General features: G+C 37.1%; 9 protein-coding genes, 1 long non-coding RNA gene, 3 other non-coding genes and 1 pseudogene across 18 annotated transcripts; 6 read left to right on the forward strand and 8 right to left on the reverse strand.

The window, feature by feature from the left end:
• Positions 1-12,228: 12,228 nt before the first annotated feature.
• Positions 12,229-14,740, forward strand: LOC126621794 (ADP-ribosylation factor-like protein 8a). The gene is made up of 6 exons (XM_050290379.1): positions 12,229-12,396; positions 13,416-13,497; positions 13,784-13,816; positions 13,970-14,091; positions 14,318-14,479; positions 14,555-14,740. Exons 1-6 carry the CDS (start codon positions 12,359-12,361, stop codon positions 14,670-14,672), a joined length of 555 nt encoding a protein of 184 aa, XP_050146336.1. The 5' UTR covers positions 12,229-12,358; the 3' UTR covers positions 14,673-14,740.
• A 4,470-nt stretch (positions 14,741-19,210) lies between these two features.
• Positions 19,211-19,282, reverse strand: TRNAP-UGG (transfer RNA proline (anticodon UGG)). The gene has a single exon. It is a non-coding gene; the product is annotated as a tRNA-Pro (tRNA).
• Positions 19,283-20,410: 1,128 nt separating this feature from the next.
• TRNAP-UGG (transfer RNA proline (anticodon UGG)) lies at positions 20,411-20,482 on the reverse strand. Its single transcript has one exon. It is a non-coding gene; the product is annotated as a tRNA-Pro (tRNA).
• Positions 20,483-21,077: 595 nt separating this feature from the next.
• TRNAP-UGG (transfer RNA proline (anticodon UGG)) lies at positions 21,078-21,149 on the reverse strand. Its single transcript has one exon. It is a non-coding gene; the product is annotated as a tRNA-Pro (tRNA).
• A 1,449-nt stretch (positions 21,150-22,598) lies between these two features.
• Positions 22,599-24,411, forward strand: LOC126621793 (LIM domain-containing protein WLIM1-like). Its single transcript, XM_050290378.1, has 5 exons — positions 22,599-22,896; positions 23,241-23,337; positions 23,456-23,502; positions 23,804-23,887; positions 24,007-24,411. Exons 1-5 carry the CDS (start codon positions 22,759-22,761, stop codon positions 24,232-24,234), a joined length of 594 nt encoding a protein of 197 aa, XP_050146335.1. The 5' UTR covers positions 22,599-22,758; the 3' UTR covers positions 24,235-24,411.
• A 343-nt stretch (positions 24,412-24,754) lies between these two features.
• Positions 24,755-30,840, reverse strand: LOC126621791 (E3 ubiquitin-protein ligase BRE1-like 2). Of its 3 annotated transcripts, none has more exons than XM_050290377.1 (18): positions 30,663-30,840; positions 30,314-30,389; positions 29,950-30,043; positions 29,688-29,791; positions 29,575-29,613; positions 29,392-29,475; positions 29,208-29,269; positions 28,824-28,926; positions 28,259-28,399; positions 27,801-27,869; positions 27,653-27,709; positions 27,300-27,509; positions 26,971-27,054; positions 26,779-26,889; positions 26,210-26,280; positions 25,845-26,066; positions 25,602-25,695; positions 24,755-25,423 (listed from the first exon to the last, which is right to left on the reverse strand). In XM_050290377.1, the coding sequence occupies exons 2-18, from the start codon at positions 30,314-30,316 to the stop codon at positions 25,106-25,108; spliced, it is 1,866 nt and encodes a 621-aa protein (XP_050146334.1). In that variant the 5' UTR covers positions 30,317-30,389; positions 30,663-30,840; the 3' UTR covers positions 24,755-25,105. The 3 variants fall into 3 exon arrangements, with proteins under 3 accessions (XP_050146334.1, XP_050146333.1, XP_050146332.1); XM_050290376.1 differs by having other exon boundaries at positions 29,688-29,796; XM_050290375.1 differs by having other exon boundaries at positions 29,688-29,796; positions 30,314-30,423.
• Positions 30,841-33,305: 2,465 nt separating this feature from the next.
• LOC126622628 (telomere repeat-binding factor 1-like) lies at positions 33,306-39,041 on the reverse strand (annotated as a pseudogene).
• An 8,258-nt stretch (positions 39,042-47,299) lies between these two features.
• On the reverse strand, positions 47,300-50,276 carry LOC126621795 (cysteine-rich and transmembrane domain-containing protein WIH2-like). The gene is made up of 3 exons (XM_050290380.1): positions 50,067-50,276; positions 49,736-49,907; positions 47,300-47,548 (listed from the first exon to the last, which is right to left on the reverse strand). Exons 1-3 carry the CDS (start codon positions 50,116-50,118, stop codon positions 47,503-47,505), a joined length of 270 nt encoding a protein of 89 aa, XP_050146337.1. The 5' UTR covers positions 50,119-50,276; the 3' UTR covers positions 47,300-47,502.
• Positions 50,277-53,549: 3,273 nt separating this feature from the next.
• Positions 53,550-57,272, forward strand: LOC126622629 (uncharacterized). The gene is made up of 4 exons (XM_050291395.1): positions 53,550-53,573; positions 56,036-56,222; positions 56,367-56,725; positions 57,219-57,272. The coding sequence occupies exons 1-4, from the start codon at positions 53,550-53,552 to the stop codon at positions 57,270-57,272; spliced, it is 624 nt and encodes a 207-aa protein (XP_050147352.1).
• Positions 57,273-67,154: 9,882 nt separating this feature from the next.
• On the reverse strand, positions 67,155-68,073 carry LOC126624076 (uncharacterized). Its single transcript, XR_007623982.1, has 2 exons — positions 67,870-68,073; positions 67,155-67,535 (listed from the first exon to the last, which is right to left on the reverse strand). It is a non-coding gene; the product is annotated as an uncharacterized LOC126624076 (long non-coding RNA).
• An 833-nt stretch (positions 68,074-68,906) lies between these two features.
• On the forward strand, positions 68,907-70,154 carry LOC126622630 (uncharacterized). Its single transcript, XM_050291397.1, has 3 exons — positions 68,907-68,942; positions 69,458-69,517; positions 69,591-70,154. The coding sequence occupies exons 1-3, from the start codon at positions 68,907-68,909 to the stop codon at positions 70,152-70,154; spliced, it is 660 nt and encodes a 219-aa protein (XP_050147354.1).
• A 2,813-nt stretch (positions 70,155-72,967) lies between these two features.
• On the forward strand, positions 72,968-73,426 carry LOC126622631 (uncharacterized mitochondrial protein AtMg00810-like). Its single transcript, XM_050291398.1, has one exon. The coding sequence runs from the start codon at positions 72,968-72,970 to the stop codon at positions 73,424-73,426; it is 459 nt and encodes a 152-aa protein (XP_050147355.1).
• Positions 73,427-74,852: 1,426 nt separating this feature from the next.
• Positions 74,853-76,163, reverse strand: LOC126623919 (uncharacterized). 2 transcript variants are annotated; one of them, XM_050292893.1, is made up of 3 exons: positions 75,915-76,163; positions 75,370-75,748; positions 74,853-75,123 (listed from the first exon to the last, which is right to left on the reverse strand). In XM_050292893.1, the coding sequence occupies exons 1-3, from the start codon at positions 76,051-76,053 to the stop codon at positions 75,069-75,071; spliced, it is 573 nt and encodes a 190-aa protein (XP_050148850.1). In that variant the 5' UTR covers positions 76,054-76,163; the 3' UTR covers positions 74,853-75,068. The 2 variants fall into 2 exon arrangements, with proteins under 2 accessions (XP_050148850.1, XP_050148851.1); XM_050292894.1 differs by having other exon boundaries at positions 75,924-76,157.
• A 38,048-nt stretch (positions 76,164-114,211) lies between these two features.
• On the forward strand, positions 114,212-120,296 carry LOC126624436 (nucleobase-ascorbate transporter 4-like). Of its 3 annotated transcripts, none has more exons than XM_050293498.1 (14): positions 114,212-114,520; positions 115,074-115,171; positions 115,300-115,476; positions 115,696-115,796; positions 115,902-115,977; positions 117,026-117,085; positions 117,232-117,407; positions 118,103-118,199; positions 118,537-118,623; positions 118,712-118,770; positions 119,084-119,175; positions 119,273-119,350; positions 119,594-119,688; positions 119,786-120,296. In XM_050293498.1, exons 1-14 carry the CDS (start codon positions 114,412-114,414, stop codon positions 120,002-120,004), a joined length of 1,524 nt encoding a protein of 507 aa, XP_050149455.1. In that variant the 5' UTR covers positions 114,212-114,411; the 3' UTR covers positions 120,005-120,296. The 3 variants fall into 3 exon arrangements, with proteins under 3 accessions (XP_050149455.1, XP_050149454.1, XP_050149453.1); XM_050293497.1 differs by having other exon boundaries at positions 114,213-114,520; positions 115,756-115,796; positions 119,528-119,688; XM_050293496.1 differs by having other exon boundaries at positions 114,215-114,520; positions 119,528-119,688.
• Positions 120,297-143,480: the final 23,184 nt, after the last annotated feature.

The raw sequence follows: 143,480 nt of genomic DNA on the forward strand, positions 1-143,480 counted from the left end.
TTCCTCAAGGTAGAAACATATTGAATCCCAATTAGGCTTTTGATACTTGCCTCCCCTGATGTCTTCCACGTGAAACACTTGGTAGCCAAGCCTTAAAGCTCGTTCGCTATTTTTCATGGCCCTATTGGAAGATTCAGATATAGGTGTGCTACCGCTTATGGAATATATCACATTCACTTAGCGTTGGTTACGGTTATCCCTTGAAGGGTGAAAAAGGAATCGATCAATTTTTCCTTCACGCGCCAAAGCTTCAATATGATCACGAAGGGTGATACATTTCTCGCCGTCATTGCTGTTATGCTTGTGGTAGCATCAAAACGTACCTGTGTTCTTCGTGGGCTTGTAACCAGACTGCTTCGGCATTGGCTTCGGTATCAGGTGTGTTATGCTAGGGTAAATGGCCACGCATGTGACGTTCAAAGGTGTGTATGTCTCATACCTCGGGGTATGGCCTGTCCTGACACGTGCTTGGCCCACTATGTTGACTGCCTGGGGGCGGGCATTATCGTGGCGATACCCTTGGTTATCGTGATAGTGTCCCTTACTTCTTTTACTAAAATAAGACTGGTGAGGATGGAAATCTTTCCTTTTACCCTGAGGTTGATATGTATGTTGACTTGGCGAAGTATTAAGTAAGGCAGAGTGAGGCACCGCTGCCGTTTGGAAGGTCGAGGTCTTCTCATTTGGTTGGATCTGACTTCACTCTCTACTTGTTGATAAGGGGTGGATGTGGGGGGTTTCCCTTGATATGTCCTTGCCTTAGCGGAGGCATGGTTATAAGCCTGTGCCATCACCTCAGAGTAAGTCTTCCAAGTGTTGGCATTAATCATGTACTTGAAGAAACAATCATGTAGGCCTGCCATGAAGGCTTTAAGGGCAGTCTTGTCGTCTGCCTCGGCACAACGGGAATACTCATGGCTGAAACGGCCAACATACATACGCAATGACTCGTCTGGCTTCTGGCGAATAGTGTACAAGTCATCCGCAGAGTGCAAGTGATCGGTCTGGAATATGTGTTGAGAAACAAACAGTTTCCTTAATTCCTCAAATGGGTCTACCGTCTTAGGTGAAAGACGGCAATCCAGTTTAGAGCTCCGCCAAAGAAGGTGGAGGGGAAGAGAAGACATCGCTCTTCGTTGGTGTGCATCCGGTATGCCATGGTGGATTCAAAAAGGTTAAGATGTTCAATCGGGTCCTCATTTCCAGTATAAAGTTGCAAGCTAAGCTTCTGCTTTGTCTTTGCTTGAATGAGAGTGTCGATGATCCTCCTTGTAAGAGAGCCAGACCTAGGTTGGTTCCAATCAGGTATCTCAGCTTGTCGTTCGGCCTTCAACTTGTTTACTTATTTAAGAAGTTGTAAGACAAGAGGGTCCTGAGTGGAGTCATGTACCACTGGAGCTTTCTTTCGTAAATTTCCATCTCTTCTTGGAAGTAGGAAAGTTTGATCAAGAGCATGTGATTTTTCCTTGGACTCGTCATACTGACATTCAAGGTATGTCTGTCGGAACATCTCTGAGTCCCCTATACCTTTGTGTTCCTCTATGACTTGTTTTCCCTTTCCCAAATTGGTAGCTGGCATGGGACATAGGAGGGGATCGAGTCTTTTAGAGACCCTTGGGTCATTGATCTTCGAGCTTACATGGATAGGATTGTCTCGACGTTGCTTTAGGAAGTCTCGACAGTCGTGAAAGATAGTTTTCGATCCTTCCACTCTTTCTGTAAGGAGGTGCCTTCCTCCACTCCTCCTGCTTCGGGTCGAAGCAGCTAGGTTAAGAGAAGTCTCATGTTGGTCGCCATTTCGATGAGTAGCTCGCTCCTCAACAGGAATACCCATGTCGATAGCAAATGACCCTTCTTGTTGGGGGGCACCCAGTTGATGGTTGACTTCCACAAGTGTGATAAGCTAGTGTGTTTTAGTATATCTAGCCTCGTGGAGCATCTCAAAGACCTTCTCATACTGCTCTTGGAGGATTTCATTCTTCATCGCTATCTTGTTGTTCTGAGCTTCCAGCTCATCGACTTTAGCCTGAATCTTTTGTTCCTTCCTTCGTTGTTTCGCACCAGGTGCAAGAGGGGTGTCATTCTGTGTGATATGGCTTCCTTCGCTCCCCATGTTAGAAAAGGATGCCTGGTTAAAAGAGAGTGTACGAATGGTGGAAACCAGCTTAACAAAGCTGAAGAGAGTGGGAATAAGTGTTGTTCCATAGACGGCGCCAAATATTGATGCACAAAATTAGTGAGGAATTTGGTACAACAGAAAGTGTTAAGTTTGTGACCTTCGCTAGATTGCTCCGGTCACTAGTGTGGATAAGTATGTAAATGAATAAGGACAGGGAAGCAAACACAAGATGTACGTGGTTCACCCAGGTTGGCTACGTCCACGGAGTAGAAGAGTTCTCATTAATTGTGAAGGGTTTACACAAGTACATAGGTTCAAGCTCTCCTTTAGTGAGTACTAGTGAATGATTTAGTACAAATGACATTAGGAAATATTGTGAGAGAATGATCTCTATTTATAGAAGAGAGTTTCTAGTTTCATTCTGACATTGACACGTGTCGTGTTGTGATTGGCTTCTGATGTTAACACGTGTCACACTATAATTGGCTTCTGATGTCGACACGTGTCGCGCTGTGATTGGCCTCCTAGTTGGAAGGAAACTCTTCTGGGTCCTTGACAGTATAACGTTGACCGGTGCTCAATAGTTTCGGGATTGGTCAAGTATGGTACAAACAAATATGATAATCTCAGTCTACAATTTTATTTAGGCTCCAAAATAAGCATCCAACAAATAATAATTGTGATTCTCACCCACACTCTCAAATTCCCAGCCACATTCATTGGCAAAATAAATATCAACCTTAAACCATAATTCTCGTTGGCTAAATAAATACCAAAACATCAAACCACATCAACCATTGGCTAGATATATACTAGCATAATAACCACGATTCACATAAATTCTAGCCATAACCATCTTCGGTCAATTAAATATCAAAATTCTAAGTCACCCATTAGTACATAGTAGAATCTCAAAATTTCAAGCCAAAACTATATAATTGACAAACTGAATATCAGAAATTTCAACCAAATTCATTGGAAATTTTCAATCACACTCACTGGTTAATGGAAGGAAGATTAAAACCAAATTCGCAACACCACTCACATAAATTCTCATTCTATGGTTCCTTCCATTTCCGCAATTAACTAAATTGCCCATAGTAAAAATTTGAAGCCTTTTAAATCTTTCTTTCAATCGTTTTTCTTCTTAATTTTACTTTAAAGTGCAGCCACAAATATAATAAATGTGTGACTCGCACCTTCAGAATACCTTTCATATTTCATCAATTAAAAGGGAAAATTTAAATATGCTAAACTCTATTGGCCACAAAACTAAACCTTGTTTATCGCATGGCCACGAGAATAAGTGCTCGTCATCAATTTGGTTCACAATAACCAATTCAACAATGAAAATTTATAACTGTGGTAACCAAACCAATCGAAATTATAATTACAAACTTCCCCATCAATTCTAGCTGTAATCGTCAGTGGCTAAGGAATTATCACAATGTCAAACCAAACCACTAAAGGTGACATTAGCAAAAATTCCAACAAAAATCATTGTCACTATAATAGAATAAAGATCCGAAATTTTTCGTTACCATGGAATGAAATCAAAATCTCATTTCTTGATTTCCTTTGTTTCCGCAATTTACTTAATTACTCAAGGCAAAATTTAAAACCTTATCTTTTCTTTTCTTTCTTTTCCTTCCCGTTGTTTTACAACATGGGAATCAAATATATATATACGTTCTTGAACTCTTTCTATGAGGGCTGCCCACATGGGAGCATGAACTAGACAGAGAGCTCCAAAAGCTATTCAAGGACAATTAAACGCTCTAATTATAAAGAAACCAAGGCTTGAAATTAAACATGCCTCAATCAATCAATGATATTGGTTGAACTTGAGAATATGTTCATCTATTGTATTTGAACTTAAGGCATCCATAATCACACACACATGGCATGCGTTTTATTATTAACCATATGTGCAGATAATACGAAATATTTCTCTAACAAAATTCAAAAAATGCACATATAGGCACAATCATATTGATTAGAGCCAATATTCTTCTTTTAAACTAATAGAGGTCCAATTGTTTTCTCGCACATTAACAAAATTAAATGTCAAATTCCAAGTCATGGCTATCATAGCTAACAAAATATCATAAATTCACCCATAATTCGTTAATGGAAAACTAAACTAACAATTTATATTAAAAACTTTTCTAGTCAATTCTTTTCATCCAACGAAAAAACTCAGCTGGGAAATCATTTCTATTAAACAAACTCAAAATTTCATTTCATAATTTCATTCATGTCTACCCACCATTCTAAATATAATGGGCAAATCACAACCACTGTTTATAATTTCATTCCCATTCGGTAAAGGATAGGAGCATATTTATACGACTTAGTTAGCTTGTTCTTGTGCATTTACGTTGTGTTTTTTTAGTTAAGTTAGTCTTTTAAGCCACTTTCATGTGTTTTCAGGTTTTAAGGGCAAAGTATGCAAAGAAATGTATTTTGGAGCCTTTTGGAGCAAAATTGAGCTTGGATTGGATATCACGTGTCTGGAGCAAAAGGAATGGACGAAATTGAAGATTTGAAGATGTGAGGAGTCCTAATTGAAGAAGGATTCCTAATCAACGAAGGAGTCCTAATTGAAGATGGATTCCTAGAAGAATGAAGATTCCTACTAAAACAAGGTTTCCTACTTGAAGTAGGAAAGTTAAGCCTAAAGTTTCCTATTTTGGGTTCATCTTTCCTGAACCTGAATGGCCTTAAGTTCCAGCAACATTAAAGGTTCCTAAGCATTGGAAGACACAAAACAAAGGTTCTAAAGCACCTAGGAGTCTTTGCCGCACCTAAGCCCTTCTAGAAACCCTTTTCCTTGCCTTGCAAGGCATTCTAGAAGCCCAATCCCTTTCCTACATATCTGCCACACCTTTTAAGCCTTTTCCCTTTAGATTTTGATTGTTTGGGCCCTAATCCTTATTTTCTGCTAAGTCCAAGTCCTAACCTGATTTCCCTAGGGTTTTATGTGCCTATATATACTCATATTTCACTCTTGCCACAGAGAGACCCTCCATATTCACCCATTCACGCCAGAAATCATTCTTCCCTCTCTGTCGTAGCCATCCCTCACCATTCTCCATAGTTTTTGACCCAAAACACCCCTTGCCGCACCATACACCTATCCTAGCCTTAACCCCATCCTTCTACACCATTCATAACCCCCAAAACCTGACCCTAAACCTTGTGCCACAACAAAGAGGAAGGAGGGAAGTTCGTAGACGTGCTTGTTGTTCAGTTTGGATCGTTGGAACGTCTAGGTGTTTTCTTTCTTTTGTTTTCAATGTCTAAATTTGTTTATCTTTGCTTTGTGAGTATGAGGAACTAAACCCCTCTTAGCTAGGGGGGAATTCGAAACCATGTTCATGCTTGCAATATGATTTGATTACTTTCAGTTGTAATTCATAAGTTGTGAATTCAATTTACTTATCCGTTTGAATTAAAACTGATTTGTGTGTGTTGGTTGAGAGTGCACGCTTAATTTTCATGCATAAATCTGATGCTAGGATATAAGGGATTTCCACCTAATCGTTATGAACTTATATTCACAAGTAGTGAAGGTTGTTAGTCACAATTGCATTAAGTAAATTCTTGGCATTAGTTTCATGCAATTCATAGTTACAAGTGCCTTGTCAATGCTTATGATTTTCATAGAACTTAATGATTCTTGCTTGTATCTCTATTATGCAATTCATGTAGGGAACTTGTGGGGAATGCTTTGGGTTGTTGTATGCAATCATCCAATTTAATGAAATTAGGAAAATCTGAGGGTTAATTAGTGCAATTCACAGTTAATCTGGGGCGTTGAGAATTCGTAGTTTATTGAAAAGCAACTGGAAATCATTTTGTTTGCAAGTGTGTCATGTGTGGAGAAGAACCTTCTAGCTAGCCCATCATCCACCTTATTCCCTAAATTCGTCTAAAATCTGTTTTAGTTTACAACTTGTTTATTTTGTTTTCAAATTCGTCAAAATCAAATCCCCCTTTACTTTGAAGTGTTAGATTAGTTAAAATCTGTTTTGATTTGTGTTTTTAAGTGTCTTGAGTCAAGTTAAAACCTATTTTTGTCCAAATAACTTCCTAGAGTCAGTTTAGTGTCTATTTCATTGATTTGTGCTGTTTTGAGTCTTTCTAGTGAGTTTTGAGTCTTGTAAGTTTATATTGAGTCTTTTTTAATCTAGTTTAGTGTTTTAAACTTAGTTTTACATTTTTGAGTCAGTTTCAAGTGTTTTAGCAATTCCTCCTAATCCCCGGTTTAGAACGATCCCTACTTGCATCTCTACTACAATTGTCAACAAGAGGGTTTAATTTGTGTGCTTATATAATTTGCATCAGTAAATTACCACATCATCCATAAATATTTAAAATTTCCAACCATAATTATTGGTTATAAGATTTTAAAATTTCTATTCATACTCATCATTAACAGAACATTGATTTCATCATCTTTTCTTTGATTCCTAATAGTGACTAGTAGGTTGGAAAAGATTGTAATATATCTAGCCAATACACATCACACTTTCTTTTTTTCTTTTCTTTTTTCTTTTTTTTTTTATCTTTTCTTTTCTTCTTCTTTTTTTTTTCTTTTCACATCTACGGGCCTTTTCCACCCAATTTCACATCCATGGCCTTTTTCGCCCCATTTCACATTCACGGGTCTTTCTCGCCCAATCTCACATATCCACTGGCCTTTTTGCCCAATTCAATTTCTCAAGTGCCAAGTATAATACAAATTCTCCATCTACTTATCACCACCTCAATCACAATCACCTTAACATTCAACATTTTCATAATGCACAGCCTAATATCGATTTAATTCAAAATTAATCCAAAACTTTAATCAAATGCTCATCTTCGAAGCTATAACATGAATACGATATTTTAAAATTTTCCTACTCTCATTCAATTCAATTCAAAGCATCATAATTCACAATATATGCATTCCACATAATTTCCGTCATACTCATAGAACTTATGAAATAATGCAATATAAACGCAAATCACAATTCCCATTAACGAAACCTTCATATTTACCAAGGAAATTGCACCACAATCATAATACAATTAATATATGTATTTCACATATAAAACATGAATGCCACTTTGTTCCTAAAAATATGAATTAATGCAACCACAATGCATGTCATAATTCACACCAACAAGACTCAAGAATAGTGCATCTCATAGAATATGATCATTTAATCTGATACCATTTGTCACGCCTCGCTCCCAAAATATATGTTTTTGGGAGTTAATTATAGTGGGCCCAACTTACAATCATAGTTAATTTATTTCCATTAATCACATTCTGGAGCCATAAGTTGTGCCACGTGTGTGGTTGATTGAAGAGAAAAATAAATGATGTATGGTTGTGATTAAAAGAAAAGAATAGAAATGAGGAAAAGGAGGAATGAATTGAGGTGGGAGGGACCAATGGGGAGAGGGAACTGGGAGGAGAAAGGAGAGAAAAAGACACAGGGGATCGGGGAGTCTGACCCGTGTGACCCGATTGTACAAGCCGGCGGTTCCTCGCCATTATTTGTCCAATTTTTCGACGAATTAGACCTATAAATCACTCCCAATCATCACCTTGGACCTCTCTCTTCCTATTCCACCAAAAATTTGAGGAAATTTGAAGGTATTTTGGTACAAAAATCTTAATGGGTGTCGTGGGAGATTTTGCCCAAAATCCATAAATTGTGAAATGATTTCATACAATTTCCTCCACTAAAACCTTCCCCTAGATGTTAGAAACAAAGCCCAAACAACTAGAGGGGCGGCGGAACACTTGAGATGAAGGATCGAAGTGGAGCATTTCTAGGCAAATTGGAGCATTTCTAGGCCAAATTGGACTTAGCCGCAGGTATAAAGTTTGCTATACTCTTTGAGATCTTCATTTCTGTAATTTTTGAGAATTTTTAGAAATAGTTGAATTTTCTGGCGAGCCGGGGTGGCTGGCTGCCACTGGCAGCGGCGAGTGCTACGGCGCACGGTCAGGGAGCCGACATTGTGTTTTTATGTGAATTTTGTTATTCTAATAACGCTTTTGAGACCTAACTGTTGTGGTTTGAATATTAATACAATTGTGGTATATGTTGGATTAAAGGAATATATTCGGTTTTGGTTTGAATTTTAGAAATGTGAACTACGAATGGCTTGATCCCTGTTTAGGGTACATAGGCAATCTAACTAGACGTTAGATGCAGCCATACAACAAGTGAGATTAAATAATTGAGAATTAACATTTAGATGGATTTTTTATCTAAGAGAAGGAAATGCTTCTAAATAGGAAGTGAAATTGTATGTTTTGGTAAATGATTAATGGTTATGGATTACATGGGATGAAGGAAAATATTTGGAGAATAATGACTAATGATAGTGAATTCAAATGTTAATTTAAAGATATGTTTTAACATTTAAGAAAATATGGATAGATTGTAAGAATTCTAATTATTGACTTAGAGGAATGTGATTAATGGAAATAAATTAAATATGATTGTAAGTTGGGCCTACTATAATTAACTCCCGAAAACATATATTTCGGGGCGAGGCGAGACAGGGCGTTACACTAAGACTCAACGAGCTTTTTCGTCCCCTTGGGAGAAGTCAGATCGGTGACAAGCTTTTCAGCAGCAGACGAGCCCCCGCAAGCAACAGAAGAAGTCATTGGCTTCTTCTCGCCAAAGGCTCACAAGCAGGGGAGGAAAATCTCTTCTTCCCATCCTTATTGGCAATAAGCTCTACAGTAGCGATGGGGCAAGCAAGTGCCTCATCCTTTATCCGCTTTATCTCTTCATTTGGAAGCAGCTAGCATTTCTCCCAACGAAAAGGACTAAGCAGCTAGCACCACTCACGGTACTTAGTAGAAATTCCTAAGGCGATATGCATTTTCTTCATATCTGTCAAAGTTCTTGGAATTGAGCCAAATTCTGAATCTACACAAAGTAAGAATGACGATCAATAAACTTAAGTCATGGAGCAGCTTAACAAAAATTCAAGCAGGCCATGAATGAAGTAGTTACTTTTCACTGATAAAGACAATCGAAACAAGCATATCAAGAGAGAAGTCAGACTCCCACTCTCCACTTACCTCCAAGGTATCTCTCACCCACTCATGATCACCTTTGCAGGAAGCATCAACCAGCCTATGGCGAGATCTCAGCTACCCCACGCCTTCCTTGTGGCCGACTTCAAAGAAGTACCATAACTCATTTATGGTCAAGCCAAGATCAATGAACTTACTCAAGTTCGAGAACCCAACAATCGTGCGAACTGCATTCGATGAACACTAAGCAGGCGTGCATTTCATGGAGAATATCACTTCTTGAAAAAGATGCAGCATGGGAAAAGTAAATCCCAACACGAAGTAATACGGATGGAAATTGATAGCCCTCTTCCTAGCAGTGGCACCCTCGTCACACGGTTCTGGCTGTTATCGTCTTTCACCCGCTTGACTCGAACCTCTGACGAAATCGCATGCTTGTATGTCTTAAGAAAATCCCGAAACAGCTTATCGGAATTGATCTTGACATGTGCAAACCCTCGTCGCACGGTTCTGGCTGCTATCATCTTTCACCCGCTTGACTCGAACCTCTGACGAAATCGCATGCTTGTATGTCTTAAGAAAATCCCGAAACAGCTTATCAGAATTGATCTTGACATGTGCAACTTTGAAGTAGCCCACCTTGCTGGAAGAACCACCTTGATGGTACAAAGGTGGAGGGTATTCGTCACTTTTGAGATTGGAAGAAGAAGACATCTCAAAATCTCTGTAAAAAGTAAGAAGAAAAAATTTAGAAGGCAGCTCACGAGAAGAGCAAAAAAAAGCCCCACGGCTTAGCTCACCCACACCACCACAAAAAGGCCCAGCCCTCACTCCCTCTTTCTTCCAGCACGGGCCCAAACCGCAGTAGCCCAACAACACACCAGGCCCTATGGCCCGAACCCTTGCCACATCTTTCTCGCGCCTACCAGGGCCCAAGGCCTCCCCGCCCAACCTGCCAGCAGGAGAGACTCGGCCCATGCCAGTCTCTTTCTGCCTTCCACCCACTATAGCAAGCCCTAGCCTACTCTTCTATGCTTGGCCCGCACCAAGCTCAAACCTAGTTGGGAAACAACTCTACAAGCCCATGCAGCTTGGGATTTCTACACATATTGCCCTTTTCCTACATGTAGCCTAGTAGGTGTGGGGGCATTTGTGGAGCCTAAAATAATCTCAAAAATTCTAGAGGTGACACATAGACTTTTTGCTCAAGAAAGACCAAATTGCTCTTATTAAATGGGCAGGCTCCTCAAATACTACCACACGCAGTTCACACCCTTAAAGGTCCCAGCAGCTGAATACAGCTCACTTGTCATTGGCAAGGAAAAGTCAAAGCATTAAAGATAAGGATTAATTACCCAAATCCTATCTTTAATACATTCCCAATTGAAGATTGACTTCATTCAAGTAAGTAATCCCAATTTATATAAATTAGAGATAATTACTCCATTATCTCAAGATATTATTTCCTATTTAATATCTAAAGAATATTTGTCCATAAATCTTGGCCAATAGGATGCCTCCATGTGTAGGGTAAAATCCTAACACCATGGTCGACCCTCTCCTCCTATATATACCCCATATTCTACCAAATTTTGGCAAGCTTTTGCTACCCTAAAAAGCTCTAAACACTTTGCTCTTCTCAGAGAAACTAACTTAGGCATCGAAGATCCATTAGCACTTTACTCTTCTCAGATAAACTAACTTAGGCATCGGAGATCCATTAGCCTAACCCCCTCATCCGCCCTCCCTCCCCCCCCCCCCCCCAACCCAAAACCTCATGGGCGCATGAGGCTTAGGTCCTTAATCAAAGGTGGTTGATTGTTTTGCAGGTACATTTTCGTCAAGGTTAGAGACAGCAGAAATTTACATCGACACAAATAATTGAAATAATTTGGGGCTCAATTTTTTTTTTCAACTCTCTCGCATAATGTGAGATGCGTAATGTTACGAGATTTAGATAAGAATCTTCATGAAAAAGGTTTGGCTTTATAATGTCTCCTTTGAATTTATGAAAATATCATCGTACAATTGATAGGAATACCAACATTGTTCTTTGATTATGCATGCAATAATTAAAAAAATGAATTTTATGCATTGTCCACTACAAGTATGGGTAACATGTCAAATAACACATGTTTCATATGCACTCAACGCAACCTTAATATATGGCTCATAAATTTGCCACATGGATAACCCCATCAAAATAAAATAACAGCACCACAACTTCATCCATTTTATACTGAATTGTTTCTTAGATTGCCAACCCAAAAACTTGTAGCTCACAGGCTCTCTCCAAGAGATCGAGATTCACATAAAGATCAATCAGGCAATTGCAGTAAGCCTTCCTTACATCCGAACCATTCGAGTCATATTAAAAAGTTGCGATGCTTCGTTCTTGAAGATTTCACTATTGTCTTGCTTTTACACCAAAGTCTTACCAAATACCCTAGTTTTTCATCAACGCTCTCAATGCAATTGGCAAGCTTGCAAGGTTCTTTCTTTGGTGTCTGAGTCATTTAGGAGACAACCATAGAAACACTCATCTAGTGTTATAGCCGGTTTTAGAATGCAAGCATGCAAAAAACAAGAAAACAAACAAGTAAACTTTGAATACCATTTTGATTTGGTGTTCAAATGATTTAGTATTTGAAACCGTAAACAAACATGAATCGAACCAAAACCAGTGTGATACGAAGCATACGATTTTAATAATAAATTTAAATAAAACTGCACCGAACTAAACCGTTGATATTTCATAATTCTAATTCGCATTTGAAAGTAAAATCGCACCATGCCCAGCCCTAGCCTGGACTCGTCAAATTTCATTAAACCTTCACAAACCAACCACGACGTCGTTTACCCGCTTCCCAGCTTCAAAATTTTCACACCACAAACCTTTCTCACTTTCGCAGACGCGCGTGTTTATAACTGCCCAAGTCCCCACTGGCCTCCAATAGTTCGAATAGTGTATGTCACTCCTCACAAGGCGCGTGGGATAACAAAGTGAACATTCCTCAAATTATCTTTTCCAAAAGTTGTTATAATTTCGTTGATGAAGGAATTCCAAACGCACACGGAGAGAGAGATCAATAAGGATAATTTAAATCGATTGAAACCCTAGAATCGAAAGCGAATTTCAATTGTTTCTTCAATTGGGTGTTTGAGTTTGCTCCTCCTCAATGGGGTTGTGGGAAGCTTTTCTCAATTGGCTGCGAAGGTACAGATATATTTTTTTTTTAATATTTTGGTTCTAATTAATTTGTTCTTGTAGTTGTAGCTTTGATGCTGAGAAAGTCTGGGAAATTAGAATATTGGATTGAATTTTATGAAAATTTTAATCTTTTTCAGTTTTAATAGTGGTGGAGCGGGGACAATTGATTTTCCCGCTAAACCGAATTTTGTTTTTGCTATTCAGTTTGATTCCGTTAATACTGCATTCTTTTCGAGAGATTTTAGATTTTCTTGGTTTATGTTTGGCTGATGAGAAAAAAGTAGGGGAAAAAAAAGATAGAGCTGAAGCTTTGAGTCTCTAAATTTCAATTGTGAAGAACTTTTGAATCTAGACATGATTGACAATTGGATTAATCGAAAACCAATCTTTCTGCTTGTTTGTTTTACTTGAAAATATGTCGATTTTTTTATGAGAGGAGTACCTTTTAGCGTAGAAGTATATTTTGATTCTTTCAGTTCTCTTTGGCCCTCGATCGTGTAGTAATATAGGTGTATGTGTGTCGATATGTATCGCCCCAGTTCATGTTCGATTCTTGCCAAAGACGAATTTGAACCACATTATTGCTAGTCCATTGTAAGGCTAAGACTACCCCTGTAGATATATCGTTTGTTCAAAAAAATGGATGTGTTCTGGTGGTGAATTAGCATTATTCAGCGTATGTTCTGCCATATGATTGTTATTTAATTAGCATACTCGCCCGTTTTCTTTGAGTAACATCTTCTGCTAAAGATTTTAATTTCTTCGGTCCGTGCTTTTCCTTCATGTTTCCTGGATTAGTTTTTGGTGTTTTACGTGCCTGGAATTCGATCAGCTAAGAAGCCACTGAATCTAAAACATAACTTAATGTGTGTATCTAACTGCTTTCTTTACTTATTGTACCAGTCATATTGTTCATTAGTGAACCAATGTATGCATAAAGTTAGACAGACTGATGTCAAAAGTAAAAATTTTAGTCTTTCAGTTTAAATGACTTATTAGTATGCTTTCTTTCTCCCCTCCTGTAGCCTCTTTTTCAAGCAAGAAATGGAGCTATCCTTAATAGGCCTTCAAAATGCTGGGAAAACATCGCTTGTAAATGTTATTGCAGTAAGTAAAATATTTGTTTGTTTCTGGTGAAATATATTTTGTAATTCATATGTCCCTGTTTTTGCACTTGGTGCGATGGCAAGTGTCTTCGCCCATGAGCGGTAGGTCTCGGGTTCGAGACTTGGGAGCAGCCTCTCCATAAATGGGGGTAAGGCTAGCCGACATTCACCTCTCCCAGACCCTGCGTAAAGCGGGAGCCTTGTGCACTGGGTACGACCTTTTTTTTATATGTCCCTGTTTCGTTTTGATGCTGATGGCTTATTTTGTTTCTTGATGTTATCCTTAGACTGGTGGATATAGTGAAGACATGATCCCGACGGTATGTCATTTTTTCAAGAATTCATTACATGCGTTTAACTCTGTTTCTAGGAAAATTTCTTTCTTCAAATCTTGTCATTGTATTGCCACAATTATCTTTTACGGTTAATCGGTTCTTTAGATATCTTTCATAGGGCATCTCTTTTGTATGCAGGTTGGATTCAATATGAAGAAGGTAACAAAAGGGAATGTCACAATAAAGTTGTGGGATCTTGGTGGTCAGCCAAGGTTTCGAAGCATGTGGGAAAGATATTGCCGTGCAGTTTCCTCCATCGTGTATGTATTGTTTTACATTTTACATTTTGTAGGCATATCGTTCAGGTGTTCCCTTTTTCTTTTCCAGATACTACAGTAAACATGTGGTTATTGCTGGTCAGATACTAGGATTGTTAGTATTTTCTTTACACGTCCAGAAATGTGATAGCCGGTCTTCCATAAGATGTTTTATCTTTTGTAAGCAATTTTCTCCTGTTAAATTTTCTTGACTTTCTTCATTTTGCAGTTATGTTGTGGATGCTGCTGATTATGATAACTTGCCAGTCTCAAGAAGAGAACTTCATGACTTGTTGAGTAAGTCGTCGCTAAATGGTATTCCACTGCTGGTATTAGGTAACAAGATTGACAAAAAGGAAGCTCTGTCTAAAGAGGATTTGACAGAAGAGATGTAAGTGAACCTTTTCATACTTTGTGTTAATTTTATATATGAATTGTGTATTGAGCATCGTTTTCTGCCGTGCAGGGATCTGAAGTCCATCACCGACAGAGAAGTTTGTTGCTTCATGATATCCTGCAAGAACTCTACCAACATTGATACGGTCATTGATTGGCTTGTAAAGCATTCGAAGTCAAAAAATTGAGTTCTTTCCTACTCGCACCGATGACATTATTCCATTTAAGAGAGTGTGGATTTCAATCCGTTTTTGAAGTGACTATCGTTGTTTGCTCAGTCTGGTTTGTTGATATCTGACCATCCATCATCGTCTTATGTTATGTGCTTGGCATAGTGTTGTTTTGGTAAACATGTGTTGGAAGACACTATGATTTGAGTTTATGTATGTATAGAATTTGACTCTGTGAATTGTAATGTACAGAATTGAGTTGTTGCATATATTATTTTGGTTAAAAAATTTGAGTGAGATAAAAGTAGTGCAACTCAATAATTAAGAATATATCCTAAACTTTTAGCTAATTACAAATTACCTACACTTCAGCTACCCCAAAAAAAAAACCTTTGATTCAACATTGTCGTCTGAGGTTAGGTCAAATGGTTATTAACAATAATTCCGAAATTTTTAAATCCAAAGATGTCGATTTTGCATTTAATTTCCCAATACTGTATTGTATACCTTTAAATCCAAAGATGCCGATTTACATGCGTTTAAATCTGTTTCTGATAGAGAGAAAAAATGTAATGTATACCTTTAAAAAGCTAAGTAAAAATTGTCACTTAATATTACGATCTAGCGATATTCCTCTTCATTTGTAAATGAGAAGAGAGGTCTTAGGTTCAATTCTCGTCAAAAATTAGTTTGAACTACATTATTACTTGCCTATTATGAGGTTAAGTGATCGGATCATATTTATATATATTTTTACTTCAAATTCACTCATCTTTTCTTGGTTAGTTCCTTATATTTTTGCTCTATTTACGTTATTTTTGTGTTTATAGGATCTGTTATGCAAGATATAAATTATTTTATGTAGGAGATTATTTTTGGCTGATATGTTGACCATTTTCAAATGTTTCACTAAAATGATTAAGGTCACACCACCAATAATTTATATTGCTTTCCAGCTCACAACTTCCACATGCTGTTGGTGCTGCGTATTCTTTAAAGATGGATAGGAAAGATGCATGTGTGGTGGTGTATGTTGGTGATGGTGGCACAAGTGAGGAGCAAAAGGAAGTGGAGTGGAAGACAGAAAATAAAATAAGAAAAGAGAGAAGCAGAGGGCACGGGGGTAGGCAGCGCAGAAAAGGAGGGCAGCGAGAGGTCAAGAGGGAGAAACGGGGGACTGACAGCAGAGAGAAGTAAGGACAGAGAGAAGTAAGGACAGAGAGCAGTGAGGAGAGAAGAAGCACAGCGGAAAAGAGGAGGGCAGAAGCACAGAGGCAGAGAGCAAAGCTTCACTTCCTTCTCTCTCGGTTAAATCTTTTTAAACTTATATTTTATTTCTGTTTTAATAATGTGTAACTAAATTTATTTTGGCTAGAGGTTAATTCAAAGCCATGAATATATTTGTAATATGAATTGATTACCTTCAGTTGTGATTTCTGAGTTGTGATTTAATTTGCTTAACTGCTTGATTGATAACTTATTTTTGTATGTCGATTAAGAATGCATACTTAATTTACATGCATGAATTTGATGCTAAAATATAAGTGAATTTCACCTAATCGTTATGAACTTATATTCACAAGTAATGAAGGTTGTTATCCACAATCGTGTTAAGTGAATTCTTGGCAAGAGTATCATGCGTATTCCATAGTTATGAATGCCTAGTCAATGTTTATGATTTCCGTTGAACTTAATGATCTTTGTTGAATGTCTCTATCATGCGTATTCCATAGTTAGGGACTTTGATGAGGAATAATTTGGTTGTAATGCGTATTCCATTCAATCCAATGAATCTAGGGAAATCTAAGAGTTAATTTAAGCGGACCTAATTAACTTGGAACATTGTGATTTACAATTTATTGAAAGAACAACTGAAAATCAATTTAGGTTGCATATGTGTCATGTGTGGAGAAGAACCCTCTAGCTAGTCCGTCACCTATCCTTTCACCTTAATTTCATGCTTTTGTCAATTCTGTAATTTATTTAAGTTTAATTTACTTCTCGTAAAAACCAAACCCCCGCCCATTATTAAATTATATTATTTAGTTAGTTTTCATTGTTGTTAGTCTTTTAATTTAATTTCCGTCCATTTCAGTTCCTAGTGTCTAATTTGATTGTTTTCATTATTTTGAGTCATTCTAAGTGTGTTTCGAGTTATTAGAGTTTTTAGCCTAGTTTTGTGTCCTTGAGTCTTGTTTAATATTTTTAAATTAATTTAGAATAGATTAGCAATCCCTCCTAATCCCCGGCCTAGAACGATACCCTACTTACATCTATACTACAATTGTCAAAAAAAGGGTTTAATTTGTGTGTCAAGTAATTCTCACATCATTAAGCTCATCCCTCTTCTCTTATTAAAGATAATATATTTCGTTAAAAAAAAAAAAAGTAAAAACTGAAACCGGGAGATATTTATGTAGGAATACTGAGAATGAACTCAATAATATCTTCTTAGCCGGTCAGTGTATGCGGAAGTCCAAAATGAAAGTATAATTGTTATTTAGTTTATAATTGAGATTTAACAAGTTTTTTTTTTTGTACGTAGCATTCCTTTAATATAAGTGAGGCTCTAAATTTAAAAAACTAACGTGTTCAATACCAATTACTGCTTATTTATTGTGAGGTTTGACGCACTTTGACCTCAATATAATTGAAGAATACTAGCAACCTTCTCATTTGAACATTCTTGACTCTCCTTTTAATCTTGCAATGTCACTTGATGATTGAAACTATCTACACTATTTAAAGATCATCTGTGCAAAAAAGTAATTAAATTTAAAATTGTTTAGTCATCTAATGATAATTCAATAATTACGCGAACCATGCTTGTCGCTTAAGCATTGACATTTTGACAACATTAATAAAAATGTTAAACGATTTCTAATTTAATTGATTCTGGAAAAATTAATCTGTAAAGAGTAATTTAAAAAATAGATTATATAAAGAGAGAAAATCTAAGTGAAAATGTTGGTAGCATCTCGTATAGGCAGCATAATCCCCTCCACCCTCCAAAATTGGTCTCCAGCCTGTTCCATCCATTGGGCTCCGGGGGAGCCCAATTAGTCCCTAGTCGACAATTGTCTGGCCCAGCCTTTAGGTCATGTGATGCAATGTTGATGTTATGGTGACATCGGCTCTATTGAAAATAATTAAAAGTATAACTATAAATACATAATCATGCTCTTCCACCTTACACCATATTTTAATATCTCAAATATTTCAAGCAATCTTTTATTATTATTCAAAATAAAAAATAAACTTACTTTATATTATTTTATAATAATAAATAATAACATGTTAATATAAATTGTTTGGACTATTTACTTTAAAAGTAGAAATATCTTGAATAGTTACTATTCATTACACGCAAGGTCAAAAATATCAATATTATTCTGATATTTTCATCGAAATTTTCGTGTTTTTGGAATACCGATATTTTCGATATCATCGATATTTTAGACCTTGATAGGAACTCTATGTTGTACTAAGTCACTCATTATCTTACCATGCAATGTATGAAGTGTAAAATATTGTACTAATTCATTATATATAAATAATTATGGTGTGTTTAAACTTCTTTCATGAATTACTACATATTTTCTACACTCACAATATTTGCCAGCTTGCTATATAATCAACTTAAATCAGTTAAATCCATCATGCAATGTATTTCTTTCCAATTATTTTGTGATAAACTAATAAATAATTGACTAAATAAACATCCTGCAAAGTTTCAATAAAAATTTCGAAGTTTTTCTTACAATTTCCATGATTTTTATTCAATTTTTATCGATATCGATAATATCCTGATATTTCTATCGAAATTTTCATATTTTTAAACTATCGATATTTCCAATATTATCGATATTTTATACCTTAATTACACCCCATTATTATTCAATTTGGTGGATTGAATTGAGAATAGTCTGAGGATTTTATGAGTGAAAATGCTCTAATAATAGCATCAAGGAATAAATTAAAATAAACTTGACCGTCTCCCGCTTGGAAGGCGAGAAAGATTAAAGGGTAAAGAACGCCCACGTGGCGCCAAAGCAAACAGAGTCCAAAGGCCACAGTGGAGAGATTCCTTTCTCGGTGAAACCCCTTTTGAGCTCAATACCCACCACCACCACCACCAACACCACTCACTCACCAAGCTCGCTCGCTCTCTATCTCTCTCTCTCTCTATCTCCTCTTGCTGGTGTTCCACCTCGTCGCTGTGCATTTCATGAACTCCGGAGATGATGAGAGAAAATCAGTCATCGGAAAATTCCAAACCGGTAAAACTGAAACTTTCTTCAGGTCAGAAAGGGTGGCTTAATAAGTTATTTGGGTTTCATTTCGTTTCATAACTATATATCTGATTAATTTTTCTCCTTGCTTTTTAATTGGTTAAATATTTCAATTTGGAAAAGTATCTGTTTCTAATATTTACATGCTACTTCATATTTTTAGAGTAAATTTGAGTTCTCTGCTTTGAGCTTCTCCGTTGAGGTCGATGAGGCAAATCAAAAAGTAGGAAAATGAAAAGAACAGAAAGATCAAATTGAAAACAAGGGGCATTCCGAGAATCGAACTCGGGACCTCTCGCACCCAAAGCGAGAATCATACCACTAGACCAAATGCCCTCTATATGCCAGATAATACTTGCAAAGCATAATTACTTTGATCTAGGATTTGTTTTCTTTTATTAGTAGCATTCATCCAGATCCAGTTGCTTCCTTTTTTTTTTTTTTTTTTTTTGTTTACTTGTTCCTTATGGATATTTTGTTGGACTTTAATACCCTGAATTAGAGTGAAACTTCGTTACGACTAGGGCAGCTCTTACATGGGACGGGCTTCGGTTTTGTGAGAGGTGTCCAAGGAATGACATGTTTCGTAGCCCTACCCAAGTTTTTCTCCGAAAGTTGGGTGCCCTAGGGATGAGGTAGTCACGCTAGTTAAGCTCACGGATTACGATCATGAGAATGACTTTGAAATTCCCTTCCCCATCCCATGTTTGGAAAGCACAATCTTGGGAATGCTATTCTTGGCTCATGGGTATAAATGTGGAATTTTGAAACCTTTGGCCCCCTAGCATAAATTCACTAGGGACTTCAAAGTATTGATTAACTCTCCTTGGTCCTGAAAATCGGCATAAATTAACAAATGGAACACCGATGCTTTGTGTGGTACAATTGTAAAGTAGGGTTCTCTAGCTAGTGTGCGGATCTAATGGTTTCTTACTAATATTTAGTTCAGTTAGCATCAAAACTGGTGTTGGAAACAGCGTCTTCGGATTACTAGGTGTCGTGAGTTGATTTAAGTCCGTGTCGTGAGTTGCTTTGGTCTGTTACTGTTCACTGGGGTCTATTACTGTTCACTTGAGTGGATAAATGCGCTGGGTGCTGGCACAAAGTCCTTGGGGGTGGACTTGCTCTTATCTCTTGCAACATGTTTAGAGCAATCCTATATGAATAAAAAAAAGGAGTAAAACGTTGTATGGGCCGCATTTTCGGATCAGCTAAATGATGTTTACCTGTCATAACGGGTGCTGCTAGTGTTTACGTAACTTTTGTTCATGTTTTGTTGGCTTTAGCTGATTGGCCTGATTGATTAAGTTATTACTTTCTGTGGCTGATAATATCTGATCCTCTGTTTCAAGTGTTTTGCAATTTTTTTCTGCTCGAGTTTTTGTTAGGCGTTATGTGTGGATTTCTGGCTAAGATGAAACAGGATTATAGGATTAAAATAAAACCTAAAAAGGTACAAAAAAAGGGGCATTCCGAGAATCGAACTCGGGACCTCTCGCACCCAAAGCGAGAATCATACCACTAGACCAAATGCCCTCACAATCAACATTTACACATGGAAATGGTACTTATCTTAATCTGTGAATGGTTTTTTATGCTATTGCATTGATCCGGTTTCTCCTATTGCCATATTCTTGTTTCTTGTGGATACGGTGTCTGACCTCTTATGTTGTGTTTCCCATGAAGTTATATGACTGATACAATAAAATGTGGAATTCTTCTTAAAATACTAGTAGCTTAACATTAAGTATCGATACATTGGTTCTGAAAATCTGTATAAATTAGCAATTGGAATGCTTCTATCTGTGCTACAATTAGGGTTCTCTAGGTTACGCATTCAATCGTGTTTTGCTAATATTTCTTAAAGGTAGCTCCGATCTGTTTTCCCTAAGAAACCAAAACGTGTTCGGAAAACTAAACTTAACATCTTGTGTTGAAGTGCAGGTGTGGTAAAATCTAAATGTTTGAGGTAGGGCATTTCCTGAAAGAGCCTCAAGTAGTCGGAAGCAAGAATTATACGGTGCACCAAGCCTTATCAATGACATCCAAGTACTCAACTCTTCATCTTTCGCAACCAAATCAAGAAGAGTAATGTTCCATGGAAAAAGAATAGCCACAGGTAACACAAAAAGGGGCATTCCGAGAATCGAACTCGGGACCTCTCGCACCCAAAGCGAGAATCATACCACTAGACCAAATGCCCTCTACTGATGATTGGAACGTGCAAATAGTTAATTAGCCTGACAAAGGATTGGTTCTCTTTTGTCTACTCTTCATGTGATATGCCCGTGGATTTGGGATCTAACCTTCAAATGTTTGGTTTGACCTGCAGATGCGTCACTATCACGAAGACGGTGATGCAATTTGCAGTGGAACCATTCAATATAAGTTGTATTTGATTTGGTTGGATATGTTAAGTTGGGTTTTCACATTCTTCAACATAAATAAAGTTTACAATTTTGAATTCGAGGCACTTCTTCGATGGTCCCCGTCCGCCCCGCCTAACGGCATGGGTTGCGGCATCCAATGAGGCTAATCCAGCAGAGTAGAGGAGCGAATTCGACTCACTTTCTTGCATGTGAAATTTGTAAGTTAAGTCTTTTATGAAATTTGTGTACGGATATTTAAAGAAATTATCTGTTTTAAGAATTTGTGTAGAGGCTATGATGTTAGTTGATTAGAAATCGACTCCCCCAATTATGTCACAACTAACATCATGATGAAATTCTAGCAATCGAGTACTTTTAGGCCCATCACCCTACTGTTTGTCTTCTTTTTTTTTTGGGTGAACACTGTTTTTGTCTTTGACATTAGCATTTTAACACCTCTTTGACGGATTTGATAGAATTCAGACACTCAATCAAGTTCATAGTGTTAAGATGTGGAATTTGAATTTTACGGAGAGAAGTGAGATTGAAATGAAGTTGATAAAGAATAGATAAATAATGGTTACCTTCTCCTTTATTTTTAAGATTCAATAATATTATTTGATGATGTGAAACGTTTATTTTCTGTCATTTTTAAAAAATCATCTCTACCGAAAATCAACCAAATCAAAATTCGTTTAACTGTTCGATTATGTTGTCATGATTACATTGTTTAATTGAGGAACATGGTTCATCTATTATTGGATAAAAAGTCAAATGACTAGATGAATTTGAATCATCAAATGATATAGCAAGTGACCCTACCATAGTAGTGGATAGAAGTGTTGTCCTTGCACTATGGCATGGTTCGAACGCCGTCAACTCTCTAATCTAATATCTAATCTAACAAATCTATTGTTTGATAAAATAAAATAAAAGATCATGAAATAATATTGAAGAATCGTAAACATAATTAACACAAGAAGCTGAAAAGAGAATTTACAAAAAGAAATGTAGCCTGGCAATATTTTCTCCGCAAAACTACTAAAAATGGTAAAATTAATCTCGAAAAAAAAGCAGACATAGTAAAACATATATAAAGGAAAATGCTAGAAAGGATATTGGATGGAATGGAATTGCTTTAAGTTCGGACAGCATGATTGCCAAATGGCCACAGCCATCCGTTTATCTACAAATTTTGCTTAGGAGTCGCCCGCAACTCCCTCCCACCCACAACTTTTCATCTCCCTCCCCCTCTCCAGTTTCCAATAAATAACTAGGGGAGTGAAAACATAGAAGGATTAAGGAAAACAAAAAACTGGTTAAGGACAACGAAAGCTAGGGTGCTGCAGGCTCTCTCTCCCTCTCTCACTTTTCTCTCACTTGGTCTTCATTTCAAAGGGTTGGTGGTGGTGAGTTGAGGTTGTGGGTTGGAAGCCGGAGGCCATGGCAAGCTTTGCAAGCACCACGCAAAAGTGTACAGCCTGCGAAAAGACTGTGTATCTGGTTGATCGGTTGGCCGCCGATTCCAGAATTTACCACAAGGCCTGCTTCCGATGCCACCACTGCAAGAGTACCCTCAAGGTACAAAATTAACTTTTACATGAACTGTTGCTCCTTGTGTTAATTCCATGCATGCACGTATTGTATGCCATCTCTCGCTCCTTTTCACGTTTTCCTTTCTTTTCTAATCAACATTCTGTGGAGTTCAAACCTAAGACTTCATACAATGTTGATACGAAAAATACAATTAGATCAAGAGCTCTAATCAACGATTATTCTTCACTTTTACTTTTATTGCCAACATGTGCTTCGATTAAAATACCTGGAATTACATGGTTTTGCTCAAATTCGAAGCGAAAATCCTGTTGAATTATAAGGAAAATTCAGTAATATTCTCTTTTTTTTTTTCTTTGTTTCATTTGCAGCTCATCAACTATTGTTCATTTGAGGGGGTTCTCTACTGCAGGCCTCACTATGATCAACTCTTCAAGCGAACTGGCAGCCTGGACAAGAGTTTTGAAGGTAAAATCTCAAAAACAATTACCTCTGTTAAACTCTTTTATCTTGTACCTCTTTTTGCTGGGAATTTTTACTCTTAAGGAACCTAAAAAAAAACAAAACTTTGTTAATTTTGTTTCAGGAACACCAAAAGTCGTAAAGCCAGCAAGACCTTCTACGGAAAATGAGGTAAAAAATCTCTTTTGCCAAGTGAGATAAAATTGAAGGTTCAGAATACAACTCCTCACTGTATACTCCAGTTATGGGACAGACACCCCTTCTTTGTATATTAAAAAACGTATTTTTGATATGTCATTGATAAGTGTCGATACCATTATTATTGCCAACAAAACATGCCGACATGTTATGGATGCATTACAGACTGTATTAATTCATGCCCTAAAAAAGTAAAGAACTAACGTCATACACAAAGAATTTATGTCAAGGACTAAAGTGTGTTGCTAATAAGAATTAAATCTGACTCTTGCAGAATGCCAAGTCAGTCTCAAACTTGTTTGCCGGTACCAGAGATAAATGTGTGGGCTGTGAGAAAACTGTTTATCCAATTGAGAAGGTACAAAACCTACGTAATTTTTTGCTACCATTATATGAAAGCTCAAATTTTCTTCCATTGATTGCATTCAAACCCTTTTGAACAAAATCTTAAATTATTAAATTAATGTTACTCCAAAGGTTTCCGTCAACGGGACTCCATACCACAAGAGTTGCTTCAAATGCAGCCATGGAGGTTGCACCATAAGCCCATCCAATTACATTGCACATGAAGGAAAGCTCTACTGCAAACACCACCACATCCAACTCTTCAAGGAGAAAGGAAATTACAGCCAGCTCGAGAACGAACACGAAAAGCTTACAATGACTGAGCAAGCCACTCATATGGAGATTGCTGCTGAATCATGATCACCATCTCTTTCTCCTTGTGTGACTTCCACCATTTATGTCGTTGGTATGTCTTGTTTTGTTTCTTGATCATTATTCATGGGCACTCGGATGTATCGCGAGATTGAATGTATTCGGGTATGAACGGTTTGCTTTGACGGTTTTTACTGCAGCATTTTAAAACATTTGTCGTCGCTATTTTTCAGTTTCTTTCTACTTTAACACGTGCTTCAAAAGAACACTGCTCGACTCCTTACGTATAGAGTTATTCCTCTTTTAACAACAAATCGCAGTCTAACACATGAAAAATATCTCATTTAAATCCCAAAAACAAAATTTTCAACACGGGTCAATTATGATTCATCTGCAAAACAGAACGATTCCATAACTTTTACGTCTCTGGAGTTCATATCATATGAGAGCTCCAGAAGTAACAAGACACTGACGCAACTTTCCTGTCAATCACCCAGGCCGGTTAACTCACTCCCGGTAAAGATTGAAACTGGCGGCTACCGTTGTAAGACATTGATGAAGATATTGGTTAATATGTAAAGGCATCCATACCATTCTGCCATAAATCTTGGTTCAGCTATTGCTACACCCATACTGTACATGAGCAACAGATGAATACATCCATGTGTGTTCACAGGAGTACTGAAATCCCTAATCACTCAAAAGGAAATCAGATTTACAATGCAACCGGTTACAAATGTACAATGACAAGATGCTGCATGAACCTGTTTTTGGCCCTCAACGACTGAGTTTAATTTTCTACTTCTTGAAGAATCGTCACTGTATCCGACTCTCTCGTTAGCATGAATCTGTTCAAAGGTAACAGTTATGCTTTGGCGTCTAACCCGTCATGATGAACCATAACTGAAGTTAAAGTAGATCACTCCTGTTTCGGTTGAGAACCATTTTTGTTCATGTTGTCTTTCAATATTTGTGCTGCAAGTATTAGGAGCTCCACCATCTCAAGTCCAGCAGCATAAACAGAATCTATCTTCTCATGGCTGGGCTCCCAATAAGCATGACCAGGCTCATTGCGGATGCTCTGACCATTGAATTCAACGTCTTCATCTGCTGACCAACTAATCGGTAGGGAGCTGCTAAGTGCAGTCTTCACTAGTTTTGCCTCGTTAATAATGTCATTGATAGTTTCTGATAGGCTAGCAAATGTTGTACTTCCAGAAGTCACCGACTCTTTGACCTATAAAGTAGGTTAAGCACAAACACTAAACACATTAATTTCATATGGTAGACCAATGCAAACCCGCTAAACAGACTAGCTTTTGATGAACAGTGTTTCAATGCTAGTGATTAACTAAATAATTAAGAGTGAAAGTTCGCCATATAAAAAACAAAAACATCATAAACTTCCATCAGACCTTTGAAAGGGATAGACGAAGCCTGTGAACTGTAGTAGTCAGATGCTCCATACTTCCCATGCTTTCTTGAAGTGTTGCTATTTCAATTTTCATTCTGAGGAGACAAAAAATGTGGAAGAAAAAGGAATTTGATGTCATATCTACTATCATGTCAGTGGCTAAATCAACGGTGATGCATGTCAAGAACACACATCTACAGTATGTATCATTCAACTCAAATTTACCCAAAATATATTCACAAACCTGGCAAACTCCATGCTATCGGACCTCTTGCCAGATAGATTCCCCTCGACATTTAGGCCACTTGCAGCTTCACGTCCCCTAAAGTCTACATTACCAACCCAACGACTCAAGTACGTTTTCTTCAACAAACTTTTTAGCCTTCCATCCCTTTCATGAGTAATTACTTTCCTATCCCCAATTTCTGCACGCAAATTTTCTCTATTTCTCTCTTGACCAATTCTCCTGCACATGATCATTGATAGTACTTTCAGTAAGTTAAGCAAAAAATCACTAAAAGGCAACGAAGAAAGTTACCCTCAAACAAAGGAAAAATTAACAACACATCTATAATGCCAACATTTCTAAAAGTAAGGCAGAAATCTGACTCTTTAAGCTGATGATAATCCTGCTTCAATTGTGCAAACTCCATTAGAGCTTTTACTTTTTCATTGGTAACCTGAACCAAAAAGAAATAATTGGACAGTTCATCAGTGAATCCAAAAATTGTACAAAACTTTTAAGGTCGCATCGAACAAGGAAATTCATCTGTGAACCAAAAATATTCATGCAAATAATGAAATATCAAACTACACAATAAGATGGAAGTATCTGGAGGTCACCATTGAAATGCTTGAACATTATGTGGCATAGTGATAACACCAATAGATAATGTTTGTCTAGTATGAAATGAAGATCCCATATTAGAGTGAGTGGTCAAATTAACAACAAAGTTTACAGTTAACACACAAGTATATTACAAACATCCACATGAAATTTCACAATTTGTTAGCTCCGCATAACACAGTACCTATAGTGCAGTCTTTCACAAAAAATTTAATGAGTTACCAGGAAATTGCATACAACATCACTGAGCTAATGAGCAGATCGGTTTAGTTACATTCAGATGACTGGAGAGAAACAAGTAATCTGACAGATGGCACTTCAAAGAAGCTACCTGCAGTAAGTTTCTGTGAAGCTCTTCTATTTTTCTTTCAAGAGCTGCATTCACATTTCTGTCAAGTAAATATCTTTCTTCCTGCTGTGAAAGAAGTAATAACGTTGACACCTGAAAAATATTTATGGTTAAAGAAAGAGCAACTGCAAATTAGGAACTATCAGATTTCAAAAAAAAGATAAACCAAAAGACCTTGTCTTGCAATGCCTGTGCAAGGGCTTCAGAGTAATCGTTTCCTCTAACTGCCACAAACTCTGATGAGTCAGGACCACTATTCTGCAATCAGTATGGAAGATATCACGAGTGACAAAATGTAGGTGGAAAATTAGATCAATTACATCCTCAGAACTTCTTTTGAGTTCACCAACCACAAAGAAAAAAAACTCTTTCAAGCAGTGCTTGGCTTGGAGTCAATCAGAAAAAAGGAAGCACTAATTCCAATGAAAGTCCACAAAGATGTCTATTGTCAAACATCACTGAGATAGTAAGCAGTTTCCTCTATTAGGGTGCAGTGAACAAACCTTGGATACCAATTGGGGGTCAGCATCAGTAGTTTTATGCCTTTCGAGTCTGGTTGCATAAATTTGCCTACTATTTTCCTCTATAGCATCAATTACTGATTTGATACTAGCCTTTCCCTCGTTGAGTAAATTCATGATGAGAACTCTATGCTGAGAATGGTAATGATGCAATTCTGCAATCTCATGTTTTATCATTTTATCTGTAAGGATCTGCATGTAAGCCCACCAGATTTACAGTAAGAATGAAATTGAGATTTTTTTTTTATAATTCTTTTTTTTTTTTTTTTGAGAGAGAAAGAAATTGAGATTGAACTAAATGATTTTCGGTTTAATTTTTTCAAGCAAGAAATTACCTTTTTCTTTTCCAATTCACCAACTCTCCTCTTTAAATGATTTTCAATTTCCAAGCCCTACATGCCACAAGAAGATCAATTTTTGGAAAATAGACCATAAAAATTAGTGTGCAATGCAAAGCTATTAAGTACGAAGCAAGTTGCTTACCATCCGTAGCCTGTTTTGAAGATTATCTACAGATTTCCTTGTCCTCTCGAGCTCTTCCTCTAATGCACTCTGTCTGAGGATAAGTTACTCAAGTTGCATACGGGACATAAAATCTTAATCTAGTGACAACCGCAATTTTTTTTTAATAAATTAGGCAAAAGTTTTCAAATGCAAGCACGATGTCAATTCAATCTGGAAAACTAAACAAGACGACAATATTCTATTTGATTCACAAGGTTCTCAGAGAGAACAGTCAATCTATACTTGTCGAATATGGTTGCTAATGTTTTTATTTCCTCAGCAAAGAGATGTTTAATATTTGGCAATTCTTAAATTAATCCTTTAGATCTACTGTCTCCAGTAACTCAAACTTAGGTTATCATGAATTTATAATGTTTGATATCGTTACCCATTTACCCCTTCACGAGAATGAAAAGTAGAGGGTTATGCAAACTTACAATATATTTAGATGTTGAAGCATCATTGAAACTCCACCATTCTGCAGGATCATGCAAAAGGCATGCACATTTTCTGTCCCAACTTGTACTCTCACATCCCTCAGGGCTTTGCTGCCTGATCTCATAAAATTTATCGATTACCTGTTATGAACATAATATCTCCATAAGAACCATGCCAAATCTTTCTCAAAACAAACTAAGTGAAATAGGACAAAAGGAAAAGAATAAAACTGAAGAACAATGGTCAATGTTAACATAGTTCTAGCTATACCTTGAGCGCACACACGTCTCCAAAAAACCATGCAATATGCTTTCTATTTGCTAAATATTAGTGGAAAGATAACTTCCTGATTGTTTGGGACTGAAAGTGCAATTAAATGCTAGTATCTGATTCGCCAAGTAACATCTTTACATCCTTACGAACATACATCAGATGTTTCTTCATGATTCACAAGCACGCATTCAGAAAGTCACCATGCTTGATGATTTGAACATTATATAGGTAACATGGATAACATAAGGGAGGGAGGAAGAAGAAAGTGAAAGGGAGGGAACCCAGGATCACCTTCTTGAAAGCTTCAATCTTCTCTTCTTGCATTGCTAAATCACTTTTCAGTTTATCATTAAGTTTCTTCTGTTCAGAACAATCTGCAGTTTGTTCTTCGAACCTGTATCACAAAAAAGATGCACATCATCATGAAAGAAGTATGCTTTCACTTGCATCAGAATTTCATCTTGGCTTTATAGCTCAAAACAATTATGGAAATAACGAAAATGCCTAACCACAAGTTCCTGCAATGACAAGTAGATGCCCAACATATAGGATACAGAAAGCCAAGATTAAAGAAAGTAAAAGTATAACATTTCTGGGAGAGATATTATTCTGGTTTTCTTTTCTAACATTTGCTGCTTCTAATCAATTCTCTATTCGTCAGTGGCTAATAGATACCTCTTCTCTATATCACATAATTTGTTTGACATGAGCTCCTCTTTTTCCTTAGCCTTCTCAGCCTGTGATAAGCCACATAACATATTTAAAACTTTGATTTTCATAAATACCCCAAGCAAAAAAGTACTTAATAAGTGCCATACATGCAGAAAATAAGCTTAAAATAAAGGACAGCTGCCCTAACCTCCATTATTGAATGATCTCGTTCAGCAAAAGCTGCAGCCACACAGCCCTGGAAAAATTTAAGCTGCTTTTCTGCTTCCACATTCTAGGCAAACAAATTCAATATATAAGACCCAAGAACGCCACCATGAAATTAATTTGCATTCATTATTGAGATGTAAAAGAGCGTTCGTGTAAGAGAGACCTTTGCAACCTCTGCACCATGCAGATCAGCCAACTGGCCCTGAAGGTACAAAGCACACATGTTAGCTTTCATAAGCAGTTACACTATCAAGGGAAGAAAGTTAAAGGTCTCACTTTGATTCTGTAAGCCTCCGAAAGCTCTTCTTGAAGATTCACATTATCTCTGGTGCAAGCAGCTAGCTTCTTTTTCAAGTTTTCAATTTCCTGCTCCAAGCCAGCTGTCCTAATATGACATTAAATTTTAATGCAAAACACATTTATAGTTTTCTTCATCGTAGCACCCCAGGGGCCATGGGTGACAAATTTTCCCTTCCCCGCCTCCACTATAAAGACTGGAAAACAACTTGATCGTATTGACTGGGGACGGAAGTTATACCTTTGAAAATGCATCTTAGTGGCCACAACAAGGTAGCTTGGACCAGCTTGTTGCATACACAGTTGTTCAATGTCTTTGCGCAATTCATCACGCTCTGCACAACATTATAATCCACATATATTATCTTTCATGTTAGTATAGATTAGACACCAAAATCCAACTCAGGGTCACAAACTGAACAACACGGTATATACAGAAGCGCAACTTATGTGTTTGCAATATACAGGACCGCACAAAACCAACTTCCGAATTAGCGTAGCATAATGAATAGCCAGACCAATTCTATTTAAAAGAAAGAAAAACAAAACCAACAACAACAACAACATAAATTGGAGATTGATGACACAATAAAATTAGCACACACCATTTTCGAGCTGATGAATTCGAGCCAACAACGATTCCTTATCGCTTAAATCTTCATCCATTGTCAGAAACAGAAGCTGAGGTCAAACCTTAAAAGCATCAGGCAATAAACTTACCAATTACCATAACCAACCCATTCGCAGAACATGATTCCCAAGTAAAAAACGACCCCGTTTCACAATTTGGATATTGCAAGAAGCCCACGAACCAAAATTCAACAGAATAAAATGACCAAGATCAATAATTTAATTCAAAAGAATACTTGAACGTAAGAGAAAACGATTGGAATTGAATAATTTTAGATTTAAGGGTTGGAAACAAAGGGAAAGACTTCATCTTTTTAGTGTTACCTGAATATGAATAGGAACAACGACAACAGCAACGGGAGGAATTCAGATTCAAGGTCGGAGAGGAGCGGAGAGGAGAAGGAGTTTGCTTTCGTTTGCTCGCTGCAAGAACTCAATCTGAAAGAAGGCTGGGGTGGTGGGTGTTTCGTCTCTATCTTTTATTTTTTATTTGAGACATAATTACTGGGTCTAAATACGAAAAAAATATATTAGTGTAGAAAGAATGTAGTGCACTGGATTCTGAAATTTTTTTACTCTAATTTTGGACTGACTATTGGTCAAATTGTGGGCCTCTTCTAAATTTTTCTCTTCGCCAACTATGCTGACGTTTGCTACATTTCATATCTATAGCATTGGTGACTCGACAGACAAGTGTATATGGAAACTAACTAGTGATGGTAACTTTTCTTTGAAGTCTACCGATGTGATGGACTTAGACGCTACTATGAATACTAAGCGGCAATAGAGTTTTATCTGGGAGTTGCATCTTCCCCTTAAAGTGCTCTCTTTTCTTTGGCTTGTGTTGCTGGACAAATTATTGACCAATGTTCAACGAGTTGGACAATCCTTCATGTGGCAGATGTGATGGTGATTTTGAATCAATTATTCACGTCTTTAGAGACTGCTCCTTTGCTGCTAAAGTTTGGAGAAGTTTCCTTGTTCCTGATCAATTTTTTACTAATGCATGTACTACTAATTGGTTCCAAAATAATCTCTCTTTCAAAATATTAGTCTTGGATAATTTGGAATGGAGACTTATTTTTTGCATTACCTGTTGGCTCTATGGCACTGGCGAAACAAAAATATTTTTGAACAAGATTTTTCTCCCCTTAATGATCCCAAATCTATGATCATTACCCATTTGAAATATTGGATTCTGGCAAATATGATTTCTTTAGTAAAATCCCTTTGAACACATGCTTTTCTTCATTGGGAACCTCCTCCTAAGGGTTGGGTAAAGCTTAATGTTGATGTCGCAAGGGGGAGGCCAACTTCAATGGTGCTGATGGCGTCCTTAGAAGCTCGTCGAGGGCATGGGTTTCTGGTTTTTGTGCCCATCTTGGTTGAGGTGAGATTCTATGTGATAAAGTTTTGGGTGTTTTTATTGGGGTAAACTATCGGTTTACCCCCTGAACTTTCACCTCACTTTCGATTTCCCCCCTGAACTTTTCTATTGGAAAATTAAGGACTCAAACTAATTTTTTTAGCCAATTTGCCCCCTACCGTTAGTTTTTCATATATTCCATCCATATTTCCGTTAAGTGAGACCATGTGCATAACATGTGAGGATAGTTAAGTCATTTCAATTTAAAAATGATTAAAAACTGAAAATAAATAATAATAATAATTTTCCCCCTATTTTTTCCCGCTAATTCATATCCTCAATTTTAATTTTCCCTCTCATTCCTATGCATGAGAAATAACATATGGTGTTATTGTCTTCATAAGTACCTAAGTTAATCTTTTTTTTGAAGCATGTACTACCATTTTTATTTTCTCTAACAAATTAATAATTTGACAAATGCTCATGGTGTTATTGTCTCCAAAGAAGTGCATTAATATAAGAAACATGTCCATAAAAAAGACTAGGGTTTCTTATATTAATGCACTGCTTTGGAGACAATAGCACCATTAGCATTTGTCAAATTATTAATTTGTTAGAGAAAATAAAAATGGTAGACAATAACACCATATGTCATTTCTCATGCGTAGGAATGAGAGGGAAAAATAAAATCGAGGATAGGAATTAGCGGGAAAAAATAGAGGGAAAGTTTTGCTTTTTTTATTATTTTCAGTTTTTAATCATTTTTAAGAGTGAAATAACTTAACTACCCTCACATGTTGTGCACATGGTCTCACTTAACGGAAATATGGATGGAATATATGAAAAGCTAACGGTAGGGGGCAAATTGGCTAAAAAAATTAGTTTGAGTCCTTAATTTTCCAATGGAAAAGTTCAGGGGGGAAATCGAAAGTGAGGTGAAAGTTCAGGGGGTAAACCGACAGTTTACTCTTTTTATTGGGTTGCAACTTGCATGGAATAATGAAATTAAGAAGATTATGGTAGAATCAGATTTTGCTCTTGCAATTTCAAATGCAAAAGTGGATAATCACCCCCCTAGGAAGTTTAGTATTGAATTGTTGCACCCTTATGCACCAACACTGGTTTGGTGAAATTCATCATATCTATCGTAAAAAGAATTTTGTTGCTAATGATTTGGCTCATTTAGGTTTGTCATGCAGTTTAGGTTCAGAGTTTTCTGAGCAAGCTCCTCATTCTTGTCATTGGTTACCAATTGCAGATATAGCTGAAGTTTCATGACCTCGTCGTGATCTTGTATTGTAATCTTTCTTTTTCTTTCAGGGCCATGCCCAGTTGTCAACCAAAAAAACAAAACAAAAAAAAATTTATTCGCCATTTTAATATGATATTCAATTGGAATTTTGAGTTCCTTGGGGAGAAATCCGTAAAATTAGAATTTTGAATTTCTTGTTTTTTTAACAAAGAATTTTGAAAATTTTTAAATTGTAGTCTCTGTCTTTGTTGTCGGGAGAAAAACTAAGGTCAGTATTCGGAACCGTTGCGATATTCCAACTGTATTGCCGGCAATCGTCATAATAACATAAATATAAGCTCAAAACGGTGGGGGCAAAAACTATATCATTGAATCAGACTAAACACTACGATCCAGAAGCATATACATCTTGTTGCTATATGAATGAACTAACCCAACCAATGACAGCATGCCCTAAGCCCTCGAGTTAGTAGGGAAGACCCCGCTCTAAACGGGCGGAGAGCAGGGCGGCGCAAGAGTCACCTTCGAAGATAAAAGTGATAGCCGCCTCCTCCTTTCTTTAAGGCCAAGAAAAACAAGGTAAAGAAAAAATAACAAGACAATTACAAAAAACTTTTCTATCCCACTGTGAGTCCTAATTTTCTGCGTTACAATGCAGATTTATGGTTTGCAAAAGGAAATGAACAACTGCCATGAACCAGACGGGTCTCAATACCTACCTTCCTACAATGAAACTAATCAAAATACAAATCACCCATCTCTGTGTAGGTGAATTTGATAACATAATTTACAATTACAATGAAACATGCGCCGGTCCCAAGAAACTTCTGGTTCATTGCTCTTTCATGTTTCGAACTTCAATCAGGGACGATTCATCTGGCATATATTGACAGGAAAGTAAAATCAAATTCAAAAGCTTGGTAGAGATAATGAGACAAAGTTACAATCCAATTACCGTAAACCCTGTTTAGACTAATAACGATGGAGAGAAAATGTTGTGGGCATGTGTGGCTTCATTATAATCATTAAACAAAAAAATAAATGCTGAACTAGAACGACAGCCAGATACATACTCGAGTCCAACAACAAAGTTACATTACGCGCTTCACACACACACATATATATTACAAGCATCTACAAATACACAATATCTTTGTTGGTTGGAGTGCAGTTACGAAGAGAGAGGTTTTGTGCAAGGAAGGAGACTGAATTGGTTGAGAGAGAGAACCAAGCAGATGTTGAATTCAGGGGAAAAAGAAAAACCAAGTAATGTATAGTCATCATGTTATCTTGCATTCGGCCCAGGTTGCACACGCAATTTTCAATTGTGGAGAATAATTACCGTCTATTGGCTTTTTATCCAAAATTGTTCCTGAAATTTGCGTAACTCCTCAATTTGGTCCCTAAGATTTGAAATCAATAGAGGTGGTCCCTGAGTTTGTCCACCACCAATCATTTTGGTCATTGCTTGAAAAATCTCCATTAAATAAAGATAAAATGACAAAAATACCCTCAAATTTTGTCAAATCATTTTGGCCCATTGTTTATTAAATTGAGCATATTTTTGTCATTTGGTCCTTATTTAACATAATTTTTCATGGAATGACCAAAATGCCCATTGTTTATTAAATTGAGGGTATTTTTGTCATTTGGTCCTTATTTAACATAATTTTTCAAGGAATGACCAAAATGATTGACGGTGGACAAACTCTAGGACCACTTCTATTGATTTCAAATCTCAGGAACCAAAGTGATGAGTTATGTAAATTTTAGGGACCATTTTGGCTAAAAAGCCTTGTCTTTTTGCCAAAAGCAAGCATAAACTCAAGCCAAGATTATAAACTCACAACTTAAGCATTTCAACTCAAGACAAGACAATAAATTCACTGTAAAAAAGATAATATGCTATGTGAACTTTACCATCTTCGCAGCATTTCTTCCTTTAGTGTCTTCATAGCTGCATCTGCAAAAGCTTGTGCTGCTTCTGCATCAGCTTCAGCAGCCTCAGCCTCCCTGGCTGCCTCTTCGGCTTCAGCAATGGCAGCTTCTTCATCTTTCACTGCTTGAGCAGCAGCTAAAGCAGCTTCTTCGGGGGTCATAGTCCTCATCTTCGCAAGCTCCAAATCAATTTGGGCTTTCATCAGGATAGCCTCATCATTGTCAAATTTTAGGGACGCCATGTCTTCCCTCAAAAGGAGACGCCATTGTCTCCCCTCAAAAGGATTTCTTCTTTTTTCATAAAACGCTGGAGTAGGTGCACCTGCATCTGCGCTTTACCTATCAAAACAAAAACCCAAACTAGAAATAAGATCAAACTCCAACAACTCTAATCATATTCAATTCCAGGGTTAACATCTCTTGAGGAATATCATGGCTTCAACTAGTGTCCTTTCTTTTTTTTTAAATGAAAATCCCAATTGAAGCACATGAACAAGACGGTATTGTAGACTAAGTAAATTATATATCCAAGTACCAGCAAGCATTAAGTATCATAATATCCTCGATATTTCTCCTTCTAGCAAGAATCAGCATTAGATAAAAAGGCTGTTTTTTTTTCTTACACAGTACACTTCGTTCAAAATTTCCATCCAACTTCCGCCGATATCAATATTTTCTTGATTTCCATCAACACTACTTTTACATTGTAAATATTTTCATCAATATCCATATTTAATATCAGAGAAAACCAAATATAAATCATATTTATAAGCAGAATATGACATTACTTTTCCATTTTTTGTCCAATGTGATCAAAGATTCTCAAGCCATAGCCAAACTCTCTTGAAGCTGTGAATCATAAATCATTTCATAATGCTTCATTTACATATGTAAAAGTTGGTTTGGTAGAGTATGGTATCAAATAAGAAGATATGGGTGGCTCACATATGATGATTTCGATAAACCTTTAATACATGGAATAAATTAGAATTTTACACAATTCAATCACCAATATCTTCTTTTGACAAAAAAAAAAAAAAAAATCACCAATATCTTCACTGCATTCAAAGTTTGGGGAACAATAAACCGTCAATATAAAGCCCTTTTTTTTATCTACCAAATCTAAGAAAAACTAAGGTGAAAATCTCAGTAAATCATTGTACTACCATGTAAAAAATAAATCCAATTATAGGTGTCAACATGAAAAATGGGACCACGAAACAAGTTAAAAACATAAGAATAAACCGATTGTATCAGAAACCAGCAGGTTAAGCCCCCGTTAAACCTATATCATGGAACCGGTACAGAAGCTGAGATTGGACTGAAATGCTTATCTTAAAGCCCTAAACCGTAATAGAAAATCCAATAAGGGGGGGGAGGAGGAGAATTGGGGTAGGCAATAGAAGGAAAGAGAGAATCGAATTCATGGAAAAGAAAAATACCGATTTGGACCTCTGCATCCTTCACCCCAAAGCAAGAGCACTGTGTTCTCTCCCAACTTTGTTTTTTGGCCTTCTCACCAAATCCAACAATGAAAACACGAAGGGGAGGGAGACAACTAGGTATAAAGAGGAAAGGTGGACCGAGAAAAGCAGGAAAACCAAGGAAGTGTTGTACTTTTATGCGCAAACGGAAGCGAATTCTAACAAAGTACCAATATCAACGTCGTAGGTGAAAGCTAAAACAAACAATCTCAAACTAACACAAGAGATTTACGTGGTTCGGCATAAAGCCTACGTCCACGAGCAAAGCACAGCGAGGAATTTCACTAAACAAATGGAGATTACAAAAGAGTGTTTAAACTCTCACAACCCAAATCCCACAAATTACAAACCCTAAACCAAACGAGTAGAGAACCCAAAACTAACGGAGAACATTCTCCCAAATTGCTCTCTAACTCACAAACTCACAAATTGACTCTCACCAAATTCGCCAAACAAATGAGCCACACTAAATACACTAACCCTAAGGTCCTATTTATAGTGCATAGGACTTAGGTTACAATAAGAATCCTAATAGGAAATAAATTCAAATCCTAATCAAATAGGTAATTAACAAAATCTCTCCACCAAGGAAACTAACTAAGAAGTCAAAACCAAACCCAAATAGGACACCAAAACCAAATAGGTAACAGAAACCTAATTTATTGCATCATCCTAATTTTGAGCCAAAAACCTAAAAGGAAGATAATGTATGACTCAAAACGTAAAATTATTTTTAATTCAAGATGTCCAGATACCGATTTTATTCAAATAAAGAAAAAGTTCGGGAGATTTACAGGAAATACATCACGCAAAACTATTTTTATTGAATTTAGAGAGCATAAGAGAAGAATCTACCTGCACTCGTACAAATGGAATGTTAAGCAGTGACCAGATTGCCAGAACCGAGGCAAAAGGCACTACATGGGCCATAGAAAAGTGCAATTTATCAAGTGATCAATCAGATCTCGAATGATTAAATCAGAGAAAATCTAGGATAAAAAAACCAGCAAGACTGTTTAATTAGTTATCTTCTAAACCTCATTAATTAAATCTGGAAATTACCATGTAAGGGAATTTCAATCAGAACAAGTATGAAGTTGCCAATCACCTATGAAAATGTGTTCCCTTCATGTAGAGCGTAAGTTGACAGTTATTAAAAATTATTATTATCATGTGGCACGTGTAGCTCCAGTTAAGGTGAACATATGCTCCCACACCCAAAGTGGCAGTTTGATCACCCATACCCCTTTGGCCCCATTATTGAACTTTCTAGTACTCCAAAAAACACAACTAAGCCAACCACCCTCATCTAAGAATACTTTAGTTTGAACAAATCCCAAGTATTTTAGAAGTGTTATATACTGCTAGGCATGCAGCATATTCCCATATGATCCTTGTTTTTGGAGTACCCATTCCAATATGATGACAAACCTCGGAAAACCTAACCTTTTTATGTATGTGCACATCATTTGATTAATTACCGAACAACAATCAAAAACCACATTGCATGCAACAATTCTGACCCTTTAAATCCAACTTGTTTGTAAGTGCATGAAAATAACAACTCCATACACATTAAGAAGTCTTTAATTGTTTGTTCCACAAAAAGCACATAATCTAACACCAAAAGACCATAAAGCTAAATATATAGGACACAACGTTTATTAGACCACAAAATATATTTACCTTAATCAGTTTACAAAAAATTTAAAAAGAGAACTCAACTAGTGAACTTGTTTACCACAAAATATAATTAGTCCACAGTAAACTACAAATTAACATATAAGATTACTTGTCCCCATTATTTAGCATTTCAAATTATGAAAAATTTTAAAAGAGAACTCAACTAGTGAACTTCTTAATCTTAATGAGTATAACAAACAAAATCTCCTACATGTTAACAAGAGAGATGCAATGCTGGGTCCATTCCATTTTTTATATCTTCATATAGTTCAATCAGTCCTCCAATTTTAAAATGAAGTCACTAATCTCACACAGCTAACCAATCTAAACCCTTCAAAATGTCATGAATAACATTAACAAACAAATCAACCTGCTGAATCGCACAAGACTTATTTGTCTCAAAACTGAACAGAATATTTCAGATGGGCAATATTTAAGTATGAGAATGGCAATGAATTCGAAAGTCAAGAAAACTGTCTAACCTCACAATAGATTTTCTGGGACCAGAAATCTGCTGGGTCCCACTGGAAATTGAAATAGGCTTAGCTTCCATGTTTTCATCATCGCTTTGAGCAACATTACTGAGAGCCATAGAGTTCTAAGTGTTTTCTTAGCCTTCTCTCGAAAGCCCCATCCATTTGCCATGACACTCATATTTCTCCACTTATCCTACCCACGATAGATACAAAATAATGTAAAAATTGATAAAAGCATCAGTGAACTTCATATCTAACATCATGAGTATTATGATAACAAGTAAATAGTGTTAAAAGAAACCTTACCTTAAGATCTACATTTGAACGAGTATACAGAACACCACTAAATTCTGGATGTTTAAGTATGGTCCGCCATTTTCCTGCACCATGTTTAATAACTCCAGCTTTAAGGGCTGATTCTTCTTCTGCCATCCATTTCTGCTTAGGAGCACCCACAGAGGAACTCTGCCAGAGAATCAATCTGCAAAGCCTTAGTGGTCTATATTAGAGCCTACACCCAAGGAAAAAACTTGACATAAGAAAACACATCAAAAATCAAAAAACGAACATCAGTAAACGTTATAATCAAACAGAAGCAACTGTAAAATTGTATTACAATAAACGCCTTCAAACATGGTTTGTATTTGGATCTAGGATTTGAATTTCAGATCCACATTTGTTTTGATGCATTCGAAATGCAACGATTGTAAAGTATCTTGTTTGAAGGCCAAAACAAACAAATCAACAGTTTCATTCAACATTTAAAAAAATTGACACATTGAAGCTGTATCACAGTTTAGTAAAGTTTCCCCACTACTCCTCAATACTCAAATGTGGACACCAGAAATACCAAATTTTACATAATAAAAACAATAATTTTGTAACTTAATACTCTATTTTAAAATAATAAGATTCATATTCAAACCTAAAAGCATCCACAACAAAATTCAACAGCAGAATGTGAAATTTCATATCCCACAAACAAAACGAACCCTAAATTCCCAATACTTATTCAAAAGGGAAACCCCATACAATTCAATTTCTCAATCAAATATCACAAGTTTGTTCAAATCACGAATCCAGACAATAAGAATCGAAATTACACGAAGGGAAAGGGGATTAAGGCACAGACAATTACCAGAAATAGTCGTCTAATTCACCGAATTATGGTTTGAATTCGATTCCAAGTTTAATTTCTATTCGATATTCAGGGGCTCTGAGATTTGATTTGAATTCAGTTCAGAGGGTCCGGCGCCCGCCCGGGGGGGGTGGGGGGGGCGGCCGGGCGGGGCGCGAAGGTGAAGGCGTTGGTTGCTGCTCTCTCGCGTCCACCTGGGATTTTTGCGGATCGACACGAAAAATCAGTTTCAGGCCTTGCTGGCCAAGAGTGACAAGCAAGTTCCGTTCTATTTTGACATGTACACAAAGGCCACTCATGCGGGTCCGGAGCTATTTATCTGTTGCCACACATTAGGGCATCCATAGTTTCCAAGTTTTATTTTCTTTTTCAGCGGATGATGGTGTTCCAAACTTGGGACTCATTTAAACATGTTGAAATATTATTAAACTCCTAATTAATTTTCAATTCAAACATTTCCTATATAAAAAATTAAATTGTAATAAGTTTGTACCCATAAAATTTTTTTAAAAATATACGTATCCATTCTTAAATATACCAATTTGTTAAAAATGTACTGACATACCATAACCCGGAATATTCACTAAGACTCCGAATCAAGTTGTGATGGCCGACACCTGAAAAGTGACGAAGCCATAAAGTATAGTGATGTGGAAAATATGAACAAATTTAAACCTAAAAGTGTCTAAAGACAAGAGTGTGTTGTGAGCGGGAATGAACTCATTTCACACGCAATGTCAGAGTATAAGTAAAGTACAGTAGTGTGGGTAAGGATTGTACCCTCAGAGATAGCCACCTATACTGAAATTTGTCAAGAATCCTCGTTAATACGAACTTTCATCAGCTAAACCTGGATAGGCGAAAAACAGAAAACATGAGTGGGCAAAAACAAAGTTTTTTGAAACCATTTCTCTTTTCAAAAATAATAACCCATCACCGTAATACCCGTATAATTTCCCAGAAAATAATAATACATACGTATAAAGAAATCAGGCTCGAAAGCAATGAAAACCAAAGTATGTGCCTATGTAAGCCAGGTGATGTAAATCTATATAAAATAATATATCAGCCAGAGTCACCTAACGTGACCTATAAGGCTGAATCTATAACTCATAACCAATTCCTGCAAACGAGTTGGAACCATCTAATGTGGTATGTACAACAGGCTGGTTGTAAATAAATACGCTCAAGTGCTACGATCACGTGAAAGTTGTGCGAAGTATCGCAAGTCACCTACGAGTTGAAACCACCTTATGTGGTCTATACGACAAGCTGGCACCTGCCTTGGATCCAAGGTGAGCATACGGTGTGGGAAGTGAACGATCATGTGAAGGTTAAGCCTTTGCCTCGGGCGGAGCACTAACACCGGGGTGCAGGATAATGAGTTCTAAATACATTTACGCATAACCATACACAATGCAACCACTATCATCGTAATGTACTCACCTAAAGCTTACCTAGGCCTCCGCAGTATCATTCCATATTATGCAAAACTATACTAATGCAAATACTAAGATATAATGGATCCTTGACATGGCATTTAATTCATAAATTCATTTAAAAACAGTTTCTGGAAATCGTAAAGCATATATACATATATATAGAAAACAAAAGCCCACTCACCTGGAGTTCACGCTACAACTCCCTAGCACGAATATCGAGGCGTCCCGAACTATCGGCCCCTAGAACAATTATCAAATCACATCTCAGAATTCTTATCAATAAAATATATATAACTTACGTAAACACATCCTTAAGGACGTTCTAGAATGATTTGAGACCAAAGTCGGTAGGTCTTACGTAACTCGATCTGGAAGATTCGCTCCTCGGATTTCGGATCAATAACTTCCAAGGATCCACATTATGCTTTTAAAATATCATCCTAAAATTTCATTATGATCCAATGGTTGGATCTCCGCCAATTGCAAATTCAAGTGGCGGTCAACGTCTTATTTTGTACGAACTTACAAATCCAATTTGGGAAGATCCGTGCGTCGGATTCCTGATCCGTAAGTTCCCATGATCCTCAAATATTATGTACTACAACATATTAAAGTTTGGTGACGATCCAACGATTGGATCGTCAATTCATATTTTTAGTAAGTAACGCACCTTAATCAAACTAGATTCATAATAATCAAATCACATCATATGGATATCAAATTTGAGATCAATATATCGATTTAACGTAAAATAGCATTGGCGGTCCACTGGCCATGCGCCGCCACTGGTGGCGGTCGGCCGTCCCGACTCGTCGAAAAATTCAATTATTTTTAAAAATTCTCAAACTTCATAGAAATAAAGATCTCAATGAGTGAAACAACTTTCATACCTGTGACTAAGGCCAATTTGGCCGGGAAAAGCCCAAATTTTGCCACGAACCTCCGGAAACCCTAAAAGGGTGAACTTCAATTCGTCCCTTTCGTCGCTCCGCTGCCCACAATGTTGATTGGGCTTTGTTCCTAGACACCAAAGACACCTAAAGATGGTAATGGTTGACGGAAGAGCTTGCAGAAACGACAACGATTCGCTAAAGAACCCACGGCGCCGTCGGGGTTGATCTTCATAAAACATGGATCCAATCTCGTCTAACTTGGACATAAATGAAAAGGAAATGAAGATGGGTCATTCTCCTATTAGTGGTTCCTTTGAATCGTCGGAAAAATTGACGGAAATGGCGATGGAATTGTGTAGAAATTTGGGTCAAGGAACCAGGTCACGGTTTCGAAACGAGTCAAAGGGGAGAGCTCCTGATCCGCTGCTTTCTCCCTTTCTCCTTTCCCCTCCTTTCTTCTCTCCCCCTATTCGTCACTCACTTCTCTCTCTTCTCCCCATTTGCCTTCATCTCTCCCTCATTCTCTCCTTAATTTCCTATCTCCACCGCCTATCACCATTTTTCTTTAATATGGGCCACACATGTGGCTCCAACAGATTTTTGTCCAAAAATCTAGAGCATTCTAGAATTTATTAATTTACAATTTTACCCTCAACTTTAAACGTTAATATCTCATTCGTTATAACTTCAAATTGCATTCCGTTTGCACCCACGCATCCATAGCGATGAGTACTACAAGAATACGCCAAGAAAACGAACCTTACATGACACGACACGGTAGTCAACAAAAGTCAACAATTTGCCTTGAAGGGCATTTTCATAGCTTTACTTATTAAAATTATATAAACCGTAAAATTGGGATACATGTACCCTTTTTTAATATAAAATGTAACCATTTTTTTATAAAAAAAATTCATTCAATCTTTTCTCTAATCCATTTTTTTAACTTATATAGGTACATTCTATTTCGTTGATTTGAGAATGTATCCATGTCAAGGTCAAGTTTAATAGAAGAAATTTAATAATGTTATTAAGCCTAAATCCTTTTTTTTGTGCTTTTGAAAAATGTACCCATGTTTTGGTACAATAAATTTTTGGTTAGTTTTGATAAATGTGCCCGTGTGTGTGTGTGTGTACACAATATATTGAAGAGTATAATTCATCTTTAATATTTTAAATCCCATAATTATGCATGTTATTTGAAATCTCATTAATATAAATAACTTCATTTTTAATTTAAAAATATGATAACCTACATAAAAATACATTATTACATTAATATCAGGAACTTCGATCAAAAACTAAAAATCACAAATGTTTCAGTCAAAGAACATTAGTAGTTAGGGATCGCATCCAAAGTGTCCCTTCAAATAATCTGATCTAGTTAGTCTCAAATAAAAACTTCAACTTTTTCTTGTATGCTAGAAACATAAAATTACAAAACTAGATGTTAAGCGACTAGCATTTGGTTTACTAATTAATAATTGTCTTCATGTGGTTAAGAAAGATTCTTATATATATGTTCGACTTACAGATACAAAAATTGTTTATATACGATGAGTTTGATACGTAGATGTAGTTGGCCATTATAGTGAACAAACTATCTGCAATTCGCCAATTCCCCATGCGTTATGATAATTATTATTTTTATTATTATTATCTTTCATTTCTTCACAAGGTATGAAAAGTATTTTGAGGAACCATAATTTTTTTTCTTTCTGTTTTTGCTAACACTCAGATGTATTTTATAAGGAATGTATAAATTTGAAATCTTAATAATAAATTTCCAATTATAAGATATAAGGATAAACTCAAACATCTTAGGTTAGTGTCAATCCATTTCACATGATTAATTTGAATGACATTCAATTGAATCGAATTGATAAGGAATATGTACTTAATCATAAATGCCCATATATAAGATATAAGGATAAACTCAAATATTTTAGGTTAGTGTCAAGTCATTTGACACGATTTATTTGAATGACATTCAACTTAATAGAATTAATAAGAAATGTAAATATAGAATCTTAACCATAAAATTTTAATTATAAGATACAAGAATAAACTCAAACATCTTAGGTTTGAGTCAAGTCATTAACATGGTTAGTTTGAATGACATTCAACTGAAATAAATTGATAGGATGAAAACCAGGGCATCCTAAATTTTCAATATTTTCTTTTCTTTTTCAATGAAGGAGAGAAGGGCGATTCGAACTTGGGACTTATTTAACTATTGCTCATGATCACTTAGAGTCCCTCTTCCATCAATAGGAACTCCCAGCCCGTCCACCACACACCTAGCTAGCCTTTCTCGCAAGAACATCCACAATGGATCTAGTACGCTTTTGCAAAAACTCATTGCAATAGAAAATCATTTAGTTATCTAATTGTGACGTGATAAATAGAAACATAGTGTTTTTAATAAAAAAAAAAAAGAAGAAATTTTCACAATAAAAATCAAGTAACAAACCATTTTCGATTTGAGTGAACTCTTACAAGGATGACTTATGATTAGTAATGACGGAAAAATAAACAGTTTAGATTACAAAAAACATTGTGGAGCATGCCAGAGAAAGTAGTTAATGTCATATTAATTATGTTACTAATTATTGTTTGAGCACTCCTGTGTTATTATCTTTGTATTTCATTTTTTCACAAGGTATGAAAAGCATTTTGAAAAATTCAAGTATAATTTATAAGGAATGTACAAATATGGAAGCAAATACAATCTTAATCACAAATTTCCAATTATTAATATGAAGATATACTCAAACATCTTAAGTTAGTGTCAAGCCGTTTTGCTCGGTTGACTTTAGATGGCATTCAACTAAATTGAATAAAATAGGGTAAAAGCATGTGGTTCATGTTAGATTAGCTTGGCATGGACTAAGTAGTAGTATAATTGTGAAACGTTTGATGCAGTACCTAACTAGTTAGAACTAAATTTTTAGTTTTTAGTTTTAATAATGAAAACTTCTACTTTCTTGTCTATAAAACTCAAAATGCACTCTATAAATAAAAAGGAAAGCGAAAATCAGATCTTATGTCAAATACCAAATAGTCAAAATCCTGAATTCTGAACCTTTCCCATCAAAAAGCTGAGTTTCAACAATATCCTGGGTTTTGAAGTGCAACAAGTAGAGTTCTCTAGAACATTGTTGTAATCGAGTGCACATTATACAACCAACTTTCCTTGCAAGAACACTTAAGCAAACAGCAAACCATATACCGTCCCAATTTACTCTCTTTTTCATAAAACCATATATTTTGAGTATTTTCCATTAGAATTTCCCAATTTTTAAGAAATAGCACTAAACAACAACCAATGTAAAAGAGATTAAAAGTTGAAGAACAAAAAGTGAAAACAATGTCTCTAAATGATGGGAGAGGTTGAAGAAGAAGAAGAAGAAGAAGAACACTTAAGCAAACATCAAAGCATATACCGTCCCAATTTACTCTCTTTTTCATAAAACCATATATTTTGAGTATTTTCCATTAGAATTTCCCAATTTTTAAGACATAGCACTAAACAACCAATGTAAAAGAGATTAAAAGTTGAAGAACAAAAAGTGCTTTCCTTGCAAGAACACTTAAGCAAACAGCAAAGCATATACCATCCCAATTTACTCTCTTTTTCATAAAACCATATATTTTGAGTATTTTCCATTAGAATTTCCCAATTTTTAAGACATAGCACTAAACAACCAATGTAAAAGAGATTAAAAGTTGAAGAACAAAAAGTGAAAACAATGTCTCTAAATGATGGGAGAGGTTGAAGAAGAAGAAGAAGAAGAAGAACACTTAAGCAAACAGCAAAGCATATACCGTCCCAATTTACTCTCTTTGTCATAAAACCATATATTTTGAGTATTTTCCATTAGAATTTCCCAATTTTTAAGACATAGCACTAAACAACCAATGTAAAAGAGATTAAAAGTTGAAGAACAAAAAGTGAAAACAATGTCTCTAAATGATGGGAGAGGTTGAAGAAGAAGAAGAAGAAGAAGAAGAAGAAGAAGATGCCCAAAACTCGCCGAGATGGGAATTGAAGCTTGGCATCCACGGCGGTCACAAGAGCTTGGCATCCATGATGATCACTGAAGCATTGGGCATCCATGATATCACTGAAGCATTGGGAATTGAAGATTGCAAGAACGAAAGCCCAAAACTTGCGGAGGCACAAAGCGGGGAGGCGCGGAGGGTAGAGATGGTCTGAGTAGTCCGCTCAATTTTGAGGGTTGTCTCACTAAGACTGTATAGAGAGGCGTTTAGTCTAGGCGAATCTCTCTTAGTCTCATGAAAGCTAGTCTAGTATAGTGAAAGCTAGTGAGGGAAAACAAACGCACTATCTGATCACTATGGATGCTTGAACGGTGAGCAAATATGGTATCATAATCCATATGTTTCTAATTCATTCTCAAAATAACTCGAATATAAAGCATTTTCCCATGTTCTGGATTGTACTTTATTCTAACCTTGCTCCCTCCTCCTCAGTCCTCAGCCATCTCAGCCGCATATTGATGGGCTGCAGATTAGTGGCTCGACGGAGCTGGGATTTCAGGATCATGTTGTATTCACTTGGTCGATTGAATATGTGCGTGACAATGTCCTTATTTTCGCATGACTGCTCTTTTCTTTGTCTTTTAACTTGTTTCTATGGTGGTGACGTCTTCTTCGGCACCCGTGGCTGCGACCGGCACGGCTGTGCGGGTGCATGGCTTGATGTTAGGGTTTACGTTCTTTTACATTTTGGGCTGCTGATGTATTTTCTATTTTGCTGTTGGGAACATTTTGTATTGGGGCCTTTTTGGGCTGTTAAAAGAAATGCACTCTCATTACCCCAAAAAAAAAAACCCTTACTCCCCTTTTTTATTTAATTCCACACATTTCCTTGCTTTTGATGTGAGATTCCATGACAGCCTCCTCAAAATAAAAGCATTTTTCAAAGCATCACTTGAAACATTCCTCCAGCTCAGAGGAAATATTCCTCCCACCTCTTTCTCATCCCAAAAGCAAAATCCAACCCATCACATCAATAAAACCCAGCAAAGCCAAAAACCTAAAAGCTGCCATAAAACCATAGTTGTCCAATGTCGTACTCCTGTACAGAACTTCCAAATCTCCCTAAACTTCCTACTTTAACCTTCAAACCGAATACCTCTACACCCCAAAAATAATTTTTTTTGCCATCGTTGATGAGAATTATGTTAGGATCAGCCGCACATGCATGAAGCAATCACAACAAGAAACATACTAAGCACACGGAAGATATAACCCAATGTAACATTTAACAATTCAAGCAGAAGTTCATATTATTTATGAAAATCAGGAATTAAAATTTTGTTCAAAACCGAAAAGGAAAAAAACAAAAACTACACAATGTAACAGATAGAAGAATTTGACAGCCCAAATCAGGGAATCAAATTTTGTTCACAATCCAATCAAATGGACTTTCACTTTCACTTCATAGTTTTGATCCAAAACTCCATTCAAAAGCAAGCATCTAGCAGACAGCAACAGCACAGAGCAGCCAAACTGCAAAATTCATAAAATCGGATAACTAATTAGGGAATGCACCTGCACCTTAAAAAAAAGAGAATTTTTAAAAAAAACTCTCGGTACTGTTCACTTTAACGAAAAACCATATTTTTACACTAAAAAATCAATCATGGTACAATTCACTTTACTCTTTATTTTGTTCTTAATCGTTAAAACTCAAAGTTTTCGAGTCGTTTTCATTAGTTTTCCTTAAAAAAAATCAGACAATATGGTACTTATCCAAAAACGACAACATTCTATAGGTGTACTCCAGAAGATTATTGTCGTAAGTACAACCTCAAGATCATCAAACATTACCTAAATGACTGGATTGTCCTTGACCCTCATCAAACATTACCTAAATGACTGGATTACCCTTGACCCTGATGACATGAATACTGGACTTAACTACAGTACGCTATTGTGACATTCCAAACGAAAAACATCATCATCCCATTATTATCGTTGAATGAGTTTAAATTCTGAGATTTATGTAAAGGAACTATTATTGGCTTTCCAAAAATCTCATTATACACTTCTCACAAGTGTATTTTTCTTTCCTGATATAAAAAATTTGGAGTGTAGAATGAAAATTTTAAAATGCTAATAACAATTCCCTTATGTAATATATAGATAAAAGTGACAATAATTAATGGACTGCATTCTTCTAGACGAATAACGCAATGTTATGAATTTCAACCTTCTCGCGTGCATTAGTTTGGAATGCCATGAAGGATAAGGAAGTCCCTGTCCATGACAAAGGGTAACTTGGGAACAAAAGCCATGGGCTCTGGCCAAGACTAGGGAAGAGGATCCGTTTTCCTAGGAATCTTAGGAATCCCGCGATCGTGACCGTTCATCGTACATTGTACGGTTAGTTTTCGTTAAGTACTATTTATATTTAATTTTAAATTTTAAAATAATTTATGACTACACGATGTACGATGAACGGTCACACAAGATCCCTAAGAAAATGATCCGAGGAGGATCCTTTTCCCAAGACTAGGACCATTCATGTGAACCCATCTTTCTAGAAAGTGGAAATTGGAGTACTTATGGGACAAGGATTCTCGGTCCTCCTTGTTCCCGTGTCCTCCCATGTCTTCCTGATTGTGTGGTCACGGTTAAATCACGTCAATATTTTATATTACTATTCATTTTTGTCTTATTATCTCTATAAAAAAACAATCACAACCCACCGAGAACCGATCCCCAACCACAACCTACGTGATTTGAAAGCATAAACTCCACTAATTAGTGGATTGCTAAAAGAGGGAGAGTTCCAAGTTGCAACAGATCTTTACTCAGAGATGCTTGAAAAGGAATTGTGAACACAAGTTTCAAGGAGAAAGATGGGTTGGGGGAGGAGAAGTTGGATTTAATTAACTAAAACCAAGATAATTTAGTTAAAACTTAAGAAGTTCAAATCGCACGAAATTTGTGAATAGGACACAGAGATATTTTTAAGGAGTTTCTCCTAAATCCTTGAGTCAAGTATTTCTATTAAAAATATTCAATTTCTGATTGTTACGGAATTCCTATTTTATCCCTCAAGTGACGGAATTAACAAAAATACTACTAGTGCGACGAATAACATAATTCGAGAGCAGGAGAAACTATTAGAAACTATTAGTAGAGAACAAGAAGAAAAACTAAGCTCGTGATATCGATCATGAAGCTTTGCTACAATTTAGCCTTTTTTCTTCTTTGTTTAGTTTTATTTTAATAAATAATAAATAAGCTAGATTATTTTTTCTTCTTAATATTTTATCCCAGCATCCTTCTCAAAAAAAACATTTTATCCCAGCATCCACATTAACACCATTTTGGATCCGATATCTTCCTACTTGAGCGTACTGACAGAAAATCTAACGAGTTATAAAGAAGCAAAGCTCGATAGTTTGGCAAAGTCAAGGACAGATTCTAATGAATTCCTAATTCAGGGACTAGTGCTACAATTTGAGTCATAATTTCAGGACCATCGAACCAATTTCCTCTTTCAGAAAAGAGTTGTAAGATGTGTTTGACTAAAGGACAACAAACCAGGGACCGAGTTGACTCGGTGCAAAACTCAACAAGACCAAGCCAGATCTGAGTCAAGACTCAAAACTCAGATTCACAAATTTTACAAAGCGAAGTACAGAAAGTAAAAAGGAGGTCAAGAAAGGGAAGGAAATTACATACCAGCCCTCCATGAGGCCACTGCTGTTGTTCTGTTGTTGAGGGGGAGGCTGGGCGTACTGAGGGGCGTAGGGAGGAGGGTACCCTTGGGGGTACCCCTGAGGTGGAGGGTATCCCTGCGGTGGATATCCCGGCGGCGGATAAGCGTCTTTGGGATATCCTTCCGGTGGATAACCTATTCCAATTACAATTTACACAAACAAAAGTGGCAGAAATACCAAATCAGAACAAAACCCATGTCACAGAATTGAAAAAATAATCAAACTATCAGGACATTTTTTTTACAGATCTAAACAAAATCAAGAAAAAAACCAAACATGCAAAGTCTGCTTACCTTGAGGTGGAGGAACGCCAACGGGGGGCTGCTGCTGGTTGTAGTAGCTCATTGTTGGCGGTGTTCTTGATGGATTGCAATAACTAACAAATTAAAAAGTCGGAAGAAATAAAAAAACCCAGAAAATATCTCGAAGTCGCCTTTTTCTTTTGTTTTTGGGTTGTTGTTACTCTTTCGCTTCAGGAATAAGTTGAGAGACGTTATTTAATGTGGATGTAGAGAGACAGAGAGGTGTGGACAGGCTGTATGTGGGAACGGGTGTTCGTTTTCAATTTTATTTTTTCCTCCGAATAAATAAATTTGGAAGGCAGTAAATCAGGAGGGTGGTTTTACTTGGGGCAAGGAGAGAAAGGGAGGTTTGTTTGTTTTGTGCCCGCCTGCATTCAAATTTTAATTTTAATTTTTTTTAGCAAATCGGCAAAATTTTATTTGGTTGAAGTGTTAAAAAAATTCAGCATTCTAGAACTCTGAAGCATAACTGAGAACCCCTGTGACATTACCTTTTCTATCAAGGAAAAGACTTGTTCTTGAGGAGGAACTCCTTCTCAAGATCTTCGTAGCCAATTCACAAAACTTCATGTTTATGATTAAAATGGTTCGTAATATAAATCATCATTTAAATATTATTTATGTAAAAGTTTAGAGAAAAAAAATGAGATTGTTTAATTATCGTAATATATAAAATAAAAGGAAAACTAACGAAAAGTCCAAAAAAACTTCATTTTTAATGAAAAGCTATTTTAAAGGTATAATGAATAGTACCAGGGAAATGTATAAATGTGGTTTTTTGTTAAAGATGAACAGTACCGATAGTGTTTTGTTAAAACTCCCTAAAATAAATGATCGGTGTTAATAAACCTATTACGAACTGACATCCATTATTTATTATAGTTGAGTGACTAAATGACTTTAGTTTAATGAACTTTTTGTAGAATGATTTATAATATGAATGGTTTCAATCATAAACATGAAGTTTTGTGAATTGGCCACGAGATGTCTTGAGGAGGACTCCTCAATCTTAAGGAGCCAAGCTTCTCTCTTATGTTAATTCAAGAGAGCAAAAGAACAAAAGCCAAATATTACATACCGAGGTTTGATAATTGATTAAAAGTGCATTTTAATTCGCATTCATTGTACACATAAAGTGCTTTTGTTTAATAATTAATCGATTTTGCGCTTTAATGCTTACAATTAATTTAATAGGTATAAAAGATTGATTTGTATAACTTCTCTCTAAATATTGGTATTATTTTTGCATGTGCAGGAGCATAAGAGTTGAATGATGAAGATAAATAAGTAAACGTTGGGAAAGTGGCGGTGCAATCTCGGTAAAAAGTAAGAGGATATTTAATTTGGGTTAGGTCTAAAATATCGATATTATTCCGATATTTTCATCAAAATTTTCGTGTTTTTAGACTACCGATATTTCCGATATCATCGATATTTTAGATCTTGATATGAACTCTATGTGGTACTAAGTCACTCATGTATCTTACTATGCAATGTATAAAGTAAAAAATATTGTACTAATTCATTATATATAAATGATTATGGTGTGTTTAAACTTCTTTCATTAATTACTACATATTTTCTACACTCACAATGTTTGTCAGCTTGCTATATAATCAACTTAAATAAGTTAAATCCATCATGCAATGCATTTCCTTCCAATTTTTTGTGATAAATTAATAGATAATTGACTAAATAAACATCATGCAAAGTTTCAATAAAAATTTCCAAGTTTTTCTTACAATTTCTGTGGTTTTTATTCAATTTTTATCGATATCGATAATATCCCGATATTTCCATTTAAATTTCCTTGTTTTTGGACTACCGGTATTTCCGATATCATTGATATTTTAGGCCTTGGCTATGAAACAAAAGGGTAAATTACATAGTAGCCCTTCATGTTTGAGGTCTATTACAACCTCATATAACATCTTTAAAACATTTTACTTTCATATCTCACGTACTATTTTATTTCAAAATAATACATCCGTTACATTTAAGCGCTAACGTGGCTGCCAAATGTGTGCCACGTGGCAAAACAAATATTTTTTTTTAAAAAAAAAACCTAAATCTTCAACCAAAAAAAAAAAAAAAACTTAGAAAACCTAGATCCCATCACCCCACCCTTCCCCCCGACCGCCCGCCGAAACCCCATCCCCTTCACCATCTTCCCCATCTGTTGTCCCTCCCAACAACCCAAATCCAAAACCACTCCCACCCATCCTCCACATCCTCATCCGCACCCATCCTCCACCTCCTCCGCGCACCCATCTTCCCATCTCCCCCTACCCGAGCCCAACCTGCAACATAGAAAGAAAAAAAGAAAAAAAAAACCCATCTTCATCTTCCCCAACCCCCCCTTCCCTGCAACCCACCCATTTCTTCTCCCTTCCGTCTTCCCCAAACCCACCATGCATCCATCCTCCACCTCCTCCTTCGCATCCACTACCTGCAACCTTGAAAAGAAAAAAAAAAAACAAAAAAAATCTCATCTCCCTTTCCCTGCAACCCAGATCCTGTCTTCCCCAATGAGTGTGGATTTAAGGAGTGGAGTGTGTAGAGGAGGGAAGAGGGTGGGTGCGGAGGGTAGGTGCGCGGGTGGGTGCAGAGGAGGACGTGGAGGATGGGTGAGGTGGGTTTGGGGAAGACGGGAGGGGGAAGAAAGGGGTGGGTTACAAGGAAGGGGGGTCGGGGAAGATGAAAATGGGTTTATTTTTTCTTCTTCTTTTGGGTTGCAAGTTGGGTGGGGGAGGGAGGGAGGGAAGACGAAGTTGGGGTTGCGGGGAGGTGTTTTTCAGCTTTTGTTTTTGGTTTTTTTTTTAATATTTATTTATTTAGAAGATTCAGGTCTTTTTTTTAAAAAATAATTTTTTTTTGCCATGTACGTGGCACACATTTGGCAGCCACGTGGCACAAATGTAGCAACCACGTGGCACAAATGTAGCAACCACGTTAGCACTTAACGGATCAATGGATGAAAAATGTAACGGAAGTATTATTTTGAAATAAAATAGTATGTGAGGTATGAAAGTGAAATGTTTTAAAGATATTGTATGGGGTTGTAATAGACTTCAAACTTGAAGGGCTACTATGTAATTTTCCCGAAACAAAATACCCAAATTAGATAACTATTGCAATTTACATGCCAAGCAAATAGAGAAGAGGGAATTCATGGCTCGTTTACAAGTCCTTTAAAATGACTGAAAACGTTTTTGGTAAAATTGATTTTGGGTTCCAAAAGTATTTAAAGTGTTTTTTCAACATTCACTAGATTTTTACTAAGAATTGGTTTAAAAAACATATTCATCAAAAGTGCTTCAAGTCATTTGAAAAGTGCCCCTAGCCTTACAGCGTAAAATCTAGCCGGTAACATTGTAGGGTGAGAAATTAGAGCACGCGGAGGAGATAGGGAGCCAACGATTTTTGATTCTATGATATTTGCCTTCAGCGGGAATTCATGTGCGATTAAAAGAAATGGATTCGGGTCTCCGTGTCCTGGTATCTCTCTTGGGGTTCTAAGACAATTTCCGTACAAGGGCGAATACTTGGTTCCATTTGGAAGCTCTATCCTCTCTGCCTTCTATTTGTTTTCAATTCTTAGAATTCTGTACTTTTCGTTTATGGAGAACTAATCTCCTTAGCTAAGGTTAGGGGAGAAACCTATACTATGACTATGTAGTTTTAATATTTCAATTCTATTTCAGATTTTCAATGTTAATTTTACCTAGTGGATGTTCAAGGAAATTTCTTATTTATTCTATTTTCGGATTGATGAATGTTAGTTATGATTCATAGGTTCAATCATGGTTTTGTTTCAATATTCATGCTATTAGTCAATTGAATAAATTGGCAGATTGGTATGATTTCGACGGAGTAGTTTCTTGATATTTTGTCGTTGTAGTACAAATTATTTTTGGGATTATTTCTATAAGGAATTGAAAGAGCTTTATGTGTTTTGAACATCTACATTGGAGAGTTAATCATCAAACGCTTTTATATTGGGAAAACTTAATTGCCATATCTTTGGATTGAGACTCTCTTGTTTGTATCTCATTTGAGTTATAAATTGAATCGAAATGGTGGAATTGCATAGTTGCATGTAGGCAGAACCTCGATGCCTTAGTGTTTTTAATTGTTGCATTTTTCTTCTAAAAGTTACATCTCATTCGGTATTGTTTTTTGTTTCTGGTTCGACAAGTTCTGCATTCTTTTTCAATACTCACGGGGGAATAAAACACTCGGATTTCAAGGTTATACTGCTATGCGAAACCTGCACTTGGCTTTAGCAAGCAAGGTCCACCACTAAACCCACACTACAAGAAAACAGGATTTTTGTGGCGACAAACATTCGTCACATAAATATGAAAATTCGTCACATTTAACTATATGTGATGAAATTCCAGCGTCACAATTATCGTCACCTATACAGCGTCACCGATAGTTTATGTGACGAATGTTAGAGTCGCCACATATTTTTCTTTTATGTGGCGCTAATTTCGTCACATATTCTGTTTGCAAGTGACGGAATAAGCATCACAAAATAAAAAAGTCAGTGACCAATGTTTTTAGTCTCATATCAAACTTATAAGTGATGATTTTATCGTCACCCAATATAATCCCAGAATGATATGATTAACACTAAATGACATTGAAATCGTCACATATTCTTTTGACAATCAATATTGTCTCCACTTAATTAATAGATGTGGTATGCAAAAGGGTTTGATAAAATTAGAAGGAACAATTTAATATAAGTTGTAATTAGTTTTCTAAGATGTCGAAGTAGGACTTTTACTTTGTGCAAGAAAATTCGCATAAAGTTAGTAGGTTTAAATAAGGGAGTTTTAACGAATCACTCCCGATACTGTTTACTTTTAACGAAAAATCACATTTTTACATTTTCCTGGTACTATTCACTACACCTTTATTTGTCATTTTTCATTAAAACTAAAGTTTTTTTGGACTTTTCGTTAGTTTTCCTTTTAAAGGGACCATTTCTTGACATGAAAATGAATATATGACACAAATGATGAATATGCTTGAGTTGATCGCAAACATAAGTAACCTAATTTGACGAGAAAAATACGTTTTACTAGTAGTATATGAAGAAAATAATTAGCTTTTTCAATTTATTGTTGGGAGGCTTTGTAGTTTTACAGATTGGATTGGAATTTTACCTTCTTAGAGCAATTCCACCCCTAAGGACTTTGCGCCAGCACCCAGCGCATTTATCCACTCAAATGAACAGTAACAGACTCCAATGAACAGTAATAGGCCAAGGCATCTCCACCCCTAAAAAAATGCGCTGGCACCTAGTAAAAAAATGCGCTGGCACAAACGATCTCCATCCCTACAAAATGCGCTGGCACCCAGCCCATTTAAAATATTTTTAAATTTTGTCAAAAGAATAAAAAAAATAAAATAGTTTTAATTTCGGATAGGATTTTTAACCAATCTCGTCACGCCACATGTCATTATCTGAACGTACTATTTTGTGAATAGATTTTTGCTAAGATTTTCAACCAATCCCGACATGCCACGTGTCACTTCCGTTTTACAATAATTTAGCCAAGATTTCGATAAGATTTTCAACCAATCACGTCATGCCACGTGTCATTATCTGAACGTACTATTTTGTGGATAGATTTCCGATAATATTTTTGACCAACCCCGACACGCCACGTGTCACTTCCGGTTTACAATAATTTAGCCAAGATTTCGATAAGATTTTCAACCAATCACGTAGCGCCATGTGGCATTGTCCAGAACTTCATCCTTTCTTTTTTTGTCCATATAAACCCTACATCCCTACATCCATCCTCACACCAAGCTCAATCCTTCTTTTTAGCTTAGAATCCTTGTTCATCGTTTTCAAATCTTGAGTTCTTATTACAATGTCTTCTTCAAGAAGGGTGTATAAATAGTTGCAGGAGTAACAACAAAGGTTGTTGGCACAACAGACAGAATTGGCCAATCTCGAAGAAGGTGGAAGTGGAGGTGGAGATGAGGCTTTCTTCATGGAGGAGGATGAGGATGATCACCATAGAAGGCAGAAGGCCTCACATTCCCGCCGTGTCATGGAAGCCGTGGGTCAGATAGCCAAACCAAGACGTGTTGCAAACCTCGATAGAAAAAGGGAAAAACGAGGTAAAAATCTATTGGAAGATTATTTTATTCCCAATAGCATATTCCCTGATCATATTTTTAGACGGCGTTTTAGAATGCAACGAAATTTGTTCAGCAAAATCATGAGTGATATTTGCAACCATGATTCATACTTTGTGCAAAAAGAGGATGCTTTTCATGTTCTAGGTCTTATTCCCGAGCAAAAAATTACGGCATCCTTGCGAATGCTTGCATATGGAGCATCTGCAGATCAAGTGGATGAGATCGCGAGGATGGGAAAAACAACTGTTTTGGAGTCCCTGATGCGGTTTTGCTCTGCAATTGAAGCCCTCTACACCAATGAGTACCTCCGGACACCCACGCCAAGGGACATGCGAAGGCTTCTGAGAAAGGGTGAGATGCGAGGCTTCCCTGGCATGATTGGAAGCATGGACTGCATGCACTGGACTTGGAAAAACTGTCCAAGTGCGTGGCAAGGAGCATATGGCAACAGAAAAGGAGCCAAAAGCATCATTTTGGAAGCAGTGACTTCATTTGATACATGGATTTGGCATGCTTTTTTTGGTGTTCCAGGAGCTCAGAATGACTTAAATGTCCTTGCCCAATCCCAGTGTTCGATGAACTGCTGCAAGGAAACTCGCCGAGATGCACATATACCATTAATGGTACCCAATACGAGGGATCATACTACCTTGCAGATGACATTTACCCAAGGTGGTCAACATTTGTCAAAACAGTGCCACATCCACAGACTGAAAAGGAAAAACACTTTGCAAAATGTCAAGAAGGGTGTAGGAAGGATGTAGAGCGTTGTTTTGGTATCCTGCAAGCTCGTTGGGCGATTATCAGGGCTGCAGCTAGAATGTTTGATGTCGAGGCTCTTCGATCCATCATGATGACGTGTATTATTCTCCACAACATGATTGTTGAAGATGAGTATGATTATGATGGCGTCGATGAATATGAGCCGGATCCGATGAACAACTCAAGAACACGTATCTATTGTGCTCATGATAGGACCGAAGATCCAGTGCAACACGAGCCGTTGGAACGCGATGGACGTTACAATGAATTAATCGTTCAGCGGTACACTAATGTGCAAGAGCCATACTGGCACATAACCCGCCAGAATGACTTGATTGAGCACCAGTGGGGATTGCATGAAGGCGAAGATAATTAGAATGAGGCTTGTGGTTGAAGAATAAATTGTATTTTTTTTAAGTTTATGTAATTCTATGTGGTGTGTTTTGTTTTTAAGTTTATTTAGTGAGTTTATGTAATTCTATGTATTTGGTGAGTTTATGTAATTCTATGTAGTGTGTTTTGTTTTTAAGTTTATTTGGTGAGTTTATGTAATTCTATTTATTTGGTGAGTTTATGTAATTCTATGTAGTGTGTTTTGTTTTTAAATTTATTTGGTGAGTTTATGTAATCTTATTTCATGTGTTTAAATAAAGTACAAAAGAAATAAAGTTTTAAAAATAAATAAAGAATTACATTAAAATTGCATAATAAATTAAATAAAAATAAATAAGAAATAACATAAAAATTACATAAGAAATTAAATAAAGTTCAAACCTAAAAAAAGAAAAAAACATAAGAAATTACATAAGAAATTAAATAAAGTTAAAAAGATAAAAGAAAGAAAAAACATAAAAAATACATAAAAATTATACAAAGTCTCTCGAGTTAGGATATGTGGTGCGAGGATCTTGGTTGTCACAAAAGTTGCTAGAACCCCCTTGACTTGTTTCCACATCTCTTGCACGCCTCCTTCGCATGACATCTCTTTTTTCCGATGTCCAAAAATATTTAGAATTCAGAGACAGTCCTACTAAAGACTTGCTCATAGTGTCACGATCTGCTTGAGCCATCCTTTCTTCTCGAAGCAATTCATTTTCTCGATGAAGTGCTTCTCTAACCAGCTCGTTCTCTCGATTAACTACTTCTCTTTGTCTTTCAGCCGCCGCATCACGGGCCTCAGTAGCTGCTAATATTGCTGCCATAGCAGCAACTTTTTCCTCATCTCTAGCCTTTTCTCGTGCCAAGTTTAGTTCACCTTGGCGAGCAAGTTCCTCCATATATTTAGTGTAGTCATTTTTGGAAGAACTACCTTTTTTCTTTGACGCCTTTTTACCTAGAGGCCTTAGGGACTGACGAGTCGGTTGGGTCTCAGGCACTTGTTCAGGCATCCCTTCCGTGTCTTGAAATGTGTCGGCTTCTTGTTCGGCCATGTCTGGTTCTGGAGAACTATGTAGACCCATACCGTGCATGACAACTTCTGGACCAGTTGCCACAATTTTGTATTTAGGGCAATCTTTGACAATTTGCCAACATTCCCATTTAGTGAATGATTTGTTCCCGTTCTTTGAATTGTAGAATGCTTGAGCTTGTAGTGTCTATAAAAAAGTGGGATAACATAGTGTTAAAAAATGCGGGTGTAACACAAATAAATAAATTCAAAATATTGATATGGGTGGATGCATATAAATTACATAAAAATGACATAAGAAATTAAATAAAAATTACATAAGAAATTAAAATTTTGATGCGGGTGGAATGCATATAAAAATTACATAAGAAATAACATAAAAATTACATACGAAATTAAATAAATCAAAATATTGATGTGGGTGGAATGCATATAAATAAATAAAAATATTGTTACCTGATCCGCTAAACTTGTCCCACTACGGAGGTTACCGGAAGCATGAGAGATGGCGTTTTTCCAACAAGTAAATGATGCGTTGAGTTTTTTCCAACGACCTTGAAGACCTTGACTAGTTCTGGCGTTTTCTCCATGTACATCGCAAAACGCTTTCGTAATTTTACTCCACATTTCTCGCTTATCCATCTCATTACCCGTAATCGGGTCATGAGTAGTGTGAACCCAACATTCACACAACATAACATCTTCAATAAGCTTCCACGAAGACATTTTTTTCTCTTAAAGTGTAGAAAATATTGAAATGTAGATAGTATAGAAAGTGTAGAAAATATTGAAATGTGGTGTAAAGGTAGAAGATGAGGGTTAGGTATTTATAGGAAAAAAATTAACATTTTTCAAAATTTTATGTATTTTTTTTAAAATTTTCTGTATTTTTTAATAATTTTTCTGTATTTTTTAATAATTTTTAATGAATTTTAATATAGTTAATTAATCTGGACTGTTGGATTTGAAAAATATTCAAATCCAAGAGCTAGGGACGTGCCACGTGGCCAGCGGTCATATTTATGACCGTTGGGCTGTTTTTTTTATTTATTTATTTACTTTTTGTGAAAAAAACGTGGACCGTTGATCTATGATCAGACGGTCCATTTTAAAAGTCAAATTTAAATTTTTTTTACCGTTGGAAATCCAACGGTCTACAAAAAATAGCCGTTGGAAATCCAACGGCACTGAGGAGGGCCACGTAGCCCTATTCCGGGTTAACACAAGTGGGTTGACAAGCGGGCCCCCCCGCCTGCAACCCGGTCTGCTACTCGCGCACAAGCGCGCTTGTGCTGCACGCGCCTGCTAAACAGGCCGGCTTCTGGGTCTGTCCGAAATGGGCTGGCCTGTTGCCCAGCTTGGGCTGTGTGCCAGGCTCTTTTGCGGGCTGGAGCAAATTGACAAGGGGCTGGGCAGTTTTTTGGACTAGGTGCTGGGCAATATCCACTGGGGTGGAATTGCTCTTAGTGATGATGTTCAGGCAGCCTTCTATTAAAAGATGCAGCTTTTGTTTTCTAATATTCACGCTTTAGGTTGGAAAACAGATCCAACCAACCAAACTTGAATAATCTAGTGCTTATATTGCGAGGTAGATTGCGAAGAGCATAATGACTTAGGGATTTGCTATGTTTACTGTTGAGAGTTGTTCCATATCGGTGAGAGAAAAAGTTTGCTATGTGCTTATATGGTCTTGGGCTACTCTCCATATTGCTAATTGGTTTTATGGTGGAATCCCAATTTCATCATGGTATCAGAGCGGGTTGTCCTCGTGTGAAGCCAAACGGCCACACGCGCTCCACGTCACTCAGTTGTTGTCCACATGTATGCTTGAAAATCCGCCACACGTGCAGGGGCGCGTTGAAAGTTGTCCCACATCGGTGAGGGACAAGGTTTGCTATGTGCTTATATGGTCTTGGGCTACTCCCCATATTGCCAATTGGTTTTATGGTGGAATCCCAATTTCATCATTTACTTGTCTTATATATTGTGAGACTAAAAAACTAGAGGGTATTGGCCGAAGAAGGGGCCGACGTAGGGACAACGACTGAAGTTTTGGAAAGTTTCTTTGGCAGAAGAGTAGCATTCTTCTTGGTAGCTACCATGACCATTACTTCAAAGCCCTTCAAAGTTCAGCCGGCTACGGTGAAGTAAGTGTTAGAATTGACTAAGTATTAAAATAATTAAGGAAAACATATGAAGGGTGGTTTATGGTATAACTTCTTTTGGCTTCAGTGTGGCGGATTTCTTTGGTCGCTCTTCAAAGACCTTGGTCAAGGTGTAGTTAACACCAATGCGAAGAGGGCGTCTCTGGAAAGAGTGGGACGACACCCCACCTCAGGGGAGCATAGCCGAAGTCTGAACTACGTGCACCTGTTGGTGTGCTTGTCATGCGCCTTCTCGCAATCCTTATTCGATTATGGTTCCTCCCATGTTCGGGCCAATTGGGAGTGAGACGACACAAGAAGAATGGGGCAGCCTTGATGATACCCCATTAACTCATAACCAAATGGCAAGTCGCGGATCAATAGGAATGGGCCTTAATTCGGCCGGATCACGACGTCCACCTTGTCATCCCATTCAGAGGTTAGAAGTCTTAGGGAGTTGGGATAAGGTCTTTAGCAGCGTACATGAAGTTCTTCTTTAGTGTTGTACCAGTAGATGTATTCTGCCGAATGATCTAGAACCAGAAGTGGCGTCAGCTGAAAGCCCATCGCTTCGTCCCTTTTGAAGGATGGGCAACCAGGTCTTAACGATGTGAAGTAGGTTTGTAGCCACAATTGAAAGACTTAGAGAGGGCCATGCTGGTGAGGCTTCATCCCTCCAGTGTGATGTCGAATAGGCAGTGGAAGAAGTTAGCGAGAATGGCAGGGCTGAGGGCCAATACCTGACAGATTTCCAGTGCTACATATTTTCGATCATGCACTTGTTAGACTTCGAACATAAGATAAACTTGTTGTACTAGTAGAACAAGAAAACCTCATGTTTTTTAGGAATTCGATGGCTCATTTTTTAAATGCGGTCTTCAATTCCATATTGTATTGGAAGGAGGGCAGGGTGGCATCAACGGATAGGGGGGTGCTAATGATAGCAATGATGTATAGGATTGTGAAGATAATGGGACCGAGAGGAAGGATCATTATGTTGGTGGCTAGGCTCCAAAAGTTAAGAGCCGCCATCAAAAGCTCTTGGTCCATGTTAATCTTGATGGTCGAGATCTTGATAGCGCCGAAGAGGCTAGGCTCTTCTAGTCATTACCGAAGTGGTGTTCCATTTGGTCAAACCTATATGGCTCAGGCAATTGGGGCCCAAGGCCAAGTAACCTAGGGCTTAGTATCTTCCCACTTAGCCCAGTTACCACCTTAGAATAGTAGTTCTCAGGAGTTTTGCCTTCATCAGCGTAATAATGGAGTTTGGGATGGCGTCTTTGTAAAGTGGGTCAAGGAATTAATAGGTTGCTGATTCTTTATTTGGGAATTTGAAGAACTTGATGGTTTGGCGACCTATGGATTCTTTGGTTTTCTGGAGCTCATAAAAGTTTGTTGGGAGTTATTTGATGAAGCCATTTAGAGATTGCTAGAAAAATAGAAAAGCAAGTTGAGTTTTCTGGAAATTCGAAGGCCTAGATGCAAATGTGCAGAGCTTCTAGGTGAAATATGGAAAGCGTGAGGAAAAGTTTTTTTCTGAGGTTTTATAGGCAAGACAATGGGAGGATTTAGGGTTTTATTTTGGAGAATTGAGAAAATCCCAAATAAATCCCCGTAATCATCAAAATATAAAGCGTCTAAGCCGTTTTCACGGCGTCCCACTACACATGGGTATGATGTGTCTTAGTTTTTTAGGCACGTCAATTAATGAAGGACGTTTCGATGGCTTGGCCGACTAGAGCATGCAGTGCATGAAACGATCGAAGACAAAAGGATACCGTAACGATTTAACATGTGGCAAGTTGTGGCAGTCGAGGCATAATGGCGTGGATACAGGAACCAGATGCAATAAACGTTGGTGAGTGGGTGGTTGGAAGAGTTTCGCTTCTTCAAAACCTTCTAGCCAAATGTCCATGGTTAGAGGCGGAGGGACCAAAGGACCATAGTAGTCCTAGGCCTACCCTACCTTTGTTTAAAATAAAAAAAAAAAAAAAACCGTCCGGCCCTCTTCCCAGTCCAACTTTTGTAATTCAAACCTATATCCTATTAGTAGCATAGTGGCTTATACCATTTCCAGTGCACTTTCCAATCAAATTGGCCCCCTTTTCAATATTAAAATAATTAATTGATATAAACTTTTACACAATCTCTTCATTCCGTTTCTCAATAATGAAATAAAGGGTAAAAGACTGTTTACTACCCTCATGTTTCATGGTTTTCAACATTTAGTACATCAAGTTTTTTTCGTCTCAGAGTCATACCTAAAGTGTAAATTTTGGGACAGTCTCATACATCCTTTAGTCAAACTGTTAAATCTGCTGTTAATTGTGACGTGGCGGTCATGTGGACAATAACTGGGCGCCACGTGTCAGCCACGTTTTTTTTTTCCTTCTTTCTTCTTCTTCTTCTTCTTCCTCCGACTGCAACTTTTTTTTTTCTTCCTTCCTCCTTCTTCCTTCCCCTTCTTCTCCTTCTTCCTTTTTCTTCATTCTCCCTTCTCCCTTCTCCTTCTCCTTCTTGTTCCTTCGAATCTGGGGAAGTTTTTTTTTTTTTTTTCTTATTCCTCCTTCTTCCTTCTTCCTTCTCCTTCCTTCTTCCTTCTTCCTTCTTCTTCCTCCGAATCTGCCCAGATTCGGTTTTTTTTTTTCTTCTTCTTCTTCCTTCTTCTTCTTCTTCTTCTTCTTCTTCCTCTAAATCTGGGGAAGTTTTTTTTTTCTCCTTCTTCTTTCTCCTTCCTCCTTCTTCCTTCTTCCTTCTTCTTTTTCTTCTTCTTCTTCTTCTTCTTCTTCCTCCGAATCTGCCCAGATTCGGCTTTTTTTTCTTCTTCTTTTTTCTTTTTTCTTCTTCTTCTTCCTCTGACTGCAACTTTTTTTTATCTTCTTTCTCCTTCTTCCTCCTTCTTCCTTTCCCTTTTTCTCCTTCTTCCTTCTTCCTTCTTCTTCATCTTCCTCAAAAAAAAAAAAAAAAACCTTCATCTTCCCCAGATTCGGAGGCAGAAGAAGGAAGAAGGAGAAGAAGGGGAAGGAAGAAGGAAGAAGGAGGAAGGGGGAAGGAAGAAGGAGAAGAAGAAGGAAGAAGAAAAAAAAAAACCGAATCTGGGCAGATTTGGAGGAAGAAGAAGAAGAAGAGGAAGGAAGAAGGAGAAGGAAGAAGGAAGGAGGAAGGAGGAGGAAGAAGGAAAAAAAAAAGAAACTTCCCCAGATTCGGAGGAAGAAGAAGGAGAAGGAGAAGGGAGAAGGAAGAAGAAGGAAGAAGGAGAAGAAGGGGAAGGAAGAAGGAGGAAGGAAGAAGGAGAAGGAAGAAGAAAAAAAAAAGTTGCAGTCAGAGGAAGAATAAGAGAAGAAAGAAGAAAGAAGAAAGAAAGAAAAAAAAAAATGTGGCTGACACGTGGCGCCCAGTCATTGTCCACATGGGCACCACGTCACAATTAATGGCACATTTAACAGTTTGACTAACGGATGTATGAGACTATCCCAAAATTTACACTTTAGGTATGACTCTGAGACGAAAAAAACTTGATGTACTAAATGTTGAAAACCACGAAACATGAGGGTAGTAAACAGTCTTTTACCCTAAAATAAATATTTTTTTCCAAAAAAAAAAAAAAATAAAATGATTTCACTTGTCCCATCATATAACTCTCGTTTTCTGTTCTCTCACATTGTCTCACCAGAGCAGCAACTATGGAGGAGCATGAACTCCAAATCTCCACAGGTTCTCATCTTTAATTCTTTGCAATTTGTCAATTTTATATAGATTGTCATCTCTATATATAAATTAATTCAACAAATAATATTTGTTTTGTAGACTAGAAGATTACTTCCATTATTCCAACAAAGAAAAAGAAATTGAAGTTTAGTTAGTTGACTTACAACCCAAAGTATGCATTTTACTCTCAATCCCTCTTGCAATTTTTGTTTCTAAATTACTGTTATTTTCTTACTAAATTGACGTCTTGCAATTTCTTTTAATTAATTGCCTAATTTGTTTTAGTTTGTAAAATTTACCATATATGTTCATATTTCTTATAATTTAAAGTTAGTCAATTTACATTTTTCAGTTTTCAGTTATGGAAAGGTATTTCAAAATAAAATTACAACCTGAGATATTAGAGTCGTCGTCTCCAAAGAGTCCAAAGAACAATGAAAGTAGTTTTGTCAATTTATATACTATGATGTTTTGGTTAATAGTTTTGCAAATACTATCCGTTTAATTTTTTTTTCCTAACATTTGTGGGAGACCCCTCCTAAGTCGAAATCTTGGCTCTGCCACTATCCATGGTCGAAGGTTAAGAAGCGAGGCGGCAATGTTTGGGCTTGAAATATTAGGGGGCGAAAGTGAATAGCCTATTCTATTATTTTCAAAAGCCAAATCAAAATTAATGAACCCTTTATTGAAAAAAAATTAAAAATATATAAATTTCAAGGTTATATGTCCAACGAATGCATGAAAATTGAAGAAATATTATTAGGCTATTAGGCTAAAAAAACAAGGGAATATTTATTTTCTTTTATAGATATTAGGAAGTGGAGAACCAAACACATAATAAGGGAAAACCTATTGAACCTTGAAGAGGAGGAGGAGCAGGAACACCGCTGGGAGATTGCTTGTGAGGAGGTTCATCATCGGAGGTGGTTGTTGTTGATGAGAAGGAGGAGGAGGAGGTTGGTGCTGGTAGTGATAACTCATTGTTGGTGTTCTCTAGATCGATTTTGTTGATTAATGAAAATGTAACCTTATGTAATTTTTTTGCTTTTAATGCAAAACGCTAGGAGATGTGTTTTCGTTGGCCAAGGAACCAAAAGAAATTACTCTCCATCAAATAGCAGCTAACAAAATTATGTTTTAGTTTTGACACGCTGGATTGTTTAAGGTTAGGAACATGCAAATGGAAGATGTGAAATTGGTATTTGATAGCTTAAGTGAATTTTAACATGCAAATGGGAAAAATCTAAAAATAACTCAAGGTTCAAGAGGGTGGCTTTATATGGCCACTTTGTGGCGCTAGTAATCTTGAGAAATGGTATCCGAATTTCACCTAGAGAATGAGAAAGACCTCCTCAAAATGAATTTTGTATTGTCTCCAATATCTTAAACAACTTTATTGTTTGGAACAAAATTGAATAGTTGAGATTATATATTATACTTTCTTCCTCTTCTTCCCTTATTTCGTAATGAACAATATATGAAAAAGTCACACAAATTTTCAGCAAAAAACAGTCACATAACTGTTGCTTACCTCCACACAATTCACATGCTTCACTTCTTAAACTCATAATGTTATAGCATACATAGTTACATACTATTCTTCTTCTTTTTCCTTGTCAATAGCTTTTTTTTAGGGCAAAATGCCAAAAGCAATCTTTAGAAATGGTATCCGAATTTCACCTAGAGAATGAGAAAGACCTCCTCAAAATGAATTTTTAATTTTCTCCAATATCTTAAACAACTTTATTGGTTGGAACAAAATCGAATAGTTGAGATCATATATTACACTTTCTTGCTCTTCTTCCTTATTTCGTAATGAACAATATATGTAAAAGTCACACAATTTTTCAGCAAAAAACAGTCACATAATTGTTGATTACCTCCATACAATTCACATGTCTCACTTCTTTGACTCATAATGTTATTGCATACATACTATTCTTCTTATTTTTCTTTGCCAATTGCTTTTTTTTTTTCAGGACAAAATGCCAAAAGCAATCTTGAGGAATGGTATCCAAATTTCAGCTAGAGAATGAGAAAGACCTCCTCAAAATGAATTTTTAATTTTCTCCAATATCTAAACAACTTTATTACTTGGAACAAAATTGAATAGTTGAGATCATATATTACACTTTCTTCCTCTTCTTCCTTATTTCGTAATGAACAATATACGAAAAAGTTACACAATTTTTCAGCAAAAAACAGTCACATAATTGTTATTTACCTCCATACAATTCACATGTCTCACTTCTTTGACTCATAGTGTTATTGCATACATACTATCCTTCTTCTTTTTCTTTGTCAATTGCTTTTTGTAAGGGCAAAATGCCAAAAACACTTGCATTAATCAAATCAACACATACATGAATAACAACATGCCAACAAAAATTGACTTGAAAAAACCCCTTTGTCAATGTTTATTTTGTTGATGTGATGTCCTCAAAATAAATGGTTAGATTGGCCCAAGTGCTACGTTCTTTGATGTATAAATTGATAAGGTTCGTGGCGGTGTCGTCATCTCTGGTATATATTTACCCTTTTCCTGTGCTATGTGTACGTAATACTATATACGCATCAATCCTCTCACTTTCCAACTCATTTTCTACCTTCTTCCGCTCTCTTCTTTTGAATACTATTTTCAACAACCTAATCAATTAAAATACATAGGATAAACGATAATTGTCGAGCAGCCATATAGCGTAATCTCTCTTGATGCGCTCGGCTTCCACAAGGTTGCCTTGGTTTGGAATTGAGGTGATTTTAAAAAAAATGGGTATAAAAAAAAATTGGAAGGGTTTTTGCTGTTTGGTAAACTATCAAAATCAACTTTATTTCAAAGTTGTGTATGAAAATAAGCTCAAAACCTAAAGCTGCAAATCTTCCAAAAACAAGGGTGAACAGTAAATCTTTAATGAATTTTTCAATAACCCCAAAATTGCCCTCCTTTCCTTACACTTTCAGATTGCCTCTTGCACAACCTGAACCAGAAAATTTCAATCCTAGATCCCTCTCGTTCTCTCAGTGATCTCTCTCGTTCTCTAGGCTCGGCATCCTTCCTCAAGTACTCGGACAGCCTGACGGTGGTGGGCATCTCCTTATGCACCGCCTTCATCTGCTAGGCGATGTCATGGGTTCTCATCGACAACTCTCCAGCTTTCTTGAAAATCCCCTATTCTCCTCTTTTGAGAAGGTCACCTGCCTTGCCGGCAAGTAGTCAATCTTCCTGATCTTGATCTTCTCCCTCATCATTTTCTCCAATTCTTCCTACCCCTTCAGAATTCAGAAACAATAATTCAAGTAAAATAAAATAAACCAACCATTTCGAACTTCCACATATATATATATATATATATATATATATATATATATAAATGTCCACAAACTCAAAAACTACCTTATATTCTCTGGGTTTCTGATAATTTTAAGGATTATTGACCACAAACCCTAGCATTTCAAATCTAAATAAGTAAAACAAAACCTAGATCAACCCACCAACCACAATCAACTGTCCAATATTTCATATCTACCATAAATAGAAGAAGAAGAAAAAAGGAAAACCATACATAAATTAATTACTGGACCTTTCCTCTGTTTTTTTGTTTACCTTCGTTGGGGTGGTTTCAGATCTGAAGTTTTGGTCCTACAAGGAAATTTGCAGAGCAATGAAAGCCAACAATTTTGGAAAGAGAAGGGGAGAGAGAGAGAGAGAGAGAGAGAGAGAGTTGGGCGCTGCTGGTTGTTCAAGAAAGGAAAGGTTGAGAAATTTCTTTCCCATTTATGGAAATTTCCCATTGTGCCTTTTTCTATTTTTTTTTTTTGGAAATTAAGGTAATAAAATCAGGGGACCGATCACCACCGTTTAGTTTATATGTGGACCGATCACCACTGTTTAGTTTATTATCGGTTTTATTCTTCATTAGCCACTGGTTGTGCAGTTGACACGCAATTGCCATTTTTGAATAACCAAAGTTATTCAAAGAGATACAGAGACACACACAAACACAAATATGCATGTCTTTGTAAATTGTATGTGTTTGTGTACCATAGCGCATAAAGTGTGGGTTGTTGGTTAAGGTCGGTTCTGTTTGCACCTAATCTCGATTAATGAATGAATTATTTTCAAGTATATTAACAATATTGTACTAATGAATCATACTTATTCAGTTTAAAATATTTCAATTGAAGTAGTTTGTCATACTAATTAATATTTAAGAAAAAATTTAAAATATTTTTCTTTTAAAAATAAAGTATATTTAGTAATTCACCTTTATTTATTAAGAAAATTAAATTAATGGCACATCTAGTATTATACTCCTTTTGGTCATTTCACATAGTCATAGCCGTTTTACATAAAAGTACCAAACACTATAATACTGCACTTTTACAAAAGCGTTTACCAAATATTCTGCTGTTTTATTTTACAGCTGCTTATTCTCACAACACAGCAGAAACAGTTTTTTTTTTTTTCAAAGCATAGCAATACCAAACCAGCCTATAATGTAGCCGGACATATATGGTGTCTACGTTGAGATCGCCCGTCAAGGCTCGGCGAACTTCGTCCAGTACTTAAACCAGGCAAAGGCACCCCTCCCTGGGACCACTTGAAGCCAGGGTAGTTGCTCAAGCATCTGCGCCAGCAAGATGCGTGTTTCGATTGTCGAGAGAGCTGTGATGATGGTTTGTTCCATCTTAAGGCTCTACCCCTGCAAATGTGTTAGAGTATATAACTAAACCATCAGGATTATGACATTTGTCATAATATCAAAGGTTAGATTACAAGAGTTGGTTAGTCTATCTTGTACGGATAAGAGATATAGTTAGAAGATAAGGATCATGTAATAAGATCTCATCCAATATATGTGGGATTGTATTTGCTTAAAAACATTAAGTGAAATATATGAAAAGATTTCCTTCTCTCTCTAAACTTTGACTTCTCTCTCAAACTATTATCTTCTTCTCTACGCCTCTATCTTCTTCTCTGTAAGTTTCTCAATGATCTTATACTATGGTTAACATGGTATCAATCGCCCAAACAACATAATTGCTTCTTCGATTCTGGTTTCTTCTGCTTCCGCTTCATTTCTTGTATCTCTGTGATTTCTCTGTGAAATCTGGGCTTTTTCTCGTGCCCATTTATGTGTCTCGTGTCTGTCACTTCTTGCTTACCAAGTGTTTGTTCTTATTTCTTACAGAAAAATCTTCATAATGGTCACGGCAAATCAACTGCAAATTTTGCAGTCTCTGATAATTGGGTTAATTTCTTTTGTCTCATCCTCAGTGTCGGTTAAGTTGGATGATTCCAACTATTTTCAATGACATTTTCAGATGCAATTGATGCTTGAAGGCTATGGGATTATGGACTTTGTTGATGGTACAAATTCATGTCCTTCCCAATTCTCATCTCCTGCTTCAAGTGAGTTTGAGGTTACATCCACTGCTTCTAATTCAAGAATCGAATCAGATGCATACAAAGTCTGGAAGATGCATGATAAGGCTATTATGCAACTCATCACTGCAACACTGTCATTTGTTGCCATTTCTTGTGTCATTGGTAGTACCAGTGCTAGAGATTTGTGGGTTCGACTTCAAGAACGGTTCTCGACTGTTAGTAAAACTTTAATCTTTCAACTCATGTCTGATCTTCAAACTATCAAGAAAGGTGCAGATTCTGGAACCCAATATCTCCAAAGGATTAAAGAAATAAGAGATTACCTTGCTGTAGCAAGGGTTAATTTTGAGGATGAGGATATTGTTATCTTGGCCTTGAATGATTTGTCTTCAGAGTACAATACATTTATATGTGTAATTTGTGGAAGGGAAAATGTGAAATCTCTTAAAGAATTTCGTGCTCAATTACTTGCAAAGGAAGCCATTATTGAGAGTAGCTAATGTCTGTCATTTCCTACTGCAATGTATGCAAAAAACCATGATTCTAATTCTGGTGTTTCTTCTTCTGCTTCTCAGGGAGGTTTCAATTATGGGTTTCAAAATACAAATGGGTTTCATGGCAATTCTGGTGCTTCTTCTTTTGGATTTCAGGGAGGTTTCAAGTCTAAGTTCGAGGGCAAAGGTAAAAATGGGAATTTTCATGGACACAAATTTTATAATCATTAAGGACAAAGATACTATAATTCTAAACCTGTTCTTCATGATTATGCACCTGGCATTCTTGGCAATCATTCTCAAAGTAATAATGGTGTATCATCTCCTAATGTCATTTGCCAATTAAGTTCTCAACATGGTCACATTGCTGCCACATGTGTTTATACAAATACTGAATCTTCTGAGAATTGCCAAATTTATGATAGGGACAATCATACTGCCAAAACTTGTTTCTATAGAAATAAAAACAAACCTCCGCAATCTCAAATGACAACAACGCACACTACTTTTCTTGGTTATCTGCAGTCTCAGTATGTGAACAATATGCCTTCCATGATGAATATGGTTCCGTCCAACATGTCTCCTATGATGAATATGATGTCTCAAAATGTTTCTCCATCCATGAATGCCTCTACTTCTTATGTCATGCCCTCCATGCCTTCCGCAATGTCCAATCAAGTCTCTCCACAAGTTTGATTGACTGATTTTGGAGCAACCAATCATATGACAAATGATCTTAGCAATCTTTCTCTTGCATCTCTATATCCACAAAATGAGATTGTTCAAACTGCAAATGGTGAAGGTTTGCAAGATTCTCACATTGGGAATTCACTTCTTAGGCCATCTTTACAGCCTATTAAATTGAATTCAGTACTTTATGTGCCAAAATTGTCTCATAATTTAATGTCAGTTCATATAATATGTCTTGACAACAATTGTTGGTTGATCTTTGATGCGTATTGCTTTTAGATTCAGGACAAGGCCACAAGGAGAATCTTGTATAAAGGGCTCTGCAACAATGAACTATATCCAATTCCTTCTTTCCCTACTTTACAATCACACCAATCACCTCAATTTCAAGCTAATCAAGCTATTGCCTTCCTTAGACATACTGTGAATTCAACCTTATGGCATTGCAAACTAGGTCACCTTTCAAATCCCATTACTTCTCTTATACTTAGGAAGTCTAATGTTGTTGTTAAACAAAATATGTCTCCTATTGTTTGTCAAAGTTGTTTAGAAGGAAAATTTAGTAAACTTCCATTCTCTCCTGCTTCTGCAAAGTCTGTAATACCCTTTGAAATTGTGCATAATGACTTGTGGGGACCTGCACCTAGTGTATCTGTTGATGGTTCCAAATACTATGCTATCTTTGTTGATGCGTGTACAAGATTTTGTTGGCTTTTTCCATTAATCAATACATCAGACATTTGTTCAGTATTTGTCTCTTTTTATCAATTTGTCTTCACTCAATTCTCAACAAAAATAAAAATATTACAGAGTGATTGGGGGGGGGGGTACATTGGTAAACCTATGCAATCTTTTCTTGCAAAACAAGGCATTTCTCATAATAAATCATGCCCTTATACCCCTGAACATAACGGTTTGGCTGAGAGAAAACATAAACACATAGTTGAAACTGCTATAACACTGTTACAAAATGCCAATTTGCCTTCTAAATTCTGGACTTTTACATTTCAAACAGCCATCTATTTGATAAATAGAATGCCATCTCCAATTCTCCTAAGTAAATCACCATTTGAACTTTTGTATTTTGCCATTCCTGAAATTCACCATCTTAGAGTTTTTGGATGTTCTTGCTTTCCACTTTTGAAACCCTATAACAGCAACAAATTACAACCTAAGTCTGCAAAATGCATTTTTTTGGGATATGCGTCCACTTATAAATGTTACATATGTTATGAACTAAACCATGGGAAAATATACATATCAAGACATGTCATTTTCAATGAAATTGATTTTCCTGATGGATCTTTTAGTTCTAAATCACGGTGTCCAACACAAGCTGGTGTTCTTACCACTTTACCTGTTGTGTTCCCTAACTTGGAAAATGTCCTAGTTACACCACCAACAGTTCATTCTTCAACACCACTACATAATTCATTACCTCCACCACCCATCCCACCACAGTCCATTGATATACAAGGTTTTCCACTTCTTGTGGTACCTGAGTATAGTTCTGAAAGTCTTTCAGTTGTTCTTGAAATTTCACCACTGAATCTACATCCTATGCAAACTCGATCTAAGATTGGGATTATGAAGAAAAAAGCTCTCTTTGCTTCTGCAAATAGTTCAACAGTGGTAGATTGGACTACTACCGAGCCTGCTACATACAAGTCTGCCTTAAAGGTTCCACTGTGGTTTAATGCAATGCAAGAAGAACTCAATGCTCTTTATTCACAGAAAACATGGAGTTTAGTTTATCTTCCACCTCACAAGAATTTGGTTGGGTGTAAATGGGTGTTTAAAGTTAAGAGGGATGCTGATGGGAATATAGTTAGACACAAAGCTAGGCTAGTTGCCAAGGGCTTTAGTCAAGAAGAGGGTTGGATTATAGAGAAACTTTTAGCCCCGTTGTAAAACCGACAACTGTCAGATTGATTCTCGCTCTTGCAGCTTAATTAAATTGGCCTTTGAGACAACTAGATGTGAAGAATGCCTTTCTTCATGGCACATTGCAAGAGGAGGTTTATATGTCTCAACCTCCAGGATTTATGGATTCTAAACATCCTTACTTGGTTTGTAAATTACATAAGTCTCTTTATGGACTTAAAGAAGCTCCAAGGGCTTGAAATGACATGTTTACTCAGTTTTTGCCATACTTGGGTTTTACAAACACTTATTCTGATTCCTCACTGTTTGTCAAACATGTTGATGGCTCAATTGTGATTCTTCTCCTATATGTGGATGATATTATAATTACTGAGAGTGCCACTTCTGCAATACAACAGGTCATTACAGATTTGACTAAGGAATTTGATATCAAGGATCTTGGTTCTCTACATTTTTTCTTGGGTATTCAAATCTCCAGAACTTCAAATGATTTATTTTTGTCTCAAGCGAAATATGTTGTTGATTTGTTGAAGAAGATTGAGATGATGGATGCTAAACCTGTAGCAACTTCATGTTTGCCTTCCAATAGGCTTCTTAAGGATGATGGACATCCCTTTAATAATCATGCCCTTTATAGAAGTGTTGTTGGTGCTTTGCAATATCTTATTTTTACGAGACCTGACATTGCCTTCTCTGTGCATTAGGTTAGTCAGTTTATGCAAGCACCTATGATATCTCATTTCACTGCAGCAAAACAAATTTTGAGGCATCTTAAAGGATCTCTGTCACATGGGATTACTTATAGCAGAGGTGAGTTGATAATTAAAGCCTTTAGTGATGCTGATTGGGCTGGGGATCCTAATGATCGGAGATCCACTACTGGCTTAGTTGTCTTTCTGGGAAACAACTCCATTTCTTAGTCTTCAAAGAAGCAGCAAACTGTATCTCGATCATCAACCGAAGCTGAGTCTAGAGCATTGTCTTCAAGAACTGCAGAATTAGATTGGATTCAACAGTTGCTTACATTTCTGCAGATCAAAATTCCTTATACTCCAGTTCTGTTTTGTGATAATATGTCTGCCATTGCACTCTCCTTCAATCTAGTTCAACATCAGAGGACCAAACATATTGAGATCGATGTTCATTTTGTTAGTGAAAGGGTGGCAAGCAAGAAGCTTCTAGTACATTTTGTTTCTTCCCAAGAACAGTTTGCAGATATCCTTACTAAGGGGCTCAGTGCACCTCTTTTCAGTACACATTGTTCCAACCTCATGCTTGGTTTCTCCAAACCTGAGCTTGAGGGGGGATGTTAGAGTATATAACTAAACCATCAGGATTATGACATTTGTCATAATATCAAAGGTTAGATTACAAGAGTTGGTTAGTCTATCTTGTACGGATAAGAGATATAGTTAGAAGATAAGGATCATGTAATAAGATCTCATCCAATATATGTGGGATTGAATTTGCTCAGAAACATTAAGTGAAATATATGAAAAGATTTCCTTCTCTCTCTAAACTTTGACTTCTCTCTCAAACTATTATCTTCTTCTCTACGCCTCTATCTTCTTCTCTGTAAGTTTCTCAATGATCTTCTACTATGGTTAACAAGATGGGCGATTTGCGCATCTAGGGTTTGCTGGCCCATCGGAAGGGTAGCCTCCGGCTACGGTGCAGGCTTCGACGTGAGCTCTGATGTGGGGTTCCCGTTGAGGCCATGGAACGCGGGTCGGGAAATCAAAAATTGGTCTTTGCCGGCTAAAGTTGGTTTTTCCCCGTCAAAAATTTATTTCTTAGCTAAAATTGTAGGCTTACATGGTCATCCAGAAAGCTTATTTTTTTAGTGAAATTCGAATATTATAAAAATAATTTCATTTGAAAATATATAATTCAACAATTAAATTTCTTAATATTTTTCTTTTGGTTTTTACAACTATCCTCCATGAAGATATGAACTTTGCTCCCCTCTTCAATTTTATTATTTATATTTCTCCTTGGTGTAAAACTTTTTATAAACATTGTCAAGCGAGTGAGGGCTTTTCCTCAAGCATTAGATCGAGCATATTATTTGCTCACAGTCACAGATAGATATTCCTTCTCCATCTCTTTAATTTCTATCCATGCTCCTGATTCCTGATCAATAGCCTAACAAGGCCAAATTTAATTTATTTAAAAGATTCAAAATAAATAGTACCACACTCCCTTTTTTACTGTCATATGTTTATAGGAAGTGCAAATTGACACTCTAGAAGAATAGACAAAACCTAAATAATAGAGAAATATTTGGCAACTACATTTAGGAGAATAATTTTTTACAGAATATTCTCCGATGAAATAAGACTTCAATCACATTCCTCCCCATAAGCAATCCAACATACAGCAACAGCAAAGAGCGGCCAAGCTGCACCATTTATAAAATTGAAAGAAAAAAAATATTTAGAGAATTCACTTAATTCATCTATCCTCTTAAGATACCATCATGCAAAATATAGAGTATCATGCATAAGTTTGTATAAAATGGGTGAGGAAATTGTAAATATTAAGTCACGTAAAATGTCATTGACCGTTAGTTAAGAGCCAACACATTTTCGTATGCGTCCATACAAAGAGAACCAAAAAAAAAAAAGAAGAAGAGGCGTAAACATACCAGCCATTCAAACAACCCGTGCTGCTACTAGTATTGGTTTGCTGATGATGGACAGGTTGGGGGTGATAATGAGGGGGATATCCTGGAGGAGGATGGCCGTGCGTAGGATATCCGGGAGGAGGATAGCCCTGGGGAGGGTATCCTTGGGGAGGATAACCCTGGGGCGGATAACCTGGAGGTGGATAGCCTTGAGGAGGATACCCATGTGGCGGAGAATTTGGAGGAAGATGCCCACGATGTGGAGAACCCTGAGGAGGATAGCCTGGAGGAGGATAGCCATGAGTTGGAGATTGCCCTTGTGGAGGGAGGTATCCTTGCGGGGGATATGAAGGTGGTGGAGGAATGTCCCTGGGATACCCTTCAGGTGGTGGTGGATAACCTATTCCAGTATTTACAAAAGCCAAATCAAAATTAACGAACCCGTTATTGAAATATATAAATTTCAAGGTTATATTTCCAAGTAATGCATGCGAATTCAAGGAAAAATATGAATATGTACAAGCGATATTAGGGAGAGGAGAATCAAACACCAAATCTTGAGAAACCTATTGAACCTTGAGGAGGAGGAGGAGCAGAAACACCACTGGGAGATTGCTGGTGAGGAGGAACATTATTGGGAGGCTGTGAAGGAGGTTGTTGTTGAGGAGGAGGAGGAGGAGGCTGGTGTTGGTTGTGATCACTCATTGTTGGTGTTCTCTAGATCAATTTTGTTGATTAATGAAAATTTTACCTTATGTAATTTCTTGCTTTTAATGCAAAAAGATAGGAGGTGAGCTTTTGTTGGTCAAGGAACAAAGAGAGATTTATCTCCATCAATATCCAAAATCTAGGGAAGTTTGTTAATTCAAATTAGTCTACAGTAAATAGCGCGCAGCTAACAAAATTCTGTTTTAATTTTGCCACGCTGGATTCTTTTAAAGTGAGAACATGCAAATGGAAGATATAAAATTTGTATTTGATGGCTTACATGAGAATTTTAACACTTTGAAACTGTTTCAATATATAAGTTGTATTGAACTCTTTTAGATTTGCGATCTGAGACTTCACATTCTTCAACAATGATTAACATTATTGTATTGTTAAGACAGTTTCAAAAATGGTACACCACGTGTCCCTATATAAATGGTGGGTTATGTATGTTAAAAGATTAATAACTTAAAAATTAAAATTTTCCACCACTTGCATAAAAACACATGGTGTACCATCCATGTTTCTGTCACAACTAAAAATTTATCCATGATGTGATGCAAGGTACCGTTTGGTACGTGGGACGGGATGGAACGGAGTGGAACGAGACGTTTCGTCCCACATTTGGTGCGCCTAAAACGGGTGAAACGCTCTGTTCTACGAGACGAATTTTGGGTGAATTTTTGTTCCGCCTCATCCCCTGGAACGATTCATTCCACATCCGTGGAACACAAAATTATAACATCTCCGTCTCCTTCTTCTTCCTCCTTGTTTCCATCTGAGAGCATCTTTGCTTCCTCTCCGTTCTGTCCCGTCCTGTTTCGTCCCATCCCGTCCCATTCCGTTCCGTCCCGCCCCGTCTGCATATCAAACGATACCCAAGTGAACGTCTTTGGAAAAGCTGTCGTAAAGTTATTTTAAAAGGGAGCTTTAAATACATCTCCATTTTTCATAGGAGTGATTTTTACAAATTTTTTTTTTCTTCACATTTTGCACCCCTCATCTTAATTCTAGCTCTTAATTATCTTTTGACTTATTCAATCGAACAACTAAAAGAAAAAGTATGTTGAAAGTCAAAATGGATGTGCAAAATTTATTTCTATTTGAAATTGTTGGAGTTATATCCAAACAAATTATATCGTTGAAGAAAAAAAAAATAAATTATATAATAATAAAAAGAAAAGATATAATTTTAGGGAACTTTAACGAAAAACCATATTTTTACACTAAAAAATCAATCATGGTACTATTCACTTTACCTTTTATTTTGTTATTTTCGTTAAAACTCAAAGTTTTCAAGCTATTTTCATTAGTTTTTCTATAATTTTATTGGTACATATTGTGGGAGCAGTGTTAATCATGTTTTAGTCGTGTTAGTCCTGTATTCGTCGCATTTTATATATGTGTATCCTTTGAGTCATGATAACATGTCGTGTCTGGAATCGAAAATCTCAAATAGAGATAAATGAGTTTATATTACTGAATAGAGATAAATGAGTTTATGTACATGCTGTGAAGTTTGAACTGCTATTTGGATTCAGTGAGCTGTGAGCTTACTAGCAAATGCTAAATCATTTCATTAAACATGAGTCAATAGCATGTGGGCAGGTGATCACAATCGTACTTGTCCTTTTAAATTTGATGAAAATTTTCGATTTTCCGTTCATTGTACAACTTAATTCTTTGTCAATGGCTCGATTAGAAAAGGAAAAGGAATGAATTGGAATACAACAATATATTTACATGAGAGATAAGAAAATGAATTGGTATCGAACTCGATATTCACAAATTTTTTATTTAACCTAATTAAACATTAATAACTACTATTAAACTGTAGTACTAAGTGTCGGGCTAGAATTTTTCTTTTAGCCTAATTAAACATTGATAACTAGGACAAATTTTGAAATTTTAAAATAAAATTTCATAATTACGTAAATAAATAAAAAAGATTAAGGCATGATCTAGTTTGTTCTCACTGCCCTAAAGTGGTGGTTTATTTGATTTGATCTATCTATTAAACAAATTTTGAAATTTAAACTAATCTAACTATAAATTAATATGGTGGTGACCATCACCACTACTTTAGGGCAATAAGCAAAAATGCACTCTTTTGAGCAAAAATTGTTACGAGAACAAATAATTCACTCGACACAATTTCACCCTTATTCATCTTTACGAAGAGGGTTTCATTAATTTGAGTTCAACCCATTCCAGGCTGCGCGCCTATTAATTACAACTCTTCTTTTGGGAAAGGAATACCCTTTGATTCTAACATGAAAAATATGAAATTTGAGGATTGATATGTTTGTTTGATTTTGCGACTGCATCTAGGTCAAGCCCTAGATTGCCTACGTACCCTTTTAAGGGATCAAGTCACTCATAGTTCATGATTTTGGTATTTGGATTTTTAGTGAGTGAATGACCCACTAAAAGGATTTTTTGTTTGATCTATCTAGGTGAATTTGTTTGAATGAACCAGGGATTCGATTTGGTGCTTTGGTTTTGCAGTTATGTCTAGAATGTGAAATTAGATTGCCTACGTATCCTTGGCGGAATCAAACGGGCATAGTTCTAAATGTATTTGTTGGGATTTTGATGCCTTGTGCAGTTTCAGCTCGTGCAAGCAAGGAGCACTTGATATTTGATACAGCTTCGTGCTATTCGGCATTTGATATGGCTTCGTGTCATTTGAATGTTGAAGTGGCTTTGTGCTATTTAAAATTTGATGCGGCTTCATGCCATTTGGAATTTGAATAATTAATAGGCAAATGACCCATTAATTAGAATTTGAGTATAACAATCTGGAAGGGTTTTAGAGCCCTTGTATTGATTTCGAATGAATTTGGCTCAAATGAATTTGGAATTTGATTGAATGGGTGGGTGACCCATTGAAGAATTTTCATGGTTTTGTACAACTAGAATTTGGTTTATTCAATTAGCCCCATGATTTGGAGGCAAGCAGCTGCTATTTTGATGTGGTCTAGAATCAGACTAATATTTAGCATGGTGCATTTTGGTGGTTTTGGATGTGCTCCACTTTTGGCAAAAAGAATTGAATATTTTTATTGCCAGGTCATATTCACTTGATTTGTTTGGGCATGGCCTTGATTTTTTAAAGGGAACTTGATGGTGCTTTGACTTGTCTTGCTGCACTTCTTTTCTCCCCTTTTTTATGTTTGGTGTCGATGAGATGGGGTTGCCCATTTTTTTTCTTCCTTCCTTTTCTTTGTCTTGGGACCTCTGTCAATTTGTCTCTGTGCCTGTCACTTCGTTGTTGCCTTTTATTTTGACGATCCTGTGATCGTAATCATGATTGTTCATCGTATATCATGCGATTAGTTTTTGTTAAGTACTATTTATATTTAATTTTAAATTTTAAATAATTTCTAACCACACTATATACGATGAACAATCACGATCTCGAGATTTCTAATATCTCCAAGAAATGATCCTTGCCAGATCCTTTTCCCCTTTTATCCTTGCACAACAACATAAGTCCCTCCTTTCATATTGTTTAATGGAAATATAAAAGCAAGTGGCAGAACTCCACTTTTATCAATGCCTTTAGGCATTTATAGAAGAAAAAGAATCCCTCTGCATCTCTTCCACCAAATTCACATAATCAATGAATTCGAGCACTTGCAATTTGATTTAACGGCTAAAAGTAAAGAGTCTCTTTAAAAGTTATAATAACTTTAGTCGTTTGATCAAATTTTAAAGGCCTGAATTCATTCATTATGTGAATTTGGTGGAAGGGATCCGAGGATCCTTTCCATTATTGAAAGCTTTGCTCTTGGACTTTTGACATTAAGCCTTTACGTAAACAGTGAGCTATTTGCTTTGGTTTGGTGAAGCCTTCAACTTACTATCCCCGATACTTTGGAGGGAAAGAAGATTCTCTCCCCTCCTAATTTCTTTTCACTTCTCTCCCCTTCTACTTGAAGGGTTACCGTTAAATCATGTCAACATTTTATATTATTTTTTTTATAGAGACAATAAGATAAAAAACAATGTGTGAGAAAAGGGGAGGGAAGATGAGAATATGAGGGGAGAGAATCCTCTGTAGCAAAGCTTATTACCTCTATTCTTTCCTCACTCTTTGCTAGTAAGGAAATGGCCTTCCTTTCCATTAGCAATTTAGACAGCAGCTGTTACATGGCACACTTTGCACATTAGGAGGGACGGACAACGGGGACGAGTTACTTTCTTTGTCTTCATCCGCTGCAGATTCATGCTTGCTGCTGCTTTTCCATGTCGCATGTTCATGCTTATTGTTGTTGTAGTGTTTAAAATCTTCAAATTTGGGAAAACGGAGAGTTGGGGTTGCTCTTACTTTGTCTGTTTCTTGGAGGCCACAATATTTTCCAACTTCTTGGGAGAGGTACAACAACTATATGTTACAAGAAGATACTCGCTTAAGGGCTTGCGAATCTGCTTGTTAGGTTCGCGGATTGAAGATGGCGAATTGGCACAATGATGAAGTAGCAATTTTTCGTCTTTGGGCTCTTGACAAATGGGATTCCGTGGCTGCCTTCGAGACTCTGCAACTCCAAGGGCTTGATCACAATGGTGCCGCTGCCGTCATCAGCTTCGGTGCCTATTTTTCTGGCGCACCTGAGCAGCTTGGACATGTTGTAGCGGTTCAGAGGAGTTGGTGCAGCGGTAGGGTAGTGCTAGAGACATCGCCATGTCTTGGAAAGAATCTCTGTTAGGTTGCAGGGTGTTGATGACGGTAAAGGCGCAGCGACGGTAGTGCTTTTCTTTGTTGATGTCGCTGCTGGTACTAGGATCTTGGTGAATGATTGCAGAGAAGTTGAAGGTGCCGACAACGTGGCAGCTGCAGCTGTTGATCCCTTCCTCCATTGACGCGACTTTCTTTTGTTTCTTCTGGCTTTGTGCGACACTGCATCACTAAATCCATCTCCTTCAAGTCGCATGGTGCACAGACTCTTTTTGGAAGACCACCATTATGCGACACTGCATCATTAAATCCATCTCCTTCAAGTCGCATAGTGCACGAGCTCCATCTGGAAGACCACCGGAAACGACGGTTGGAGACGTGGCGCGACTTCTACTTCCGTTTGGGCTTCCGTCTGATGTCGGCGGTTGCTGTAACGTTAGGCAAAGAAGGAAAGGCTATTGTGGGTGCGAACTCGCAGATCGAAGAACGGTTTCGGGAACGGAATGGTTGCTGTAATGTTGCCGTTTTGTTGTTGTTGGCTGAGAAGCAAGTTGCATGCTAGGTTATCTGATTGGCAAACGGCTTCCGGATCGACGCGGGAGGCTAGGCATGGAGCAGGTGGCTGGGCAACGATGACATTGCGACCGAAAGGGAAGAAGTCAGTGACTATCCGGGCAAATGTCCTCGGTGTTTGCTGCGTGTGCATCTGTCACTGATGTTGCCTTGTTTAAAACGTCCTTACGTTGTTGACGAACCTCGAAACCATCGCTGGGCAACGGCGGCATCACGGCAAGAGCGGAGAACGGTTATTGGAACAGTGCAGGTGGTGGTGCATGGTGCCGATTTGGGGTTATTTCTGCATCTGAGAGTGTTGGTGTCTTAGGGGAATTCCCTTTGAGTTCATCCTTGCTGTCGTTGGCCATGAAGAGAGAGGGAAAGAACGGAGCATCAAGAGGTTGCTGCTGCATTTGCCAGGCTGGGGGTACCGAGTGAGGAAGAGAGAGCGAGAGAAAGAGAACTGCTGTGCGAGTCTTTGAAACCTCTCTGAGTACCCAAAGACTTCGGATGGTCTGGGACTCCATTGCCGTTGGTGAGCATGCATACTTGATTTCTTGACATAGGGATGAGACCGCTATGGGATTAATTCATCTTCTCCTCTGTCTTCTCGGTGGCTGCCAGTAAGTGCTATAAAGCTTTTTGGTTCTTTGGGAAAAGTGAGAGGTAGAGAGGGTTGAGGGTGTCGCAAAGTACCCCTCTCTTTATACCTTTTCCGCAAATATGGGACAAGACCAAAGATAAAGGAACAAAGGAAAATATAATGATAGTTTTTGCCGGACTGAGATCCTCTCCGAATCAGTCCCGTGGGGATCTTGCAGATCCATTGATCATAGTCGTTGGTATAAATCCAACGGCCAAAAATTTCTTCTCCTGCAATCACGTCGTCCGCTTTATTCCTTCTCCGGAGACTCCGTTTTGTCTCCCTGAAAGTCCCTCCCTTCACGCCATGTCAGTTCCTTTTCGCCTCTAAAGGTATAATCTTCATTTCATTTCCCTGTTATGCTTCGTTTCGTTGCCAATTAATCAATGAAATTTCCGAAGTTTTGAAATTTTATGAGTGGTTTAAGATTATGAGTTTCCTTCAATTTTTCTGGTAACCAAGGTTTTCTGTCTCCACTCTCCAAGGTTCTCTGTCTCCCCCCTTTTGATCATTGGGCTGCAGAAATTTGAGTATTTGGAGCAAGAATTTGCAGACGTGGGAAAAGAGAATTCTTGCAGACATGGGAAGAGGGAAGGGGAAGAAGCAGCAGAAAAAAAGAAAGAGGAGACGACCTCGTTTTGCATGAAACAAATAAAAAAAAAATTTGACCGTTGGATTTATATTGTGTGGTTGCGATCAATGGATCTGCAAGATCCCTACGGGACTAAACCGGAAAGGATCTCAGTCCTTTTTGACCTTTTCTTAGTTATTCTTGCCTTGTATTTCTTTGCCTCTGATTCCTTTTCCTTCTTTTTGTTTAAGCCCTTTTTTCTTATTTCCTTTTTGTGTACCTCGTCATTCTCCACTTGCACTATACTTTTCTGCAGTCTCTTGTAGGGGTGGGTTCGGTTTAATTCGATTCGGTTTTTTGCCAAAAACGAAACCAAACCGAAATTTCGGTTCGGTTCGGTTCGGTTCATTTTTTTTTCGGTTTTTTTCGGTTCGGTTTCGGTTCGGTTTCGGTTTTTTGTTTTTTTTTTCTTTCAAAAAATGAAAAACATTGAAATTTTAAATTTTAACGTATCCAACACAATCATAACACAAGCATTCTAACTATAATCAAAGACAATGAAAATAAACATTTAAAGTTGAACTAAAATCATCAATCAAGTCTTCCAAAGTCCAAACTAACAACATCACAACACAAAAATCGTACAAATGACTTAGAAAAGTTAAATTGTATGATGTTGTTCAAAGATCAGGGTTGTTTGCTTGTAACTGCATGTTGACAACTTGATTAGTAAAAGAAATGCGTGGGTGGATTTATTTAGTGTGTGTTGGATTCTTTTCCATCACAAATTCCCTAAGTAATCTACCCGAAATAAAAGTTTATAGATTCTGTTACATGTTATATGAGAGTAGATTTGGAAAAGAAAGCTGAGACAAAAGTAGACAGTGCTATGGAGATGGATGTAGGTACTTCAGGATGAGGTTTGGCTCCGGAACCTTATATGGGGGATAAATAATAGGTTAGGGTTTAAAGTTTTTATAGGACTTTTTTTTAATATTTTGAGCTTAAAGTTTGGCAACACATTGGGTTTAGCATATTTTAACTTACAAATTGGGTTTAGAAAATAATATCCAAAACAAATAATTAAATAAAAAAATTAATTTAATTAATTCGGTTCAGTTCGGTTTGGTTCGGTTTCTAGATCACTAAAACCGAACCGAACCAAAAGAATTCGGTTCGGTTCGGTTTTTTCAATTCGGTTCGGTTTTTTTGTTCGGTTCGGTTTTTTCAGTTTCGGTTCGGTTTGGTTTTCGGTTTTTTTCGGTTTTCGGTTTTTTGAACCCACCCCTAGTCTCTTGTTTTTCGGTTCACTTTTTTCTTCACCAAGACAAGTCTTAAAGCAACTCTAGCCCTCTCTAAGTGGCTGGCCCAAAACCTAAAAAAATAGGTTGGCACCCAAAACAACCCCCCCTAAAAATAGGCTAGCTCAAAGTCCAAGCCAGTTTGTAAGCCAGCCAAAAATGGACTAGGTGCGGAACCGGCCTATTTGACGTCAGCAAATGCTTGATATTTTTTTTCCGTCAGGCACATGGAAAACACGTGCACGTGGACGCGGGTTCCTGACAGCCAACAGACGACGAGCCCTGCGTTGCAGGCACACTAAAGGGGCTCAGGACATGGGTCACGTGGCGTGCTTCAGCCGTTGGATTTCCAATGGCTAATTTAATGAACTGTTGGATTTTCAACGGTAAAATGTTTTTGAATTTTAAACCCAACGGCTAATAATGTGGCAACATTTGGGCCGTTTGATTCCTAGATCAACGGCCTAAGATTTTTGGCCAAAAAACATACAAAAATTAAAAATTAATTTTTTTTTGCAGACATGGGAAGAGAGAAGGGGAAGAAGTAGCAGAAAAAGAGAGAGAAGATGACCTCGTTTTGCGTGAAACAAATTAAAAAATAAATAAATTTTGACCGTTGAATTTATATCGTGCAGTTGCGATCAATGGATCTACAAAATCCCTACGTGACTGATCTGGAGAGGATCTCAATCCTTTTTTACCTTCTTTTAGTTATTCTTGCCTTGTATTTCTTTACGTCTGATTCATATTCCTTCTTTTTATTTAAGCCCTTTTTTCTTATTTCCTCTCTGTGTAGCTCATCATTTTCCACTTACATTGTACTTTTCTGTAGTTTCTTGTTTTTCGGTCCACTTTTTTTTCTTCACCAAGACAAGTCTTAGAACAGCTCCAGCCCTCTCTAAGAGGCTAGCCCAAAACCTTAAAAAATAGGCTGGCACCCAGCCTAAAGTCCAAGCTTGTTTGTAAGCCAGCCAAAAATTGACTGAGTGAGGAACCAACCTATCTGACGTTAGCGAAGGCTTGATATTTTTTTCCGTCAGGTGCATGGAAAACACGTGCGGGTTCTCGACAACCAACAAACAGCGGGCCCCGCACTAAAGGGGTGCGGGACATAGGCCATGTGGCGCGCCTTTGGCCGTTGGATTTCCAATGGCTAATTTTATGAATTGTTGGATTTCCAACGGTAAAAAATTTTTGAATTTCAAACCCAACGGCTAATGATGTGGCAACATTTGGGCTAATCAATTCCTAGATCAATGGTCCAGGATTTTTGGCCAAAAAAATAAAAAAAAATATTAAAAAAATATGTCAGAATTCTTACCGTTTGCCACGTGTCCAATTTAGGGCTGCTGGATTTCAATTTTTCAAATCCAACGGTCCAGATTAATTAACTTAATAAAAATGATTAAAAATATAGAAAAATTAAAACAAAAATTTATTATTATTTTTTCTATAAATACCTAACCATCATGTTCTGACACACCCCCGACCCGGAATGTCCACCTGGACTCTGAATCGAGTTGTGTTGGCCATCACCCGAAGGTGACGAAGCCATAAAGTGTAGTGATATGGAAGATGTGAATTAATTTAAACTTAAAAGTGCCTAAGTATAAGAGTGCACTAGTGAGCGGGAATGAACCCATTTCACACGCAATGTCAGAGCATAAGTAAAGTACAGTAAGGAAGGATGAGAATTATACCATCAAAGGTAATCTCCAGTGCCAAGATTTGCCAAGAATCCTCGTCAATATGAAAGTTTAGTTACTAAAACCTGGAGGGGCGAAAAACAAGGGTGAGTGGGCCTAAAAATAAAGCTTTGTAAAAATATTTTCGAAAACATAATAACCCATCGCCGTAAAACAAGTACAGTTTCCAAAATATACATATTACGTATAGTAAGAAAATACTTACCGTAGCCTACAAAATTCCAGAATTCAACACGGCACAATATTTTGTAAATAACACATGTCGTCCATAATCACATAATCTCGTATAAGCAAACATATCATATCAAGTGCTCATCGACACATGTTGACACATGAGTTCATGCAGAGATATTCTAACATGAACAAGACTAGGTGTAATAATGATTTACGCTCTAGTACTACAATCATGTGAAGACTAGCGTTATGCGTAGCGTATACGAGTCCTAATTGCCTATAACAATCTAGGACAGGACTGACACCTACAATGTATCCAAAGTGAATGTACGGTGCGATGTGCACATACACGTGAAAGATTGGCCCTAGCTTGGGTGTGTACTAACACCAGTGCAGCAAACGATAAGCAGATAACATAAATATAATCATGCCATAGTGATTTGATAACTCTAGTCAACATAACATCATTCATAGCTGTAAATATAGTTATGGCATCAATAATAATGCGCATACCTGTGCATCCCGTAGGACATAGCATAACTTCATAATTTCTATCAATGTGCTAAATCTTATAAACGTCATGCTAATCTAGGTGTATTGTAGAAACTCTTTATGAAATGTATAAATGGAAACTAACAATTATATATATATATATATATATATATATACACACACACACACACACACTATATAAAAGAAAATACCCACTCACAGTTACTTGCGATGTCACATCCGTTCGAGCTAGGAAGCCGGAGTCTCCAATAGTAATCGCACCTAGACATAATATTGAGACCCATTAGTAAAACTTAATTAAAATGTTTGAATTTGAAGAAATGGATGGCGGATTCGGAATCAGCACGTCGAAATACGCTAAGGAGGGTCCTGAGCAATTTTCGTAAAAAGTCAACAATCAATTATGTTAAAACTTTCGAATTTCACTAAATAGGTGTCAAAAATAGACTCAGGACGTCAAAATTATCCTAGGAGGGTTTCCGAAAAAGTCAACACAAAAATATTCTAGAGAATATTCCACAGAATATTCTTAACCCATTTGGTAATTTGGCCAACCGGGTTTAATGGGTCATGGGTTAATGGCCCAAAGGTTTGGGTCGGGATGGCTGGTACGGATCCAAGCTTGGGCCTTTTTTTTTTCTCTCTTATTCTTCTCTTTTCTTCTTCGGCTGGTTGTTGCTACAACCATCGGGATTCTACCTAACTCCGACCACACGAATTCTTAACTAAACCTAGCCTTCCATTATATCAACACGAAGATCCAAGAACAAGGATTTGAATAGTACTATTGGTTTCCTCAGTCGTGGTCAGATCTCACTGGAAAATGGCTCGAAGGCATCGGGTTTTCACTAGAAAACTGGGGAGAGTTTCTCCCGAACTGATTTGCACCAAAACTTCGACATTTCTCTCAAATAAACCAAGAATCATGTACAAAACAGTGATCTAAGATGATTGTTGCTGATTTCAAAGCTTACCTTAGCGGGAATTGTCAAAAATCCGCCGTTGGTTCGTTAGAGAAACATAGTACAGTGACCTCCATCACTGTCGGGGTTCTAAGGTTTTAGTCTGGGTTCAAGACAAGGAAGAAGGGGACGATGGTGGCGGTGAAGTTTGTAGTAGAGAATGGTGGTGGTGGTCCAGCGAGTTTCACGGAGGGATGGAGAGTTAGAGTGAGAGAGATAAGGAGAGCTTGAGGGAAAAAAAGGATGAGAGGGGGAGGTAAGGGATGAAAGAGAAAATCATGGCAGTCGACGATGGTCCATGATTAGTCTTGATGATGGTGATTGCTGTTTCGGCAAGAGTGTGTCGTGTGATCTCTGCGTTTGCAGAGAGAGAGAAAAAATGTGACTAATGAAAGAGAGGCCAAGAAAGTGGGAGACACGGAAGAGATGGAGAGATAGGGTGTGGGCCCCACTTGGCACACAACTCAAAATCACTAATGAAAATACAGAAAAATATCTCCCATAACGTGAATTTACCAAAACGCCCATCACGCTCCATAGTTTGTAAAATGTTCATCGTTACTCCAAATTCAGTTCCGTTTGTGCCTACGCATTCGTATCATCACGTACTACGCAAATACACCAAAATAACAAGTCATACATCTCTCTAAACAATGGTCAACGAAGGTCAAAATCTTTACCTCTAGGGGCATTTCTGTCAATATTATCAACCTTACACCTTACACCACATTTCACCTTACACCTTCCACCTTACACCACATTTCAATATTTTCAACACTTTGAACCAAAGCTTTCATATACTTTTGTGTGGAAAAAATGGCTACTTGGACGGTCATCGAAGATGTTACGTTGTGTGATTGTTGGGTTCAAATTACTTATGACCCGATTACGAGTAATGAGATGCAGTTGCGAGCACTTTGGAGTAGTATTACTACAATGTTTAGAGGCTTGGAAAGGACACAAGAGGTAGTCAAGATCTTCAAGGTCATTGGAAAAAAACTCAACAACTCACTTACTTGTTGGAAAAACGCCATCTCTCATGCTTCCACTAATATGAGTAGTAGCAGAAGTTTAGCAAATCAGGTGACAATATTTTTATTTATTTATTTATTTGTATTCCACCCACATCAATATTTTTATATATTTATTTGTATTACACTTGCATTTTATAATATTGTCTTATCCCACATTTTATAGACACTTCAAGCACAAGCATGGTACAATGCGAACAACAAAAACAAATCATTTAATAGATGGGAATGTTGGAATGTTGTCAAAGATTGTCTTAGATACAAACTTGTGCCAACCAATCCAGAAAGTTGTCATGCACGACATCCCTCTAAACAGTTCGTCAGAAGCAGACCCTGACCAAAATTAAGACGATACATTTGAAGAGCGGGAAAAGACGCCTGAAGTAATGTCGGAGCCGGCTGGTCGGTCCGTCAGACCTTAAGGTAAAAGGGCGGCAAAGAAAAAAAAGAGTTCTACCAAGAATGACTACATAAAATATATGGATGAACTTGGTCGCCAAGGTGAACTAACCATGGCGTGGGACACGGCTAGAGATGAGGCAAAAGCTGCGACTATGCAAGCAATCTTAGCAGCTACTGAGAGACGTTATGCAGCTAATGAGAGACAAAGAGAACTACTTAATCGAGAAATGGAGATCCTTAGAGAAAAAAGGATGGCTCAAGCAGATCGTGACACTATGAACAAGCCTCTAGTAGGAATGTCTCTGAATTCTAAATATTTTTGGACATCGGAAAAAGATGACGTGGTGCAAAGGAGGCGTGCAAGAAACCAGGGAACAAGTGGAGGAGGTTCTAGCACCGAAGATCCTAGCTACCCTGACTTTATATAATTTCTAATTTATTTTTGTACTTTATGTAATTTTTTATATATTTTTAGTACTTTATATAATTTCTTATTTATTTCTAGTACTTTATGTAATTTCATATTTATTTCTAATACTTAATGTAATTTCTTATTTATTTCTAGTACTTAATGTAATTTCTTATTTATTTATAGTACTTTATGTAATTTCTTATTTATTTCTAGTACTTTATGTAATTTCTTATTTATTTCTAGTACTTTATGTAATTTCTTATTTATTTTTAGTACTTTATTTAAACACACCAAATAAAATTACTTAAACACACCAAATAAACTACAAACTTTATTCTTCGACCACAAGCTCCTTTTAAGTTTATTCACCTTGTTTCAATCCCCACAAATGCTCAATCAAGTCACTTTGATGGCTTAAGTGCATGTATGGTCGTTGCATTGAAGTGTACCGTTCAATGATCAATTGATTGTAACATCCATCAGTTTTCAATGGCTCATGTTGCACGGGATCTTCGATGCGATCATGAGCACAATATATACGTGTTCTGAAATTGTTCATCGTGTCCGGCTCGTATTGATCGATGGCATCATAATCATACTCATCTTCCACAATGATGTTCTGGAGAATGATACACATCATCATGATGGATCGAAGAACTTCTACATCAAACAATCTAGCAGCAGCCCTGACAATCGCCCAACGAGCTTGTAGGATACCAAAACAATGCTTCACATCCTTCCTACACCCCTCTGGACATCTTGCTAAGTGTTTTTCCTTTTCACTCGGTGGATGTGGCACTGTTTTGACAAACAATGTCCACCTTGGGTAATTGTCGTCTGCTAGGTAGTATCCTTCATCGTATTTATGTCCATTGACCCAATATATGACTTTTGGTGCTTGTCCTTGTAGCACGTCATCGAACACTAGAGATTGGGCAAGGACTTGAGGTCATTTTAAGCTCTGGAACACCAAAAAAAACATGTCAAATTCATGTATCAAATGATGCCACCGCTTATAAAATGATACTTTTGGCTCATTTTTTTGTTGACATAAGCTCCTTGCCACGCACTTGGACAGTTTTTCCAGGTCCAGTGCATACAGTCGATGCTTCCAATCATGCTAGGAAAGCCTCGCATCTCACCCTTCTTCAAAAGCCTTCGTAGGTCGATTGTCATGGGTTTCCGGAGGTACTCATTGTTGTTGAGGGCTTCGATTGCAGAGCAAAACCTCATCAGGGACTCTAGAACAGTTGATTTTCCTATCATCGTAATCTTATCCACTTGATCTGCAGATGCTCCATATGCAAGCATCTGCAAAGAAACAGTAATTTTTTTTCTCAGGAAGAAGACCTAGAACATGAAAAACATCCTTTTTTTGCATAAAGTATGGATCATGGTTGCAAATATCAGTCATGATTTTGTTGAACAAACTTTGTTACATTCTAAAACGACGTCTAAAAATATGATCAGGGAATACACTGTTGGGGATAAAATAATCTTCCCAGAGATCATTACCTTGTCTCTCCCTCTTTCTATCCAAGTTTGCAGCATGTCTAGGTTTGAAGATCTGACCCACAACTTGCATGACAAGACGGGAATGTGAAACTCTCTGCCTTCTATGTTCATCATCATCTTCCTCTTCCATTACGAATGCCTCATCTTCACCATCCTCGAGATTGAATGATTCTTCCTGTTTTTCCAACAATTTTTTTTTGTTGCTCATCGATTTCATACAATCTTCTTGAAAAAGACATTGTAAGAACTCAAGATTTAAAAACAGTGAAGAAGGATTCTGAGCTAGTTTGAATTTGGTGTATGAGTTAGGATGGATGTAGGGTTTATATGGACAAAAAAAGAAAGGATGAGGTTGTGGATAATGCCACGTGGCACTACGTGATTTGTTAAAAATCTTATCGAAATATATTCTAAAAGATTATAGATAGATAGTGACACGTGGTGCAACGGAATGGGTTCAAAATATTATCAGAAATCTATCCACAAAAATAGTACTTTCGGATAATGGCATGTGGTGTGACAAGATTGCTTAAAAATCTGCAACAGGGTTGGTTCAAAATCTGATCAGAAATCTATCCACAAAAATAGTACTTTTGCATAATGACACGTGGTGTGACAAGATTGGTTAAAATTCCGTGACAGGATTGGTTCAAATCTGATCGGAAATCTATCCACTAAAATAGTACTTTCGGATAATGACATGTGGCGTGACAAGATTGGTTAAAAATTTGAAATTCAAATCCAACGGCTAGTGGCGTGGCACGTTCTGGGCTGTACGATCCTGAGATCAACGGTCCACAATTTTAGATAAAAAAAGGGGAAAAAAAACACAAAACGATAAAAAATAAGATCGTTGGCCACGTGTCCATGTCTAGGTTGTTGTATTTGATTATTTTTCAAATCCAACGGTTCCAATTAATTAACTTAATAAAAACTAATTAAAAATTATTAAAAATTGTTTAAAAATACAGAAAAAAATAAAAAAAATTATTATTATTTTTCTATAAATACCTAACCATCATCTTCCACCTTATACCACATTTCAATATTTTCAACGCTTTCAACCAAAGCTATCATATACTTTTTTTGTGGAAAAAATGGCTTCGTGGAAGCTCATCAAAGATTTTACATTGTATCAATGTTGGGTTCAAATTACTCATGACCCTCTTACGAGTAATGAGATGGAGTTGCTAGAAATGTGGAGTAGAATTAGTAATAACACGTGACGTGATAAGATTGGTTGAATATCTGATCGAAATCTTAGCTAAATTATTGTAAACAAATAGTGACACATGGTGCATTAGGATTGGTTGAAAATGATGTGATATAAAACATCACTCAAATTAAACCCTCTTATTGACAATTGTAGTAAAGATGTAAGTAGGGATTGTTCTAGGCCGGGGATTAGGAGGGATTGCTAATCTACTTAAAACTGACTTAAAAATATAAAACTAGGCTGAAAACACTTAAATAGACTTCTAAAGACTCAAAACAAACTAGAATGACTCAAAACTGCACAAAACAATGAAACTGACTCAAACTAGACACTAGGGATTACTTTGAACAAATTCTAACTTTAACTTGACTCAAAATACTAAAAGACACAAAATTGGACAGATTCTAACTAAAAAACATGACCAAGTCAAGGGGAATTGGGTTTTGGACGAAATTAAAATAATAACAAACAGATTGTAAACTTAAACAAAGTTTGGACGAAATTGGGTGAATTAATGGATGATGGGCTAGCTAGAGGGTCCTTCTCCACACATGACACATATGCATACGAATTGATTTCCAGTTACTCTTTCAATAAACCCGGAATGACAATGCCGCAGATTAATCGTGTCATCACTAATTAACCTCAAATTTTCCTTTAGTCATTGAATTGGAAGGACAACGCATCGGCAACCAAATTATTCTTTCCAAGTTCCCTACATGAACTACATAATAGAGACACAAGCAAAGATCATTAAGCTCTATGAAAATCATAAGCATTGACAAGACATTTGTAACTATGACATCATGATACTCATGCCAGGAATTTAACTTAACACGATCGTGACCAGCCACCTTCACTACTTGTGAATATAAGTTTGTAACGATTATGTAAAACTCCATTATATCCTAGCATCAAATTCATTTATGCAAACTAAGTAAGCCTCCTTAATCAACATACAAGAATAAGTTCTGAATCAAACAGTTAACTCAATTGCATTCATAATTCACAAAATTACAACTGGAAATAACCAACTCATATTGCATATATAATCATGGTTTCAAAGTCTCCTCTAGCTAAAACGAGTTTAGCTCCTCATGTTCACAGCTAAAACAAAGAGAATAAAACTTAAACATTGAAAACTAAGATAGATTACACCTAAAAACGTCCATCAATCCAACTTGAATAGCCAATACGTCCAAGGCTCCTCATTCTTCTTCTTTGCTGCGGCACAAGGTAGGGATGGAAGGTTGTTTGATGAATTGTGTTGGAAGATGGCTCAAAGTATGAATGGTAGTGAATGGATATCTGAAGGCTGTGGCACACACTTAAATATATAGCAAAGTATGTCAAAACCCTAGGGAATTAAAGCTAAGGTGCGGCAGAAAACAAAGGGAAAGAAAAATAAAGTTTGTTTATTATTGTAGAAGGATGTTTAACTCTAAATCAAATCAGAATCCAAGGAAAAGGTTAAGGGGACAAGGAAGGGGACATGGACGCCTTGCACGGCAAGGGAAAGGGAAAGGGAAATGTGATGCAACAAGGAAGGGGACATGGATGCCTTGCACGACAAGGGAAAGGGAAAGGGAAAGGTGATGCAACACCCCTTTTGTGGCTGGGATTAGGGCTTCTAAAATCTTTTATTTAGTGTCCTAAAATAATTAGAGATCCTCCTTGCAGCTGGAAATTAAGTGGTGTAGGATTAGGAAAGTTTAGGACAAAATAAGGTAACTTTGGCTAGCATTCCTTCTTTCTTGCTTGCATCCTTTACTTCATTTTCTTGAATTAATTTCTTCATAACTTAAGCATAATGCTAGCTTCTTTTCGTCTTCAATTTCGTCCAACCACCTTACTCCATGCATGTGCTATTCATTCCAAGTCCAAAACTGCTCCAAAATGCACTTTCTTGCCACTTTAGCCCTTTGGACCTATAAACACACGAAAATAGCTTAAAATACTAAAATAACTAGGACCTAACAACATAAATACCACGAAACAAGCTAACTAAGTCGCATAAATATGCTCCTATCAGAAAATCTTATTGGAAATCTATCAACAAAATAGTACTTTCGAATAATGACTCGTGGCGTGACAAGATTAGTTAAAAATCTTATCTGAAATTAAAACTATTTTTTTTAATTATTTTATAAAAAATTAATAATATTTTAAATGGCCTGGGCACCAACGCATTTTGTAAGGGTGGAGATGCATTTGGCCAATTAACTGTTCATTGGGGTCGGTCACTGTTCATTGGTGGATTAAATGGGCTGGGTGCCAGCGCATTTTTTGGGGGTGAAGTTGCTCTTATATAGACTTTTTATGACAGGTTTTTGTTAGAACGTGGGTGTGGGTAGTGTAATTGGAACGACCTCCACTATCTGTTGCAGTTTTTAGAGATAAGAAGAGAAAACTCCCATTTCAGTTTTCTTTCTAGCGTGGAGCAACAACTCTTTTATTTATTTCTTTTATTTATTTATTTTTATGAGTAATGCTAGGGAGACCAAATTTGTAAACTAAATGATGTGTCACCAATAGGAAATGAGCACGTTTATCAACGTTTAAGTAATAATCAACTCATCAACTTCCATATCATTTAGTTTACAAAATTTAGTCTACAAATTTAGTTTCTCTAGCATTACTCTTTTTTTATCCACTTATTTTTTTTTCTTTTTATCAGAAAAAGGGCTTTAATCCATATTTGAACTTTAACTACTTGATGTTTGGGCTTTAGTCATCAATGAGGTTTTCTTGAAACGGAGTCCAATTTAATTTTTTTGGTGGATTATTTTTTTATCTCAACACACTCTTTTGTAAAAAAATATTTTTCACCATCCCACTGATTACCATTGGATGAATTTCACTTAATCTATATATTATACAAATCTTAAAATTGAAACTATTCTAAACGAAATTAATATGCCCACCATCACTTTGGGTGGTTAGCAAAAAAAAAAAACACTCATTTTGTAGCCTTTGTAGTTTAAAAAGGATATGGATCTTATCCGGATCCAAATTGTGGGGATCCTAGGGATCCTCATATCTTAGCCATTTATCGTGCATCGTGCGGTCAGAAATTATTTGACTTTTTTATTTAAAATTAAACACAAATAGTACCTGATGAAAACTGATCGCACGATATACGATGAATGGCTAAGATGTAGGGATCCCTAGGATCCCTTCAAAATGGATCTGGAGAGGATCCTCTTCCCTAAAGACTATTGACTAACGTGCTACTTGAACTAACCTTTTTTTGTTTGACCCAAAACAAAAAAACAAAACTTTTTTCTTGAATTTCTTTTTGTTTAGTTTATCTACAATATTTGTATTTTATAATCTAAACTATATATTAATAGGATTTCCTTTGTAAATAAAAAAACTAATAAAAATACAATTATAACCTTCAATACATAACTAAAAAAAAAAATTAGACAAGAAAAAAAATGTAGGCATTAAAGTAAGTTCGCACAAACAACTTTTTTTTTTAAACCTCACAACCATGTCGCCATATCATTACCGTCTAAAGTCATTCTCTCTCCCTTTCTCTTTCTCTCTCCTTAGCTGCCAACACTTTTTTTTTCTTTTTTCTAATGCTTGCCTACCATAAAAAAATAATATTTGAGAAATATAAAAATTATATTTCTCACAAATGGAGTGTGTGACCTTTACTAGTAACAATTTAAAATTCTTTTTCTCAAATATGCACAAACAAACATCTACATATGTTGCAACCTAATTTTAAAGTTTAGTGATACTTCTCTTGTGACGACATGTCCCTACTTTTCACTGTAATTTCTTTTCCGTTGGTGTGAGTTGATGATTTTACCCTTTTTAGACAAAAGTGGAATTTGACGTGGACGTAGTTTTCTGCTTTTAGTTTTTTCTTCCTGGTTTCGTACTAAATTAGTACTCATTGCTAAGAACATGTGAGCGCGTGTTAGCCTCAAATCGGATCTGTAATGAAAAAGTTATGCTACGTTAAAGTACTTTAACAACAGGTATTTTTGTACACGCACGTACAAATTACCAGTGCTTGGAACACTGTCAAGAGGATAGATTTTGTACATTTAAAATTCTGCAAAATCCATCCCTTCCTTAATTGGTGGATCCCGTTCCCTTCACCAATCAAATCCCTCCAATCCCTCTCCACCACTCACATCTCTTCCTTCTCTTACCTCACCAATCAAAAAGCAACTCTCACTCTCTTCTTTCTCTCTCCCCGAATTTTTTTCTCTCTGCAACAAGGATGAACCACCCTCAAACCTCATCAATGTGACCTTAAAACCATACCTTCGAACTCGTATCACCACCACGGACACAACCATACCCATGGATCATGGTTTGACCGAGTTTGGACGTCGAACTCGGAAGGTCGGACTTGGCTCAGTTTTTCCTTGATGAGTTACGAGCGAGTTACAAGTTTTTTGGAAGTCTAAAAACCTCCACTCAATTCCCCGAGGTCTTTAGTGAAGGTTTGAAGGAAAAACAACCTCGATGGTACCTTTCAAGCCATTTTTAGGCCACCTCCATCCAGTTTTTGGACCAACAAAAGGCACAATCGCATTCTTCTCTTCATAAGCTTCATTTCCATATAAATTTTGTGAAAAATGGTTGAGAAATGAAGAAGATATGAAGCTTTGAAATTTTACCCAGAAACAGGCGAAAATTTCCAGATCCTGGCAAGTTCAGATAGCGGTGACCGGCGAGGACCACCGGAGAAGACGACGAAATATTCTAACGGTGTCAAGTAATGTCGTTAAACTCTGTTAGTTATTTAACGGAATATTTCGTAAAACTAACAGAGTATTCCTGACGGACATCAAGGCCTTGCTTGTGCGTGGTGGTGCATATGGTCGTGCCTTAGCCGGCATGTGGCGACGCGTCTGGCCTCCGATTAACCTTCTGTCAATTTGTGTAGGTCTATGACGTCGAGTAGATCGATTTCGTATATTCAAACCCTATGTTTGAGTTTTCATTTATGTGTTATTAAACTAAGTTAATTAGTAATTTCATATATAGGGGAAACGTATCCCGCGGACGTACGGGGTCAAGCAAGGCTCAGAGGCTTCATTTCGACTACGTAACTGTGAGTGGGTCATTTCTTTTTATAAGTATATGCATACCTGCTAGTTTCCAATTATACTTTGAAAAGAATTTACTACGTATGCCATGCTTAGACTAAAATTACATGAAGTAGCGAAATGACAGAATTTAGGAAATTATTTTGAACCTTATAGATTCATAGGTATACGTGAGATGCCATGATTATGTTTTACATCTATGATTATTTAATGTTACAAGAACTGTTGTGTTGTTGTGAAATGCTAAAATAATCCCACGGGATGCGCATGTAAGTTACTTTGTTGACTAGAATTATTGAATTGTTATGGCATGATTATATTTATGTTATTTTCTCATCATTACTGCTCCCCAGTGTTAGTACTCGTCCCAAGGCCAAGGCCAGTCTTTCACGTGTATGTTTACATCCGCACAGTTCGCTCGCCTTGGATCCAAGTTAGGTGACAGTGTTGTTGTACAGATTGCATTAGGCAATTCCGACTTGTATGTGGTCGCGCTTAGACGCCAGCCTTCACGTGATCGTAGTACTAGAGCGCATTGATTACACCCAGTCCTGTTCGTTTCAAAAATTATCTGTACGAACTTGTGTGTCAGCATAGGTTAATGAACATTCGTTATAATGTGTTTACTGTTTAGAGATTATGTGATTGCGGTCACCTTGTGCTTACCTTGATAACTGTACTTTATTGATTTTTCTTGAGACTTTGTAGGCTACGATAAGTATTTTCTTATATTACAAAGTACGTGTATTTTTGGAAACTATACTTGGTTTTACGGTGAGGGGTTATAATGTTTTGAAAAGGTTTTTATAAAACGTTATTTTCTGACCCACTCAACTTTGATTTTGACCCCTCCGGATTTAGTAGCTGTGTATACGTGTAAACGAGGATTATGGCAAATCTCAGGAGATGGTTATCTTCAGTGGTATAACCCTCATCTTATTTACTATACTGTCTTATGCTTTGACATCATGTGTGAAATCGGTTCAATCCCACTCACCCGCACACTGTTTTGATTAGGCACTGTTAGGTTTAAATTTATTCACATCCTTTGTCCACTACACTACACTATACTACACTTTATGGCTTCATCACCTTTTAGGTGTCAACCAGCACAACTCGATTCGAAGTCTAAGTGGACATTCCGGGTCGGGGTGTGTCAGTTTGGTATCAAAGCATAAGTTTGGGCAGTATCGCGTTCATCACACGTGTGATGTAAGCATTCTTGGTTCTTAAACCTAATTTTCGAATCTTGGCACCTCGTTGAGCACGAAAAATGTGTTAACTTTCCCTAAGTTTTGGGTACTTTAGACGACTTATCGTCATTTTTGAAAATCGTTTTGGAAATCGCCCCTAGACTTTAAACGAAAAATCATCCTACCAAGGAATTTCCATTTTAGGGAACGAGTTGCTAGCCCCGCAGTCAGGCTAATGCATCAAGAGTTGAGTTTCACCAAGGATTTTCTGATAAATCCTATCACTTTTCTTCCACCATTTTTACCAACCCTTCGAGTTAGGAAACCATAAATGGTTTTGTTTCTTTGGTAGCACCTATTAGTTTACCCTCTCTTGGAATTCCTACAAAGTTTACTTTGTCAAGATCCTAGTAATGTCTTGAACGACAACCTGGTGCTAAAGTGGTAACACTCAAAGGAAAGTCATTTGAGGGACAATCACTTTTGGTCCCTTATGACACTAATAACTTCAAACGTGCTAGTGGCCATGCTGGATCTTCAGGAGGAAGATTGACTCCCGATAAAGTCTTTTTCAAAGTAGATCTTTAGCATGATCTTTTCCAGCCTTGGGACTTTCTAACCAACGCTAATTCCCAGATTTCCTTTTGATGTTGTACTTATCTTTTGAGTGAGTATAGGTTTACGGGTATGAGTCTTCTTATCTTGGGAGTAACAGGAATCCCAAAAACAGTAACCAAATCCTCCCAGAATCAACGAACTACTTCACTTGACCAGTTCATTTCCAATCACCCAAAGTTTTCTACCGAACGGGCTCTAACCCGTAATCAACCTACGGTGACGCTACTAATTGACGATGTTGTTCGATATCTAGAAACCGTTGACCAATATTCGTGTGGTATGATTTTAGATACCGGACACATGTGCTAGTCTCTGGGAGTGATACCATTATGCTAGAATGCTGGTTCATAGTTTCAGGGTAACAAACAATATTAAAATATCTTAAGCGCGTTAATTAGCGGCGTTACTAATAGACAGATTTACAGTGGCTACTTGAGCCAAAGAAACTAGGATCGTGGAAACTTAGGAACAAGCTTTGCAGTCGAACATTAAACTTTTGGTGGTGTTAACCACACTACCCATTTAGGTAACCGAAACTTTTTTGAACAGTCACTTTTCCGATCACTTTCATAGGCAGACAACGGAGTCAAAGTTTAAGCAATTTTCCCGTTGTAGGAGCGGAATGAGTTTAGAAGCTCACGAAGACCTTGTAGCACGTGGCGTAAGGAAAAGAAGTAGTATCGTACAATCCGAAGATGTGTACCTTTGACGTCATTCCTCAAAATTCTATTGGAATTATCACTAGTTAGTGAGGTGAGGTACACCTCGATCCATTTTATGTATTACACTAGTTCTTCCTTGTGTCTTTTCAAACAACACCTACGTAGTTAAGAGAAGACAGCACATAACTCTTATGGAGGGCCCTTGTCGCCTATCTAACTAAACACCTAATCTAGGGAACCTCAAACTTATCCACAAAGGTGAAAGGTCAAACCATAGAGTCGTACCTAAACTTCAACAACTCAGTCGGTTAACGCCCGTTAGTCCTACTTCGAGTTGTTGTTCTCTCCGATCAACTTTTAGAATCCGAAAGTTCTTTCATAGCCTGACGAACTTCGGAGTAGCCTTACCAATGACTCTTTGCCTAATTTCAGCATAAAAAATCGAGTGTTTGAGAACGCTGACACTCAGCCTTATACCATTTCCTCGAGTAATCATTGTTAAGTTGGTACTTTCTTGGGAGACGTGATCTCAGTAAACGACATTCTTTCCTTTTTCCAAAAGGGTTTAGCGAAAGAAGGTTGAAATTCTCACAAAGTGTAACGAAACTGAGATATCTTTAATCTTTTCGATCTATTGACAAATTGTTGGCGAACTTTTCGACGACAGTGTTTTTCCTCACTTGACAACTGAAGTGTTGTCTCACCTTACTCCTATTTTACACCTTTTGATGACCCTGTTCATTTCAAAATCCTGGAGGACCCCTTCTTCAAATGTTTTGGCCGTGCAGAAACAGTACGACGGAGTATCACTTTTATTTTTCAATGGTCAGAATCGTTCGAAATGAATCATCTCATTCATGACCTAAAGTCAACAGTCATCATCTTTATTCGAAAGTTGGATGACACTTCTATGTGGAGAAACGTGTTCAAAATCTTCACCAACCTTACAAATTTCTCAATTATACTTTCGCTGGGAAATGGCTAAATTTCTGACAATGACGATGGAAGAACTAAACCAACGTCTACGATTGCACTATCGTGTATTATCCCGGTTGTGCAAACGTATTTACTGCTATAACAACAAAAGACGTATCTACACTTGTACATCTTTAGCTTGTCCTATCCCATTCTAGATGGGATTCACAAGCTACAATTTGACGATACTTACAAATGATCAAGAATTGTTCAAGTCATTATAATCACTTCTTATGTTTTTGTAGAGATAGGAAAATATCGCTATACGCTCCTAGTACGAGTTTCTTGTACATGTAGAGATTTTGGTGATGTATAGTGATTATCAATTGACTTGACAAGTCAATTCACTTTCCGTTGGTTCAAAAGGACAACATTTTCACCTTTTGGTGCTGGAAGGTATTCCAGTTAACCTTGGGTACGTGTCTACCCTACTACATTTCGTATTACCTTAAAGCGGGTGCACTGTCTCGAAAAATCGTTGACATTGGAAGTGCAGTCGTGACCATTAATTTCTCAATCACCCAGGAAATACTCAGTTGAACGAATCTTACCATGGTGATTGAATATCTCAAAAACTATTGTTGTAGTTTGACGTTTTGCATTTGATCCAGTTTTTCTCATACCCTAGATTTGATGGACTTGCTTTGATCCTCAAATTCTCGAGTATTCTTCAAGAATCTCGACGTAGTTACTTTTCACTAAGTTCGAGAAAACTTCAATATGAATTTGCTTGCTAAGGCGTTGCGGACTACGTAGGCTCGACTACATGGCAGGTGTGCCACTATTGTATCTCATTGTGATGCGAGTTTTACTACCAAGTATTGGGGAAGTCTTCTTGAAGGCCACGTGTAGTAAGTTTTGTCATTGACTACATTTCTTCCTCAGACTAACGCCATTTTGAGTGAACTACTCGGATCTTCTTGGCATATTGTGTTTATCTGCTATTTAGTGATAGCATTATCGTATTAGACACTTATTCCTGTTAGAACTGCTTGTAACTACGGTTACTATTTTTGGTCTTGGTTATGACACTGTTGAGACGTAGTATGGAGATTTTTTGCTTAACACTTGTTTGACTAAAGAGTTTTATGAACAAGTGTTCAATTGTGAGAGTTCACAATATAGAATTGTTTTATTGCTGTTGTTGCCCAAGGGGGTAGTGTATGAGCATGGTAGAGACTTGACCAGATGTTATTTGTGTATTTCCCAATGGGGGCATGATGGTAATATTGCACCCTCGGGAATTTATTACTTATCGTGACAACAGTAAGTTGTCAGCATTACGGGCTGCACACCGTAATATCAATAACTTATTCGTTGGCTTCGTTAAGCAAGTAAATAGGTAGGTCATTTTACGTTAGTACTTGCTTATTTGTTTGTTGTATTTTACCTATTTATTACTTGGGCTCGACCCAAGGATATTATGTACTTACTTTCGGAGTACGTGACTCGGGAATGTAGTAGAAAAATCCTATGTTCAGTTTTAAATCAGTACAACTACTTTAACCTTATGTTGTTATATATATGTATTTTCAACAAGACATTAGTACATATAAATATTTTCAACGTTTTGTTTTTGCGAAAACTATTATATTATAGTATTGTACTAAAGAAGAAGGAAAGTATGAGTTGGAGGCATGAAAAAGGAATTAATGCACTCCGATCAAGACAAAGCGGCATTTTCCCTTTTTTGTCTGACTTGATTTCTTCGTCACATAAATATATTTTATTCTTCTTATCTTTGAGTTTTGTGTAACAAATGATATTAAATTTCAGGGACGAAATTTTCTTAAGGGGGGTAGATTGTGATGACTCGTCCCTACTTTTCACTGTAATTTCTTTTCCGTTGGTGTGAGTTGACGATTTTACCCTTTTTGGACAAAAGTGGAATCTGATGTGGAAGTGGTTTTCGGCTTTCAGTTTCTTCTTCCTGGTTTCGTATTAAATTAGTACTCGACACTACGAACACGTGAGCATGTATTAGCCTCGAATCAGATTTATAACAAAAAAGTTACGCTCCGTTAAAGTACGTTAACCACAGGTATTTTTGTACACGTGCGTACAAATTACCAGTGCTTGGAACACTGTAAGGAGGATAGATTTTATACATTTAAAATTGTGCAAAATCTATCACTTCCTTAATTCGTGGATCCGGTTCCCTTCACCAATAAAATCCCTCCAATCTCTCTCCACCACTCACATCTCTTCCTTCTCTTACCTCACCAATCAGAAAGCAACTCTCACTCTCTCTCTTCTCTCTCTCCCCGAACTCTCTTTCTCTTTGCAACAAGGATGGACCACCCTTAAACCTCATCAACGTGACCTCAAAACCATACCTTCGAACTTCTCTCACCACCACGAACATAACCATACCCTTGGATCATGGTTTGATTGAGTTTTGGATGTCGAACTCGGAAGGTCTGACTCGGCTCAATTTTTCCCCGACGAGTTACAAGCGAGTTACAAGTTTTTATGAAGTCTAAAAGCCTTCACTCAACTCCCCGAGGTCTTTAGTGAAGGTTTGGAAGAGAAACAATCTTGAAACACAAGGTTTCGAGAAGTCAAAGTTTCGACAGTACCTTTCGAGCCATTTTCAGGCCATCTCCATCCAGTTTTTGGATCTCCAAAGGGTACAATCGTGTTCTTCTTTTCATAAGCTTCATTTCCATATAAATTTTGTGAAAAATGGTTGAGCAATGAAGAAGATATGAAGGTTTGGAATTTTACCTAGAAGCCTGCGAAAATTTCCAGATTTTGACGAGTTTAGACGGCGGAGGACAGCGTCGATCGGTGATGACCACCGAAGAAGACGACAAAATAATCTAACGGCGTCAAGTAACGTTGTTAAACTCTGTTAGTTATTTAAAGGAATATTTCGTCAAATTGACGGAATATTCATGACGGACGTCAGGGCCTTGCCTACGCATGGTGGCGCGTATGGCCATGCCTTAGCCTGCGTGTGGTAGCACGTCGGCCTCCGATTGACCTTCTATCAATTTGTGTAAGTCCGTGACGTCGAGTATATCGATTTCGTATATTCAAACCCTATGTTTGAGCAATCTACGGTTTTATTTAAGTTTCCGTTTATGTGTTATTAAACTAAGTTAATTAGTAATTTCACATATAGGGGAAACGTATCCCGAGGATGTACGAGGTCAAGCAAGGCTCGAAGGCTTCATTTCGACTACGTAACTGTGAGTGGGTCATTTCTTTTTATAAGTGTACGCATACTTACCAGTTTCCAATTATACTATGAAAAGAATTTACTACGTATGCCTTGCTTAGACTAAAATGACATGAAGTAGCGAAATGACGGAATTTAGGAAATTATTCTGAACCCTATAAGTTCACAGGTATGCGTGAGATGCCATAATTATATTTTACAGCTATGATTATTTAATGTTACAAGAACTGTTGTATTGTTGTGAAATGCTAAAATAATCCCACGAGATGTGCATGTAAGTTACTTTGTTGACTAGAATTATTGAATTGTTATGGCATGATTATATTTATGTTATCTTCTCATCATTGCTGCACCCTGGTGTTAGTACTTGCCCCAAGGCCAAGGCCAATCCTTCACGTGTATATTCACATCCGCATCATTTGCTCACCTTGGATCCAAGTTAGGTAACAGTCATGTCGTACATATTGCATTAGGCATTTCCGACTCATATGTGACCGTGCTTCAGCGCCAGCCTTTATGTGATCGTAGTACTAGAGCGCATTGATTACACCCAGTCCTGTTTGTTTCAGAAATTATCAGTACTAACTCGTGTGTCTGCATAGGTTGATGAGCATTCATTATGATGTGTTTACTATTTCGAGATTATATGATTGCGGTCACCTTGTGCTTACCTTGATAGCTGTACTTTATTGATTTTTTTTTAGACTTTGCAGGCTACGGTAAGTATTTTCTTATATTACGTAGTACGTATATTTTTTGAAACTATACTTGGTTTTATGGCGAGGGGTTATAATGTTTTGAAAAGGTTTTTATAAAACGTTATTTTCTGACCCCACTCAACTTTGTTTTTCGTCCATTCAGGTTTTGTAGCTGTGCTTACATGTAAACGAGGATTCTAGAAAATCTAAGGAGATAGTTATCTTTAGTGGTATAACCCTCAACCTATTTACTATGTTGTTTTATGCTCTGACATCACATGTGAAATGGGTTCAATTCCGCTCACTCGCGCACTCTTTTTATTAGGCACTTTTAGGTTTAAATTTATTCACATCCTTTTTCCAATACACTACACTTTATGGCTTCGTCACTCTCCAGGTATCGGCCAGCACAACTCGATTCGGAGTCCAAGTGGACATTCCGCATCGGAGTGTGTCATCTCTTCATTTGTGAATGAGAGGTTTTAGATTCAATTCTTGTCAATTACAAGTTCGAATCAAATTGTTATTTTTTGCCTATTGTGTGACTCATCTCAATTTTTTTTTATCTCTTGGTGTAAATCATGTATCATTGTATATTATAAATTATAAAATAAAAATAATAAACAAAAAAACCGCCTGCACAAGTTGTAGCATGTGAGTTTTTCCATCTCAAGTTTTTATATTTATTCAGTTTATCTCCAAGATTTATATACTAAAATAGTATGTAATTGTCTTTCAAAAAAAAAAAATAGTATGTAATTATTTATTTTTTATTCTGAGAAACTCGTACTAGATAATTGGCAGTTGAAGAATATTTTAGGGTAAAAGACTGTTTACTACCCTCATGTTTTGTGGTTTTCAACATTTAGTACATCAAGTTTTTTTCGTCTCAGATTCATACCTAAAGTGTAAATTTTGGGACAGTCTCATACATCCGTTAGTCAAACTGTTAAGTTTCCCGTTAACTGTGACGTGGCGCACTGACTGGGCACCACGTGTCATCCACATTTGTTTTTTCTTTTTTTTTCCTTTTCTTCTTCTTTCTTCTTCCTTCTTCTTCTTCCTCCGACTGCAACTTTTTTTTTTCTTCCTCCTTCTCCTTCTTCCTTCCTCCTTCCCCTTCTTCCCCTTCTTCCTTCTTCTTCCTTCTCCTTCTCCTTCTTCTTCTTCTTCCTCCGAATCTGGGGAAGTTTTTTTTTTTTTTCTTCTTCTTCCTCCTTCTTCCTTCTCCTTCCTCCTTCCTCCTTCCTATTCTTTGTCTTCTTCTTCTTCTTCTTTTTCTTCTTTTTCCTTCGAATCTGCCTAGATTCAGTTTTTTTTTCTTTTTTTTTTCTTTTTTCTTCTTCTTCTTCCTCCGACTGCAACTTTTTTTTTTCTTCCTCCTTATCCTTCTTTCTTCTTCTTCCTTCCCCTTCTTCTCCTTCTTCCTTCTTCTTCCTTCTTCTTCCTCAAAAAAAAAAAAAAAAAAACCTTCATCTTCCCCAGATTCGGAGGAAGAAGAAGAAGAAGGAAGAAGGAGAAGAAGGAGGAAGGAAAAAAAAAGTTGCAATCGGAGGAAGAAGAGGAAGAAGGAGGAAGAAGAAGAAAGAAGAAAAAAAAAAAAAACTGAATCTGGGCAGATTTGGAGGAAGAAGAAGAAGAAGAAGAAGAGGAAGGAAGGAGGAGGAAGGAGAAGGAAGAAAGAGGAAGAAGAAGGAAGAAGGGGAAGAAGGGGAAGGAAGAAGGAGGAAGGAAGAAGGAGAAGGAGGAAGAAAAAAAGAAGTTGCAGTCGGAGGAAGAAGAAGAAGAAGGAAGAAGAAAGAAGAAGAAAAGAAAAAAAAAAAAAACGTGGATGACACGTGGCGCTCAGTCAGTGCACCACGTCACAGTTAACGGAAGACTTAATAGTTTGACTAATGTATGTATGAGACTGTCCCAAAATTTACACTTTAGGTATGAATCTGAGACGAAAAAAACTTGATGTACTAAATGTTGAAAACCACGAAACATGAAGGTAGTAAACAGTATTTTACCCAATATTTTAATTAAGTCTTGAGATGTTTATATTCCGTAGTCTTGTATTAAAAATAGGAGGTTGAAAGCGAAAGAATCGTCCTTTTGCATTGGATCATATTCAACCATTTTCAGGGCTTTTATTAATTCTTCCAATTGTTTTATTTTATTTTCTCCTCCCTGATATTGCCAACATATGCCATTTTGCACTTTTATTATGTTGGGAACAAGAACAAACTTGTGATTTGGTAAGGGCCTAAGCTGGTATAAAAAAAGGGCATTGCTTTGCCATCTATATCTTTCGTTACATGATTAAACATCTCTCTATAAGGGAAGCGAGGACAAAGAGAACAAGACCGCTTCAATCGTTCAAAACACAATTAACTCAAGGAAATCTAAACCGATTCCTACAAGTGTTTCTTCCAAATTTATTCTTTTGTATTACAATTCCATTGGAATAGCTTTCTAGCCATCTTCAAATACATTAGAAAAATATCAAAGCTCTTAAATAGGCAAGACATAGAAAAGAGCTAACTTGAACCAAATCCCCACTCCCTGCTCAATCGTTTAATTAGAAGTCTAAATCAACGGCGCAACAATCCATTATGCCGGTCTACTGGTGACAACTAGTAGGGGTGGGTTCGGTTTAAATCGGTTCGGTTTTTTGCCAAAACCGAAACCAAACCGAAATTTCGGTTCGGTTCAATTTTTTTTCGTTTTTTTTCGGTTTGATTTTTGTTCGGTTCGGTTTTTTCCGGTTCGGTTTCGGTTCGGTTTCGGTTTTTTGTTTTTATTTTTTTTCAAAAAATGAAAAACATTAAAATTTTAAATTTTAACATATCCAACACAATCATAACATAAACATTCTAACTAGAATCAAAGACAATGAAAATAAACATTTAAAGTTGAACTAAAATCATCAATCAAGTCTTTCAAAGTCCAAACTAACAACCTCACAACACAAAAATCACACAAAAATCGTACAAATGACTTAGAAAAGTTAAATTGTATGATGTTGTTCAAAGATCAGTGTTGTTTGCTTGTAACTGCATGTTGACAACTTGATTAGTAAAGGTAATGCGTGGGTGGATTTATTTAGTGTGTGTTGGATTCTTTTCCATCACAAATTTCCCAAGTAATCTACCTGAAATAAATGTTTATGGATTATGTTACATGTTATATGAGAGTAGATTTGGAAAAGAAAGCTGGCGCAGAAGTAGACAGTGCTATGGAGATGGATGTAGGTACTTCGGGAAGAGGTTTGGTTCCGGAACCTTATATGGGGGAAAAATAATAGGTTAGGGTTTAGAGTTTTTATAGGCCTTTTTTTAATATTTTGAGCTTAAAGTTTGGCAACACATTGGGTTAGCACATTTTAACTTACAAATTGGGTTTAGAAAATAATATCCAAAACAAATAATTAAATAAAAAAATTAATTTAATTAATTCGGTTCGGTTCGGTTTGGTTCGGTTTCTAGATCACTAAAATCGAACCGAACCAAAAGAATTCGGTTCGGTTCGATTTTTTCAATTCGGTTCGATTTTTTCGTTCGGTTGGTTTTTTCGGTTTCGGTTCGGTTTGGTTTTTAGTTTTTTTCGGTTTTCGGTTTTTTGAACCCACCCCTAACAACTAATAGTACCAGTTTGGTACTGCTATGATTATAGGCGGGTATCCTTGGTGTTTGGTAAACCTCCTAGAATCAGCTTCTTTTCACAATTCGGGTGAAAAAAGAAAAAAGCCAAAAAGCGAAAGCAGCAAATGTTGGTTTTGAAAAATTGTGGCTTTTGCTGCGTTTGTGCTTCTAAGCAAACCTATTTTTCGAGAGGAGCTGAGGCCTTTAATAAATCCAACACCCAAAGTGACCTTAAACAATTAAATAATTTACACATCATGCCAAGATGCTTTATCATCTTGCATCACCTCTACCCATGGCCCCGCCCGACTAACCAAATCGAAAATCCTTTTCCTTTAATCCATCAATTTGATCAAACTCGAATAAGAAAATTATTTTCCATTATAACTGTGGCCTTCCCCTTGCCAGCTGAAGTATAAGGGATGTCAATCTTGTTGGCCAACACAAGAAATGGAACAGTTGCAAACTCTAGGCTGGTCTAGGTGAGCTAGGAGGGTACATAGGCGGTCTAGGCGGGCGCCTCAACAAGTCTAGGTGTTATTTCTTAATTTTCAAACGCCTAGACATTAATTGGGACAGTGACCAGCCGCTTAGCGCCTAGACGGCGCTAGGCGGGGATTTTTAGAACAATGACTTATTCCACATCTATGTGTATTCAGAAATTGCTTAAAACTAGAGCAAAACAAGAGTAAGGTTGCATACCATGTCATTTACAAGACAACTCTGACAAAAACATCAGGCTTTTTACATTTTTGTCCCACCCAATCCCACGTTGATTTTTTCCGGTCTAAGAGCTATTAACTTGGTCAAGACAACCTTATTGAAGTTTCTCTCTTGAAACTGTGGTTATTTGTCAACGGACTGAATTTCCCGTTTAACCTTCCCTGATCATGGGGTGGACTGTTTCTTCTTTTCCTTTGCCCTGTCCGTTTTCCTGGCCACGTCCTCGTGCTATTTTGTTCTTTGCATCTGCTTTGGAGCTTTCCCTCCTTCCTTTTATCAATGAGTTACTTTATGACCAAAAAAAAAAAAAAGACCCAAATAAATAGAGGCCTCGAGCTTAATGTCGTTAGTTGGGCTCGGTCATATCCCACATGATCATTCACTATAGAAAATGGGTATTTGTTAACCAAATAGAAAACCGAAAGTGGGTATTGAAGGTTCAATGAGATAGATATGGCAACTAAATTTAGTAAGTGCCTTGAGTTTGTACCGAAAACCAAAACCAAAATATATGTAATTACCAAATCCAAAACTTTATGACTAGATTAAGTGCTTTAAGTTCCTACCCAAAATGCTGAAAAAGTGAATTCTTGTGGCACTTAACAAAGACTTAAGTATATTTCCTGGTAGCTGAAGAATGTCTTGAGTTTCTTGTTAAAGATGGGTTTGGTTTTTGGTAATTAACTTGGAAATGGGATTAAGAATATAGATCACCAACATAAACCCAACTTAAGGAAAGGAGCACAGGTTGGTATACCTTCTTTTTGACTCTGCTCCTTTCTTGCTCCATACATTAAAATCCAACCAATCAAAATTCAGAAATTGCAAAAGTGAAACAAAATTTGGATGGACATTTTACATTTACTTTGGCAAAAACCAACCACTACTCTTCTTGTTTTAAAACAAAACAAGGTCAAAAAGTTACTTGTGTAACCACAACAAGTTGCCTAATGGAAGAGTGCGAACAAAAGCTTTATAAAAAAAAGAAAGAGAAAAGGGAGGTCTTGGGTTCAATACTTTATAAACTATGAATTAGCTTGATCATGGAGGGCCAAAAGTAGGGTGAAATTTCCAACTAGCCTCTTTCCTGCTTGGCAAGAGTGGATAATCGTGATTCGCCATCAGTTGTTCCCTTTATTTATTTATTTTTTTTTTTAAGTTACTCTAGTGTAGAGAATATATTTTGGTCACTAAAGAACAAATGAAAAATATATTGCATATACGAGTAGCGATATTCTGATTTAAAAAATAGTAATATTGTGTAAATAACATTGTTTAACTCTTTATGTGTGTAACACAAGTAATTTCTTCTCGTCCATTAATGACATTAAAATCATGTCTCTCACACGTACGTACCCATTTGATTTTAGAGAGGTTTTGAATATGGTTGTTTGAATTTAGGCTGATATGGGGAAATTAATATAAACTTTGGACTAACAAAATACTACCAAAAAATGGTTTTATGCACAAAAAGTGCAACTCTAATGCCGATGAAGTTTCATGACTGAAGTATAATTAAAAAATATGTGACAAAAAAATGTACTTGGGTTTTGGATTTAGTAAATTCTAGCCGTGTTTAAGAGATAATTTAAACTACATATTAATAGAAGGGAGCTTTATATATAGAGACAAAAACTTTCACTATATTTTGAGGAACTCTACTAGTTTTTAAATATGTCAATGAGAGACAAAAACATAAAAACAACTAAAACCCAGCTCAAAAACATAAAAACAATGTTTTAAAATATCATCCATACCCTTAAGGCCTTAAGGTATTAATATAACTCAACCCTCACAACTCCAACAAAATTAATGTGCGCCATAAGTTCAACACATCCACGATTATTTCTACAGAATAAATTTTGAAACTATATGTTGAATCAGTTTGTATTATTTACTACTAGAATCAATTCAATCCGTCATCGACCATTTTTGCATAATTAGTTTAACTTGTCCTCGATAATTTTTGCAGAATTTCAACCCGTCTTTGACAATTTTTGCAGTTTTACAAAATCAGTTCAACCCGTCTTCAACCATTTTTTCATAATCAGTTCAACCCGTCCGTCCTCAACCATTTTTTTCATAATCAGTTCAACCCGTCATCGACCATTTTTCCAAAATCTGTTCAAATCGTCATCGACCATTTTTGCAAAATCAGTTCAATTCGTCTTCAACCATTTTGCAGAATAAGTTCAACCCGTCATCGACCATTTTTGCAGAATCAGTTCAACTTGTCCTTTACCATTTTTTTGCAAAATCAATTCAACTCGTCTTTAACCATTTTTGCAGAATTAGTTTGATTTATCCTCGACCATTTTGCATTTCAATCCGTTCTCTACCATTTTGCAAAATCAGTTCAATTCGCCCTCGATCAATTTTGTAGAATCAGTTCAATTCGTCCTTAACCATTTTTGCAGAATCAATTCAACCTCATCCTCGACCATTTTTGCAAAATCAGTTCAACTCGTCTTCGAACATTTTTGCAGAATTAATTCAACCCGTCTTCGACCAATTCAACCTATTCTCGATCATTTTTGTAGAATCAGTTCAACCCTTAGACTATTTTTGCAGAATCAGTTCAACCCTTAGACTATTTTTGCAGAATCAGTTCAACCCGTCATCGACTATTTTTGCAGAATCAGTTCAAACTATCTTTGATCATTTTTGTAGAATTAGTTCAATCCGTCTTCGAAAATTTTTGCAAAATCAGTTCAAACTATATTCGACCATTTTTGCAGAATCAGTTTCAAATAACTTGACCCTAGTAAAAATTATTGAGTTAACACAGCTGCGCTAATTTAGGTAAATAGTAAACAAAGAGAGATCCTTAAATCCTGTCGAGTCAATGATGAAAATCTAATTTATATTCCAAGCCAAAATATTGCTACCACCACTATAATATGTCATTAGACTTTTAGATTTCTTCCCCCTCCATAACACTTTATGGAGTTGAATGGTATTATGTATAACATTGAGACATAATAATAATATTAAAAAATTTAATAAAAAAGAAATAAATACTTTGGATGCGGTCCATAATCCTTAACATTCTTTGACTAAAACCTTAATGGTATTCAAAGTTTGAACAAAGTCCCTTAACTTTGTACACCTCATTATATTACAATTAATATTAATATTTTTGTAGTTTTGACATTAATTGTTTGATATTTTATGAAATTTATAATTCTATAAATTTAAAATCCCTCATTATAATACTATTAGAAATGGTATTATATTTAAAAAACAAAAATATTTAAATATATTCCTTTAGTGTTAAAGACAGTAATTTAATTTTACAAAACAAACTTTTTTTTTTTTTTGTTTAAGTATCACGTACATGTGATTTTAACATCTCTAATTTTAAAAATTAAACCTCTCTGTCTCCTCACTCCTACATTCTCGTTCACTCTCTTTCTTTCTCCTTCAATTAAGAAACAAAAATAAAAGGGTAAATTACATAGTAGCCCCTCAGGTTTGAGATCTATTGCAATCTTATACAACATCTTTAAAACATTTCACTTTCATACCTCAAGTACTATTTTATATCAATTTCATACAACCGTTACATTTTCCATCAATGGATCTATTAAATGCTGACGTGGCAGCCACATATATGCCACGTGGCTGCCAAATGTCTGCCACATGGCAAATAAAATATATATATATATTTTTTTAAAAACCTGTCTACCACTTTTTTTTTCTCTTTCTTCTTCTTCTTCTTCTGGGTTCGGTCCTTTTTTTTTCTTCTTCTTCTTCTTCTTCTTCTTCTTATTCTTCTTCTTCCTCCTCCTCCTCCTTCTCTTTTTCTTCTGGGTTGCAGGGGGTTCGATCATTCTTTTTTTTTTTTTTTCTTCTTCTTCTTCTTCTTCTTCCTCCTCCTCCTCCTCCTCCTTCTTCTTCTCTTCTGGGTTCAGTCCCTTTTTTTTTTCTTCTTCCTCCTCCTCTTTCTTCTTCTCTTCCTCCTCTTTCTTCTTCTCTTATGGGTTCGGTCCCCTTCTCTTTTTTTTTCTTTCTTCTTCTTCTTCTTCCTCCTCCTCCTCTTTCTTCTTCTCTTCTGGGTTCGGTCCCTTTTTTTTTTTTTTCTTCTTCTTCTTCTTCATCCTCCTCCTCTTTCTTCTTCTCTTCTTCTTCTTCCTCCTTCTTCTTTTGGGTTCGGTCCCTTTTTTTATTTGTTTCTTCTTCTTCTTCTTCTTCCTCCTCCTCCTCCTTCTTCTTCTCTTCTTCTTCTTCTTCCTCCTTCTTCTTTTAGGTTGCAGGGGTTCGGTCCCTTTTTTTTTCTTCCAATTTCAGGTTTTTTAAAAAAAAATTAAAAAATTATTTTATTTGCCACGTGGCAGACATTTGGCAGCCACATGGCATATATGTAATAGGCAGTCAGCATTTAACAGATCCATGGATGGAAAATGTAACGGTTGTATGAAATTGAAATAAAATAGTACTTAAGGTATGAAAGTGAAATGTTTTAAAGATGTTGTATAAGATTGCAAATAGACCTCAGACCTGAGGGGCTACTATGTAATTTACCCAAAATAAAAAATTACAATAAAAACTTCCAGTAAAAAGGAAATTAATGATTAATTACTGGATTATATGACAATAAAAGTCCAAAAGTCCCCCGACATGGTAATAGGATATGATATACTGCTGCAACGTACAGTTCCTGTCTGTCACTGAGATACGACTCTGATGGTCTCTAGTCGTACAACCCTAGGGCTGCTCTCTCAGGGAAGCGTGCAGGTCACGTGACCAGCAAACACAGAAGTTTGAAGAAAATGAAAAGTTCTTGGCCCTCCAAGCAAACTGATTTGGCTCTGCAATTCCGGCTGGTCATATTTCAGAATAGAAAATAATGATTGGGATCATGAAAATATTTTGTGGGAATTGAAAAGCTAATGGGAATTTTTATTGTGTAAATTTGTGTCATTGTCAAATAAATACAAGGAACAAATTAATACTCGTAATAGAATATATAATGTAAAAATGTATGCATCATACATTACTTGTAAATTGGATAATACTAGGGATACTAATTGTATTGATTAAATTTGTGTCATGTCACCAATAAAAAATAAGTACGTTAATCAATACTTAAGAAACATCAACTTCAATATCATTTAGTTTACAAAATTAGTTTTCCTAACATTACTCCTTGTCAATTAGAAGACTAATCACACCCATTGACATTGTTGCAAGAGTTTGATACAACTGATCAAGGTATAACTAAGCTTAGCGATACTCCATTTCTCATTCACAAATATGCATAAATGGCTTACGAAAAGTTTGAAAATAAATATTTTTTTTATATAATATGTTAAACTGTGATAAATATCTATGGCATGTTTACTTAGTAGATTTGAACATGAAATTTCGGGTGCAAGGACGAAAACTCTTAATTAACGAAGTTACAAATCAGTTGTATTTATTTCAGAGTTAAATATTATTAAAGAGTGAGTGCATACATTTATTTTTAATTACATTCATATTTACCAGTTACATCTCTATCCATTATAAAGATAGGTCCACATACACAAGATCCGCATGAATGAAATCCAACTTTATTAGAGTGATAGTCAACCAAGTAATTAGTGTAAAATCAGATACAAAAGCATTGGTGTTAGTCTTGAAACTTGAAAGAAAATTGTAACTTGGTAAGTAAGTTGGTGATAAAAATGGTTTTGGGGTTTGGATAAAAAGTCATAACGTATGTGCCTAACATCTCTCCCTCTAATTGCATGTACTTAATGATCATCGACACTCTTGTCACGCTTTCAGGACCGAAACGCACAACAGCGCGCAGCACACAGCTCTGAGCAAACAGAGAGAGAGAGAGAGAGAGAGAGAGAGCCTCTGAGTTTTTGAGCTCCCCCTCCCCCTCGAAGGTTCAAGCTTTTTCCTTCCTCTCCACCATCAACAGCCATGGCTGGCGGCGGAGGAGGCCCCCAAAAGACAGATGACTTCCAGCCTCACCCCATCAAGGACCAGCTTCCCGGTGTCGACTTCTGTGTCACATCCTCTCCCCCATGGCGTACCCCCTCTCTCTCTCTAACGTGCACACACACACAGAGCACTAACCTGTTTCCATCACATTACATTTACCATGGATCATAGGAGAAAGTTTCCATTTTTTTCTATGATGGTATTTTTACATTTTCTGAGTTTTTGGGCAATGTCAGTTTTGTTTGGTTGCCAAGTAAAAAAATGGGTTGTAAGAAAAGAAAATGGTTTTCCAGAGATTAGTTTGCGTGTGTGAGAAAATAAAATGAAACAAACTCTGATAAAGATGCTTCCTTTATACTAACATGCTATTTGTTCTCTCTCGATAATCGCATGAATTACCCTTTCTGTGTTTCAGTGTTTTCTCTAGAATCTCTTAAAATTTTCTCAGTTTACCCCTCTCTTTTTCTCGTTTTCCTGCATTTTCCGGGAAACCAATCACCCATTAAAGCATTTTGTTTTTGGCTATGATTCCCTGTATTTTATATTCTGTTTTCCTTTTCCCTCCTATTTTTTCTTCGTTTCCTGCTAAAAAGTTTGTATTTTGTTGCACTATTTGCTAACACTTGTTTGATTGAATGCAGCTGAAGCCATACTTCTGGGATTCCAGCATTTCCTGGTAATGCTTGGGACCACTGTGTTCATCCCCACATTACTTGTCCCTCTCATGGGTGGTGGCAATGTAAGACCTCCTTATACCCCCAAATTTACAAATAAAAAAGTTGTTACCTTTTTGTTTCCTACTTCTGATTTATTTGCTCGTAGTGTTTATATTTCTAACAGAAATTTCTATGTTTTTTGTGTTAATAGGTGGAGAAGGCTAAAGTGATTGAAACAATCCTCTTTGTTGCTGGGATCAACACACTCTTGCAGACTTGGTTCGGGACTCGGCTTCCAGTGGTCATTGGGGCCTCATATGCCTTCATCATCCCTGTTGTCTCCATTGCCTTGTCCAGGAGGTTCGATGTCTACATAGACCCCCACCGGGTTGGTGTCCCACAATTTTTACATTTTCCTTTTTTCGTGGATTTTAGCTTTCTGTTGGACTCTAGGACAGAATGTGTGGATGGTAAAGAAGGGTTTGCATTAAAATGGCTACAGTTTACTATTTTGTTTTGACATAGAGGGAGTCTAATGCATATGATTTCTGGGGTTTTGAGTTTTTTCATACTTATGCTCATTGTTATCTGCGAATGTTTTCTTTAGAGGTTTAAGGAAACCATGAAAGCAGTGCAAGGAGCAATTGTGATTGCATCTCTCTTGCAGGTGATCTTTGGTTTTCTTGGGTTTGTGAGAATTTTTGGGAGGTAAGCTGCATCGGCGGTGAAGCCAAAGTTAGAATTCCTTGATGTGATTTTGTAGTTATTACTTTGTCTAAGAAAGAACTTGATTATTGATGTGGCTTGATGCAGGTATCTTAGTCCTCTCTCTGCAGTTCCTCTTGTAACGCTTACTGGACTTGGGTTCTTTGCATTTGGTTTCCCTCAGGTAACATTCTGAACCAATCATTGTGTTACTGCTCAGTGCAAATAATTGGTTTGTAAGAAAGAAATTGAAGAGCTCCTGGAAGTTGGAACCTTTAGTGTGTTGGATAAATGTCAACAATCTGTTATAATTTATATATGCTAATAAAGAATAAATGCAATAGAAATTAACAGAATATAAACTAGAATACGAATTATAAAAACAGACAACTTGAAGATCGAGGCTTGTGTACCGCAATGTCCTTGAAACAGAAATTTCGCCCCTACTCAGTGCTTGTAGTTCTACGGACGTCCGCTTCACTAGGATTCAACGATCTAAGTCAGAAATTCCAGCACCGGAAAATTGACTTCTGACGAATATTATTGTGGTTCTCTCAGTAAGGATGTTTATGATTGCAGGAGAAGATTTATGATTTTTTCTGTATTCTAAATGCCATGCAGATGGATGCATATATAATGTGATTATACCTGTTCGCAACAGGTATAAGGAAGGGATGCATCTGTTGGGAGACATCTGCTGAAAATGGTGTTTTTGTTTCTGCGTTTTCACACTTTAGACTTCATCTGAAAAGATGAGTCTGTTGGCAAAAATGAAAATAATTAATTAATTTAATTATTAAAGCCCCAAGGCCCAAGGCTCATCTTTTGACAATTAAATATATATTAATTATAATTAATTATATATTAATTACCAATTAATTAGTACACCTCAAGGGTGAGCCCAATTTTAGTCTCCAGGCCTATTACTCCAATCACTTCCTATAAAGCACAAAGCCTTATAAAGTGATAAAATCTTTTAGGAATGACTAATGTGGGACAAAGAAATTTCTACTTAAACTACTCAAATTTCCAACATAGTGGTCAATTCATGATGTTAAATCTCAAATGTCATTTCTACGAAAAAAAATAAAGTATTTAATCACGGGAGCTTTTAGGCACTACTTTAAACTTGGGTTTGATATTAACTCAGACCTCCTTTAAGCTTCTCTGTCAACTACATGTCGGTATTACTTTGTTTTGATTTTTTTTTTCTTTCTGTTTGATGGTTGCAGCTGGCAAAATGTGTTGAAATTGGATTACCAGCACTGATCCTTGTGGTTTTCATATCACAGGTGGGCAATGTCCTGAATGATCATTTTCATGCTGACATCTTCAATTTAATTTTCAATAACTCATGTTATATTATGTATAGAACGTAAAATATGCATATCTACTCTTACTAATAGTCTGTTCTGATATTTGACTATCGTTACTGCAGTACACGATGAGGTTAAAACCGCCTATATTTGGTCGATTTGCCGTACTGTTTACAGTTGCGATTGTATGGACATATGCAGAAATTTTGACAGCAGCTGGTGCGTATAAGAAAAGATCTTATGCAACTCAAATTAGTTGCCGCACTGATCGTTCAGGGCTGATTAGCGCTGCTCCTTGGTAAACTTCAACTTCTAGCTAGCATTTGCATTTCATGCAAGAAGCACCTGTACTGACATTTTCAATCGATCATTCATGTTTTTTATTTTGTTTTTTATGTTAGTGCTCAACCATTCATGGCTAATGCTAATGGATTTGTTTCCCCATACGAATGTTCTGTAAGAGAGTTGTCGATAACAGTTTACTTCAGCGGGAAATACTTGTTTGCAATGAAAATTGAGATGTGCAATTATATGACCCCAAATACAGGAGACGGTCAATAGAGAAATTTTTGGAGGTGGATTATTTGAAAGAATCAAACATGTTCTAGTTATGCACTCTGCAATGATGATCTTCGTGCTTTTCAATATTTCTGAAGAACAATTCCTGTTTTGAGTAACCATGGGATCTTATTTTCCTTTTTCTGTTAGAGAAAGCTGTTCTAGTTATACCGTGTTTCCGCAATTATGTTGTGGGTGTTTTCCATGTTCTGAAGAAAACTTCCTGTTTTGAGTTACTATAAGATCAAACTTAAGCCTAATTATCATAGTGCACTTGCTGAGGCACCATAAACAATTACGTCTACTCTTATCTCTTGGTTTCATGCTCCAGAAGTTTACTCCTGCATTGCTAGATGCTGGATCATTGTAACGTAATTCATGATTTTAATAAAACAGTATGCCATTCAATAACGTTTTCTCTTCCACCATATGCAGGATAAGGATTCCCTATCCGTTTCAATGGGGGCGTCCTGATTTTAATGCTGGAGATATTTTTGCAATGATGGCTGCGGCTTTCGTTGCCATTATTGAGGTAAGACTTATGAATTTCTTTCTTGTTTCTTTAATGAATTGCATATTCTAGTTTTGATAATTCAAGACTGAATTTACAAAGGCAGATGTTTATTTTGCATATACACATAAAGTAGACCAGACATCTTTATTACGATTTCTTGAGGAAACTTGTATTAATATGCCTTCATAGATGGCTCTCTTGACGTTTTAAGCGAAGAATAAATATGACATTCTCATCTTAAGCTAATGTTATCTTTTGACTTGAAATATGTTTCTCAGTGAAAGGTTTATAAAATGAATACGCATTGCTTTTCATTCGCGCTGACATATTTTTACTCCCCATTCATTTGGGGCAGTCTACAGGTACATTTATTGCGGCGTCAAGATATGGGAGTGCCACCCCTATACCACCTTCTGTTATCAGCAGAGGTGTTGGCTGGCTGGTAGGAAGTGGTCCGATTGAATTCTAATGTTAATCACATCTTTATAGTTGTGGCAATGAAAAACTTAATTCGTCTTGTAAAATTTCAGGGCGTAAGCACTTTTCTGGATGGAATATTTGGCTCAGTATCTGGCTCCACTGCTTCAGTGTGAGTATTTAACTTATGCAATTATGATGTCTTTTGTTGTATGGAATAAGGACCTATGCTTCTCTGACTCAATTTTACAGTTTGTCTGCATATAATTTTGAAGAACAATAATATGAATCACTGTTCTGAATCCATATTACAAGTGCCCCATGGTTGCTTAGTTTTAGGCATTGACGGCGTGGGCACCTTAGTTGTAGGCTTGTAGAACTCTGCGTTAACAGAAAGCTCATCTAAAGAAGAAAGAAACTATAATCGTTAACCGAAAGAAAAAGAGAAAGCAACTGTGATCTAATGATCCTACCCTATTTTCTAGTGAAAATGCTGGCCTTCTGGGAATGACACGGGTTGGAAGTCGGAGAGTAATTCAGATATCAGCAGCCTTTATGCTCTTCTTCTCTGTATTAGGTAGAGTATTCCGTTTTACACATTCAACAATACAAACTATTCATAACTTTGTTTGCATTATCTAGTATGAGTGTATCACTAATTATGTCATGCGCAGGAAAATTTGGGGCTTTTCTTGCTTCGATACCAATGCCAATTTTCGCAGCGTTGTATTGCGTCCTCTTCGCCTATGTTGGTAAGCATTTCGTTCCTAAATCATAATTATGACTATGTATTGTTGATTTTCCACTTTTGAGTATATGTGGACTGAATACTTAATATATCTCAGTTTAGTGTCTATGCTCCTTCAGAGTTCACATATTAGATTTATATTTTGAAATGTCGATAGTGATATACGTTGAGTGGTGTGCAGCTTCTGCTGGCCTTGGTTTGCTCCAGTTCTGCAACCTAAACAGCTTTAGGACGATGTTCATTGTAGGCTTTTCTATCTTCATGGGTCTTTCGGTGACAGAATACTTTCATGAATACCACTTGATTTCTGATCGCGGTCCTGTTCACACTCGTTCCATTTGGGTGAGTAGTTTTAATTGCAACTTATCTGCACAGCTTAAAAGTTATCTTACACATAACTCTCTGCTAACTCATGAATGTTGCTTATTTGAAACTGCAGTTCAACAATATCGTTGAAGTAATTTTCTCGTCTCCAGCAACTGTTGGCATCATTGTCGCCTTGTTCTTGGACTTAACTGTCAGCCGTGGACACAGCACAACTCGGAGAGACAGTGGTAGGCACTGGTGGGAAAAATTTCAGAATTACAACACAGATACCAGGAGTGAAGAGTTCTACTCACTGCCCTACAACCTCAATAGGCATTTCCCTTCAGTTTGATGCTGAGCAGCGTTCCACTCCATCCGATACTTCTGATCGATGAAAAGCTCTCATAGCGGAAACTAAAAAGGAAGAGGATCTTTTGTTTTGATGTCGAGCGTGACGAAGGAAAAAAATGATACGTACCGGAGTGTTTTAGAATGGGGATACCATTCAGTAGTTGAACACACTCTAAGCTTGTAATTATGCTCTTACAGCTGAAAACTTATCATGGAAAACATCTAATTACTGATATTTCAAGAATTTGATATGTTATGAAGAGAACTACTTAATTTATATATTGGAATTGTTAGCTCTTTCTGTTTTGGATTTATTTTCTATGGCATTAGAGATCTATTAATCTGATGCCTTTGCCTTGTTCTGGTGTGAAACATTTACACCAGAACAAGGAAAATGAGAGACTTGCATGAATTGAGGATGTAAGGTGCCAGTGTCTCAAAAACCATCATGCGTCACCACGTTTTTCACTTTCCACATGATGTTGCATGATTTGATTGGGAGGCTGTTTACTTAGCGTCCTCATTACGTGTATCAGACCCAGGAAGCAAAATAGAATCCAGGTAACCAATTGAGAAGAAGAATCCAAACCCAAAACTAGCGGTGAACTTTGGTATCCAAAAAGAAAAATCAACTAAATTTACGTAGAAATCAATATATGCAATTCTTGTTCCAAAGTTGAAAGAGGCTATAAGTTCGAATTCATCTCTCTGTTTTGATAAAGTATTTAAAAAAAATAAAAAATCACATTCTTGATTCCAGGGGTGAAGTGGTATCCAAGTCACAGGGCCGCTGGTGTCAATTCCGTGTTTCTTGTGGTCAGCAGTTTTGCTTCTTATTGTTGCTGCCAAAGGAGGTGCAGTGAAATTCATAAAAAAAAGGGAGGCACAATTGAAATTCATCAGAGCAAGCTCTTTTTTTTTTTTTTGTCCTACGTCAATGACTTCTGTCACTTCACTCCAAACTGGTAAGAGTATCTCCAAAGGAGATATCAAATACAATATGTTAAAATTTTATTTGATGGCTGATGTGGTAAATTAAATACAAGTACTAATTTTTATTTTTTTTTCCAAATGTGTCAAATATTTATTTTATTATTTTCTTGGACCCAGAATTACATTAACTATTAAAAAATAGGGAGCTTTATATATAAAGACAAAAACTTTCACTATATTTCAAAGAACTCCACTAGTTTTTAAACATATCAAGAAAAGACAAAAACACAAAAACATCTAAAGCCCAGCCCAAAAACATTGAAACAATGTTTTAAAATACCAACCATAGCCCTAAGGCTTTAGGGCTATTAATAAAACTCAACCCTCATCACTCAACCAAATTAATATGTGTCATAAGCTAGACTATTTCTGTAGAATTAGTTTTGAAATTATATGTAGAATCAGTTTGTATCATTTATTACTAGTATCAGTTCAACCTGCCATCGATCATTTTCGCAGAATCAGTTCAATTAATCATTGACCATTTTTGCAGAATCAGTTTAACCTGATCTCGCCTATTTTTGCTGAATCAGTTCGACCTGTCATTGACCATTTTCGCATAATCAGTTTCAATTAATCATTGACCATTTTTGTAGAATCAATTCAACCCGTCTTCGACCACTTTTATAGAATCAATTCAACCCGTTCTCGACCATTTTCACATAATCAGTTCAATCAATAATTGACAATTTTTTCAGAATTAATTCAACCCGTCTTCGACTATTTTTGCAGAATCAGTTCAATAAGTCATCGATCATTTTCTGTAGAATTAGTTCAACCCATCTTCGATCATTTTGCAGAATAAGATCAATCAGTCATCGATCATTTTGCATAATCAGTTTAACCCGTCATCGACCATTTTCGCAGAATCAGTTCTATCAATCATCGACCATTTTTGTAGAATCAGTTCAACCAGTCATTGACTTTTTTTGCAGAATCAGTTCAACCGTCTTTGACCATTTTTGCAGAATTAGTTCAATAAGTCCTTAATCATTTTTTGCAAAATCAATTCAACCCATCTTCGACTATTTTACATAATCAATTCAACTCATCTTCGACCATTTTGCAGAATTAGTTCAATCAATCTTCAACCATTTCAGTCATCGATCATTTTTGCAAAATCAGTTTTGTATAATTTTTAGTATAATCAGTTTGTATAATTTTAGAATTTAAGTAGAATTAATTTGTATAGTTCAATAAAACTACATACATGACAATATTTACAAAAATTCATTGATTATGTATTGGTTTATCAAGTCGTGGGTGTGTCCAATAAATTTCCATTTACACTGGCTTGCTTTTACCAATTTACAACCAATTATGGATGAGCACATAAATTTTGAACCCAAGGTCCCATAGATAAAGGCTAGCGTTATAATTTCACTCGTTTTGGCGAGTTAATGACCAAGGCTGGTATCTATCATCGCCTCTAAACTCGGATTTGTTCCCTACAAAAACAAAAAACACCTTTACTTTGAGTTCATTGCTACCTCTTAAGCATCTGAACCGTCGATAATAACCATTAAAATTGCCATGAACTCTCGTTCATGAGAATTTTTAAACAGAATGCAAATAGATTCTAATTTGTAATGTACACCACTAACATTACAAAGGTTCTCACCTAGAAAGAAGAATTCATTTAGTTATACTTCTACTCTTCCGAATAGTGTCTAATTTTAAATAACTGATGCTACAGGCACACAAAAAAACCCTTCGGAATAATAACAATAAGGTACATTAACTAGGCTTCTACTTCATACCCCGGAAAACTGAACGCAATTAGGATTAGTCAAATAAGGATATAAAAACAAATTTGAAAACTCAATCAAGTGCTAAATTTAAACACTTTGCATTGAAAACTCAACCCCCACAACCCGTCTAGCAGCAAAAATTTGTTAACCCATATATCAAACAAGCCAAAATAGAAATAGACAGAAGCAAAAATCACCAACTTATAAGAAGGTTCTTTAGCAGTTTCATCAATATCCTAGTGTCACGGGCCGCATGTTAAAAACAAAGAAAATGCCCAAGACATCATATATCTAAGCCCATGAAGCCATGTCTTCATGGAAGCTTCTGGAACGTCCCGGAGAAATCAAGAACGTGGCGGAGCATTCAAGATAATCTAGGGCATTCCGGAACATTCCACACAAGTGTACATATTTAAGCCTCACCTAGAATAATCTAGATTAGGCAAGTTGTATCTAGAACTATGCTAGATATTTTTGGATGTAAGTAGGGGATTCTAGAACCCTCCATTGAGGAGGTGACTTAGGCCTATAAATAGGAGGCAAGGCCATTTGGCCAAACCATCCAAGAATCCAAGAATTGTAAGCAATTGTAAAGTTCTCTTAAGTTTCAATACAAAGCTTCCTTTCTCCCATCTTCTAAGTGATTTTAGCATTCTCCAAGCTATCTTAGCTTTCTTTGTGATTCGATCCGGGGAAGCGAGGCTTCGAAGGCTTACTTAGCTTGTTCATCGAGGTATTCAAGTCTAAGTGCCGCACGGGCGGAAGGCTTAAAGAGTCATCCCGTGACAGCTGGTATCAGAGCCAAGCTCGTGAATCACTTGAAGGAAAGTAGGATATGGCAAGTGGAGAGATGGTGTCCGGAGTCTCCGACCTAAGGGAGCGTACTGCCGAGGTCCAAGACGTTGCCAAGAGCAAGCCAAAGTTAAAGGACTTGCAAGCATCGATGGAGACCATGGAAGAGCGACTCGAGAAGGTGGAACGAACCATACTCGAGTTCGATACTCGACTTGATGAGGACGTTGTCGACAAGGAGGAAATCCAAACCATGGTGGACAATGGTAAGGATGAACTGCGTGGCTTGGTGGAAGGGCTACGAGATGAGCTCCTTGGCGCTCTCAACACCATGGCAGACAAGATGCGGAGGGAAGTCCAGGTTCACCTTGACAACATAGAGGCAAGGTTTGTGGCGCTTCAAGAAGAGATAAAGGACACAAGGGAACTTAAGGGAGATGTGGCGTTTTGTAAAGAAGCAGTTGTGAAGCAATTCGTGCAAGGGTCGAGGGAAATCAAGGCGTTGGACTCCAAGGTAATCGACTCCTTTAAACCCAAATCCTATAATGGGAAAAGGGAAGCAAAGGAGCTCGACACATTCGTGTGGAACGTGGAGCGATACTTCAAGTACCTGAAGCTTGAAGATGACGAGTCCAAAATCTCAACGGCAACCATGTTCTTAGCTGACAATGCCCTTATGTGGTGGCGTCGCCGAAGCATGGAGATTGAGCAAGGTACGTTCTCTCTCACCACTTGGGATGAATTTAAGAAAGATCTTATGTTGCACTTCTATCCCCAAAATGCCAAGTACGAAGCCAAGGAGAAACTAAGGTGGCTCAAGCAAACGGGGAGCGTCAAAGACTATGTCAACGCCTTCGTGAGCTTGTTATTCGAGGTGCCCAACATGTCAGAGGAAGATAAGCTCATGTACTTCATGAGTGGACTGCAAAATTGGGCAAAACTCGAACTACAAAGGAGACACGTGCAAACATTGTCTGATGCCATTGCCGCTGCCGAATCCTTGATTGAGTTTAAATCAAGCCACCAAGGTGACTCCAAGCCCACGGGGAAGAGGGGTAACCATGAGAGAAGTGGGGGAGAACATAAGCCGAAGGACAAGGCCGAGACAAGCAAACCGAAGGAGAAGAAAGCCGAGAAGCATGACAAAGGCAAAGGTAAGTCTTGGCAACCCACTTGTTACCTATGCGACGGCCCTCACATGATGCGAGATTGCCCACAAAAGAAGGCCCTTAAGGCCATGGCCTTCAAGGAGGACAAGGCTGAGGAGAGTAACGATGCAACGATGGGATGCATCCGTCTACTGAATGCCATCCAGACAACCCTCCCACAACCTAAGGCTCAAGTTGGGGGAGGATCATTGTTCGTCGACGTCAAGACTGGTGACAAGACGACACGTGTGTTGGTGGACACGGGAGCAACACACAACTTCATGACGTCGGAGGAAGCCACAAGGCTTGGCCTCCGAGTCACAAAGGAGCCCGGTAGCGTGAAGACGGTAAATTCCGCTGCCACCCCCATTGTTGGAGTTGCGCGCAATGTACAAGTAGACATCGGCACATGGAAGGGAAAGATCAACTTCACCGTAGTCAAGATGGACGACTATGGCGTAGTCATTGGGTTAGAGTTCATGGACAAGGTACGAGCCTTTCCCATTCCCTTCTACAATATTTTCTGTATCCTGCCCGATGGAAGACAACCTTGCCTGGTGCCATTGGAAAGGCAAGCCAAGAAGTGTACCCAGCACTTGTCGGCAATTCAATTTGCCAAGTCTTGGAAGAAAGGCGAGGCCACATTTCTTGCAACCCTAATGTTGAATGAAGGGGAGGAGAAGCACGGGCCTTTGCCGAAACAAGTGGAAGACGTCCTTGTGGAGTTTGCGGACGTGATGCCTAAGGAACTGCCAAAGAAGTTGCCACCAAGGAGAGAGGTCGACCATGCAATTGAGTTGGAGCCTGGTGCTAAGCCTCCCTCCAAGTCACCTTATAGGATGTCGCCACCCGAGTTGGAGGAATTGAGGAAGCAACTCAACGAGCTGCTTGATGCTAGCTACATCCAACCCTCCAAGTCCCCATATGGTGCACCTGTCTTGTTCCAACGCAAGAAAGAAGGTAGCCTAAGGTTGTGCATCGACTATAGAGCATTGAACAAGATTACCATCAAGAACAAGTACCCACTTCCGTTGATCGCCGACTTATTCGATCAACTTGGTGAAGCAAGGTACTTCACAAAATTAGATCTTCGATCGGGATACTACCAAGTGAGGATAGCCCCTGGAGACGAATCGAAGACGGCGATGGTGACCAGATATGGAGCGTTCGAGTATAAAGTCATGCCATTTGGTCTAACCAATGCCCCCGCAACATTCTGCACATTGATGAATAAGGTATTCCATCCTTATCTTGACAAGTTTGTCGTGGTTTACATTGATGATATCGTTGTCTATAGCAAGACATTGGAGGAGCACGTCAAGCACTTGCGCATAGTGTTCAAGACCCTTCGGGAGCATGAACTCTATGTCAAGAAGGAGAAATGCTCCTTTGCCACAAAAGAAGTAGAATTTCTTGGCCACAAGATAAAGGAGGGGAAACTTATGATGGAAAAGGGCAAGCGGATCTATGTCCCAAAGTGGGGAAGCTTAAGGAAAGAAATCCTTAAGGAGTGCCATGACTCAATGTGGGCAGGACATCCTGGCACTCACCGCACGTTGGCTTTGGTGAGCGATGCTTATTATTGGCCACAAATGCGAGATGATGTAGATTCATACGTGAGGACTTGCCTTGTGTGCCAACAAGACAAAGTGGAACAAAGGCAACCGGGAGGACTGTTGGAACCACTTCCCACCCCATCAAGACCATGGGAGTGTTTAACTATGGATTTCATCACACATTTGCCCAAGTCTGATGGATGTGGATCTATCTTCGTCGTGGTCGATAGATTCACCAAGTATGGCACCTTCATACCCGCACCTGTGGAGTGCACAGCCGAAGTAGCTGCACGCTTGTTTCTAAAGCACGTGGTGAAGTATTGGGGAGTTCCGAGGAGCATAGTCAGTGATCGAGATGCTCGCTTCACGGGTAGATTCTGGAAGGAGCTCTTCAAGCTACTTGGCTCAAAGTTAGAATTCTCCACAGCTTTTCATCCGCAAACCGATGGACAAACGGAGCGGGTTAATGCATTGTTGGAGACTTATTTGCGGCACTATGTTAGTGCCAATCAACGAGATTGGGCTAAGTTACTTGATGTTGCCCAATTCTCTTATAACTTGCAACGTTCGGAGTCGACGGGGAAAAGTCCGTTCGAGTTGGCTATAGGGCAACAACCCTTGACCCCGAACACGGTCGTGACTGGCTACACGGGGAATAGTCCAGCCGCTTTCAAAACTGCTAAGGAGTGGCAATTAGCCCACGAACTTGCTCGAGCTCATTTGGAGAAGGCTTCAAAGAAGATGAAGAAATGGGCAGATCGCAAGCGAAGGAATGTGGAGTTCCAAACTGGCGACCAAGTCTTTGTGAAGCTCAATGCGTCTCAGCACAAGAGTACTCGTGGCTTGCATAAGAGCTTGTTGCGGAAATATGAGGGACCATTCCCTATCATCAAGAAGGTTGGCAAAGCCGCGTATGTTGTGGAACTCCCACCCCTCCTCAAGTTTCACCCGGTGTTCCATGTAAGCAACTTGAAGCCTTATCATGCAGACAATGAGGAACCAAGCCGAGGTGAGTCTCATCGAGCACCCCCTTTGATGACGGAGGCATTTGACAAAGAAGTGGAGAGCATTGAAGCCAAGCGTGTCGTGGTGCGACCAAGACAACCAAAGCATGTGGAGTACTTTGTCAAATGGAAGGGGCTACCATACTCCGAAGCAACCTGGGAGAAGGAGACGTCCTTATGGCAATATAAGGACTTGATTCAGACATTCGAGAGGCAAGAGTCGACGAGGACGTCGACGGCTTAAGTGGGGGAGGATGTCACGGGCCGCATGTTAAAAACAAAGAAAATGCCCAAGACATCATATATCTAAGCCCATGAAGCCATGTCTTCATGGAAGCTTCTGGAACGTCCCGGAGAAATCAAGAACGTGGCGGAGCATTCAAGATAATCTAGGGCATTCCGGAACATTCCACACAAGTGTACATATTTAAGCCTCACCTAGAATAATCTAGATTAGGCAAGTTGTATCTAGAACTATGCTAGATATTTTTGGATGTAAGTAGGGGATTCTAGAACCCTCCATTGAGGAGGTGACTTAGGCCTATAAATAGGAGGCAAGGCCATTTGGCCAAACCATCCAAGAATCCAAGAATTGTAAGCAATTGTAAAGTTCTCTTAAGTTTCAATACAAAGCTTCCTTTCTCCCATCTTCTAAGTGATTTTAGCATTCTCCAAGCTATCTTAGCTTTCTTTGTGATTCGATCCGGGGAAGCGAGGCTTCGAAGGCTTACTTAGCTTGTTCATCGAGGTATTCAAGTCTAAGTGCCGCACGGGCGGAAGGCTTAAAGAGTCATCCCGTGACACTAGGAAGACTCAACAATACCCATTGAGAAAATTTTCTTTCGAACCTGTAAAATATAAGATGGTACAAAATCAGAAGCAATTTACTTCCATCACGCATTCCATCCTTCGGTTGAGTGCATAACTTTACAGAATTACTTTCAATAATTAATTAAACAATATTTCAACAAATTTACATGATTAACTTTTACCATTAAAATCGTTATTATCCGTAGCCATCGGTGTACTATAACGCGGAGCAAATCAAGCCGTTCGGCAACGAAGCTCTTGCGACAAAAGAGAAAGGAAGAGGGAGAGGAATGAAGACCTTTGTAAGTGTCGCAATGGACCGGCGGCGGAGTGAAACAGTTTGTTTCGATTCGGAAAATAACAACGACAAGGAGCTTGAAAGCGGCAGAAGCGATCTTAGCGATCGTAAGGTTCTGAATTTTTTTTGTCAATTAATCTAGGGTAAATCTCAATTTACTACCATCAAGTTTCGTGATTTTCAATATCTAGTACATGAATTTTTTTTTCATCTTAGAGTGATACCTAAAATATTAATTTTGAAACAGTCTCATTTTTTTTTTCGTTTTAGAGTTATACCTAAAATGTTAATTTTAGAATAGTCTCATTTTTTTCATTCCAGAGTCTTACCTAAAGTGTTAATTTTGGAACAGTCTCATACATGTTAAGTTTTTCGTTAGAACTTTTATTAACTGATGATGTGATGCCCATGTGGACAATTACTGGACGTCACGTATCAATATGGGCTCACTTCAATATTAAAAAAAAAAAAAAAACAAAAACACAAAAAAAAAACATATATATAAATAAATAAAAAATTAACCCACCCATCTTCTACCTCCCCCACCTTGTCCCTTCCTTCTTTCCTCCGCAACCCCCACCCTCTCTTCTCTCCTCTGCAACCCCCACCCACCCTCCCTTCCTTCTCTCCTCTGCAACCCGCACCACCCACCTTGCTCGACATTTCCCAGAGTTGTTTTGCTGTTAGGTCCCAAACAAATCATCTTTTTAAATCTAAACCCAAAACCAAAACAATAACACAAAACCAAAATCAAAGATTCAAATTTTATTGTTTTTAGAGAGAGAAAGTTTTAGAGAGAGAAAGGGAGAGAGGGATGTGGGAGTCAATCTTCCTAACGTTGGTGGCGACGGCCAGAAACAACATTGGCAAAATTCTTCAGAAAAAGGGCACTGTCATTCTTCCTCCTCTCTATTTCAAGCTCAAGGTAGTTACTCCCTCATTTATTTTTTTGGTTTGCCCATTTTGGCCTTTTTTATTATGTGATTGATGTTTGAATCCCAATTTGTAATTTTAGATTTGGATTCCAGGATTCCGGGATTCCGATTCCAATTGGGAGACGATAATGATTTGTCCGGGAGCTTGGGCGCGATGGTTGATGAGCTGCAAATGCTGAGGGTCAAGGAGCTTTGACGCGAGGTCCGCCATCGCGACGTTTCGATCACGTAAATTTCACTACCCTTGCAAGAGATCTGAGTGTGAGGCGTCGTCGTTTAATGGTCCTCCATGGTTACGCGTTCGTTCCGTGTTCTCTAGCCATGTTCCTCTCATTTCATCATTTTTTTTCTTTGAAATTAGGGTTTTTGGTTTTATACCAATTGAAATCTCCGAATTCTTTCTTTGACAGTGGATGATAGATGATGATAAATGCAGAGGAGATAAGGGAAGGTGGGTGGTGCGGGTTGTAGAGGAGAGAAGGGAGGGAGGGTGGGTGGGGGTTGCAGATGAGAGAAGAGAGGCTGGGGGTTGCAGAGGAAAGAAGGAAGGGATGGGGTGGGGGTGGGGGGAGGTAAAAGATGGGTGTGTTTTTTTGTTTTTGTTTTTTTTTTGTATTTTTTTAATTATTTAATATTGAAGTGGGCCCATATTGACATGTGGCGCCCAATAATGATCTACGTGGGCATCACGTCATCAGTTAATAGAAGTTCTAACGGAAAACTTAACAGATATACGAGACTATCCTAAAATTAATACTTTAGGTATGACTCTAGGATGAAAAAAACTTCATGTACTAAATGTTGAAAACCACGAAACTTGAGGGTAATAAACTGAGATTCACCCATTAATCTATATGAGAGGAGAGAGAGGAGAAAGAAAGAAAGTGAGCCAAAAGGACAGAGATACGAGTGAGTAACAGAGATGGGTATGAAAATATTTCATCTTTTAAGCATTTTTAACACAATTGTCATTCTAAAGGGTAATTTTGTAATTTACATTCCAAAGAAAATAAGTTAATGATGTCATTATTAACTTTTGTCTCTCATTGAAATGTTTAAAAAGTGTTGTCTCAATATATAATTAAGTATTAAAAGTATACTCTATGTGTAAGTTTTTCTAAAAAGTAATCAAAATTAATTTTAGTTTTTATTCTATTGGTTGTTAATGAGACGCATGCATTAAAAAATTAAATTAAATATATTTAACTCCTTTGTTTGCTTAAAAAAAGACAGCTAGGGAGTACGGAGTCAAATGACTCAACTGCTACATCATATATGACATATTCATTGGAGAACATTTGAATGTCTTTTAACCATATTTGACATATTTGACATCTTATTTGGAGATGGTCTAACCCTTGTGTTTCACTTTTCCATTCAAGCTGCACATTTTGCTTACATTTTAAACGAGTTATTCCTACCCTATTCTTTTCACTTTTAGCATTTTTATGTTTTTCCTAGTTAGTAGATTGAATAGCTCAAAATAGAATGAATGTACATAATTAAGGAGGGATCTATTAATGCACGTTAATCCCAACCTGCATTAGCCACTCGCATCACCCATATGGTCGCGGGCGACGAATGATAGAATGATAGCATATTTATTGTCTCATTTTACCCCAACTTATCGTTCTTTTCTTGACCAAGTTCGGTTATACTAACTATATTCTACTATACCTATGCTTCATTTCTTACCAATTGAGCTAATGCCAATTACTCGTGCCATGAAACCAACTGTTATAAACAAATAGAAAGAATTAAACAAATGATTGATCGGTGTTTACCTTGAACTTGAGATACTCGATGAATTGACTGTGAGTAAGAATTTTATGCTATTCAAAATCAGTTGTAATGAAAATAATGAATTTAAAGTAATGATGCAGATATATTTGAAAATAAGTTTTATTGAAAACTTACTTAGAAACTTATAATTGATTTACTAACAATTGAGTCAGCAAATTTGAATGAAAAAAAGGATATTGGTGCACGCAGACATCCTTGACATTTGAAAATTAAAAGTGTTTACAAATTTAAACTGGGAAATTACAAGCTAATTTTTGCTTCTGTTATGTTGTTGGAGAATACGCAGAAGTTTCAGCCCTCCTGGAATGAGACCTGAGGTTTCTTTTAATAGACTGGAAATAATTGAGTGGAATGATTGAGGCCGAGAATCTTGCTGTCTTCTGAGTTGAAAGATGATGATTAAAGTTGATGACTGTTGAATCACGCGGCTCCTGTTGGGAAGCAGAATGATGGCTTGCTTTTACTGCTGATGAATAGTGAAAAAGTGATTTTACTATTCATGAATAGTGAATTGTCTGGAATCTAGAATGATGGTTACTGCTTTCGGTGCTGGAAATGACATGTTTCCTATTGGGGTCACATGCCTAGTTACTGTGTCTTCACATGTTTGAATTATTCAAAGATCGAATGGGTCCTGGAATCCTGATAATATGCTGCTTGAGATTTTTTACTTGCTGAATTGGCTGGATGCTCTGACGATGCGCAAAGCTGCTTCTGCCATTAACCGTTGGGCTAAATCTTTGAGCTGGGATTATTTTTCTTTCTTCTTTGAACTTGTTGATTTGGATGACTTAGTTGTTCCCTTGAGGGATGAAGACAGGCTAATGTCTGATAAAGATTGTTTTGGAATGGTTGGTAATGCCATTGTTGGTTGCGCTGGAATAGCTAGAACTGGAGTGATGGGAAACTCTGAGAGGACCAGATTGATGATCTTCTGATGATTGAATTTATCCCACCACTTGACTGGTCTTGATCTGTAGACTTCACCGGTTTCAACTTCATAATTCCACTTCAAAATTCATAGGACTTTGTACTTGGCCATGAATAATGGGAGAAGTGTAATCCTATAGTTAAATCGGCTTTTGTCAAATTTCTTCTGGAAACCAGCTGATAAGACTTGCATGAGTTCTTCTGGTAAGAGGCTGGCTGTTGGGCCATGAACCAACCACCATTTTGGGAACCATGCTGAGAAATTTAACCTGAAACTCTTGTCAAAATTGATTAACCATGAATGACTAAAGTCTTCTATTTGATGGAGGAAAATGTTAGTCCATACTTGAATGTAATCAAAATAATTGTAATGGTTATTGGGAATGAGAACATGCTGGTTATTAAAAACTTTCCAATATAAAGAGAATGGTAAAGGATTTTGTTTTCATGGGTTTGCTATAAAGTGGTTTTATTGAAATGGATTCAGTCTCACTGAGAATGGCTTGGCAATATTTGAGAGTTTTATATGATTTGGTAGGCTGAAAATGACAATTGGGTAGAAAAACTGTTTTAGCTATTTTTTCTGGTGCTTGTTCTTGTTGGATGTTGAAAGGGATGCTAAAAAGATATTCATTGTGATTTTTCTTGACATATGGTGATGTTTTAATGTAACTGGCTAATTGGGATGATGAAGATTGGTAAGTTGAAGTTGAATATGGATCATATTGATTGACTAATGTCGTTTGATAATTTGGATGTGGTGTTTGGTAGTTTGGCCTGAGGTTTCCTATTGTGGAACCTAATGGAGTAAAACGGTTGGTAATGGCTAAAACCAATGAAGAATCTGGGTTTGGTTCTTATTTTACTCGTGGTGGTAGGATGGCTAGAAGCCTTCTTTGATAAGTTCTTTTGTCTGTCATTCTTCCCCTGCAAAAATTCTCTGGTTAGGAAATCAGGAATGCAATTTTGGTTGCCTTTAATATATTCAATGTCAAAATCAAAAATACTTAATACGGCTTGCCATCGTGCAAAAATCTGTTTTGATGCAATGTTTTGAACATCTTTTTGTAAAACATATTTTGTAGATTCGCAATCGACTCTAAGTAAAATTTTTTGATATAATAAATCGTCTTGAAATTTGCTAATGCATAATACCATAGATAATATCTCCTTTTTAATGGTATTGTAATTACTTTGTGTTGGATTCCATACTCTTGAATGAAAGTGAACAATTTGTTCAGGAGATTCGGATAAGATTGATTGTTTGAGAATACCTCCATAACAAATTTCAGAGGCATCAATTTCAACGATTTTAAATGAATTGCGAGTTGGAATGCCAAGATTGGGCAAAGTCTTAACATGAGATTTGATTTGTTTGACAATGGAAGTATGAGTATAAGACCAAGGTGAAGGATTTTTTTTTAGACGATCAAATAAAGGTTTGCATTGTTTTCTGAGATGGGGATATAATTTTGCAACATAATTTAAGGATCCTAGAAATCTTTGTAATTGGGTTTTGTCAATGATTTCATCTGGAAACTTATCTGCAAATTGAATTACTTTATCTATTGGTTGAATGGTTGACTGGTGGATATTGTATCCTAAAAATCTAATCTTGGTTTGGAATAACTTAATTTTAGATGCTGAGACAACTAATCCATTTGACTTAATTATTCTAGCAAACATGTTTAAGTGTTTCCAATGCTCATCTATCGATTTGGAATAAATGAGAACATCATCAATGTAAATAATTGAGAAATGGTTGTATTGATTAAATATTTCATTCATGATATTTTGAAAATTGAGTGCATTTTTAAGACCGAAAGACATTATATTCCATTCATAATGACCAAAAGGAGTGACAAATGTTGTTTTGTACTTATCATCCTCATGAATCTGAATCTGCCAAAATCCAGACTTCATATCAAATTTTGAAAAACATTACTGCTTGACTTAGTCTCTTAATCAAATCTCTTTTGTTAGGAATTGGATATTGTATCCATTCCAAGATTTCATTAAGGGGTTTATAATTGATGACCAATCTAGGGGTTCCTCTTTCTAATTCTATATTCTTTTGGACATAGAAAGCAGGATATGACCATGGTGATTTGTTTTTTCTAATTATTCCTTTATCAAGAAGTTCCTGAAACTCTGTTTTGCAGAATTCCATAACTTCTTGACTCATTTGAATTGGCCTAGCTTTGGTGGGTATTTTCTTTTCATCAAAATCCTTATTGTAAGGAAGTTTGACAATGTGTTGTTTTTTGTGCCAAAAGGCGTTAGAAATATCAGAACAAATTTCCTTTACAAGTTTGTTTTGAAAATTGTCAATGCTTTGTAACAAATTTTTATTTGTTAATTGTTCTTCAATTCTTTTGTAATTAATTTCTTCATTTAAGAAATTAATTTGTTGTGATTTATTAGTGACTAAATTGATGATTTTTGAAATACTATCCTTTTGTAATTGCCTTAATTTTTTGAGGTCTGTTTCCATGCAGAACTCAAATATGATTTTTTGTCTTAACATCCTAGTAGTTATCCGATTATGGTGTACCTTAAAAGGATATAGGAGAGCTATGAAAGGAAGTCCTAAAATAACTGGGTCTGAAATGGTTTTGATTAAAACAATTGGGGTTTTGAAACAAACATTGTTTTGATAGACATGAGCTTTTAGAATTTCATATTTTAATTGCATTGGCGATTGGTTTGCAACACTAAGTATTTCTATTGATTTATGAAAATACTTAGTAGGAATTAATCCTTCTTGAATATAATTTAAGTCTGCTCCTGAGTCAATCAAACCAATTGTGTCTAGATGAAAAGTCTTCAATTATTATTTTGATTTTAGAATACAATTTCTGGATTCGTATCTTGTTTAGAAGTCCTAAGATTAAATTTTCTGATGATTTTTCTTCAGACGGAGAGTCTGAATTGTGACTTGAGGAAGAACCACTGTGTTCTTCATCATTATTGTGACAAGTACTCAAGTATTTGTGTTTGGACTCTACTGAGATGTGTGCGAATTTCTAGGTTTTCTGATTTTAGAAACCTAATTTCATTTTTGATTTTATTGACTTCTCTTTGTATATCTTTAACTATAATTTCCTTTTTAGACTTATTGAACATTTACAAGGTTGTGCTAAGGCTAACTTTTTGGGAAACTTGGGGTTGACTGGTATTGGTTTCTTCTTGTGGGACTAATTTCTTAAGCTTCTGTAAGTAGAATGATTTCAATTCTGGATCATCTACTTATTGATTAATTCGATAAGAATATTTTCTTGTTCTTTTTGTTTATTGAGGACTAAAATCTTTTTACAACAAGTATCAATACATCATATTTTAATGTCGGGGGATGAAAGACTACTTGAAGAATTGTTGGAAGAAGACGTATTAGAACTTAAATCGTATTCGGAATGACTACGGTCTGTGTCCCTTAATTCTAAGACTTGAATTAACTGTAGTTTCTCTTCTTTAGAGATTTTCAGTTGACTAATTGTTTTCTTGACTCGACATTTATTTGCATAATGATCGAATTTACCACACTTGTAGCAATTTCATTTTTGTTCTTGGTTTTTGAAGTGGGATTTTCCTGAGGGTTTCTTCTTCCACTTGCCAGACTTGGGGTTTTCATAAAATTTGTTTGTTTCAAAATTCTTGTTTTTGAATTTGTTGTATTTGGGATGTTTCCTACTAGAATACCTATTTGAGTATCTATTTGGATACTTATTGTAGGCTTCTGATTTTTTTCTTTTTGTTGGATGGAGCAATAGGAGGTAATCCGTATTGTTCACAAAATGTTCCTAATTCATATTTGGCTATTGATTTGTCTTTATTTACTTGTTTTGAAATTTTCATATCAATACACATTTTCAATCATTCCTTCTGGATAATATTAATAATATTTCCATAAGTAAGGGTATGATATGGTATGATACCTTCGTCGTTGACTAAAACATTTCTAATTTTGTGAGCAAAAAGGTTTGGTAATCCATTGATGAATTTTTCTTTCCAAAATGGTTGATTACTATATTATCTAAGCATGACCCTAGACATGAAAACGTCTATGTACCATCTGAAATCACTTAAGGTTGGACATCTTAGATTGCTAAGTTGGTCATGAATTCTGGAAGTGACATTGCTGGGTGTACCTATGAAATGTTCTATGATGGTAAAGAGTAAGGTGTTGACTGCATCTGGGACTCCTTGTCCTACATGCTCATCAAAGATGGGTGTTCCATCTTCATCCTTTTTAACTGCATGTTTAATTTCATTTTGTGATTGTTTAGTGAGATGTTTTTCCCACCAGGAATGAAGCATTCTTGTGAATTCAGTGACCAAAAGGTCAACAACTTGAGTTTGGCTGAGATTATGATTGGTAATGTAACTATTAGCAACCATAGAGATGTGTTGTATTTTTTTTTAAGTTCTTATTCTGATAAACCATCTATATTCCATTCATAGAGTTTATCACCCGAGACTGAGAATTGATTTTGGATGTTTCGTTCCTCATACTGAATATCCGGAGGTGTTGGCCGTGGATACCAATTTTTGGTAAGATTTATTGGGTTGACTTGTTTATTTATGATTCTTTTGAGTTCAAGATTTTGAAAAGCTTGTTCTACTTTCCTAATGGAATCTGTTTCAGTTTCATTTTCTGAATCCCAAATTGTAGAAATTGATTCCACATGAGACTCTTATGGGTGTTGTAAAACATTGATTGTTTTATCTAGTTTTAATTCTTGTAACATTTGGTCTATTTTTTGACTTATGGAAATTGTTTTCAAAGCAATTGGTCTATTTTTTAAAATAGCTCTGATCCGCAATAAGTTGTTTGGGCCCAAAATAATATTATTAGGTTTATGTTTGGTCCAAAGCTTTTCCGAAGCTTTTCCGAAAATACTGTGGGTCGGCCAAGGGTCATGGGCTGCCCAGTCAGGGCGGTCGAGTCTTATTGCAAGAATGATTAATATGGATCAGAGTGAATGCGTCGAGTCCTAGTATGATAAGGAGTCTTAATGGAATAAGGATGCTAAGATTTGAGAAGTGAAGGTGGTTGGATAAGGAGTTTGGTTCAAAATCCTAGTGGAGGTAGGATTGGCCGAGGCCTGGTTGGATTAGGATAAAGAATCCTAATCCGAGTATAGTTTTGATTCGGCCAAGATGAGATTGACTGCTATAAATAGGAGGGGTGCGTCATTCAAAGCCCCTAGTTCAACACACAAATTGCCCTGCGCAAACTTCTCAAACACCTTTGAGACTTTTATTTTCCTTTTTTGCTGACACATATTCAGTTTGGATAAACAGCATTGTGAAGGTAACCGGTGGCATTTTTAGTTTGGATAAATAGCACTGTTACCGTAGAATCATCTGATCGAGGAGCACCTTCAGTTTGGATAAACAACACTGAATCGAGGCCGACTGGTTACCTATCCAAGTCTTGGTCAAGAAGTGTTTTCGAATCCTTATTGGCAGATGTCATCTCATTAGCCTTCTCGGTGAAGTAAGGTGTTACAGATTACTGGGCTCAACACATTGAACGCTAAGTTGTTTATGATTAGATATTCACAAGTAAGTTTCAGAGTTCAGCATTTTGACGGCCGAACCACATTCACCATCAAGACATACATCTCTTTGAGTACTTATGTCCATATAGTTTGGAGTCGGTTCGACGTGTTTATACTCTTATGAATATAATCACCATAACCGAACCCGGTGCTGACAATCCGTGAACTTCGCAAGACTAGCAGTCTTATCTTCAGGCTCTAGAACCTGAAGGCCGATACGTGTTCCTTCCTCGGTCGTAATCGCGAGATCGAGAAGTCTGTAGTACGTTCAACGCAACATCAACATATTTTACTCATCAGCCGACGAGTTGGCACGCCCGTATACAATCGAAGTGAAGGATGATTTTGAGAAAACATGTTCATTTGAAGAACATCTATAGCATGCATTTAACAATTAAAAGGCGGAATCATGCTTGCATGCATTAAAAAACAAAACATTACCCATGAAATTCAAAGCCTAGTAGATTGGTGAACCAAGACTCAACTCAAATCAAAGTGAGTTGAGAAATATATACCTTTGTAGATTCCTCTTTGCATAAGCAAAGGCTAATCACCCAAAGAGAGGGCCTTCATTCCTTGCATCTAAAATCTATGGATTTGGATGGAAGAATAGGTTTCTCCAAGTTCCCAAAATTGAGAACCTCTAAGTCTCCACACCAAGGTTAGATTGGAGAAGAAATGAGTGACCTTGGAGGAGTGGGATTGCTAGCTACACCCTCCAAGGAGGCCGGCCTCTTTAGAGAGAAAGGGAGAGACATGTTCTCTCCAATTTTCTCCAAAAGAAACCCTTAATGAATTTTAGGCTATAAAGTTCTTTATATAGTCACTTCTTTAAATGACCTAAAGAACCAAAAACCCTAATTCTTCACACATGGCCGGCCACATAAGGGATTTGGGCTTTTGGGCCTTTGTGAATCTTTATTCATTAAATTGTCATACAACTTAAGTCAATGGGCTTGACGTTCGAAGCCCATTGGGCCTTAAGGTCCAAAACTATCCCAAGGTCTTTAACGAACTTATTCGTTTGATTAATTAACATATTAATTAATCCTTGCCATAGATAATTAAACCATTTAATTATTCTTACTCATCTCCATTGTTTCTTCAATCTCCACCTTACACGGTGTACGATCCATTAGGTTCCTTTTAGCGAGGCAGTGGGCGATTAGAACTCTTTCAAATCGATTATGAATTGAAACTTACTTTCAATTCTCCCTTTAGTGATTATACACATTTAGGGCTTCCACAAACCATGAGTGACACCTAGCAGCATATCATGGTTACCCAAGCTAATCAGAAGAGGTAGAGAACCTATTCAGTTTAGGATTACAAATGCAATACGGTTTTTCTCTAATACAATACTCTTGACCACATTGTTTGGTTTGATAGTTTATTCATGTCTACTATCCAATGTGATTCGTGTGCTTATATGATTACCTTGAATGTGATTTGGAACGACTTTCCTAAATCTCATTCATACTCTGGCCAGAGATTCTAATCATATCATAGAGTATTCTCCCCCAAACGGTTTGAAGGTTAGAGATCCCTTGTTGCGCATTCACTTGCCTCCATAGCTAAGTGGCTTAACCCCAACGATGCCGTGGACACCCGCGGATGGGGTGACTTTGACATAATCAAAGATCAAGGACTTAACCACAAGACAAACGTGATGCCTCAGGTCAAAGGACTACTTTGCATTATCCCAACCATGAGTTCTCATGTGACATGAATATGAGAACTCTTCGCTGATCGTGTTCAGTGAACTCATTCTCTATTGAGCACCTATGTACTTGTCTTGATGTCACACACACCAATGACTCGAGACTAGTCACTCTCCCTGAGAGAAGACACATCACGTACTGATCTTAACGGACTGTCCATGCCCAATTGGTAATCCTATGATCAGGAACGTTTAGGATGTGTCTACGAAAGAATGGTCTCATGAATCTAACTTCTTTAGATCGCATTCTCCCAATCACATATTCCTTGGACTTATCGTTTAAGCATATAACATTTATATGAGACGGCTCAAACAATAATCTTTGCCCTTGATATTAAACTAGATTAGTTTAACATGTGAAATGTCCGTAAAGTATCATCATATGATTGGTTTTCGGGCACATTTCCAACACGAAGGACGTAGTTAGCTCATTAGTTACTCGGCATGCGTGCGACGTAGGTTTGGTAGTTTTTTGGGTTAACATTTTGGCACGCCTAGTGGGACCAAGTGCTAAAGCTACGAAGTTCATGCCCATTGAAACACGATCGGTTCAAAATAAAACAATCATGGGAAAGTCAACGATCGACCTACCAATTCAAAGCCTCGGACAAAATTTGTCATATGCACAAAACCCTCTTGTTGCTGTGATGTCGGAGGCTACAAGTGTAACACACTGAGAAAAGGAAGTTTGTTTCGGTACCCAGCTTCGCAACACAGAAATTCCCAACAAAACCATAGGTGTCTTCCTTGAAGGAATAGTGGAGGACTGCGATGAAGATAGGGGTAAAGGCTCTGATCCCCCAACTCGGTCGTTTCTTCGAAGACGACTTGAAGAGCAATCTCGGTAGGTTGAACATACAGTTAGCAAAAAAATGAACAGTTTGTTCGAGGTAATACGAAACAATGGTGATACATTGATGCGAAAATTAACTTAACACACAAATTTAACCCTCTTTTGATAATTGTAGTATAAGTATAAGTAGGGATCGTTCTGGATCGGGGATTAGGAGGCCTTGCTAATAACCTCTAAACTGACTAAAAAACATAAAACTAAACTTAAAAACACTTAACAAGAAACTAAAAGGGGGTTTTGATTTGGATGAAGTTGAAACAAACAAACAAGTATGAAAAACTAGACAGATTGTAAAACGAATTTGAGAAATAAGATGATGGATGGGATAGCTAGAGGCTTTTTCTCCACACATGACATGTATGCAAACAACTCGATTTCCAGTTACTACTTCATTGAATTATGAACGACAATGCCCCAAATTAACTGTGACATCACTAGTTAACCCTTAGATTTCCCTTGTTTTATTGGATTGGATGACATCATTCGACAACCCAAAACATTCTTCAAAAGTTCCCTACATGACATCATAATAAAGATACAATCAAAGATCATTACGTTTAATGAAAATCATAAGCATTGACAGAGCACTTGCAACTATGACATCATGTCACTCATGCTAGAATTAAACTTAACGCGATCGTTTATAAGCGACCTCCACTACTTATGAATATAAGTTTGTAACGATTATGTGAAACTTTCTTATATTCTAGCATCGGATTTATGCATGCCAATTAAGTGTCGACCCTTAATTAACAAATACAAATAAGTTATCAATCAAATAGTTAAGCCAATTGCATTCACGATTCAAGAGTTCATAACTGGAATTTATCAAATCATATTGTACACATTATCATGGCTTTGAAATCACCCCTAGCCAAGAGGGGTTTAGCCACTCATGTTCACAACAAAACGAAAGGAAATGAATTTAAACATTGGAAACAAAAGAAGGAAAACACCTAAACGCTCCAACGATCCAAGTTGGACAGCAAGCATGTCCAAGCACTTTCCTTCCCTTCCTTTGCTACGGCACAAGGTGTTGGTGAGTGTTTGAAGGTTTGTTTGTATGGAGGAATGAATGTGTTTGGATGAAGGTTGTGTTGAAATGGTGGTGAATGCTCTAACAAAAACTCAACTCTATGGCTGCCACACACACTTCCTTTTATAGAGGAAGTGGACGGCAATGAGGGGAAATTGGTGGTGTGTGCAATGATTCATGGGTGAAAATGAAGTAATGATGCAAAGCATGGGGGGGTAAAATGGAGTGGTGTTGCAGCAATGAGTGCATGGAGTGGTGTTGAAATGATTCAAAGGAATGGAGTGGTGTTGCAACTATGAATGCAAGTAGGGAACATGAATGAATGTGCACTGGTAGAGAAAGGAAAGGGAGGTGGAATGGTGCAGAAATGAGTCAAAGGTACAACAAGAGTCATGATGCACGGCATGAGAATCCAAAAGTGGTGTATGGTGCATCAATGAGTGCATGTAGTGGAGGTAAAAGTTGTATGAAATCTGATGGGTGAAGGGAACAAGGAATGGTGTAGCAATTGAGTGCAAGGAGTGGACAAGAATATTGTGCACATGGTAGACAAAGGAAATGTGAAAAGTTGCTGCAACAATGGATGAAGTGCAAGGAAATGAACTGTCCATGTGCTTTCAAACTTGATTTTCTGCACTCTTTGCCTTGTGTTCCAGCTTACTTCCACATGTACTAGCTGTTAGACAACCTTCACACATATGTTTTTCATCATTTCATCTTCCAAACACCAACTTTTGGCCACTTTACACCTCTTCACACATGCACCTGCTGCTAGACACTTTCACGCACATGCTATGCATCATTTCAGCTTGCAATTATGTTTGTAGTTGCTGGAAATGTGAATACAACTTGTAAAACAATCCAACAAATGGCAGCTTTCACTTCTTTTCCTTTCAAATTGTTCCTTAAGTGTATGTATCTGCATACTTCCACACTTCAACTTCATTATTCAGATTTTTGCATATGTTGAAACCCTTTTTAAAACACCAAAAATGTCCATCAAACTTGCTCCATATGCATGCAATCCATTTCAGCCGAAAATTGCTCCAAAATGCACCAAAATGCACTTTCTTGCCAACTTTGTTATTAGGACCTACAAACACACGAAAATAGCTTAAAATACATAATTGACTAAGAAATAACAACATAAATGCACAAGAACAAGCTAACTAAGTCGCATAAATATGCTGCTATCAAATTCCCCCACACTTAGCTTTTGCTAGTCCTCGAGCAAAACAAAACAAACAAAACAAACAAAACACAACCTAGACCTTCCAACATTTGCCTCAGGAATTTTTAATGAAACATGACATGTTAAAAATCATCATTCCCACAGATTTTGGTCATCTTTACACTTGAGCACATTCTTAATCACAGTCACCACTTACTAGTTCACAATTAACCAATTAAAATGATGTTTTGAATGTAGTAACATGCCTTAGAGAATTTGCTCAATTCCTTACAAGATACTCTCTATTTTCACACACATTTTTTGACTACACACCCTACACTAGTTATATGTGAGAAGATTGATGTAAACACAAAAGACTAGGACTCATATATGTTATAACAAAGAAAGCAATTTTCTGGAGTTATTAAGCATGTTTAGATATGATCTCATGAATGGAATGCTACTACTTAGATGCGAGAACCAGTGACACCATATGCTCATACCAATTTCAAACTCCACAAATTGAAACACACAACACTCAAGATTGAAGTCAAGGGTTGTAACAGGGCTTGGGGGTAATGGCTAACAAAGAAATGATAGGGATAACAAACGTTCTTAAAGCGATAGCAAGCAAAGCAATGAAATAGACACTTGGAAATCACTTTAGAATGCATGAATCAACTTTTAAATACAAAGGGAAGATTCATGCAACACTTAGGGCCGAATTCAATGTTTTGGACCCTTTCTTTAACAAACAACACTTTAGAGCTCTTTTTCATACTCTTTTCAATTCTTTTTTTCACTCTTTTTTTCTTTTCTACCCATGCCTTATTAAGGACTTTGGTGCGCACACACACACAAGAATCACTTCCCCCACACTTGCTTTCTGCAATACATTGATAAAAAAGGAGTTCATTTTAAGTCATGCTTTACTATGCTTCAAGATTAAAGGTATGGATGGTCCTAAAACTAGGCTAGGTAAGGATAGTGTGGGTTAACAAAGAACATAGGCTTAACAAGGCTTAATGGGGTTAAACTTAAACACATAATGAAATAGGGGCACGACAATTTGGCTTTGGTGGTCACTACACAACTTCATTTTGAATATGTGTT

The sequence above is a fragment of the Malus sylvestris genome, chromosome 5 (assembly GCF_916048215.2).
Source record: "Malus sylvestris chromosome 5, drMalSylv7.2, whole genome shotgun sequence".
Classification (NCBI taxonomy): domain Eukaryota; kingdom Viridiplantae; phylum Streptophyta; class Magnoliopsida; order Rosales; family Rosaceae; genus Malus; species Malus sylvestris.

Bases quoted from the DNA above. Each gene is read 5' to 3' on its own strand.
- LOC126621794 (XM_050290379.1), top strand. From the start codon at position 12,359: ATGGGGTTGTGGGAAGCTTTTCTCAATTGGCTGCGAAG. The intron at 12,397-13,415 runs GTACAGATATAT...CCCCTCCTGTAG, and splicing joins TTTCTCAATTGGCTGCGAAG to CCTCTTTTTCAAGCAAGAAA. The intron at 13,817-13,969 runs GTATGTCATTTT...TTTTGTATGCAG, and splicing joins GTGAAGACATGATCCCGACG to GTTGGATTCAATATGAAGAA.
- LOC126621793 (XM_050290378.1), top strand. From the start codon at position 22,759: ATGGCAAGCTTTGCAAGCACCACGCAAAAGTGTACAGCCTGCGAAAAG. The intron at 22,897-23,240 runs GTACAAAATTAA...TTTCATTTGCAG, and splicing joins ACTGCAAGAGTACCCTCAAG to CTCATCAACTATTGTTCATT. The intron at 23,503-23,803 runs GTAAAAAATCTC...TGACTCTTGCAG, and splicing joins GACCTTCTACGGAAAATGAG to AATGCCAAGTCAGTCTCAAA.
- LOC126621791 (XM_050290376.1), bottom strand. From the start codon at position 30,374: ATGGATGAAGATTTAAGCGATAAGGAATCGTTGTTGGCTCGAATTCAT. The intron at 30,044-30,313 runs GTGTGTGCTAAT...AATGTTGTGCAG, and splicing joins AATTCATCAGCTCGAAAATG to AGCGTGATGAATTGCGCAAA. The intron at 29,797-29,949 runs GTATAACTTCCG...ATGTCATATTAG, and splicing joins ACTAAGATGCATTTTCAAAG to GACAGCTGGCTTGGAGCAGG.
- LOC126621795 (XM_050290380.1), bottom strand. From the start codon at position 50,118: ATGAGCTACTACAACCAGCAGCAGCCCCCCGTTGGCGTTCCTCCACCT. The intron at 49,908-50,066 runs GTAAGCAGACTT...TAATTGGAATAG, and splicing joins TGGCGTTCCTCCACCTCAAG to GTTATCCACCGGAAGGATAT. The intron at 47,549-49,735 runs GTATGTAATTTC...TGAATTTTGCAG, and splicing joins AGTGGCCTCATGGAGGGCTG to TTTGGCTGCTCTGTGCTGTT.
- LOC126622629 (XM_050291395.1), top strand. From the start codon at position 53,550: ATGGATTCGGGTCTCCGTGTCCTG. The intron at 53,574-56,035 runs GTATCTCTCTTG...TTGGCACAACAG, and splicing joins ATTCGGGTCTCCGTGTCCTG to ACAGAATTGGCCAATCTCGA. The intron at 56,726-57,218 runs GTGACTTCATTT...TGCTCATGATAG, and splicing joins AAAGCATCATTTTGGAAGCA to GACCGAAGATCCAGTGCAAC.
- LOC126622630 (XM_050291397.1), top strand. From the start codon at position 68,907: ATGCGTGTTTCGATTGTCGAGAGAGCTGTGATGATG. The intron at 68,943-69,457 runs GTTTGTTCCATC...TATTTCTTACAG, and splicing joins TCGAGAGAGCTGTGATGATG to AAAAATCTTCATAATGGTCA. The intron at 69,518-69,590 runs GTTAATTTCTTT...TGACATTTTCAG, and splicing joins TTGCAGTCTCTGATAATTGG to ATGCAATTGATGCTTGAAGG.
- LOC126622631 (XM_050291398.1), top strand. From the start codon at position 72,968: ATGTTTACTCAGTTTTTGCCATACTTGGGTTTTACAAACACTTATTCT.
- LOC126623919 (XM_050292893.1), bottom strand. From the start codon at position 76,053: ATGAGTGATCACAACCAACACCAGCCTCCTCCTCCTCCTCCTCAACAA. The intron at 75,749-75,914 runs GTTTCTCAAGAT...ATACTGGAATAG, and splicing joins TCCTCCTCAAGGTTCAATAG to GTTATCCACCACCACCTGAA. The intron at 75,124-75,369 runs GTATGTTTACGC...TAAATGGTGCAG, and splicing joins ACGGGTTGTTTGAATGGCTG to CTTGGCCGCTCTTTGCTGTT.
- LOC126624436 (XM_050293496.1), top strand. From the start codon at position 114,412: ATGGCTGGCGGCGGAGGAGGCCCCCAAAAGACAGATGACTTCCAGCCT. The intron at 115,978-117,025 runs GTAACATTCTGA...TGATGGTTGCAG, and splicing joins TTGCATTTGGTTTCCCTCAG to CTGGCAAAATGTGTTGAAAT. The intron at 117,086-117,231 runs GTGGGCAATGTC...TCGTTACTGCAG, and splicing joins TTGTGGTTTTCATATCACAG to TACACGATGAGGTTAAAACC.